This window comes from Thermobia domestica, chromosome 5, assembly GCF_964235325.1.
Source record: "Thermobia domestica chromosome 5, izTheDome1.hap1.1, whole genome shotgun sequence".
Taxonomy (NCBI): domain Eukaryota; kingdom Metazoa; phylum Arthropoda; class Insecta; order Zygentoma; family Lepismatidae; genus Thermobia; species Thermobia domestica.
In genome coordinates this window covers 177625889-177770067 of record NC_137458.1, presented here as the reverse complement: position 1 = coordinate 177770067, position 144179 = coordinate 177625889, and the positions used below count along the sequence as shown (strand labels likewise).

At 36.2% G+C, this 144179-nt stretch overlaps 1 protein-coding gene across 1 annotated transcript; it reads right to left on the bottom strand.

Annotated features, from left to right (window-relative positions):
• Window positions 1–29495: 29495 nt before the first annotated feature.
• LOC145685332 (tubulin beta-4B chain-like) lies at window positions 29496–129889 on the bottom strand. Its single transcript, XM_081757708.1, has 3 exons — window positions 129791–129889; window positions 125912–126049; window positions 29496–34403 (listed from the first exon to the last, which is right to left on the bottom strand). Exons 1-3 carry the CDS (start codon window positions 129887–129889, stop codon window positions 33132–33134), a joined length of 1509 nt encoding a protein of 502 aa, XP_081613834.1. The 3' UTR covers window positions 29496–33131.
• Window positions 129890–144179: the final 14290 nt, after the last annotated feature.

The window sequence follows — 144179 nt, the reverse complement described above, 5'->3', positions numbered from 1 at the left end:
ACATTCACAATATAAATATGAGAATAGAAGTATGTTATCGCATATAGTATAGAATTATGTATAGAAGGCAAATCAGCTGATAAGGTGATGCTGAAAAAGGAGTTGTGATGTACAAGACTAAGACTCTTTCCTAAGGTCCTCCTTATGCGTTTTCTTGCATTGTTTACTTAATATGTGGCCAAACATCTCTTGAGGATGCGAACTGTGACATATTTTACGTACTGAGAGCCTTAGCATGTTAGAAATGAACTTCTGGAAAACTGAATAAAATTTTGATGTGAAATGACTTGATATTAGGTCGAATTAGGTTTGTTTTATGTTCATTTAAGTCACAATGACAGACGGCTTTCCTGCAGCTGAATCAATCGATTTTCCATTTTCATGCAGATGTTAAAAAATTACATTCATTTTTACTAAAGTAGATGTGAATAACACTACTAATGACAGAACTGTATTCTAGTCATTTTTCCGAAAAAAAAAAAAACAAGTAGAATAACATCTAAAATTTATGATGAAACTTGAAGATTTGGTTATTCTTCTTACAGACTTTGTTAGAATTAGTAAACAGATTATTACGAATGCAGGACAAAATTAAAGAGGACAAGACCTTGAAAATTCTGACAAAATGAACTAAAATCAAGGGATAGCATCATACGCGCAGCTTAATAAAAGGATGATTATTCTTTTCTTCAACTGTCACACACATTTGACAGAGGGAGAGCTGAATGAGACTACAATTGATGGACGATATCAAAACAGAAAAATTGTACGTGATGAGAAAGAGGATAGCGGAAGACCGTGGAGCATGGAAGTTTCTCAGTTGCAGCAAGTGACCTGCTAATAATGGCAGAATACCTATGATGATGATGATGTCGTGCACCTAAAATGTTATCTGTAATTCTTCGCTTTATTGAAGTAACCTTTTAAAAATACTGAGAACTCAATAATACAAGCACAACCAATACCTACAAGTTATTCAAGAAGAACTGCTTCCCCAGACTGCAATCTGGTTTGATGACGCACACTTCATCTTTATGTATGATGGAGCCCCATCCCACCGGGCCAAAACTGTGACAGAATTCTTCGAGAACAATGAAATTAGTGTTCTTCCGTGGCCGGCCAATAGTCCAGATATGAACTCGATTGAAAATCCCTGGAGCTTCATGAAGGAAAAACTAAAGAAGAATCATATTACAACCAAACATTAATTGATCGAGGAGATCAACAATTTGGGGTATCATGATGCTGAGTTGAAGTCAAAATGTGCTAAACTCGTATATAGCATGCCACAAAAGATAAAAGACTTAATAAAGAATAACGGATTTTATACGAAATAGTGATCTTTGTGTGAGAGATCATTTTCTTGTAAGTATTTCATTTCATTTTTTTTTCAATTTAGATATACACACTGTATAGTATTTATATTTAAATGTCACGTACGCATTTGTTTAATTGATATTGAAAAGCATGTGCCATGACCAAAAGAAATTAGAACAGAGTTACAGAACAGTAATTTGGACTAAGTTGAAAGGCGTTTTCTGATGTAATATTGTAAGAACTCTAAAATATTTAGAAACTGAATATTGAGTCTAATAATTCGAACATGTCTGTAGTAAGTATAGACTATATTACACATTTTGATCTTTCCTAAATAATATCTTGATCAGTATTTCAGAATTAAAATAAATAAATATTTATACAACGTTCAAAATAAGACTCCTATATGCTACTTCATGAAGATAATCAAATAATCAAATAACATCACAGTTAGTTTTTACAATTAAAATCAATGGTCTGACAATAACATGCTGAACGTATTTCAAATATATTAAATGTATAGTTTATACGAGTATCCAGAACTTTTCATGTGAGTGTATAAGTAACTAAAGCCAATCTACCCTTTTATTATAACACTTTTAGGGGAATAAGCTTTATTGGGTTTTCCGTATTTTAAAAGAAAGAAAATGTGACAATTGAAGGAAAAAAAAATATCATATAGGGCGAGCACTGGTAAATCAAATATGTACTCATATAATGCTGTTCATAGGATTTTGTTCGCCTTGTCAGAATTTTTCTTGGATTTTTTTTATCGCTTGGGTTTTGCTCCGCTCTCGTTACTGCAGCCATCATATGAACCTACATGACTTCCGATGTGCATAAAATCTCGCTAGGAGTCAAGCAATTCGGTGCTACATTTCCCTTAAAAAATCCTTCCAGCATAAAATTCCCTGTCTCCAAAGATTAGGTAGAACGGGAATTCCCGTTCTGCCTAAAGATATGATCATTTAAAATATTTTCTACAAAGTGCTGGAGGGCCTTTAGGCAGAACGGGAATGAATCATAAACTCCAAACTAAAATTTCTAATATGGAGACGTGTTTATATAAAACAGTCATTTTTCTCTACATTAATAAATTCCAGAACACTTGAAAATTTAATTTTTTTTAAAGATGTGCCAAGTATATACGAAACTCGTAAATTTGAGGGAAAAACTTGTATAATAAACTCTCAATGGGGATCGAACTTGAGACCTTGTGTGCAAGTCACACGCGCTAGCAACTACACAAGCAGGGAGTACTGTTTCAAGTAAAATCTTCACTCTCTTCCTACAGAAGAAGGACTTCTTTCTAATTCACATACATATAATACCAACATGTCACACTTCCCAACGGTAACATTCCGATTTTGATAAAATTTGGCAGGTAGATGCTACACATAAAATAAACGAATCCGGGTTTTTACTTTATGCGAAAAAGCGATTTCAGAGGGCAAAAGTCCCCACCCAAAATTTTGAAAGTTGACGCCCGAAAGGGAAGAAGAAGTGGATCAAAGACGTAAAATGAAAGAATACATTTTTTTTTAAGAAGGTTCGGTGGGGCACGGACACCTCCAAACCTTTGATCACGAAATATCAAAAGTGCTAAATACAGTATGTCAGAAGTGCCTAAAGGACATGAACAATTGCAAAACAATCACATGAAACTTTGTGTAGTGACAATACGCAAAAAAATAAACGAATATGAGTTTTTTTTTATTTTATACAAAAACTGTTTTAGGGAGCAAAAGTCCCCACCCAAAACTTTGAAAGTTGATGCCCAAAAGGCAAGAAGAAGTGGACCGAAGTGAATGAAACTGTGCACAGATATAGTAGACGTAACATAAGAGAATACATGTTTCGTATTTTCCTAAAAAAGAAAAAAGAATATTGGGTGGGGCACCGACCTTCTAAACTGTTGATTGCGAAATATAGGAATGGACACGAGCGAGTTCGAACGAGTTTTCACTGAAACTCGACTCGACTCGAAACAGACAACTTTGAACTCGACTTGAGAACTCGGCTCGAAAAATTCCCTCCAACTCGACTCGAAACTCGATTCGAAATTGACTCAAGTTTCGAGTCGAATGGAGCCAAAACGAGCCAAATGCTGTGTGTAGTTTTAAGTACTTTCTTCAAATATTCTACATAGTATAATTATTATCAATGATACTTACTACTACTACAACTTTATTATTATTATTATTATTATTATTATTATTATTATTATTATTATTATTATTATTATTATTATTATTATTATTATTATTATTATAACACCACCGTGTATTAGAGGTCTGCAGGAGCTCAAGTTTGACCCGGCCTGTGGGACGGAAAAAATAAAATTTTTAAGTTTTACCTCCCACGATTATGCCCGCTATCCTGAAGGAGACGGTGATGAGGAGATATGAATGAAATGGTGGAATGAAGAAATTGGGAGGAAACGGGAGAACCCTGAGGAAACCCACACACACGGTATTTGTCCACCACAAAGTTGACTTGGCGAGAGCTAGGATCGAACCAAGGATCCCAAAGCACTAGAGGCGAACACTCTACCAGTGAGCCACCGCGGCCCTGCCCGCGGGCTGGACTCGGGCCTACTAGGGATATATTATTTCGGGTCCGGGCCGGGCTTGGGCCGTAAATTTTAAAATATAAATCATATTTATCGGGCCTTCTCGGGCCTAACTTTGTAAATATATTGTATACACGACTCCAAAAGTGCATTACCAACTGCAATTCTCCCTTTCCTGCAATAGCAGGCAACCCAAAAAGCTCAGCGCTTGGGTTGGTTGCACATTCGAAAGGCGTTGGACCAAACCTCAATTTTGTTACAAATATATCAGTGTGGCAAACTGCAAACAAGAGAATAAAATAAATTGTTAAGACTTACCATTTTATTATCTTATGGCAATGGATGACATAAAAGTTACAAAATCATCTTACGTAAGCAGTTCAAACAAGGTGAATGGTAAGAAACACACATAAGAGGAAAGCAGTTTCTTTCCTTTTCCAAAAGAAAATCTCGTAAAAAAGAAAAAGATTATATAATGTAAAGGTTTAATATAAAAGCCTAACACCCCAAAACAAACATCCACACAACACAGAAAGAGAGAGAAACACAGAATAAGGAACACCAATGGCTTAGCTGACTAGCTTGCCTCTCATACAAGATAAAGAGATGGGACCTTAGTTGTAAACCTAATTGTTATAATAATAATAATAATAATAATAATAATAATAATAATAATAATAATTATTATTATTATTATTATTATTATTATTATTATTATTATTAAAAATCGTCTACTTTCCCAATCTCTGACCTACCTAAGAGCATGTCTGTATATAGCGGTCATGTGAGTACCTTTTGTCAATGACTGGCCCTAAAGGTAAATGGGATGCAAATCTCTGAGAGAGAGGAACAAAAAACTTTCTTATGATAAATTCTAGGGGAAAGTTCGAGGAATTGCTTTTGACGGGTGCTTTCTTGTTTTTCGGGGACAGAAAATTGTATCGGCTAAGAAATTACAGTATATAATATTGCAAATTTGCAAGTGCATTTATTTACAATGCAATTTGAGGTAATAAAGAAATTGAGGACTTCGGGACAAACGACTTGTCAAGTCCAAAAAGTGAAACTATAAAGGAGATAGCTTCACAAGGATTTCTATTCATCTGATTTTCTTCAAACTTGGCACATATATACTAGACCGAAAATAAATGCACACATGTTTTTTTTTTGTTTCTTTCGGAGAACAGGTTAAAGGAGGCAAAGGGTCCCTTTTAAAAAAGGGTACCTTTGATTTAAAAGGACCAAATTAAAGAAACGATACTCTGCCGATGCAAAGATGACTTCAAAGTACAAAATACGGGTTTTGAAGTTTTTCACAGAGAAGTTTTACAGAGGCAATGCTCCTTCGAAATGAGAAAGGACCCCGAACAATCTTTATGGAAATTGGATTTCGGTGGAATTGCTTGGAACCATGTTATGTTGTAGATATTATGTTCCTGAGAAAATGTCTCAATGGACACAACCAAAAATCGTTGGCCGTTTGGCCACCATGAGGCCACTTTCTTACAAAAGAGCCGAAGAAAACGACATTCGAGATTTTGGACAAAAATACTTAAACCGTGATGTTGTAGATACTGTGATTCCGAAAACGTCCTAATGGCCATAACCACCAAACACTGATATTTGGCCACTACAGGGCTACTTTTTTTTAAAACAGCCAAACATAGTGATATTCTGGATTTCAATGAAAATCAGTAAAACTGTGATGGGTTGTAGATGTTGTGATCCTGAGAAAAAGTCTCAATAAGCACAACCACCAATCACTGACCGTTTGGTCACTACGAGGCCACTGTTTTGAAAGTAACCGAAGATGGCGATGTTCTTGATTTCGGTAAAAATGACTAAAACTGTGATATGTTGTGGATATTGAGATTCTGAGAAAAGTTCTTAATGGGCACAAACACTAATCAATGACCGTTTGGCCACAACGAGGCCACTTTCTTGAAAGTAACCGAAGATGGCCATGTTCTGGATTTCGGTAAAATCACTGAAACTCTGATATTTTGTAGATGTTGTGATTCTGAGAAAAGGTCTTAATGAGCACAACCACGAATCACTGATCGTTTGGCCACCACGAGGCCACAATTTTGAAAGTAACCGAAGATAGCCACTTTCTGGATTTCGGTAAAATGACTGAAACTGTGATATGTTGTAGATGTGGTAATTCTGAGAAAAGGTCTTAATGGGCACAAACACTAATCAATGATCGTTTGGCCACAACGAGGCCACTTTCTTGAAAGTAACCGAAGATGGCCATGTTCTGGATTTCGGTAAAATCACTGAAACTGTGATATTTTGTAGATATTGTTATTCTGAGAAAAGGTCTTAATAAGCACAACCACTAATCACTGATCGTTTGGCCACCACGAGGCCACTATTTTGAAAGTAACCGAAGATGGCGATGTTCTTGATTTCGGTAAAAATGACTAAAACTGTGATATGTTGTAAATATTGTGATTCTGAGAAAATGTCCTAATGGGCACAACCAATAATTACTGACCGTTAGGCCACTTTTTTGAAAGTAACGGAACATGGTGATGTTCTGGATTTCGGTAAAAATGACTGAAACTGTGATATGTTGTAGATGTGGAGATTCTAAGAAAAAGTCTTAATAGGCACAACCATTAATCATTGACTTTTGGTCACTACAGGGCGACTTTTTTGTATGTAACGGAACATGGTGATGTTCTGGATTTCGGTAAAAATGACTGAAACTGTGATATGTTGTAGATGTGGTGATTCTAAGAAAAGGTCTTAATAGGCACAACCATTAGTCACTGACCTTTGGCTACAACCAGGCCACTTTCTTGAAAGTAACCGAAAATATTGATGGCCTGGATTTCGGTAAAATTGGCTGAAATTGCGATATGTTGTAACCATTGTGATTGTAAGAAAAAGTCTTAATGGGCACAGCCAATAATCACTGGCCGTTTGGACACTACGAGGGCACTTTTTTGAAAGTAACGGAACATGATAATGTTCCGGATTTCGGTAAAAATGACTGAAACTGTGATATGTTGTAGATGTGGTGATTCTGAGAAAATGTCCTAATGGGCACAACCAATAATTACTGAGCGTTTGGCCACTACAGGGCTACAGTGATGTTCTGGATTTCGGTAAAAATGACTGAAACTGTGATATGTAATAGATCTTCTGATTCCGAGAAAAGGTCTCAGTGGGCACACCCACTAATCACTGACCGTTTGGCAACAACCAGGCCACTTTCTTGAAAGTAACCGAAGATGGTGATGTTCTGGATTTCGGTAAAAATAACTGAAACTGTGATATGTTGTAGAGCTTGAGATTCTGAGAAAATGTCCTAATGGGCACAACCAATAAATACTGAGCGTTTGGCCATTACCGGGCCACTTTCTTGAAAGTAACGGAACATGGTGATGTTCTGGATTTAGGTAAAAATGACTGAAACTTTGATATGTTATAGATCTTGTGATTCCACGAAAAGGTCTCCATGGGCACACAAACTAATCACTGACCTTTGGCCACAACCATGCCACTTTCTTGAAAGTAACCGAAATGGTGATGTTCTGGATTTCGGTAAAAATGACTGAAACTGTGATATGTTGTAGAGCTTGTGATTCTGAGAAAATGGTACAACACCTAATCAGTAACCGTTTGGCCACTACAGGGCCACTTTTTTAAAGTAACGGAACATGGTGATGTTCTGGATTTAGGTACAAATGACTGAAAAGTGATATGTTTTAGATCTTGTAAGGTCTCCATGGGCACACAAACTAATCACTGACCTTTGGCCACAACCAGGCCACTTTCTTGAAAGTAATCGAAGATGATGTTCTGGATTTCGAAAAAATAAAACTGTGATATGTTGTAGATCTTGTGATTCTGAGAAAAGGGCACAACCACTAATCACTCAACGTTTGGCCACTACAGGGCCACTTTTTGGAAAGTAATCGAATATGTTGATTTTCTGGACTTCGCTAGAAATGACTGAAACTGTGATATGTTGTAGATATTGTGATTCTGAGAAAATGTCCTAATGGGCACAACTAATAATTACTGACCGTTTGGCCACTACCGCGCCACTTTCTTGAAAGTAACGGAACATGGTGATGTTCTGGATTTCGACAGAAGTGACTGAAACTGTGATATGTTGTAAATCTTGTGATTCCGATAAAAGGACTTAATGGACAGACACACTAATCAATTTCCGTTTGGCCATTACAGGCCACTTTCTTGAAAGTAACCGAAAATGTTGATGTCCTGGATTTCAGTAAAAATGACTGAAACTGTGATATGTTGTAGATATTGTGATTCTGAGAGAAAGTCTTAATGGGCACAGCCAATAATCACTGGCCGTTTGGACACTACGAGATGACTTTTTGGATAGTAATCGAAAATGTTGATGTTCTGGATTTCGGTAAAAATGACTGAAACTGTGATATGTTGTAGATATTGTGATTCTGAGAAAATGTCCTAATGGGTACAACCAATAATTACTGACCGTTTGGCCACAACCAGGCCACTTGAAAGTAACCAATGATGGTGATATTCTGGATTTCGGTAAAAATGACTGAAACTGTGATATGTTGTAGATATTGTGATTCTGAGAAAAGGATTTAATAGGCACAACCACTACTCACTGACCGTTTCGCCACTACAGGGCCAATTTTGGAAAGTAATCGAAAATGTTGATGTTCTGGATTTCGGTAAAAATGACTGAAATAATGGAGTGTCAGTGGGTCAATTGGATTAAGATTTTTAAGTGGGTTGTGGGTCAACAGGATATGACTCACTGCAACACACAACCCACCGTGACCCACTTTGACCAAACAATCCGTTCTGACCCACGCTGACCCACCGAACTACTATGACTCACCAACCCATTCTGCTCAGTGCATTGTAAACAGCTTCTTCTGAGCACTGGTGAATTTGTTTACGTTTTACTTTCAAGGCCTTCTTTTTTCTTCTTTTTCATTTGTTTCTATTGAAGAAAGAACTTCAGGCACTCTTGCAGAACTTTAGGAAATTGATCATATTTGCAATTGTAATAATAGCAATAGGACTTACTTCTTGACTTTTCAGACAGAGCCTAAGAGTTTTTAGAGGAGCTAAGTACTTGCTTTATTTTGAACCACCTATAATGTATGAATTATTATATAAAAATTTAATATAACTATTAACTATGTATGTGTGATCATCAACATCAATCAAAGTCAACTGAAATGACATTTGGCATATACATAGTTAGGCCCTAATCTCAATATCATTTTTTAAAACTCCCTTTTGTTGGGGGGGGGAATTTTCTATATATAGGATTGATTTCTAAAAATAATCGAAAACGATCGATATTAGTTGACTGCCTAATATTGATATTAGGCAGTCCTTGATATGAACCACCGTGACTGCCATGATATAAATTTAACTTCAACTGTTTCTTCAATGTTCTTCTTTTTAGTTTTTACTTTCTATGGTTAGAGTCGAGGGTGAAAAAAAATATGCTGTTCAGAAAATGCTGTTTACAATGCAGTTAGCAGAGTGGGTCATGGTGGGTGATGGGTCCCAGTGGGTCACAGTGGGTGGTGGGTCACATGCTGTTGACCCACGTCCCACTCAGAAAACTCGACCCACTGACCCACTCACCCACTCCAACTCTGGTTAACGTTTCGGCGTCTGGAGTAAACAAGTTCTGCCAGAGGAACTTTTTTCTTTCAAAATATATTTTTATGTGTTCATATTTATTATTATTTTTAATTACTTTCTTGTATTTTTTCCTACATTATCTTAGATTAGTGACCGCGTTTTAGGATAGATTATGTAAAGTCAAATACGGTTATGTATGTTTACATTTTCGTTTCTTTCTTTCAAAATGCACTCCTATCTGTTCACGTAGTCCAAACGTAGGCATACACCTCTGTATTGATCAACTATAACATTCTAGTGTATGAGTTTATTTGCTTCGGCTCTTCTGAGCTTAAGATGTAAGTAAAAACATATTAAGAACAAATAATAAAGAAACTAAGTTTACCTGAAGGATAAAAATAAGAAATTATATAAAATGCAATGAGCTGATCAGTACGGTACTGTATACGTACTTTTGGGCCACCCTATATATTATTAATAATTTATTTCTTGCATTTAATAATAACTAGCTGAAAATAATCACTTTTCGCATGGGTCAGATAAAATATCTATGTAAACAAACTGAACAACGAAACGAAAATATATCGGTAATTTTCTACTACTTTTACATATCGCGGGAAACGCCCCTTGAGACTCCCTGGTTCAAAATTTAAAAAGAACGCCTCTGGCTCCCAAGCGATGGGAGCTGTATTTAGAATTCAACGCCTTTGGAAGAATCACCATTCATCTCAGCGACCGTGAAAACTAAGGATTTGATACTAATATAGGTCATTTTGGATTATTTTTACGTGTTTCTGTACATCTCCCCCCTCCCGGTGACCCCGGCCCGCACGCAATGGTAGCTGATTTTGAAAGTCATAGCTAATTGAAGTGTCACCATTGATCTCAGTGACCGTGAAAACTATGAATTCGACACAAATATCGGCAATTTCCTAATATTATTACATGTCTCGGTAAACGTCCCCCTCCCCTGAGACCCCTGGTTCGATTTTTTAAAAATAAAAACCACTTGGTCCTGGTCTGGGGCCTGGACAAAAGTATCCGTTATTAAAATTTAGTAACTTTTTGTCAACTCGTCTGATCCCCAGGCCGCACACAGACAGACACACAAGCAAACTCGAACAGATAGAACAAACAGCGTTCTTTCGCATAGAATGTTGTTGCTTCCACCCAGCCTAAGTGCCGGAGGGCTTCTTTTATACGTAAACACGTCTATTGAATCTGCCTCTTCTATCGAAGTAATGGGTCGCGTGTAGTGCTAGTATTAGCTATTTTGTTGTTATTGACCTTGAAGAACTAACAAATGGTTTCACATCAAGTCACAAGTCGCTTTGGTCCGTGAAGTTGATATACAGTAGAAATGACCTATGCATTACTCACTCGTTGTGAAATAGAAATATTATGTTGGTTTTATCTGAATACCCACAAATCTGTTATAGCAAGAGGCCTTTCCACAACTACTTCCAATCTAGATTAAATTTCACGGCTAACTTTTTGAATCATACACAAGAGTATCATTGATATGCTAGTGTTAATAATATTTATGGAACCAAAGACAGGTTTCAAACTACCAAATTGTGCTGTGCATAAAGTCGGAAATCTTATAGAGTGGTTTAATCCGTGTGTCTGTTGACAGATACCAAAGCAAAGACAGAAAGTGATATAGAGACAGGGGCGGATCCAAGGGGGGGCGATCGGGGCGATCTCCCCCCCAGAAGAGGAAACTTTCTTATTTTTTATATATAAATAAAATCCATCCCAGAGTTTGGAACCCTTGAAAGTAGCATTATGACAACTCACCGCCCCCCCAGAAGTCGGTCCTGGATCCGCCTCTGTATAGAGAAATGGTTTTCTGCTATTGATTCTTCATCCAATGAATAGAATAGGTTCCATCTCATCCGTTAACTTTATATTGAACCCAGAAGTGGTTCAAATTAGCAATTTCCGGTTCTAACATTTAACCCATAGATGAAAACGGTAACATACGTGAAAACGGTTTTTTTTTTTGTAAACGATTGCGCGTGTATAGGCAACATATCATGGTCATTCACAATCTCTACCAAAATTGAAAATGGTTTAAATTTATTATTACTTCCGGTTTCAACAACAGTTTCAACTTTCATCGTCATAGCATAAAACGGTAACATAGCGAGAACTGATTTTTGAAAACGAGTTACCATCTAGAGTCAACATCATGGGTACACAAAATATTCTACCGAAATTATAAATGGTTGAAATTTACTATTACTTCCGGTTTCAATTTCCAATTTCCGCCTAATAGAAATAGTAAATGCTTCAAAATGTGGTCTTTTGCAATTAATTCAGTATCCAAAGAATATATTTTATTTCCTCCGTTAACCTTCTACTCAAACCGGAATTGCTTCAAATTAGCCATTTCCGATTTCAACGTTTGTCGATATATAAAGATAATGATAACGGATAGTGAGAAGTGGTTTCTGCAAACGATTTAGAGTCTGAAGACAAATATCTACAATACTAAATTCGGCTGTAGTTAGAATTTATAATAACTTCTGGTTTCAATAACGGTTTCAACGTTTATCGCTATAGAATGAAAACGGCAGCAGATAGCTAGAAACAGTTTTAAGCAAACGATTCAGCCTCTCAAGAAACATATCGTTACTATCCATATAACTCTACTAAAACTGGAAATTGTTCAAATTTACTAGTACTTCCTGTTCCAATACTGATTTCCGTAGAGCAAAAATGGTAAAAGATATTTAAAAGTGGCTTTTTGCAATCGATTCATCGTCTCAAGAATAGCCTCCTCCATCTCCGTGGCAGCTTTGATCAAAGCAGAATTTGTTAAAATTAGCCATATTATGTTTGAACGTTCCTCGCCATAGAGCAAAAACAGTAACAGATAGAACATTTTTGTCCAAACGATTTACCGTCTCTAGGCAACATACCATAATTATTGTCAACACCCTACCGGAACAGGAAGTGGTTCAAATTGACTATTACTTCCTATTTCAATTCTTTTTTCCATAGATCAAAACAATAGGAGATATCAAAATACGGCTTTTTAAAAATATATCAGAGTCGTAAGGAAATGTTCCTCCAAGAATTCAGCATCCCAAGAATACTTTCCACCAATCCCTATTCAAAAAAGAAGTAGCTGAAGTTAGCCAAGCTCGGTTTCAACGTGTATTGCTACATTTTTAATCTATGACTAAGAGTTTCAACTTGTTGCATATATTAGAGGAGTTACCAGTACCAATACCAAACTAAAAGAAGTGAGTATCGTTTCACAGTATGAAACGAAGATTTCCAAACAATATGAATTCAATAGTGAAACTTGAAGTAGTGTTATCATCTGTCACAAAAGAAAATGTACGTTTTTCGCGGGAGAGTATGCTTCTATCACCTCTCGATTTAATTAAATGTTTTAAAGGACCAATCCCTAACCATAAATCGATAAATGTATTACCTCTCGTTTTGCAGCTCAGACAAGATACGATAGAAATATCGTAAACCTTAATAGAAAGACAAAACAGCTACGTTCTTTTACAAGCTTGAAACTTACGAATATTAGCAGTATATATTTACAGAGTAGGGAGTTTCTGCTACGTTATTCCGTAGTCATTGGATCCGTACAGAACTACCACCCAGATGCTATGTGAGCTTTGTGGTGGACAAATACCGTGTGCGTGGGAGTTTCCGGGGTGGTCCCGCTTCCTCCCACTGTTTTCATTCCACCAATTCATCCCATCATCATCCATACAGCCTGAGCCGTAGTTACCTGAAAAACGTATGACAAAGTCAAGTACTTGACCTACTAAGTAGAATTTGGTACGCTACCTTTAGACCACGGAGGCCAAAACCGTGAACTGGCGTGCTCATAAGATCAGTGCAATTTGTAGTTATGTTCAATTAGCAAGCCAAATACCAAATGATGTTACATGTTCCTGTATTCTTTATATCATAGTATGATACTACAAATATAACAAAATATTATGATAAAATAAATCACCAAGGTGTTCCTGGAACGGTGGCTCAGTGATTGAGCGTTCACCACTGGTGGATGGAGTCCCTGGTTCGATCCCAGGTCTCGCCAAATGAAATTTGTGGTGGACAAACACCGTGTGTGGGGTTTCTCGACGTTCTCCCGTTTCCTCCCACTTTATTAATTCCACCATTTCATTTCATTTATTCCACCATCATCACCGTCTCCTTTAGCCTAGCCGGCATAACTGTGGGACGTAAAACTCAAAGATTTCATTTGTATTGTTTTGTTTTCGTATTACTAGTAATAGCAGTAGTGGTATTCGCTGTCGTATTAGTATAGTAATAAGTAGTAGCAGTAGTTGTAATAGTAACAGTAGTAGCAGTGGCGGCAATAGTGGAATTAGCACTAGCATTCGTAATCGCAATAGTAATAATAGTATTAGCAGTAGTAGTTGTAGTATTAGTATCACATACGGTGTAGAAGTTTTACATATCTCCTCTGTTACTTGTAATGCATTAATGAGTGTAGTATAAGACTTTTACGTCCATGAGCTGTATTATTGTATAATAAACATGGCCGGACAGAGCAAGCACAAATAACAAATAGACAGACAGTATAGGGATATAGAAAACAAACCTTGGGTAACTTTTCACACGATTTTCCTATTTGAGGACAAATAGACAGTGCAATATTATGACGACATATTTCTCATTTTCCATTACATATTGAAGGATTGACTTGATTTATCAACTTGGTTGTTCTCAGGCCGGTTACGCCCGGCCCGTTTAGAGCCCGGCTCCTTTGTGCCCGGCCAGTTTAGAGTCCGGCCCATTCTCTGCCCGGCTCGAGATTCGGGCCGGATCGGGTCGAGACGGACACAGAATACAGATCCATCCGGGTCGTCTTCGGGCCTGGCTTTGCAGGGCTCTGGTCTACAGACACACGGATAAAACCGTTTTATAAGACTTCCAGCATTTATGCACAGCATAGGTTTGAAGGTCATTTCTATATTAACTTCATGAATTAAAGGGAACTTGTATTCCTCGAAAGGCATTTGTTGGTCCTTCAAGGTCAATCGAACAATGAAAAAAATGATACTAGGAGTATTTTAACACGCCACTCACTACAACGATATAACAGAATGCTGCCTCCGGCTATTAATAAAAGGCTTAACTAGCTGGAACTCGCTAGTACAGGAGCAACGTTATATGCCAAACAACGTTGTACTGTGTAAGAAATGCTAGGGGTTGTTCTGTCTATGTGCGCCGCCTCCTTGGTGTTCCCTGGTTAAAGCACTCACACAAATAATCTTGTCAGGGCGCTGCAGGCAAGATTTTTAGTTTCGAAACATAATAAACATAATAAAATAAATATTTCTCGCTTGACACTATTAAAAAATAAACAATTAAAACATAGAGATGGGAGTTAAAATTTCTAACGTCTAAAACATAATTGATTGTTTCAAATGTGTTTTTGCAAAGGCAACCAAGGAACACACTAAATTAGTCACTTTATACTTTATGTCCACAACAAAATCCTTGCAGGGGTCGCGGTGGCTCAGTGGTAGAATATTCACCTCTGGTGCTTGGGGTCCCGGGTTCGATCACAGTCCCCGCCAAGTGAATCTTGTGGTGGACAAACACCGTGCTCGTGGGTTTTCTCGGGGCACTCCCGTTTCCTACCACTTTCTTCATTCCACCATTTCATTCATCTCTCATCATCACCGTCTCCTTTAGCCTAACCGGCATAAACGTGGGACGCAAGACTCAAAGATTTCATTTTCAAAATCCTTGCAAGTTCTTTTTGCAATACCATTAAAATTATTTTCTTTTATGATGATATTTTCATTTTAATTTGTATGAATGTAGTATTTTCTTTTAGTAACGTTTGATAATATCACTGCCTCTTGCACTCATTGTGCATCATGTAAGTTGTTGAAAATATACACTAAATACAACGATTATATATGTTGGGAATATGCATTACAGGAATTAAACTTGAACCCGGGTTTCAACCTGTTTCTTTACGTTTAAGTCAGCCGTGTTACCAACTGAGCTAGGACAGTCCCAACTTATCCTTATATTACCGGTATATTTTACTTTATCACAGCACAGCCCTTTATGACAGTGTTCATAAAAGATTTTAACTAAAAAGAAATCAATCAAAAAAAAAATCGAGACTCCCCTGAAAACATATAACTCGTCCCGCCATTTATATGTACCCACATACATTTTGGAAAGTCGGCGCCGTTGGTTCTATCTGTTGTGTTTGAAATCAGTGTTTCTTTCAGAAACTATGTTCCGGGGGGGGGGGGGGCACACTTCGTATTCCGGGGGCACTATCGATAACTTTCTATTTTTTTATTATATTATAGATGTATTATTTTGGTCTCTTCCGGGGGGCACTCTCAGAGCTCCGGGCGGGCAGTACCCCTAAAAACACTTCTGGAAGAAGCACAGTTTGAAATACACCTAATCTAATATAAATAAAATGAAAAGTTTGTTTGTGTGTCTGTCTGTATGTATGTATGTATCTGTGTGCTGCCTGGAGACCAGACAAGAGGACCGAGAGTTACCAAATTTTGATCTTGGGTACCTGGGCCCAGGTTCCGGATCAAGACGAAGCGTTTTTTTTTTTAAATCGAACCAGGAAGTCTCAGGAAACGTTTACAGGGACATGTAAAAGTATTAGAAGATATCCGATATTAGTGTCGAATTCAAAGTTTTGGCGGTCGCTGAGATCAATGGTGAAACTCCGATTGCATTAACTTCCAAATTAACCCCACTTAGTTGAGGGTCGGGATACCGGAGATGATAACTGACATGTAAAAATAATCCAAAATGGCCGATATTAATGTCAAATCCAAAGTTTTCGCACTCGCTGAAATCAACGGGGATACTATAGAGGCGTTGACTTCCAAATATAGCCACCATGCAAATAATGGGTTTTTCTGATAGTTATTAATAAATGCAAGAAATAAATTATTAATAATAAATGGGAACAGATAGGAATGCATTTTGAAAGAAAGAAACGAAAGTGTAAACATACATAACCATGTCTGACTTTACATAATCTATCCTAAACCACGATCACTAATCTAACAAGAAGAAAGTAGACTTTGGTAAATTAACTTCGGGGTCATTTTTCGCGAGGTAGTATTGCAAATTTAAAATATGAATATTTAGGGATGCGCACGAGTCGAGACATGTCTCGAATCTGGACTGAAATTCGAGTTGACACACTTTGTAAAATTCGAGACGAGTCAAGACAAATTTATTTCTCGACTCTAATTTTCGAGCCGAGACACGAGTCGAGTCGAGACTTTTCGTAAAAATCTCGACTCGACTCGAATGTGTCGAAAATCTTTCTATAATTTTTAATATTATTTTGAAGAAAGTATTCAGTCAGAAACAGCCTTGAAACCAATTCCAGTATTTATTACTTTAGAAAGGTACCGAACGCATAAACTTAATGGTTAATCTTTCGAAATCAAGATTTAATTTTCAGCTCAATTCCGTTAATTAAAACTAATAATTAATGTCGTAATATTTGATTGTACTTCAAATATAATAATAATAATAATAATAATAATAATAATAATAATAATAATAATAATAATAATAATAATAATAATAATAATAATAATAATAATAATAATAATATTTAAATAATAATGCTCTGGGGGACATACACGTGAGCATGTATCTAGTATAACTCGAGCAAGGCACAATGACGGCCGACGCGTATCGCACACTGCTTGCAGACTACGTACACCCCTTGATGACGACCATGTTTCCCAACGGTAGTGGCATTTTTCGACAAAATAATGCACCATGTCACAAGGCCAGGAGTGTGATGAAGTGGTTCAAGAAATGTTCAACAATGTTCTATATCTTTTGACGATGTGCGAATTACAAGGGGGATGAGGGAAATCCCCATTGGTAATACTACATCCTCCTATAGCCAAAGGAGATTTCCCTCCATGTCAAAGAACTATGTGCTGTGTAATTAAAATGTATGAGTTGTTTTATCTGTTGTGTGTATGAAATAAATTATTAAAAAATGCAATAAATAAATTATTGACAATACATGTGATCAGATAGGAATGTATTTTGAAAAAAAGAAAAGAAACGGTAAACATACGTAACCGTATTTAACTATACATAATGTGACTAAACTAACCGATGGTAACTAATCTAGAATAATGTAGGAAAGATGCAAGAAAGCAATTATTAATCATAAATATCAATATATAGAAATATATTTTGAAAGAACAATGTTTCCCAGAAGTAACTTTGTAAATTTAGGATTTAGGATTTAGATTTCTGGGCTTTCGGCATCTGAGACCATTTAACCCGTCACGTTCGAGGGATGACATCTCTAGTCGAACACACTTTCCGGGGAAAGGGAAGGAAGAAAGGATTGGGGAAGAAAGGAAGTGATCTGAAACCTAAGGTATCACCCTGGCATCTTCCTGGTGTGAATGTGGAAAACCAAGGAAAATCTCATTCAAGGCGACTGGCCTGAAAAACTTTTAAATTTTTCGACCGAGTGCCCCCACCAGGAATCGAACACGGGACCGCCTTCATGTAACCATATAAACGTATGTTTGTCTATTCCATTACATTGCGAATAGGCGAAATTGGAACAATGTTGCATCGGAGTCAGTCAATTAGTTCGAATAAAATATGTTATTCATAGCACAATCCCTTCGAGGACATTTCCAAGATCGAGGCAGTAACCCACATGGTCGAAAGTAGTGTTTCCACGAGATGAGACGAAAGAAGACTTCAAGCTGTCTATTCTCGTGAGACGAGACACGAGAAATGTCTCGTCTCGTGGCAACACTAGAGCGGATGAGGCCCACGAAAAGGAGCTGTTATACAAAGTGGTTAAAATTACAGCTTTTAACCACTTTTGTTTGGTTATCAGCACAACACACAACACGACTACAATCTTCCAATCAGTGTTTCTTTCAAAAAAAATGTTCCTGGGAGGGTATATTTAGGATTCCGGGGGTACTGCTGGTATTATTCTATTATAGATATATTATTTTGGTCTCCCCGTGGGGGGTACTCTTAGAGTTCCAGGGGGCAGCACCCCAAAAACATGTCTGGAAGAAACACTGCTTAAAACAACAACTACTTAGTTTCGACCACTGGCGCCCGAAGGGAGGGGGAAGGGGCCCGGCCGCCCTTGCTCACGAAAATATATGTGTAATATAGCAAACTACGTATATTAAATATCAGGCTTATTATAGCAATCAAGGAGATGAGCCCCTTAAAAATTATTCGGGCGCCAATGGTTTCTAGTAATGAATTATTACGACAGGAATATTTGTCAATATCGTCGGTACAGTCGAAAGGCAAGCCTTCCCCACTTATTCTGAAATCCTTTTTTCAAAACCTCTGGCGCCACTTCAAAATATAAGAAGGCCCATGTGACTTTCTGATTTCAAAAATCACTTTGGTTCGGATAACATCATAAAACAATAAAACGAAACTAAATTTTATTGTCAAACCAACATCCTTTCAAACTCAGTACAGGAAAAGGCCTACACGTTTCTGTCTTTGTTCGGAACGAGAAAACTCATGAACAATGGTTAGTTGCTGATGAAACTGGCATTAAGAGAACTGGTATTTCTATAAAGGATTTTTATACATAGATATAACCACCAGCCCTCGGAATGAAATATTCTGAAACACTGATCTCAAAGAATGGTTTAATATTTTACTTGAATCTGGAACAGTATCACTAAATATTTAAACTTGAATCGGTTGGAAAATAGAAATGAAAGCTGTTTGTAAGAATCATTTAAAAAATAACTTTAGGTCTTCATTGTTCTTTTAGGATAGTCCTCATTTGAAATAATAAACGCTGATATACTTTCGAAGGCAATAATTTATTCAGAGTTAATAAATTTTTAAACAATTTCAAAAACTGTCTTTTCATTTTTGAGACGAGACGATACGAGGCATTTCAAGAGACGTCTCGTCTCGTCTGGGAAACGAGACGGGACAAATAGTCTGTCTCGTCTCGTGTCTCGTATCAAAGGTTTCTGTTTGGTCTTGTGGCAACACTAGTTGAAAGAAAGAAACTAATGAAATCTTTGTGTTTTACGTCCCACGTTTATGCCGGTTAGGCTAAAGGAGACGGTGATGATGAGTAATGAATGAAATGGTGGAATGAACAAAGCGAGAGAACCCCGAGAAAACCCACACACACGGTGTTTGTGCACCACAAAGTTCACTTGTCGGTGACTGGGATCGAACCCGGACCCCAAACACCAAAGTTGAACTCTCTACCACTGAGCCGCCGCGGCCCCAAGAAAGAAACAAATATGTAAAGATACATATATGAGTACACACACACGGATAAAGTAGTCATACATGTATTTTAATCTTCTGACTACTTAACCCCGACTAATTTAAGATTGCAAGAAAGTAATTATTAAGAAGAAATATATACATATAGAAACGTATTTTGAAAGGGAAAAAAAGCAAACCGTACCAGCCGTGATATGAATCTGGGTTGCCCACTCAACAAGCAGACACCTTACCGAATTATCTGCGGCAGAACTTGCAATTTGTGGTTTTGAAGCTTTATTTATACTGTGTGTGTTTCGTAACGACGCTACGGGATGTCATTACTAGTGCGACCACCTCATTCAAGACCCTTTTTGTAAATTGTTTGAGGAAAAAAGAGTGATTTCGGAAATCAACAAAACGGATCTTGTATATAGAGGGTGTAACTAAAAGGTACGACAAAACTTCATGGGTGTATTCCTTATTGGCAGACAAGCAAAAACGTTCCGATGACCATATGTCGGGAAATGCATCGTTCCAGAATTACGGCCTTTGAGCTGACTACTAGTGTAAAATAGTCACATTCTGGTCGCTCCTTAATGTGTCTCAATTTAAACCTCAATATATCAAACTCTGATTAAGATAGGAAGGTAATTTTAGTAGCAACGTGTTCTGCAAAAATTAAGCTTTCCGCTGATATGCATTTTATGAGTGTATCCCCAAGGAATGCCATCTCCAAAATGCTGATGCAAAAATCAAACAGAAAACAAGTAATTACCCTCCCATGTCCACCGTGGTACTCCCACACATACATAAAATATACAGGGTGAGTCAAAAGTTCTTGGACACCTGCATAAGTGAAAATCGACGGGAAAAGTAAAAAGTAATGATGGGAACAGAGGTTTGATGAGGGGTCGCAACTTTTGAAGTGTATGTCATCTTGAAATCCGCCATTTTGGATTCACGTCATTTTTTTAAATGGGAAGGGGGTGTATGACCGATCAAATAACACTAGCTTGAGCTCAGGAATTTAGTGGTGTAATTTGTTTTTCCTATCTAGTACAGTTTAGAAGTTATTAATGTTCAAAGGTGGGAAATTACCTTGATACTGAATGCTACAACACATGTTCTACGTGTTGTCCATTTCGTGCAATGCACAACTGTAGTCCCTGCAACCACTCTGACTGGAGTCTCACACGGAGATGTCTCCTGAAGTTTGGTCACAGGCTTGTTGGATGCGTTCCTCCAGGTGTCTCAAATCACGGATTGTCTCAGCATACACTATCTGCTTAAGATGTCCCCATAGATAAAAATCAAGGGGCGTTAAGTCAGGGGATCTGGGCAGCCACTCCACGGGACCACGGCGACCAATTCACTTTCGTGGCAGTTGTTCATCCAACCATTGACGGACACCAAGTCTATAGTGTGGAGGGGTCCATCGTGCTGAAAATAAGATGGGAAAATGCCGTCAGCGTTCAGTGTGGCAGGGAACACAAAGTCCTGCAACAGCATCAGATACTGTGGTGCAGTTAAGGTGTTGTAACTGAAAAATGGCCCAATGATGCGGGTGTCCCATATGCCACACCAAATCATCACCTTCGCTGGACTATGTTCTCGACTCGGGTGAACCCAGATCGGATTTGCGTCACACCAGTGTCGACAATTATGTCGATTAACCTCCCCGTTCAAAGTGAGATACGCCTCGTCACTGAACAGTATGCCCTTGACAAACGCAGGATCCAGTTCGTGTTGTTCAGTAGCCCACATGCAGAACTCCAACCGGCGATCAGGGTCATTCTCGTTCAGTTTATGTTGCATGTGCAGCTTGTAAGGATGCCACTGATTGGTGTGCAATATCCGGATAACGGAGGATTGGCTTATTGGACATGCTAGGGACACACGACAGGTACTTCGTGTAGGACTTTTCACAAACGACGCAACAACCGCCGTTGCAGTTTCCTCATTGGTGGCAGTCTTTGGTCGCCCACTACGTGCCCTATCTTGAACAGAGCCCGTCTCTCGGAATTTGGTGATCACGTGAGCCACCGTGCTGTGCGATACCGGTTCTCTTTCTGAGTGCCGTCGGTTGTAGTCAGCTGCTATTGTTCGGTAGCTGCGTTTCACTGATATAAGGATGATTTCGATCTTCTGTTCACGTGTCAGACCTATTTTAGATCACCTGGAACAGAGAGAACTGGGTCAGTATCAAGATAATTTCCCACTTTTGAACATTAATAACTTCTAAACTGTACAAGATAGAAAAAAACAAATTACACCACTAAATTTCTGAGCTCAAGCTAGTGTCATTTGATGTGATATACACTTTCCCATAAAAAAGACTTGAATGCAAAATGGCGGGTTTCGAGATGGCGGCCATGAATGACATACACTCCAAAAGTTGCAGCCCCTCATCAAACCTCTTTTCCCATCATCACTTTTTACTTTTCCCGTCGATTTTAAAACTTATGCAGGTGTCCAAGACTTTTGACCTACCCTATATATATAGGCGGAAAGCATCGTCCTTTGGAAATACATAGATATATAAAATATCTTCCTAGGTTAATTAGGGTCTGAGTTATTGAGGTTTAAATTGAGTCACATTAAGGAGCGACCAGAATATGACTATTTCCACCATTAAGCGGCTCAATGGCCGTAACTCTGTAATGATACATTTCCCGACATATGGTCATATGAACGATTTTGCTTGTCTACCCATAAGGAATCCATCTCTGAAATTTTTCCGTACCTTTTTCTTACACCCTGTATATATGTGTGTTGGTGCAACAATAAGTTCCCAAGAATATAGATTAATTCATTTTTGATTTTAATCTACACAACAAATGCTTTTTATGAAAGCAAGTAGCCTGCGAGTTAAAGATGGTTAAAGACCGTAAATAAAATTGAAGATCTGAATTGCAGAACATCCGAAGTCCACCGGAGTACTTTTTTGTTTTTTAGAAAAAAGACAAGAAGATTATACTTGGAATACTATTCTGTTTAGCTGAAATTATTTTGATTTTTTTTAAAAAGTTTTGACTTGGACTTACGTATTATGCAAGTGAATAGCCCTGAAACATAGATGCTAACATAAAAAACAGAAAACGAAAGATACGAAGAAAAAGAGTGGTCTTGGGATGTTTTGTAATTCAGGTTTTCAATTCAAACTTCAAATGGAACTGGGGTAACTCACAGACAATGGCTGACTTAACACTTTGATAATAGCGGGTGTAATGGCTGGTTTGAGAACACAATTGATATGGCCTCTGTAGCTAAGTAGACTCCCACCCTTGCCCCTCAACATTGGATACGGAAATGAAAAACTTATTTAGAATTTGATTGTTGATTCCGGTATATTTCAAGCATCACTTCTCGGAATCTGGGCCTGTGATATGTCGATATATCGCTATCATCGATATCTATATTATCATATATCAACATTCGATATCGCAAATATATGAACATGAATATAATCATTCTAAATTTTCGATAACGATATTCGGGGAGTGGGGATGCGAGGTATAAAGGTCCCCTAAGACTTGCGATGGATGAAGAAATTAAACTTACTTTTTGCAAGATTGTTTTCTAATCATAATATCTTTATTACCAAACATTGCAATGTAAATATATCCACTTGCAAATTTTCAATATTATATGATGTAATTTCTTAGGCGCTAGAACTTTTTTGTTCCCTGAAGAAAGAAACAAAAAATCACATGGAAAAGCAAGTTCTTCGAACTTTGAACTAGAATTTACCGTAAGAAAGTTTTTCGTTTCTCTTCCTTGGAGATTTCCATCCCTTTTGGCCTTTGGGACCGCTAATTGACAAAAGGTGCACACATGATCGCTATATGCATTTATGCTCTGAGGGAGAGTCAGAGATTTAGAAAAGGAAACGACTTTCTAATAATAATAATAATAATAATAATAATAATAATAATAATAATAATAATTATTATTATTATTATTATTATTATTATTATTATTATTATTATTATTATTATTATTATTATAACAATGGGGTTTACAACAAGGTCTTGTCTCTTTATCTTGCATGGGAAGGCCGCAAGTCTGCTACGCCACTGGTGTCCCCTATTCTGTGTTTGTCTTTTTCGTTTCGTGTAGATATTTGCTTTTGTGCTGTTAGGCTTTTATATGAAACTTTTATATTATGTAACTTTTTCTTTTTATGAGTTTCTTTTTTGGGTGGGGCGGGGGAAAGAGAGAAATGCTTTCTTCTGATATCTGTTTCTTACCATTCATCTTGTTTGAACTGCTTAAGTAAGTCATTTTGTAACTTTTGATGTCATCCAACTCCATCACAATAATAAAATTGTCATTCTTAACAGTTTGTTTTATTCCCTTATTTGCAGTTTGCCACACTGATATGTTTGTGACAAAATTGAGGTTTTGACCAACGCCTTTCGAATTCGCAACCAACCCAACCGCCGAGCTTTTTGGGTTGCCTGCTATTGCAGGAAAAGGAGAATTGCAGGTGGTAATGCACTTTTGGAGTCGTGTATACAAGGATATTTATTGTACCGTTCTTTCTGGAGAAATATTACAGCACAACTTCAAAATCAAACTTCTAATTGCTGTAAACAGAAATGTAATTTTGCGTTCATTATTAAATTTCTGTAATTCAGGCTTATTTCGGGCTCATTTGATTATCACACGAGCTGGGGCCTAAATGCTAAAACATATTTCGAACTCCGGTCGGGCCTAACATTAGAAATTCAGGGTCGGGCCCGGGCTAAAATTCCGGCCCATGCAGACCTCTATCGTGTATAAACATGAAATATAGGCGATTTGCATCTGAATACTAAAAACTAGTATACTTCTGACCTCGGTAATTGTGAAGTCTAGGAAGCAAGGACATTTTTCACGAGGTTCTGGGTTTGAGTTCCGGAGGAGCAAGTATCCGGGGTCGAACCAACATAGTTAAAAGTTAGAGGGCGCTGGCCAAACATGTTCGAAACTGCTCGGCTCACAGTTCATTTACTATCGAGCCGAGCCAACAGCTTACCCAACCGAGCCGAAATAAACCGAGATGATGGCTCACCCCAACCGAGCCGGCTCGAGCTGTTCGCTCAGTTGAACCGAGCTGAGCCGCTTAACATCACTACCCGGGTTGGGCTTCTGCTTCGGCTCAAAACTTCGACTGTGCCGGTCTCAGTCTTGGTGATATGAACTACAGTATATACTTATATTGGTGTTCATGACATTTGAGACTGTCCCGTTAGAAAAATCAATGATCGTCTTGTTAATCGAGACGAGACGAGATGCAAGCAGTGTCCCATCCCGTGAGCAACACTAAAAATATTGTACATTACTGCATACATTTCTCATAGCTTTCGCTTTCCAGTCTAATCAGGCCATGATTTCAAAACGAGTTAAAACGAGCTAAACGAGCGATCCAGTTATCAAACTCGATTCGACTCGAAACTGGACCTCAAAACAGTGACTCGGCTCGGAACTCGACTCGAGAAAATTACCTTTGACTCGACTTGAAACTCAACTCAAATTCGCTTCGAGTTTTCGAATCGAGTCGAGTTTTCGCTCGATTCGTGCCCATCCCTAGGGAAATATGAAAGGTGCAAATAAGTGTGTATTAGAAGTTCCTAAAGGATATGAAGAACTACAACGAAACTTTGTGCAAAAAAAAAAAAAAAAATGTTTTTAGTTTGTGCGGAAAACAGTTATGGGGATAAGGCCCCCTCGAAAAAAAAGTAAATATTATCGTAGTAGCTAAGGAAGGAATGGACCGAAGCAAATAAAATTGTGTCTAGATGCAAAGTAGAGGCTCTCGAATTTCCCTAGTGTCTTCAAATTTGGCACATCAACAGTAAACAGAAAATAAATTTACACGTGGGTTTGTTTATGCGGAAAAACATTGTAAGATGAAAGAAGCCTCCCGAAATACTATAAAATACGCTATACTGTTTGTGCTTACTGTTGATGTGCCAAATTTGAAGAAATCGGATGGGAACACTTGTTGACCACGGAAGACCAGTAGCGTAGCCAGGATTGTTATTTGGGGGGGCCCTACTGTTATATATATATATATATATATATATATATATATATATATATATATATATATATATATATATATATATATATGCGTTTGTTCCGTCAGAATGTTTAGTTTTAATATTATTATTATTATTATTATTATTATTATTATTATTATTATTATTATTATTATTATTATTATTATTATTATTATTATTATTATTATTATTATTATTATATCTTTTTCTGAAGTGCTGACTTCTCTAGGTATTTCTTCGGTGCTTCTTAATTGCTGTTTTTCCACACATCACTATTATAATTTTTTCGTTCTAGGCGTTTTTCAAAAATGTTTTGTTAGTCTTCCCCTAAATTAATATCTTGTTTACACTTTTTTCTGTTGTTTTTTGGTTTCTTTGCACATTTTCCTCACCGAAATTAACACAATTGCCTTTTTTCCGCTTTAACCACTTTTGTAAAACGTTTTGCGACATTTTGCAATTGCAAAGGAAGTTCTTATTTCGACACCCTGAACTCGTCTAACTTAAGCAAATCTTCTGAATTGCTCCAATTGATTATACATCAGAGATTGTTATGAGATAGTCACATGCTACAAGTTTTTACTATTGTTTTGCACCCTCTCCTGTTAATATTTTTTCCTCAAATATTTTTCATTTGAATGAAACGAAAACATTACCTGTCCTTTCTTTCATTCAGCTTGTCTAGAAAGTGTTTAGTGGCATGTTATGCACTGAAATAGAGTACGTGGAAGGAAATTGTTTTTTTTTTTTTTTTTTTTTTTTTTAAGAAAAAAATTAAACATCGAAGCACCAAAGTAAATTGTCAGAACCCTTTGGGGAAGGGGGGCTTGGCCCACCTGGGCCCACCCCTTCCCTACACCACTGCGGAAGACCTTATTTTATTTATAATATCTTCACACAATTTCATTCGCTTATGTCCACTCTTTTCTCCACTCACACCCAACGCTTCGGTCCACCCAACATTTTCTTTCTTTTCTTTTGCAGGAAAATACGAATCAGGTATTCCCTAATCTTACGTCTACAATGTCTGTGTACAATTTCATTCACTTCGGTCTACTTCTTCTTGCCTTTCGGGCATCAACTTTCAAAATTTTGAGTGGCTGCGTCTTGCTTTTCCGAAGAAAATTAAAAAAAAAAAAAAAAAAAACTGTTATTTTATTTTTTGAGTACTGTCCCTACACAAAGTTTCCTTGCAGTTCTTCATGTCCTTTAGGCACTTCTGACATACTGTTATTAGCATTTTTGATATTTATTAATCAAAGGTTTGGAGGGGTCCGTGCCCCACCCAACCGTTTTTTCTAGGAAAATACGAAACACGTATTCCCTCATTTTACGTCTACAATATCTGTGCGCAATTTCATTCACTTCGGTCCACTTCTTGCCATTGGCAATCTGGCAATCTTACAAAGTTGAATCCCTCCTTCGTAATCACGACTTTGTATGAGGACACAAAACTCAAAACAAAACAAAACAAACAAACAAACAAACAAACAAAAAAAGCTATTGCTTCTACACTATTTCAATGGTTTGTACTTTAATACATCGCTTCCCTTACCATGGTTGTCGCCTTAAATAAACGTAATGTTCTTGTATTAAATAAATTTATTTCAAATATACTGTATCTAAGTTTCTCATTAATTTCAATTAAGTTGCTTTTCAAAGATCCTCTAAAATTTCAGTGAAGCACTATGGGCTATAAGCCATTAACTTCTGTGGCCACCCCTGCTACAAACTACAGACTTAAATATTCGATAAAGCATTTCAGTATATATGATACTATTATGAACGTATTTAATTCTAACGGTAACAACTATGTTAGTAATACTAAAATTATTAATAATGATAACGAGTAAGGAGTAGTTAATTACGAGTATGACAACTATTTGCTACAGAAAGACTTGTATAAATAAATATATGTGTAAAAATAATTTACTTCAAAAGACCACAAGGAAAGCAAAATTTATGACGTACATAACTAAAACACAATATTATGTTACTAATATGAGGTCAATGGTGTGGAAATAGAGAAAAACAGACATTATGAAAGATCTGGGAATCACATTTGGAAGGAAGTAAAATTTTGTCACCATAGAAATATATCATGGATAGAGCAAGAAAGGACAATATGCTTCATTTTATTTATTTATTTATTTATTTATTTATTATAGTTCAGAACGATAGAATATGTATTTATACAAATTACTTGTAAGAACTAAGGTTCTGTAATATGAAGCAGTCTAAAACTTTGACTAACAGATTGACAGCATTCTTGGTAAGGACGCGATGGTAGCGCCACAAGAGATTTTTAGATCCAGTACCGTTTAGGACTTGTGCCGCGAAATGATTTTTAGAACTTGTGCCGTTTAGTATTTCTGCCGCGTCCCCTGTGTATTCAGGCCCTCAACCAGCCATAGAAGTTTGGGGAGCCATGAATATGTTAGGGGGCTAAGTCATTAAAAATTCTCTTACACATATCTAAGTTGTGTTTTTGTGTTGAGGTATGGAGGGGCTACGAAAAGTTTAGGGGAGCCTGGCCCTCCTAGCCCCTCTCTCGTTGCGGGCCTGTGTGTATTATATATTCATCAATTGTTTGTTGAACACGTTATGTTCCCAGACAGTACGAATCATAGTTGATACAGCTGACGTTATTTTGAAGACATGTTGGTAGTATTTCACTTTACTACGTATAGCGCGTGATGTCAGGAAAGTCGTCTCAACTCTAAGACCGAGAACAATTTAATATTTTTCATATTATTATATATATAGCAAGTATCAATATTGAAAGTGACAAAAGTTCCTTAATTAATTCAGCAGGAATCGAACTCAGAATTCCAAACTTGTGAAACCGACGCTTGAGCCACTACGATAAGACATAACTGTTACGAAAGAGGAAAAATACTCGGTGTGCAGTGTATTTAGCAACTTGTCGTTTAAATACAAATATTACAAGTTGACTATTTCCATCGCGAAGAAATGTGTATGAAGAGCATTTGTAATCAAATTTGTAATTTAGAATTTAACACTTGACTTCCGTTCATATCAAATCATTTCAGTAATGACACGTAGCTTTCTGAACATTCTTTAAATGGCGTTGAAACATACGTGTTTGTAGAGGATGAAATGCAAGATTGTCTATATTTAAAGGAATCTATAATAGAAGGTATAAATATTCACAAATGACAAAATAGCTAGAATGGATAAATATATAGCTACATGTAAATAACAATTTCTTTGGGATAGAAATGGCTAGCATTTAACTACAGAATTGATTCTCACATTGTTGTCGTTACCATCAGTACCTACCACTTTCCAGTTCCACTCAACGGTGAAAAGAAACGCTGTTGTACACTAACACGTAAGGAAACTACAAATTTTATTAAATATTAAGTCATCATTTAGAACTAACACAATGTAAGAATCAGTAGTGACAGTGGTTAAGATCTTAACATGGGAATGGTTGATTTCATGTAATGAGTGGCTGATGATGACACAAAGAATGGTTGACAATCGACAAGAAAAATATGTTTTGAAATTCATAATATTTCATGATAAAAAAGCATTCCTTTAAGAAATTGCGGTGACTCCGAGGGTCAATGACGTCAATATAAGATCGTCACTGTTAGAAAGAAAACCATATCATAAGGATTTATTAAAAGAAGCTATAATCACTTTATATGTATTAACATAAGTTTTCTATTTAGTTATTTGCATAGGAAGTTTACAAGCTGACATTTACAATGCTAAATTATTGTGTATCTTATTTGTATAATGTTAGAAATGACAATTATGTGCAACACACATGACAAATCTAATTTGTGTAAAAGAGTGAAATACAAGAATATAACAATCAATAATAAAATATGAAACTTTCCAATATTACGTAAAAACTACACCACATTATTTTAATACAATATTGTCTTACTTCTTTCATTAGATATAGTATAATTCTTCCATTTATTCGGATTTGCCGTGTACCTTCTTCAAAGGTAGGTTAAGAAACATAAGGCTAAGTTTAGTAGTAAAGTATTAATAAAAATTACTTAAAAGTATTTTCGACAATTTTTAACAAATAAGTATGCAAATGAGGTACGATTCTTTGAGAAATAATAGTGGAGCTGTTGTGAAGCAGTGATGGTACTTGGGTGGTTAGATTATATACCATTTTGTTTGACTCAAATAGTTCAAGGAGTAACTCAGTTTATTCAGTACAAAAATAATGTAGTGTTAAAAAAATCCACTATAATATGATGTGACAAAAAAACATGTTAAAATGTGGCTGCATATCAGATGTTTCTGTGTGTGCACCATTCATAGGACGACACACGTGCAACAATTTCACATCAGATCACGTGGAGCATATCTGATGTAATAGTGTTATTGCCTCGTTAATTCTTACTTTCAGATGGTTCTCATGATCGATTTTAACATGGTACGCAATGTTCTTGAAAACATCTCACAAGAAATGTATTGATATGAAAACGCACTTCAACTTGATTTTAGTGGGTTCTGGTAGCACTTCATTTTTCGCACTGAAGAAGCTATTTGAATTATCAAACAAAACAGGGTATCATTCAAGTATCCTAATACCACTACTCCTGCACAACAGCCCTGCTAATCTTCACCGTTCTTTCCATTTTAATAATTTTCACTGAAAATATTATCTTTCCTAAAATCAAACCAAAACCTTTCTCAGCTTTTCCATACAGCACTTAACGTCTATTAACCCCTTTGGGATCCTGGCATTTTGGGCTATTTTTTAGACTTTCAGTCAAGCAGCTACTGCATCGTCACTATTTATCCTAGGATCATGGTCCATACCTCGTTCTCTTCAGAATAGAGCTGGCTTTCAAATAGTATCACTTGCATGCACATACCATATACCAGAAGCGGGAAAAAATGTCAAAGTGAAAATTTCGGAGGGAAAAAATTTTTCTCGAACTTTGGCCCCCCTGGACCCCCTGTGTGATCGTAGCCATCTAAAAAAATCTGATAAATAGTACTTGGTATACTGAATGTGTGTGCCAAATTTCAAGTTTCTATCTTGAATAGTAAGGGCGAGAGAATTTGTACCAAAAATTCCCACAATGCCCCAAATTACCATAAAACACTATGATCTGAGGGAAAAAAATTCCTGAGACATCCCTAATTACCCTAGGACTATAATTCGCCAATCATTCTCTTCAGAATAGAACTGTCTTTCAGGCGGTACCATTCACATGTCTCCATCATGTATCTAAGGCGGGAAATTCCTGAAAAAAGGGATTTTTGGGGGCAAAATTTCCCTTTTTTCAACTTTTGCCCCTCTGGATCCCCCTGTTTTTACGCAGAAATCGAAAAAAAACTTCTGGTACATACTACTCGGTGGACTGAATGTTTGTGCAAAATTTCAATCTTCTACGTGAAAAAATAGGCCCGCCAGAAAAAATTTCCCTACCATGCCCCACTTTTACCCTATACAGAAGTATATTTGGATAAAAATTCACTGAGACGGCCCTAATTACCCTAGAATAATAATTTGACCGTCGTTCTCTTCAGAATGGAACTGCCTTTCAGACGCTATGACTCACGTGGTTCTATCATGTATGTGAGGCGGGAAAATGACGAAAAACGGGATTTCTGAGGTAAAAAATCCCCTTTTTAACCCTTTGCCCCTCTGGTTTCCCCCCTGTTTTAACACTGACATCGGAACAAAAAATCTGGTAAATACTACTCGGTGGACTGAATGTTTGTGCAAAATTTCATTCTTCTGCGCTCAAAAATAAGCCCGCCAAAAAATATATATACCGACAGTGTCCCATTTTTCCCTATATAGAAGTATATTTTTAAAAAAAATCCCTGAGACATCCCTAATTACCTTAGGATAATAATTCGACAGTCGTTCTCTTCAGAATGGAACTGCCTTTCAGATGGTATGACTCACGTGGTCTTATCATGTATGTAAGGCGGGAAAATTACGAAAAACGGGATTTTGGGGGTAAAAAAATCCCTTTTTTTACCCCTTTGCCCCTCTGGTTCCCCCCTATTTTAGCACTGACATCGGAACAAAAAATCTGGTAAATACTACTCGGTGGACTGAATGTTTGTGCAAAGTTTCAATCTACATAGAAAAATAAGCCCGCCAAAAAATATTGAACATAGGCTTAGAAAATGAGAAAATAAATTTTTGACTTATGACGTCATCACCTCCTATGTCTGGACGCAGGACGGTCTGAAACCATACTTAATGTTTTCTACAAGGCCTCTGGACTTGGAAAACAAAAAAACCCGGACGAAAAAGCTCAAATAGAAGAGAAATAACGCAATGTACCATGAAAAACGCGTATGGTACAAATTGTACCATAGGATCCCAAAAGGGTTAAACATCTCTGGATTCCCATATTTGGTCTAATTACGAATGGTACTTATACTCAAGTTCATTCATTCGCAAAGGGTTTCAAATTGGACATAACCATGTGAAAAGCGTTTGAATTATTGAACAATTAATATAAAGTTAAGAACATCAGCAGATAAGACAAAATTAATCTTGATTATAGGTTAACTTAGTCAAATGTAAGTACTAGATACATATACTTGTATACCGCATAAAAGTCGGGAAAGCTTGAACACTCGTTTAAATTTCGTTTGTGATAGCCTAGTCATCCTATATAATAATGTGATGGTATCGTAGTCTTCTCAACAGTTTTTTTTTTTTTTTTTTTTTTACTTTTCATATATTCAAGAAGAAAAGCAGACGAGGTTTGTAATCTATATATATGATAGTGAAGATTTTGTATGTCTTACTGGAGTTAATGGGAATATAATCCAGTGTTTATAAATTCAAGTAAACAAATGGGCTGCTAAATTTTTTGTAGTTGTTTAATATCCATGAAAGTTCTTAATATGTCTAAAAAGAGCGGCATGTGGATATTACATGTATGTAATTGAATTCAAGAGTAGTTAAAAGAAGTCACAAGCAAACATATAATGGACGTATCTTGGATCTAAAATGAACATCTATCATGCACATATCTTTCTAACAGGGTGTACAATGGATGTGTGTGTTGTATAGTTGGTTCGTTGATTGTAATTTAACGATATATCAAGAAGAGTTTTCCGAATATATGATTTGAAAAAGTCATTTTCAATGAAAGAAATAAAGTTAAGTTAAAATGTATACAGTACGATATGCAATCGATACATGTTAGCTTTAAAAGAAATCCTAAATAATTAGACCTAATACATAAATTATTTACAAAAAAGAAAAACTACTCTCAAACGTCATAATTTGAAATCTATAATAAAACGAAGTACAGAGTATAACACTAAATAATATTTTTGTATATTGTTTCATAGGTATCTTCAGCTGTAGTTTCTTGGCATTGCAGATATTCAGATACGAGATCATTCAGATTTGCCTCAGCTTCCGTGAATTCGAGTTCGTCCATACCTTCACTCGTGTACCAATGTAAAAATGCTTTCCTTTTGAACATTGGTACATACTGTTCTCCTATGCGTTTGAAAGATGACACAATAGATGTTGAGTTACCGATAAATGTTGCAGACATTCTGAGACCGCTTGGAGGGATGTCACATACAGCTGTCTTTACATTGTTGGGAATCCACTCGATAAAATTATCGCTGTTCTTGTTTTGCACGTTCAGTACTTGCTCATCTACAACTCTCATCGATAATTTACCTCTGAACACAGTCGCAACAGTTAGATATAATCCGCTTAATGGATCACAAGCTGTCATCAAATTTTTGGAGTCAAACAATTGTTGTATGAGTTCAGGAACTGTAATTGCACGGTACGGAATACCTGCCCTTGATGTGAGTGGAGCAAACCCAGGTATTAAGAAATGAAGTCGCGGGAATGGAATCATATTCACTGCAAGTTTACGCAGATCTGCATTTAATTGACCCGGAAACCTAAGACAAGTAGTTACTCCAGACATTGTAAGAGATACAAGGTGATTCAAGTCTGCATAGGTTGGTTGATTAATTTTAAGTGTTCTCAAGCAAATATCGTACAAAGCTTCATTATCGATACAATATGTCATATCAGTATTTTCAATCAACTGATGCATTGCAAGCATTGTATTGTATGGTTCAACCACAATCTCGGAAACTTTAGGAGATGGTATGACTGCAAATGAATTTATCATTCTATCTGAATATTCTTCTCGAATTTGTGATAGAAGCAAAGTTCCCAAACCAGACCCAGTTCCACCTCCTAACGAATGAACTAATTGAAATCCTTGAAGATAATCACAAGATTCAGCTTCTCTTCTTACAGTATCAAACACAGAATCGAATACCTCAGCACCTTCTGTATAATAGCCCTTAGCCCAATTATTAGAAGCACCACCACTACCAGAGATAAAGTTGTCAGGTCTAAAAAGTTGACCAAAAGGTCCTGATCGCACAGAATCTAAAGTACCAGGTTCAAGATCTGTCAGTATTGCACGTGGCACAAAATTACCATTACAGCCCTCATTGTAATAAACATTAATTCTTTCCAATTGTAAACTTGTTTCACCATAGAAATGTCCTTCAGGATCAACCCCATGTTCGTCTGATATCACTTCCCAGAACTGAAAAATAATAAATACACAAAAATGAAATATGTATCAAATGTAGACCTTCATAAGCATCTCCAAATGACGTAGTAACTATTATGACTTATTATGAAAATGATCAATAATTACGTACAAGGTAAAATCACGATTTTTTTACATGTCGGTATCAGTGGCGGCGATTGGACGTTAAAAATGGGGGGCAGAACATGCTGTGAATATTTGTATATCAATGTTAGTTTCCCTAGTTGATTCTAATACTTTGTTCGACGAAAGGTTGTATAACTAATAGGATAGCATCTTTTTCAGTTAAAATACCGTATGTCGTATTTCATATTTTATTAAGTAAATTGACAAGACAACGGAAGTAGGTACTAGCCCTTTGTACTCTTAAACAACGAAGGTGAAGGAAGAAGTTTGATTTCTTGTTCATGAACATCTTAAAATTCTGTCTGAAAGATTGTGTGATCAGATTATTTAATAACGAATTTGCAAAACAAATAAATAGAAAGGACAATATTAATAACAGTAATGAATAATGAAGCTTGTTTTGTAAAAGTTATATTGAAACTGGGGATTAATGAACAACTTACATTGTTAATTCCACACGTGCTATTGAATGTATGTTATTACTATTAGAAAGACAGTAAATACTAGAAGCATATGCTACGACATTTAAAGAAATACTTTTGCAGCTTCCCGAAACATGTTCGTTGCCATTAGGTGCAGTTTTCACCTTCTTGGAACACATCAAAACACAATAATACTTAGAATCACTCCATACTCCAGTTATGCACAATAATCCTAAAACCTAGAATTATGTTGAATTCACTAAATTTAATTATATATACACTCGTACAACCCTAAACACACCACTTCACTCGTATATTACACTGCAAACCAATGGAAAAGGTAGAAGTTGTTTCTTATTACTCTCTTTTTAATCACTATTCCTTACTATTAGAAAGAAGAAAAGACATTTTAGGAATTGTCAGTTTTTGTGCAAATAAAGAATAACTTGTGAAAGACTTTTTTTTTCGAAATATTATTTCAGTTAGTTTCAAAGCGACTGACTAACATATCGAGCCTTTGTAAGAAGAAATGAAAGTACACTGGAATAGTTCGATTAAATTTTGGGTCATTTTCCGTGGCAATTAAAACGCAATTCCTGTAGCTTTCTTAACTCCACGGGAAGACAACCAATACGTACTCAAACAACGGCGAATATTATATAACATCATTTTTTCTATGAATTAGTAATATTTGGTCTAGGAATTAATTCGTGCGGTTTTACAAAAGATGGCGTAACTAGCTTATTGTCCCATAGTTTCGTTGATCCAAACATGCGTTGAAAACTACTGTCATTGAGCATCTTGTTTAGTATATGTCAGTTGCTTGAAGCGGAAACAACAACATTTTTTCTTCAACTGAAAATGGCGCATTTTGTGCCTGATAAAGTGTTTTTGCGGGGAGTTATTCTTCATTGCTTTAACATGAAGAAAAGTGCTACCGCAAGTCATAATATTTTAGTGGAAGTGTTTGGTGACCATGCTCTAGCTGAGCGAACGTGTCAGAAGTGGTTTGCACGGTTTAAAGGTGGTGATTTCAGCTTGGAAGACCAAAAGCAATTTGGACAGCCAAAAGAATTTGAAGATGAAGAATTGAGAGCATTGCTTGATCAGGATTCGTGTCAAACGCAGGACGAACTTGCAGAAGCATTTGGAGTTGAGCAAACAACAGTTTCCAAACGTCTCAAAGCCATAGGAATGATTCAAAAGATGTCTTATTGGGTTTCACATGAATTGAAAAGAAAGACGTTGAAAGAAGAAAAACCGTTTGCGAATTGCTGCTTCAAAGACAGAAAAGGAAGGGATTTTTGCATCGAATTGTAACTGGTGATGAGAAGTGGATTCATTACGAGAATCCTAAACGAAAAAAGGCCTGGGTGAAGCAAGGTGAACCAGGTCCTTCACAACCGAAACGAGATATTCATTGTGCAAAGGTTATGCTGTATATATGGTGGGATTTGAAACGTGTGGTGTACTATGAACTTCTGAAACTTGGTGAAACTATTAATGGACACCGCTATCGACAACAATTAATGCGTTTGAAGCAAGCTCTGGCCTGAAAACGACCAGAATGGAATAACAGGCATAATAAACTTATTTATCAAGATGATAACGCTCGACCACATGTCGCAAAACCGGTCAAAACCTATTTGGAAAATGTCGGATGGAAAGTGTTACTCCACCCGCGATATTCACCAGACACTGCTCCGTCTGACTACTACTTGATCGATTGCGTGAATAACGATTTGATTGGACAGCGGTTCACTTCTTCAGAAAATATCGAAAAATGGATCTTTGATTAGATTGCGTCAAAAGATGAGGAATTCTTTCGACACGGAATCCGTAAATTGCCTGAAAGATGGGAGAAAGTAGTGGCTAGCGATGGACAATATTTTTGTTAACGTATTCATTTACTTTGTTTTTGAAATAAAGCTTCAATTTTTATTAAAAACCGCACGAATTAATTCCTAGACCAAATACATAGCTACAATAACTTTACATTTCCAAATGAAATTATATACATTAATTGGTCACTTCAAAAAAGTGAGGGGGCAACTGCCCCCCTTTGCCCCCCTAATCACCGCCCATGGTCGGTATTAAACTTTATTTTTTTCTGTTTCATCAGCTTTTCACATTTTGAAGAAAATACTTTTCGACAACAGCGAGATTACTAAAGAAAGCCACACAAAAGTATGATTTAAAAATGTTAAATACAAATCAAATGTATTTGAAAAATACTGTACATATATATTAGTTAAATCGTTGACATCTTTTATTACTATATGGAGCTCATTATAAGTTTGGTGCAAGTAAATTATTAGCACGCATTCAAGACGATGACGGGAACGCATTTTCTTCCTACCCTAAAATCAAAAACGCATTTTATACCTACCACAATTGTAATACCCTATTTGGAGAGTGCGGTAAAGCAAATGCCGAACAACAAATCCTCAACAACCTTTCTCCAGTGTTAGACTATGATTCCTCTTGAACAATGGACATCCTAATTACGAAAGAAGAAATAGAATCTGCTGTGATGCACGAACCTTGTAACAAATCTCGTAGTATTGATGGATTTCCAGCAGAATAGTACCAACGCTTCTTCACTTTGGTAGGAGAAACTTTAACAGCCTTAGTCAAAGAATATTTCAGTGATGCGCCTGTGCAAAATTATAAATTTCCAGATGTGACAGTACTTCCGAAAATTAGTTTCGCAACTTTGGTCACTGATTATAGACCTATCACGTTAATGAATTTTGATTATAAAATTCTGGCTCTCTGCTTGATGCATTTTTGGTATTCTTGGCTGGACCGCACTAATTTGCATGTGTACGAGATAGGAAAATCTGCCACCTTCTGCAAACGAGTCGAGATTTAATTGCTAATTGCCAAGATTTAGCAAACAATCCTGCGGCTTTATCTGTCTTGATTTTCATCAGATGTTTCAAAACAACACCGACAACGTTTGGGAGGTGATTCCTGACATCAAGATAAGATGAAAAGCATAGACCAACCTGGGTATACAAATGCTTCCTCCGAAATTAAGGCCCATAGCTCCGAAATTAACCTACCGTAGTCGGGTTAAGACTTCACTTAGGAACTAATATGTGGGCTATCCAAAAATACATGTTCCAACAACTTTTGGAAAAGGAGTTTGGCTACGGTCTTATAATTTGAAGTACTCACAAACCACCTCTGTAAAAATTGTCACGGAAGTACCGCAAGTTTCTGAAACATGGATATTTGGATAGGGCACATACTAGTTGACCCGACTACTTTAAGTCCCATAGTTTCGGAGCTATGGACGTTTAAAATTCATTGTTCATGTTTTCGACAATCTATAACTCCGAAAGGAAGCATTTGTGCACCCAGGTTGGTCTATACTTTTCGTATTATCTTGGTGTCAGGAATCACCTCCCGAAATTTGTCGGTGTTGTTTTGAAATACCCTGTATATGAACACTTCTGCAAATATTCTGCATATGGGAGAAATTCATACGATAGATCCGTGTATTATACAGACGAAACACAAATAAAGCTCAAAATAAATGGTTTTCTGAGTGATCTCATAAAAATCAAACGAAGTGTACAAGGCTGTCCACTGAGCATGATCCATTTCAGTATCTCCCTTAGTTCTTTATTAAGTCACATTGCCGCAAATACTCAAGGGATACCTCTTCAGAGCCATAGATAAACAATTTGTAGCATTGTGGATTATGTAACTGGACCAAGAAGATTTTCATTCTGTAGAAACATGCCTTGAAGACTATGTGAATCTGTCCGGCACTCTGGGAAATCGTGCAAAAACTAAAATACTGTCACTTGTCTACAACAACACACAAATACGAATGGTCGATAAACTGAAAATTCTTGGGATAACTTTTACGCCTCTAATTGCTGATACCATACAATTAAATTATAAGAAGTTAGTTAATATTATACGAAGTGTCCTCCAACTTCAAAGATCTCGTCAGATAGGCTTACAATCCAGAGTGTATTCTAAATGTCTTTGCCTGTTCCAAAATATAGTACCTAGCACATATCCTTCCTATGCACTCTCATATTGCTAAAAGTTTCACTAGTGTTGGAAATAGGTTTGTTTGTCACGGTCAAGTCTTCTGAGTCAAGTATCCATATACTTGCCAAACAACCGGAAATGGCGACTTAAGGTTTGTATATATTGGCTGTAAAGCAACTACTGTATTCAAGTTTCGATCATCTCAAAATATTCAACACAATATGAATTGGGCCAGTCATAACATCTTAGCTGATTGTATTGAACGTACAGGTAAGAAATTGCCTCTATACATTAATGCTATCCCTCGCTGCTATTGGTATTTTTAGAGAAGTGGTTGCTCATTATATTTATATGACTGCGGAACAACAAGCCTCAGTATCTTCGGTGAAGAGTTTTTATCTATTACACTGTTCAACAAATTTTGATCGAAAGTATGTACCATTGAGATAATATATAGACCTATATTATCTCAATGGTATGTACATTCTTTGAAATTGCGATTTTTACATTCATTTAAGCATAATATGAAAGGAAATGATAATAGAAGAATTTTCTTAGCTCAGGTTGTGAAAAAAAACGCCCTTGTACAACAGTAGCTGTATATATACAAATGTATTAATATTTATAGAACATTTAAGCAAAATCCTTGTAAAAACCTACATTTCACTTTTTTTTTTTATCTATTTCACTGTGATGTGATAAGCTGGGGAGTTAAGAAGTACCCTAACCTATAGCTTTCTATACCCTTGTCCTTCCTTTTTCAAAATTGCGCAAATACCAGTTTCACAGCGATACAGAAAATAAAGTAACCGTTGTCAAGTTAAACATTAACAATTCCGTAATAAAAATCAGTATTAACATCAAAACATGAAAAAATATGTACAAATACCTTTTTGTGCAAGAACTACACTGCAATGTAGACAAGTTTCAAGTGATCCCTTGTACAGGATTATGTTTATTTTATTTTGAGCGTCTTCGCTTGGCTTGCCTTTTGTAGGTTACATCTGGAGCATCCCTTGCAATAGTCCAACAGTAGTCGGCCAATATGTTAGAACTCCACTTTCCCTTATATCTCTTCTCCATGGCTGCAATATCTCAATGGAAACGCTCACCATGTTCGTCACTTACTGCTCCACAATCTTCGGGAAAGAAGTCTAGATGTGAATGAAGAAAGTGGAGTTTCAGAGACATATTGCAACCAAGATTTTCGTAGCACAATAACAACTTTGCTACCAGTTGTTTGTAATTTGTTGCTCGGTGTCTTCCCAAGAACTGTGAACAAACACTCTTTAAGCTTTCCCACGCAGCTTTCTCCTCACCTTGGAGAATTTCGTCGAACTTGTGATCTTTGAATAGTTGCCTAATCTGTGGCCCTATGAAAACACCCTCTTTAACTTTGGCATCACTTAATCGAGGGAATTGTCCTCTTAGGTACTTACAGGTACTTGTCCTCTTGGTTCATGTTCTTAACAAAACTTTTCATAAGACCTAATTTAATATGTAGAGGGGGAAGCAAAATTCGGTTACGATCTACCAGTGGTTCATGCTGCACATTTTTCACTCCCGGCTGAAGAGTTTCTCTGGTACTCCAATCACTTTTGCGGTAATGAGATCCACGATTTCTACTGTCCCATTCACATATAAAGCAACAATACTTTGTATACCCTAACTGCATACCTAGCAACAGTGCTATTACTTTAAGGTCACCACAAATGAGCCACTGAAAATCATAATATTTAATGGCTTGAAGTAAACGTTTCAAGTTTTCATAAGATTCCTTCATATGAACTGCGTAACCTACAGGAATTGAAGGAAGTTCATTTCCAATATGTAAAAGCACTGCCTTTAAACTCACCTTGGACGAATCTATAAAGATCCTCCACTCCGTAGGTTCGTAATTAATTTTAAGTGCCCTCATGAGACCATTTACATCTGTACATGCCACAAGTGTGTCTTCCATACTAAAAAATGAAGTGAACATCTCCCTATTCCGATTCACTAAAATATTTACTTTTTCCTGCAATAAATTCCATTGCTTTAAGCGTGACGCTAAAATTTCGGCTTTGCTTTTCGAGAGGTTCAAGTCTCTGATTAGATCACTTAGTTCCTCTTGAGTAAGTCTATGTGGTTCACATGGAGGTTCTACAACAAACGTAGGGTCCTTCGAAGTACTTGATTCAGGAGCTTCAACTTCTTGATCATCATCAGAAAAAAAATCGTATTCTTTAGGTGGGTCAGGAACAGGTAGTCTTTCTCCATGTGGAACAGGGCGCATTGCAGAAGGAATGTTAGGATAGATCAAGGCCCGCTTCTTTTTCGTGGAAATTCCCTTCTTGACGGAAGGAACCATACAAAAATAACAGTCTCTGATGTGGTCGCTTGGCTCCCTCTAAATCATGGGCACTGCAAAAGGCATTGAGCGCCCCTTCCCATTAATTCAATTTCTTAGATTGCTGGCACAAGTGTTACACACAATGTGGGGTGCCCAAGATTTATCTTGGTCTCCAATTTTACAACCAAAGTAATATTGATAGGCTTTTCTTATTAGTGGTGTTATAGTCTGCTTTTGTGAGAAACATGTCACTTCCCCACACACGTAGCAGAAGCTATCCGCACTGTTTACACAATTTCGCAGCATTTTTGTTTATTGAAATCCTCAAAATGCCACTTGAAATAGTTCCGACAACTATTTAAAAATATACATTCGAAATACCAGTATTTTTGCGTACTTGTAGTTGTATTTTTATGTCCTGCACTACACAAACGTCACACCCAAAACGCTGATAACTGCACTAAACCTGTCTTTTCTAACAATAGCAGAACACTACTGAGATAAGGAACACAATGAAACCAAGCGTTCATATAATTTCTCCAGTGTTACCGGATCAGTGTAACATTTTACCCCAAACGAAGCGAATATATTTATTTTTAAAGCGCTATTATTAGACATGCCTGTAAAACGAAAAGTAGAGCTAATATTCGAAAATAACTTTCAAATTCGTGATCAGCACCACAAAATCAATAAGAATTAGCTGATTTTGTTCAATTTACATTTTCGTTGTTGAACATATTCGTCAACCAATTAAACCTTAAGCCTCCTTGTATGGAATTGAAACATCCCAACAAAAAATCTGTGGGTGCATGCAAGAACCTGATATGTGACATTTTTGTGAAAAGTGAGTTATCACCATTCATGAAGGCTCCAGACGTCATTCAACTTCCTGTAAAAAATTCAGAGTTGTGGGAAGTTTACAAGTCCACCAAAAGCTGGTGCGAACATAATGTCAGAAATTGGAATTAACGCTTGTAGCGTGCAAGAACCTGATATGTTCTCGCCTCATTCTACTCTTTCCACTCTTGATGCAAATGACATTGTAGTGAACATTTAATGATGTACAACACAATTTTTTTCCGTTCCCTGGTCGTACTTTCCTATATTGTGACAGGAAGTTTCGTAATTATTTCAAAGAAGGAAAGGTCTACAACAGCAATATACACTCCACATCAGAGTGTCGACATTATTAGAACACCAAAAAGAGCAAAACTTTTCCAAGTAACAGAAATGGTGAGAAATGTGCTCTTTTCCCTTTCTCCTGTTATTTCATCATTAGTCTTCTGCAAAGAATGTGTTCAAGGTGAATCAGTTACAGAAAGCTTCCAAAATTAGAAGTACTAAGGAGTAATCTAGTATTGTCCATATCGCTTACTCTGCGATATAAATAAGTGGCAAACGATCAACATTGCCGTGCGTGGCCAGCACCCACATCTCTAGGAATTGCTTGCTCTGTTCTTCGGATGAAGAAACTTGTCTACTTCGAAACTAAAGGATTTGCGAAAGCTTCTTACTTATATTTCACCAGAATTGCGAAACTACTACGAATGTAAAATCAGCACAACCAAATCATCTTCACACGGCTTAAAAGGAAGCGGAACACCATTAAAGTAAGTCACATGTTTCCATATTACATAAGAGAGATAAATCAACAAATACTTTTAGTTGAGGATGATCTTTCGAATGAGCTGGTGGAAAGAAGCAATGTTGCAATTCGTTACATTAGGAAAATACACAATTGTTTGGTATAAGTTTAGCGATGGCAACAGCCCGTCCTATAGATATTACTCGTGCCGTTTATGGTTATTTATGAGCAGTTAGGATAAATGTTCTACTTGAGTGCAAAGGAAGCCGGTTCAGAACGATTTGAACGTGGCAGGTATATTCAGAGTGTTACTCCAGCGCCAAAGAAATTACAGCTTTCTGCAGGTCAACATACGGAAAGAGCAGGCCGGTAGGCAGCCCAAAAATTTAGGGGTGCCCGGCTGAGATAAGGGGGGGGGGCAGATCCAATCCTATTATAGTTCATCACCATATTATGGTTCATTTGCAAGCCTACCGTGAAAATTTTTGGGGGCAGCAAAAATTTAGGGGCCCTGCCCCCTAGACCCTCCTGGATACGGGCCTGCGAAAGAGATCCAGACGTAGAAAGCGAAATAGAAACGCTAGCAGAGGAAGAAACTGGTGACAATCGAGACTAGTGTCACCATCATGTAACATAGGTTCATGCACGCTAAGAACTGTCTGTCGAAAATGCAATTTTTCTTTCCAACAATTGTGTACGTAATATTTCCGCATATAACCAAACAGCGATTTCTGGAAATTATGTTATGATTATTTACTAAATACTGAAACCAAAATGTAATGATCAAAGCAGTAAATGTAGGTATTATATCCCGAAAATTTTGCAGCTATTTATTTGAAAATGCTTTAATTGTAACATATCAGGTTCTTGCATGCACCCACAGAATTGGTCTCAGACTTGGGAAAATGTTTTTGCAGATCAATTCCACGATATGTTCATTTGATTTGGTATATGGTTGCCAACGAACTTCTTCCCACGAATGTCAAAGAGCACTGTCTCAAATTCAGTGACACTACTTGTAGTGACACATGTGGTAATGAAGAAGATCTTGTTCATCGATTAACTCAATGTGGGTTTGCAGCGGCAATATGGTCCCAAATTCAAACTGCTATCAGTAAAATCTGTCACATAGTTCCTATATTTACCACAGTTTGAATCTTTCTTCTACTGGACTTGAAATTCTACCCAACAACCAAACAGCAAATACGATTGAATGTAAATGGTTAACAGTAAATACGATTGAATGTAAATGCTACATTCCTCAAAACCACTCTACAGAATAAACTATCAAGAATTCAATAGAGGCACCTTTACTTCCTTCAGCTAGGAAGAAAAAGTTATTTGCAAACTACCTGGACATTGCACTTTCTGAATGTATATAAATTTCAAAGCTAAAGGGAAAAACTTTAATCCCTTCCGTCAACGACGCTCTCAGCATTCTTTCCGCACTACTATCGACTTCTGTGATCGATTTCTGATTCCTCTCCTGTATAAATTCTTGCATATATTTTTTTCTTTCACTTAATATCACATTAATCCTGTAATTCATGTAATAATAATATTCATATACTGCTGCTATATTAATATTGTATTTCATATGCAAATTACTATGTAATAATAAAACAAGTCTTTAAAAAAGTGGGCTAAGGCACGTATATACTGCTGTAAGATTGGAATATTTGGAATTAATGAAGTTTTTGAAGGAAATGAGAAATCCAATTATTCGACTTTTATATGAGATATGTTGGTGGGAAATATACTTAAGTTCACAAGGTATTTGAAAGCTATATATCATTGGAAGGTAAGTGCCAGACAGTACGAAACTGTGCAACATGCACGCCATGCAATGAACCCCGGAATTTGGTGAAGTGGAAGGACAGAGTACGGCTCAGCATGTTGAAAATAAGCCATGTCGGGTGATTTAATATCGAAGATTCAGCATGAAGTGTTTTTTTGGGAGCCTGTTGAAACTCTTCGTATTTAGGTAATAATGAAACTCAGGTGTTAGCGATCATAAGTTGGTGACTTTGTGGTTAGCGTGTTGGGTTTTAATTTAGGTTCAAATGTCGGTAAACTGGTACCAGTTTTTGTGGTAAGTTCTAAATTGACAAATTTTTATTTAATAAAATGTGGAGTGTTTATTGCTATATCACCAAAGTATTATCGAGTTTATTTGTCTCTAGTTCCGTTTGGTTGAACATTATTTAAACCTTAGTTGAACTGCTTATGATTATTTTTTAAACTGTTATTTAATTTTATTCCCATCTTTTTTTATTGTGGGTGCCAAGCCCGCAACCAGCCACAGAGGTTTGGGGAGGCATGAATATCTTAGGGTGGCCAAGTCATTAAAAATTCTCTTACAAGTAGCTAAATTGTGTTTTTTGCATTATTAATAGCGTTTTGTGTTAAGGTCTGAAGGGGCTACGAAAAGTTTAGTGGGGGCCAGAACCTCCTAGCCCCCTGTGGTTGCGGGCCTGGTGTGTACTTGTTCGAGTTTTTTGTATGGGTTACGCTATCTACATTAAGCTTGATTATTATGCTATCTACATTAAGTCAATTATGCTTGAGGAAGGTTTTGGTATCATTCTAACGATAACACTTGTAGATCCGGAAATAAATTAGAACGAGACAACGAATTCTTCTCAGACAAAAAAGTGATCATAAAACTAATGCTAATCTAACCATAACCAGCGACACGCTGAATCTGCTCTAAAGCATTCCCTAGTCCAAGCCCTTGCAAGAGTCCCCATCATAATAGCAATCATCCTTGTCTACATAAACATTCAGGATGCCTATCACCTAATTTCCGGCTCGGTTCTTGTAATTTATTTATGTTTTGTTTCTTTCTTGAGAGGTCATTAATTCCTACTTTATTTACAAGGATAAATGAATTATTACTAATATCATAAACCCAGATGAATAAAAAGGGTATTATAAATTTCTTCGCTTGTCATAATAATAAGAATAATCACTCAGACTCTAGGTAAAATTAAAGAATAACTCGTCCTATGTTCACTAGATAGAAACCCATTTTCCAGTTCAATTTTTGACGCGTAGTATATTCCTTAAAATAGTCTGGTTGTCATTTGAATGACTAAGCAAAGAACTAAAAGGGAGCCGAAGTGCTTAGAGTAGGTTAAGTTAGATACTTTTACTTAAAAATGAATTTTCAAGCTTTACCTGATAATGTGTGTGTCTTCTTGTTCTTTTTCTAAATAAAACACATATTTTAAGAGAAAGAGATTAACGTTAAAAATATTTGAAAAATTGGATCATGAGTAATGGTTATCATATATTCATATTGAAGATCTTTTAAAAAGTCCTTTTCCAGAAGACCACTCATTCTAGCTTTAGACCGAATCCTGACCAAAGCATATAATGTTTAATAAATGATATCGTTACAGTTTCCTCAAAGTATCTTTGCCTCCATCAGAAGCATTACTACAGCTTATTATCTCAGAAAATAAGAGGTAATATCTAAGAACCAATCACATGAGTCTCATTTTTAACAATTTTTAGTTGATTACATATTTGCAACTTTTAATGATGCAACTTCCACTTGAAATCTTCATTTAATTGGCACGCCTGTGTTATTATAATGAACAACTTTCACTTTTGAAAACCTTAAACTTTTAATTGGCTATCTGCTATAAAATACACCTGTGTTAAATTTTCTGACTTCTATGCTTTATCCAATACCCTCCATCATTATGTACATTTAGTCCACTATTTCAGTTCATAAGCTTCTCGCTCTCTTTTTTCATTTCCATTCCGCTTCTTCCCATTTTCTTACAATGCTCCTTCTCTCTCTTTCCAGATCCTCTATATCTTCTCAATCTATTACATGTCCTATCCCCTTCACATGTTTATATATTACGTTACTATTCCTCTTCAATCTCACGTCGTCCCTTATGCTGTTTAATCCTTTCCTCCAATCTCTTTCCTGTTTCTGCTATACAACTCATAGTACATTCTTTGCACTTAATTCTTTATACTACTCCTTCATCGCTTAGTTTAATCTCCGTTTCCTTTCCTTTTTCCTTTTCAATAAATCTAACATTCTTCTATTCCCTTTTCTGTATGCTCTGGCTCCTCCTTTTCTCAATAAGTTCTTCAGTACCTTCGTTTTTCTCCTATGCTCCCTATTCCAAACTATCTTTTCTTTTCTTCTTCTGTATCTTCTTTTCCTATCTTCTCCCTTCTGACCTCTTTTCTCTTGCTCTCCTTTTTCAATTAAACTAAGTGATTAAAAAGTTGTATATAGAATTAAATGCAAAGAATGTAATATGAATTATATAGGAGAAACAGGAAGAGGTTGCAGGAAAGGGTTAAACATAAGGATGACGTCAGATTGAAGAAGGATAGTAATTCAATATATAAACATGTGAAGGAGACAAGGACATATAATAGACTGGGAAGATGTACAGGTGCTGGAAAGAGAAAGAAGGAGCATTATAAGAAAATGGAAAGAAGTGGAATGGATACCAAAGGAAGAGAGCGAGGAGCCTATGAACTGGAATAGTGGACTAAATATATATAATGTATGGAGAAGGATATTGGATAAAGCATTGAAGTAAGAAAAGGTAACACATTTGTATTTTATAGCAGATAGCCAATTAAAAGTTTGAGGTTTTCAAAAGTGAAAGTTGTTCATTATAATAACACAGGTATGCCAATTAATGTTAAGATTTCAAGTGAAACTTGCATCATTAAAAGTTGCAAATATGTAATCAACTAAAATTGTTAAAAACGAAAGGACGCATCTGATTGGTTCATAGATATTACATCCTCTCATTTTCTGGGATACATAAGCTATGGTCTTAGAAATTGTAATTTAAAATGTGTCTTATGGAGGCAAAGATACCCCCCCCCGAAACTGTAACGATATTATTCATTAAATAGTATATACTTTGGTTAGAATTCGTTTTCTACTTTATACAGAAAATCTTTGTATTTAGGTTTGAATCTGTCTCTTATTTCCGGATTTGAGGTCAATGGCTTTTATTATCCGGTTGCTAGAATTGCTGCTCTGCTCGGCCCTCTTCTTCCAAAATATTCTACCATTAATTCGATTTTGCATGTAAATGTGATTGCAAGCTGAAACGCAGCCAGTAGGAAACTGCATGACATGGGCGCTATGTGTGAACTCTGGAATGTAGGGGAAAACAGGAAACACTGGAAGATTCGGTTACTTCATTTCATGTTTGCGAATTCAGACTGTACAAACGTGTTTCTGAGACGTGACTGAGCGAAAAGGAAATTTGAAAATTTAGCTAATTTGTTCTAATAGCGTGCATTTATTCTTACGTTTGTAGGGTAAGTTTAATGTTAGTTCTATAAATATTTGAGTTTCTTGTCTCAAATTTGTACCATTACTGAGTTTGATCGCAGTGTTATTTCCTGTTTACAGCAAGGTGAAGTAAATTTAGTTGAGATTGGTGCACTGGTATCCTAAAGGTATCCTGAATTGTTAGCTAGCCCATATATTTGTATTAACTGTAATAATGTTTGAATTGGTATTTATCTACCCGACAATACCAATAACATATATTAGATGTTTTCTGTATTGGAAGTTTTTCCCTAGGAATATTGGATGTATTGGAATTTCTCTTCTTTAGGCTACTTAAACTCGAATGAAGATGGAAATGATAAAATTACTCGACAGCTCCGAGTTGAAGGACAAATTGTTAAAATTTTAGGGAACGGATTGGGCTTATTTCGGTACTGTTGTATTTGTTGTTCGGTAATAAAGAATATCATCTAAAAGTATGAATTCAGACGGTTTAATACATAATGGAAAGGTGGGAGTATAACGATATTGTATATCTGATATGTTGTATATATGACACCTGTGAATTACTTCCATTTCTAATTGTAGCTATTTTGCGCGCACAATTTGTTGATAAGAAGAAAAAGAAAAATGTAGAATATATGTTGATTTTATATAAATAATCATGTAATGTCAGTTGTTGAAAAGAAGATAGGTATTTGTCTGTTGCTGCTATGGCAACAGAATAATTCATTCATGAAATAAGAATAAAAGTCAGTTGTGTCAAACATTTAATGTGCTTGATTTTCAGATATTTAATAAATATTGCAATTACAGGTAACAATTAATGTGTTTAATCGTGTTTTCCAATTTAGTGATTCGAACTGTGGGTAATAAATGTAACAAGTTAAAATATAAATATAACGTTACATTATAAATGGTAGATGGCGTTATCTCACCGAGGACACACCTTGAGAGTTGCGTGAAGAAAAGCAATCTCGAAAAGACGTCAAAATGGAGTACACTTTGTTGAGAAGTAAAAGAAAAATCTATCGCAATCTTAAAATGGATGTTGAAAGTAATAATGAAGAAGCTGATGGAACATCAGGTTTGGATACATCAACAAATGTAGCTGACCTTATAAAACAGTTAGGTCAATCTCTGTCACAGCAAATACAACAAATGGTCACTAAATTTGAACAAAAGTTTCAGCAAATGGATACTCAATTTCAGCAAATGGATACTAGGTTTCAGCAAATAGATATTAAATTTGAACAAATTACACAGGCTATGGCTCAGCGAATGGATAATAAATTAGAGCAAATAACACAGCAAATAAATACTAAATTAGAACGAACCGACGGAATGATGGAACAAATGTTGCACAGATTTACAACTGAGCAAAGTGCAGTGGATACTGTTGAAACGCAGGTTAGTGAACATAGTAACCAAATTAAAGCAATACAGGAAGAAATAGACATTATAAAGGAAAATATCATCACCATAAATATTAACCCTGATTCGATCATCAACAGGGACCATTTATCCAATGAACCCAGATTAGCAATAGATGAAAGTGATATACCGGAAAGTTCTTCGGGGAGGGATGAAAGCGCCTGCAGCATCGGGAAGGAAGAAAGGAGAGCCCGTTCATTACATCGCAGGAAAGCCAGATGCGTAAGATCTAATCATACGAAACCATCTCATAGCAACAATTATCATGCCAAATTCAGTGAAATCTTTAACGAAATTTAGTGGGTCGGAAGACATACCTCCCAGTGTATTTTTAGAAAAATTCGAAGAGGAATGTGACTTAATCGGTATAGACAAATCACAATTTCTCAAATTTTACCGCATGTTTTACTACCACCCTGCTCTGTTTGGTTCAAAGCAATCAGGAGGAGTTTACGCAATTATTTAGATTTTAAGAAGGCTTTGCTTTCCAATTTTGAGAATTATTTCATGTTGGCAAACCGAGACACCCTGGTGCGAAACAGACGATTTGATCCCGAAATTGATAAGAATCTAACTAATTTTGTGATTTCTGTATTCAAAGAGTTGAAATTAATTAATCCGTACCAACAAGAATCACGAATTATAGTATCGATCCGGATACTATTACCTTTTAGGTTGCAACAAATACTGATTTCTGCACAATGCATTAATTTCAATCATTTGATTATGATAGTGCAATATTTTGAAAATCACACCATGGTGCAAAGTAATAATAATCGAAGTCAAACTAATAATAACCGAAGTCAAGGTAATTATATTTCCGTCCGGAATATCAATGTACGTGAAGAATGTAATCCTAATGTAAGAAGTAATGATAGATCAAATTATACCGGTAATAGAGCTGAACCTAATTACAGAGGAAACAGGAATAGTAACTATACAGCGTTTAAAAATCAGGCAAAGAGTACACATAATTTTTCTCAAAATAGGTGTTTTGTAACAATTTTAGAGGTGGCAGAAGTTATCAAAATAGAAATCAAAGATCTGGAGGAATACCTAATATACAGAACGGTAATCAAGATTGTACTATTCAATGCAACTTAACCGAACACTTTGGCAATGTAACTTAAGCTAAAGTTGTCGCGTTCGTCAAGGCATATTTAATTAATTCTTATTTATTTTCATTTTGAATACAATTATGATTTCATTTATAATTCGTACTTTGTTTGAATTCTATACAGATAATAAAAATGATGGATACTTAATTTCAGCACGTTGTAGTATAAATACGAATATCGCTTACTAAAAGTTATGGTAAATATGCTTGAATAAAAAAAATGTTATATTGTATTCTAACCCACATAAACGTTGCTGATTCTTAATATAATAATTTCTTTATTTGTATTATTCTATTATATTAATCAAGTCTTGTTTTGTTTCATCTTGAGTATTGTGATTTCTTTGTAATACGCTTCACTTATCAATATTGTGCTTTCAAAATCTTTATAATCATCTTAATTATGCCCAAATGGAAGAAATACGTTATGTAACATTTGAATATACTTTGATTTGATTTGTCTATGAGCTCCGACGATATTGAACTAAATAATCTATTTTAGGACCTAAATAATTAGCAAAAAGATCGTATTTTGAAAATTAGCAAAAAAATAGTATCTAAGGAATTGGAACAGATTAGAATGAAACTATCTAGCAACACTGTACACAAGAATTGCATCAACATAATGCAATCACATATGACAGAACAAGTTTATGCAACGTCAGTAGAAATGTATTACGTTCGTCTATAATAGGTTTTTGATACCTTTGGTTTGTATATAAAATGGAAAACAATTGAAATTTAATTAATTTTTACTGTTTATAAAGATAAACGTACACACACACTGGTTGGTAATTTATACGTTTTCCCACAAACATCTATTTCAGATAACGGCATTGGACATTGTTTATATATTTATTTCGTACTTCTTGCACCAGGTTTTCTTTACAGTATAATTTTAATTCCAACTGAAGTACACTAAAGTTTGTGCCAATATCTACAGGTGAAAAATCGATGCCTATATTATACAAAAACTAGCCATCACCCCAAGTGTGAACCCAGAAACGATGACGACAATCTTTACAAACTCTACATAAATGCTGTACGAGACACAATACATATTTTTCAAAATATTACCTTTTTTAAGAAATATAATTGTTTTGCAACATACTGGACAGAATGTTTACCCATTGCAATATACTTATATTTTTTTTTCAATTCAGTTTGTGATAAGCACAAAATACTTCGTTGTACATGGAATGTACTTTTCTTTCACAGGAGCACAATTTCCTCACCAAGTACTGTGCATAGCACTACCTCGTTCTTTGCGCCTAATGATTTCACATTTGCTCCATCCAGTTCTCATTAATCATCATCATCATAGGTATTCTGCCCTTACTGGCAGGTCACTTGCAGCAGCTGAGAAGCTTCCATGCTCCAGTCCTTCCTTAACCTCTTCGTCTTTACGTATGATCTTTCTGTTTCTATATCATCCATTAATTGTAGTCTCCTTCGCTCCTTCCTCTCTTTTCTGCCAGCATACTTTCTAGGACGTCCCTCATGATATAATTTCTTCTTAGGCAATGTCCCAAGCAGTTTCTCTTCCCCTTTTTAACAATATCTAAAAGTGTTCTTTACTCCCCCACCATTTCTAACATCCTCTAATTCGTTTTCCGCTCGACCCAACTAATTCTTTCCATTCTTCTCCACACCCACATTTCGAAGGCTTCCAGTCGTTTTTCTTTACTTGTACGTAATGTCCACGTTTCCACCACATACAGTACAACACTCCACACGAAGCATTTTATGAGTCTTTTTCTCAACTCTTTATTCAAGGTCCCACAAAACAGACTTTTCTTCCTCCTAAAGGCTTCTTTCGCCATTCCTATACTTGCTTTTATTTTACGTTCGCACTTCATGTCATTACTAAGAATACTACTCAGATATCGAAAACTATTCACTTGTTCTATTTTCTCCCCTCCCACTTTTATACTCTTCGTTCCAATCACCATGGCTTTTGCCTTTCTAACATTTATTTTCATCCCATATTCTTCAAAGCCCATCCTCAAGTTTTCTAACATTTTATTGATTTCGTTTTCAGATTCTGCAACAAGCGCTATATCATCTGCAAATCTTATACATCTAATGATTCTACCTCCTACCGAAATGCCATCATGATCATGTAAACTCTTTTCAATATATCTTCTAGATAGACATCAAATAGTGTTGGCGAGAGGCAGAGATTTTCCTTGTCCTTGTCGAACTCCCCTTCCAACTGTACTCTCCTCCGTCAGTTCTTCCCCTATCCTTATCCTAACACTTATTTGTTGGTTCATGTATAAGTTTCTTATGAGTCTTCGCTCTTTCCATTCCAACCCTATCTTCTTTAGAACTCCCAACAACAATTCCCAATTCACGCGGTCAAGAGCCATTTCTAGATCAATAAATACAACATGCACCTCTTTCCTTTTTCTATAAATCTTTCACCGATCGTCCTTAATAATCCAATAGCATCTCTTGTGTCCTTACCTCTTCTGAACCCGAACTGCACCTCCTCAACTTCTTCATTTGTTCTTCCATATAACCTCCTGTTCAGTATTCGGAGCAAAATTTTAGCTGCATGAGATATGAGACTAATGATTCTATAATCCTCACATCTCTCTGAGTTCGATTTCTTAGCCATCGGTATCATGATCGTTTTCAGGAAGTCTTTTGGCCACTTTCCTGTTTCAAAAATTTCATTGCATAGTCGAAACAATTCTTTCTTTCTCTTGTCTCCCATATTTTTATGAATTCGATTGGTATATTATCTATCCCGGTTGCCTTTCAATTCCTAATGTCGGATATAGCCTTTTCAAACTTATCCCGAAGAATACTAAATCCTTTATCATCCTTGCTACTTCATTTTCTACTTCAACATTTAGGCTACACGGCCTATCCCTACTCTCATATAAGTCTTCAACGCATTCTTTCCATCTTCCTATGACCTCATTTCTCTACTTTCCCATTCTTATTTTCTACTGTCATCATAATACCCCCTTGTTACTTCCAAAATTCCATAGATTTAACCTCCTTGTACATTTCCTCATATCTCCCAGTTCCTTCTAATTCTTCTATGTCCTCGTATTTTCTTTTGTAAAACTCTTCTCTCGCTTTGTCTGCTTCCCTCCGTAATTCATTATTTAACTTTCTGTACATCTTTCTGCCCTCCTCTGTATCAACCTGTTTCCACGTGTTCCTTTCCCTCATTTTCTGCAACATCTGCTCTGTAACCCATGGCTTCTTAGCCGTTTTGTGTTCACGGTAACCTACTGATTCTGCAGCCTGCTGTAAGCAAAGTTTAATGTGTTCCCACCGTGCATTACTACCTGCGCCTATTCTTTTCTCGTTTGAATATTTTTATTCGAATTTTTTAACGAAAAGATTTCTTATTTCCTCGTTTTTCAACTTTTCAGTATTCAACACTTTGTTGCCTACTTTTCTTCTGTCTATATTTTTCAGTTGAATATCTGCTTCGGCCACCACAAGATTATGATCAGAGAAAATATCAGCCCCAGGAAGGGTCTTTGCGTTTTTTAAGCTATTCCTATACCTGTCCTGAATCATAACATAGTCTATCTGATATCTTCCGCCATCTATTGATGATTTCCATTTATATCTTCTTCTCTTGTGAACCAAGCGTTCCCAATTGCTAGTGAATTCTGTCTACAGAAATTCACTAGTCCATCTCCCCTTTCCTTTCTTTCGCCTAAACCATATTTGCCTACGATGCTACCTTCCTGTTTTTCTCCCACAACTGCATTGAAATCTCCCATTACAATTACGCATTCATCCCTCTTCTCCCGATCTATAATTCTTCTATTTTCTCATAATTTTCCTATACTTCTTCTGTTGCATGCGAAGTCGTCCGTACATATGTGTGTATTACCACTAGACCCTTCGTTTTCTCTTTAAGTCTTAACATCATAACTCTATCATCAATAAATTGTACTTTCACTACCTTCTCCTTTAAGCGGTTTCCAAGAATTATTCCTATTGGCGCTAATATGTGCCACAGGCCTATGGCTGGCTAGAGTTGAATTCTTGAAAGCTTTCAGATACACAGTATTGAGAAACTGATGAAATTTGTAAACAAATAAAAGGAAGTAGTAAACCCCCTTCTACAATCCACATGGGATCCCGAAAGGATTGGGAGTCCGCTTCCCCCGCCTATCTCACGAAAAACAACTTAAATTTCTTATGATTTTCTTAATACGAGACCAAATGTAGTATTTTTTAGCAACCAGGGAGATGGGTCTCCTAGAAAATTTTCATCGGGTGCCTATGACAATCCATACAGATCTATAATTATCTATCAGATGGCATTCGTTCAACTCGGTGATGTGATGTGTGGTCACTCCATTACCTCCCAGACTTCAGTATTTCTGGCTTTCTAGACAGAAACTTGATACCTCTTAACTCATATGACTTCCCTTGCCTTAGTGCATTAACCAACACAGAAAATTTCAGTGACGCACCGAAAGTAAGGGACCCTACATGCCGAAGTCATACACGTTAACAATTCGGCTAAGGAAAAACTCGGTAATATATCAGATGTGTGTGTGTGTGTTTGTGTGTAATTTAATGATCCAATTTCTTGTTTAATGTTTTCTCTTCGTATCCGCAGCCAGTGAAGTTTGATACATATACTTGAGAGAAAAAGATAAAAATAGAAGAATACTGCATATAACTAGTACGTTGAAAACTTATGTAGAGTTAAATATAGAATCTTCTAGGATTTCTTTTTGACGTGACTATGCAATGCTCTTTTTGGCGACAAATTATAACAAGGAGAATATAGTCAGTCAACCGAACTCACAAGTTTCCAGTTTGCAAAGCTGTAGAACACTGCCTCTGACGCCACACCAAGCCTATCTCTGGTCAAGCTTGGCCACCAAATATAGTGATCTTCATTGTTTAGACGATGGGCTCTTGCCCATAAAATTTTGTTTAGATTCAGGCAGTAGTTACCGAGAAATAAAATGCAATCATACAAAGTGAGTCGAAGAATTATTTCAAACTACGTGAACTATTGAAGCTACTAACTACCATATATGACAGCAAGCTCTACCGTGTACTTGACCGAAATCGAAATAACATTGACCTGTGTGCAGGTCAGGAGGTTATTCTTTTGTTTATATAAAATCCTTTTACCTAACAAAAACGGTAATATAATAAATGAGTGGATGATGAAGCGTTTCTCCCCTAGGGAGTCAAAACACCTAGAGCCAATCCTTCATATTCCCAGTACACAGTAATCCATTATCCATTAGGCAGTCTCTGGCTTACAGGCCCCGGAATTTGTTATTGGAAACAATAACTACAAGATGTCTACAAAACCTTACCTTTGGCCCATTTTCTTAGAAACGGTTCTGAATTGGAGATTTCTGCTAATAAGTAATGCATATACTGTAGGGGCCCGCTGTTTGAAGAGCTCGTGATAAGTTGATGACCCCCGGAGGCTAAGATGCAAGGGTCAACTCAAAAACTACAAATGGTAAGATATGTCCATTTGGATGGCATTCGAAAGCTCGTAAAAACGACTGGTAACTTGCATCCCATATCGAAACAGCAAAGGGATCATAAATGGTGAGAGGTCAAATTACAAGTTCAATCTCAGTACGACGATGTAAAGTATAACCCCGGGCCATTTCCTCAGAAACAGTTTGGAGTTGAAAATTTCTGCTAATACATAGTGCATAGATTGTAGGGACCTATTGTCTGAAGTGTTAGTGATAATTGGATGATCCCTGGGGGCTGGTGGCAGGCGTCACCCTAAAAATTTCAAATGCCATCCAATTTGCAATATCTTTCCATTTGCATTTTTAAAAATTGACTCACTTATCACAAGCATTTCAACAATCGGCTCCTACAGTACATGCACTACGTGTTAGCAGAAATCTCCAACTCTGAACCGTTTCTGAGAAAATTATCCAGGGTCAGACTTTGTGAACACCTTGTATAGTGACTGAACGATTCGTGAAGCTCCACACCAAACGAAGGAATGTTTTGCTTAAGCTCTGCTACATCAGAGATTTCGGTATGCTGCCATCCGAACACATACTTGAGAGGAGATCTAACAGCAGAAATTCACCAATGTTACCTAATTTTGAACACAAAGTGAAAAGTAAAGAAATGCTACTTAATAATAACAGCACTGTATATATATATATATATAACAAGAACAGTAAAACTTACTCGAATTAAACGAATTAAAAGACTATTCGACAATAGTGTACTCTTAGAAGATGTTATCCGTGTACCACCAGAGACGATACTAGGGTTGCCATCAGGGACAGCATTAAGGGTGGGCGGGTGTGGGCGACCGCACACCCGATGAATGGTCTTGCCCACCCATTGGCCCACTCCAACAGAAGTAGAATAATGAAAGTGACATCCTGTACTTCAAAAAAATAGGTATTACTATTGATTGTAATGTAATAGGTTCTAGGACCCTTTTTAACTCCGCAATGAACAATGATTTTAAGTGGGATAAGCAGTCTTCGCCCTAAAAGTGAACACTTCCTCTCATTTGAGAAAATTGAACCACTTGTACGTCATTATGGATGTGATGTCGATAGTGTAGAGGTGGAACTGAAATTTCCCCCGAAAGTTTTGAAACGTTATGAGGAGGAAAAGCAACGCACAATTACCTCCGTTTCTCAATTTACTGAAGTGATGGATCGTTTCAAAATTGCTTTTCATGAAATTCACAAATTAGCCGTAATTGCTGTAACCATTCCTGTATCTAGTTCATAATGTGAACATTCTTTCTTGTGTCTTAGACGGGTTAAAAGATGCCTAAGAAATCGAATGGCAAACAGTCGCCTAAGAGATCTTTGTTTCCTTTCATTAGAAATAAAACTTGTAATGAATATTGTTGTAGGAGGATGTGGTAAACGCATTCAATGCTGGACATAAAAATCGACACATTGCACTTCATTAAAGTGCAGATATAAAAGTTTATTATAAGCTTGTTCGTACCATGTGATCAACCCTTCATATTTTAAAATACATTGTTGTTTCTGTGGATCATGATGAAGTTTTGTTAATTGCTATTTACTTCTTTATCCAATTTATAATTGTTTTATTTTTTTCAACTTGAGTTTCAGTTTCAAAGATTTCTGTGTAAGGTACGATCAAACAATCATGCTGTCGAATTTCCCTATTATTTTAGTAACATAGGTCTTTTATAGACATCACGTCAAAAAAAAAAAAAAAAACTAATGTGCACAAATTAAGAATATACGAGAGAAAATATAAATGATTTATATTTTTTGTCCCTTGATTTTTGTAATAAATCCTTCAAAGATAAAAATGTTCGTAGTAGCCTATTTTATCCTACTTTACCTACTCATCGTGTATTTTATGATATTAACCCTCTCATGCATAAATTATGAAAAAGTTATAAATTTTTTTTGGGGTTTGATTTTCTGATCAAGTAGATTCCTTAAAATAGATATTTGAAAAAAAGAAAAGAAAATTTTGTAGTTTGATAAGTAAGATATGAAGTGTCCTCATATGAGGACGCAGTAAAATAAAGGGAACAATATCTTTTCAAAGGATGAATTTATTAGTGACATATAACAGACACAAAATTGTGAAACATTGTACGAAAACTACATAAGGGGGGGGGGGGAATCTGTTGCAAATCAGTTAAGATATATCTTGGAAAGCCAACACACTGAAATAGAATATTCAAAATATCAATACAATACAATAACCCGTAATTTTGTATGAGACTTCAAAAAGTTAACATAAATCTTTATTTTTTTGAGCATGAAAATAATGAAAATGATAGGCCTACAGCAAAATATTGTATTAACTTACTAAACGATGAAAACTATTATTTATTGAATTGTATGAAACACTTTAAAGCACTCTGGACACAGTGGTACCTCATACCTGCCACAGATATATTGTGTCTTACTTTTACACCTCAGATCAGGACAACGATTTGCACATTTTCAGTCACCTTTCTTTGAGTAATGACCTGCTCCATCAAACTTTTTCTTCCTGGGTACGTTCAGAATTGCTTTCTTTAGTGAAGGTAGCGAAGTCTCACTGCTGGGTCTTCCTCTAACAGTAAGTCTTACAGGTGTGATGGCATTTCCTTTGTAAATAAGTTCATACGAGTTTTGAACTCAAGCAAATCCATATATTCATCTTTTAAAATTTTCCATTAGGACTAAGTAGTTGGAAATAAACTTCACGTAGTTAAGCCGCCGTAGGAGAGTGGCATACGTGCTCTCGCTCTAGTCGTCGAGATGAAGTGTTCCTCGCGCGTCTGCATATCGTACACTCATCTGACACACAGATATGTGCTGCGTTGTTTGAATCGTCCGTATTCTGAGGAGTATAGTGTTCCCCTAAGTATTCAGCCATTCTTGTTGAATGTCCTGAATACTCATATCTCATAGAACGTCACGGACTGCCTTGTACGCTTACCAGTGTGTTGGGAGATGACGTTCGTGTTATTCGCTGGGTACTTCAATGTATTCATGGATCTGAGGTTGCTCACGTTTTCTGGGCGATTTTAGTCTGTTATTTCTTTTATTCTTTTATCTTTTGTTCTACTTTTTATTGTTTGTTTCTATTTTTATTGTTATCGTTATCTGTTTTATTCTAAACATTTATTGTTTTATCTTTAATTTTTGAATGTTCTTCTTCCTTTCGCAGCGCTTTCTGATTTATTAGTTTCAACATTTCCTTGAATTTTATTATTGCAGTTCGTATTGGAGCAGCCGTGATAATGGTGATGGGAACACACGGCCTTGATGCTGACGTTCCCATTCCTTCCTAATCAATCAATCAATTGAGGTTCTAGTCCAACTTAGTTATATCCCTATCTTTTCAGTGATATTAAAAAAAAAAAAAATATATATTATGGTTGAAAAGTATTGTTATTATTAGGGAGTCTCCTGCTTGATTACTTTTTATTGGAAGGGGGAGCTGCCAAATTCATGATTACGTATAATATTTGAACTGCCCCTGAGCACAATTTAGCCTTGTAGTCAGAAGCATTATCGACCAACCTACTTTCATATTTATTCAAAAAATGAGTTACGGATTTATATATGGTAACAGGTCAACTTTGTAAAGTAATAGTTGTGTACATTTCATTTCGTAATGTGATCTCAATTAAATGAAAAAAGAAATTTTAAAATACACAGACATATATAATTCTGACCTTACTTCGTTTCATGTTACCAATGTTTACAGTTTCGAATCATAAAGACTGGAAGTAAAACATAGAAGATGCAATATTTGCGTATGCAATATAATGACAACCAGAAAAGTTTGAAACCAGAGCTGCATAACGTCCTCATTTGAGGACACGTCTTTTCTCGATATTATCTCGCTTTATATAATACGTTTGTTCAAAATAAGAACACAATTTCATAAAGTTACACCAAAGCAGCAAACTAAAAAAAATATTTACCTGAAAAAATGATTCCAATCGCTGGAAAAAAATATAATTTACGAGTATATGCTCACCACGCGTTCAATCGCGTTTTCACATATTCCATCAACTACATCACCAGAACGAGAGGTGCTGCCGCCTTGTGACTTCTCACCGATGCTTTCCTGTTCTACAAGGCACTCGTGCATTTACAGAAAGTTCTGCTTTTAATTGGATAAGGAAGGATTTGTTAAATGTATCCTCATATGAGGCCAGTATGCATGAGAGGGTTAACGAAAGGTAGAGTATTATCTGTTAGTCTGTGTTGTTTGAACCTTCTTTTATTTGTAGGTTCATTCATGCATTCATATGCATTCATGTGCATTCTTGGAGGAAGAGGAGGTAAAGCTGCCTTGAACTTCATCTACTACACAGTACACACCATTATTACTTAAAAAAAAAAAAACTGGAAGTAGAGGTAGTGTGTCTGCCACGCCGAATTCGGTAGGTCGAGCATATAGCCACGAACCCCTGCAGCCCATCCTAAGTCCTTCATTTCTTCAGTTCCACCAGGCGAATGTTTTAATTGTACCTTCTATAAGGACAAGACAACTGTTTTCCACATCCTTGTTCCTCCCCTATTTCGGTCTGAGCTTTAGCTAACTAAAGAGTATAAAAATTGAAACTTAATTATTGTCCAAAAAAATGTCTACATTGCACAGTTCTTATTTTCATTGTCCGCCCACCCAGCAATTAGGACCGCGTCTTTCCGCCCACTCCATCAAACGCTTCTGGCGCCGTCTCTGGTTGTCATATTTCAAAAATGGAAATCCGGGACCCTACTAAATTACGAGAATCTTTAAAATGTTTAAAATGTAAAGAAGAGTTATATACTAATTTACTTTCTTTCATTAGATAGAGTTATTCAAGTATTACATAAACACATTTTTAGTCATTTTAGTAGACCCTTTCCTCCCTAGTTAAGAAAATGTAAGCAAATTATTTGCTCCAGGATCTGTTATGTTTCGCATCTTTCAGAGTCTGTTTTAGCTCATTCAAGATATGTTTCCTTTCACACGTTTGGTAAGTTTTTTTTTTCTTTCTTAGAACGGTTAATGCATTGGCAATATGTTCTGTCGGAGTTTATTATCTTCAAAGAACTTCTTTCGTTGGATTTTTACTTTATTTTAAACCTTTTGTCCGTGGCCCAATGAAACGAATGCTTCGTTCAATGTCAAAGTAGTTAAATCGTAAACTTAATTCTAAATCCATGTTTTATGTATTCAATTTTTTTTTTAAACTTTTGAATTGCCATACTCAGAAGTTGAAGAGAATGGTTTATCAAATTCTGTGAAGAAAGCAAACTATTACATTCTCTTCCCAGGGGGGTGTTATTTAGGGAGCAGGGGGCGTTTGCCCCCCCCCCCCCCGAGTTTGAGATTTATATAGAGTTTATTAATAGTAGTGTCAGTGAAAAACGCGAAATTTTACTCATATCAAGGGGTCTTGCCCCCCCAAGCCAAATCTGAAATGACGCTACTGTCTTCCCTTTTTCTTCGCTGAAATCCGGGACATCTAAGCGTCCCGAGAAGTACTTTCGGGAGACCGGGACGCAGATCCCGATTCCGTTACGGTCCCGGATTGTCCGGGACCAATGATAACCCTAGACTAGGGTGACCAAATCGTCAACTAGAAAAAACGGGACAGCTTTTATTTCTGTATAGTTTGCTCTCCTAAATATATATCTTTACATTTTTTCGTTTTAAACCTATTGAAAAGGTTCTGGAATTAATTAGGTAACAAGTAACTATCAGCAGTTAACAAAAAATGAAATATTTATATACTAATAAATATTAGTAGTATATACTAAAAATATATGGGCGCTCAAATCTGTCACTGACAGCATTTAGGCCTATAATTACTCTCAGCATCGGATTCCAACTCATTTTATTTGCATTTTCTTACTTTTAAACTATTTCACTTACAACTAGTTTTCTTTCTACTTTCACTTTTACAGTTCTGTACCTTTGTTCCCCTTTCGTAATGTGTTACATCTTAGTCAAATTCATGGAAACACTGTACTGTAGTGATGACAGCACGTCAATCTTCCACCGCCCGAAACAGAGAGTAAAAGCAGGTTACATTTCGGCGTATGAGAACCAGAGGAACGTAACTCCATTTTCGTAGGTTTACAAGCGAGAGGACAAAAATATTATTTCCTTAGAGAGATGTGTTTTTAATAAGATGGTAATTGAGCTACATTACAACAGATGATCGACAAGAACAGATGGCGTTACGTTCCATTTACACCAAGTGGGGCTTTCAAAATTATGTCCAAACATTAAGAAAACGGAAACCGCATTTTTTTGGAGCTCCGTTCCTCTGATTCTCATGCGACGATTTGTTCTTCATAAAACTTTCAGCCCCTTGCACTGTCGTCTGCGGAGTGGGGAGGCCTAGGAAGGAAAACAGTGCAGCCAGCACATCCAATATCGCAAACGTCGTAATGACGTTTCTCAGTAATTAGACATATTCCAATATAATCATATAGCTTAAAAAATAATAATATAAATTAGGAAATTTTAGCGATTCGAAAGGTTTTTTGTACCCAATGTACGTAAATACGGGACATTTTGGCGTCCGGGTAGAATCTTTGGGACACCGGGAATGGTAATGAAAAAAACGGGACAATTCCGTTTTTACGGGACGGTTGGTCACCCTACCCTAGACGATACTGACAAAATTTCATAGATAGTTGACGATTCGAAAACACCCTCGAGATTGCAATCGGTACATCTGGGTCAAGCTTCACGTCTCTGTGATTGCTATAGTATTCTAAACTTGCTTAATTATAAAGCAAGACAAAATAATACATAACTGTCACAATTATCTAGTGTAGCGTGCTGTGATACTTGTACTATGACAATGACTGTTCAATAATATGTAATTATTTCTTTAATAACATGATGTGTTAATGTGTGAAATAACATTAAATGCTTTCATTTCTTGCAATACAATTGCTTTATTCTTATCGTGCCGCGTTGTTGGCTACTATTTTTACAATACTATAAAATCATCATTAAACTAAATGTAATTATAGAAATATAACAATAGAAATATACTGATGATCTGTGACAAAATTGTTGTTTGTTGATTTTTAAGTATAAGAAGGCAATTTTATGAAGATAGACCGCAATATTTTTACTGTCTATAGGAGACTCCACTATTATCCGGCTAACAACACATCAAACAGTGTTAATTTTATGAATACCATCGAAGACAATCATTATTAGGAATAAGAGAACAAATAATTATAGGCTATTTGATACTGCAACAATTAAAGAAATAAATGATAATAGGTTATGAATACCAACCTTTGCACCAATTTGATTTCCACATTGTCCAACTTGAAGCTGCACTATTTCACGCATATTTTCAGCTAAATATGGTATTCACACAATTTCTTTCACCTTGCTTTTGTCTCGTCTAGCGTACTACACCGGTTGTCTACTAACTGATCACGTGATTTGGAGTCACGAGTCTGATCTATTATTGAAAAAACTATTATTTTCCACACTGCCACAATAATTCTATCTTGTTCAAAACAGCAAGAACAAAAATAATATCTAGTTGAAGTCGATAATGATTGTACCGATTGTAGAACATTCCACGAATAAGAAAATAGATTGATAATTGCATATCTATTTAAAAATAATAGATTTATTCGAAACTTTTACATGAATTTATGTTGATTTCAAACAATAATTCTAGAGATCCGTCACGGCTATATCGTTAGCGTGAGCGCGGGAGATCCGGGTTCGATTCCAGCCGGGAGTACATGTGCTTCGGATCTCACAGCGTTAAGCGTCGGTTCACGTCTCTTATAATCTCAATGCTGAATGAGACTTTAAGCTCCAATCTAATCAACCGAAGAATTCACCTTCCTCGAGATTGCAATTTATTCCCCGTGATATTATTTTGTTTTATCTATATTCCTTACATTATACAACTCCTCGCTTTAAACCAGTGTCTTCTCGGTAAATGCGGCCGCAGAGGCTCAATGGCAGAGAGTTCAATTCTGGCACATGGGGTCTTTGGTTCGATCCCAGTTCGCACTAAGTGAGCTTTGTGGTGGACAAACACCGTGTGTGTGGGTTTTCTCGGGGTTCTCCCGTTTCCTCCCACTTTCTTCATTCCACCATTTCATTCATTTCCCATCATCACAGGAGCGTCATTTCAGAGTTCGCTTCGCGGGGACAAGAGCACCACTGACATAAGACTTTCACGTTTTGTACTAGTATATTAGTAGAAAATTGATTAAAGTATATGTATTCCTCAAACTCCTGGGAGGCAATTGCCACCTCATGCCCTGCCTAAATGACGCCCCTGTATCATTTAGCCTAGCCGGCATAACCGTGGGACGTAAAACTGAAAGATTTCATTTCATTTCATTCCCCCGGTAAATTTTTCCCCATGGGAACTGTTACGTTTAAATGAGATTTCCATAGAAGATAAATCACCAGGAATCACCAGGATAGTAGAGGTGATGGTATTGGATTTGAGAATAGAACGATACTCAGGATGATTGAAAACACAAGACATAATCATGTTCCTTTCGATTAAACAAATTTTAAACATTAAATAATTTGCACATTATAATCGTAATCTAAATCAATACCAATCGCTGTTAGATGCTCATATGTATATTAGACTTGTCAACCTCCCCATACACAGGATGTCCATAAAGTTCGTTGTCATCCTTACAATTCCGAAAGAGTATAGATTTGCGAAGGACGCCGAGATCGGTACGCTATTATTTTAAGAAGTGATATTTTAAGCTAATCTGGGTTGCCTTCCAACTCTGTTTTCTTTCTTTTTAATATTCTGAAAACAGATTATACATCCCAGTGGTGTAGCCAGCAGGTTTATGTTGGATTGGCCCGTCATTTTTGAGGGGGGGGGGGGCAGCTACAATGTAAGAAGCCAAAAACACTGTGTTGCAACTAGTGTTTTTGAGCTCTGAAAAAAAGCGGAAAATTTTGTGTTCCTTCCGTTTTTAGCTTCTTCTTCTTCTATTTATAATAATAATAATAATAATAATAATAATTTAATTTTTCTCTATAAATTATATTCCAGACTAGCAGCGTTCACCCCGCTTCGCTGCGGTCACCCCGGAACGCAATAAACTTTGTTACTTAGATAATTTTTACTTTTTCGCTTTCAAATTGCAGTAAATGTTAACATTATAGCGCCTGTCATTTATGTTAACCCGCCGAGTGACACGGTCATGCGGGTTGCATATAAATACGTTTATTTTTATACCTATGATGAACTAATAACAAAGGATTTGTACGTATGGACACTTGAATGGTCAATTATCTCAAGACACTGGTAATTAAAAATTAAAGTGATATGATAAAAACCATCTAGGGTCCAAATCCTAATATCCCCCCAAAAATGAAAGAAATTGGTTCAGCCGTATTAGCGTGATGAGCTAACAAAGGATTTGTGCGTTCTCTTTTATATAATAGATAGTTTTTATTATGTTTAACCCTAGAAATGATAAGGTGAGTCTTTCCGCCTCATGACCACAATTTTTATTAACAAGCTGTTTTAATGAAAATTAAATATTTTTAATATTTTATGAATTCTCAAAGCGTCTTCTGTATATTCATTCGTGATATGGCTCATTTTAACTGCTTGTTTCAGCTTTTTTTTTTTCATACTTAACCATGACAAAGTGAGCCTCTGAAGCTAAAATGAAAGGTCAGTACTTTTCTTTTAAATTCTTCATTATTACAATATACAATGGTCACTAGATGGTAGCACTGGCAGGTGAACTTATTGCAATGAATGTATTTTTTATGTGCAGGTTATTTGAAGTTCAGGTTATTCCTCACTAGTTTACTGTTCAGTATATTTTTCTCACCTAAGAAATTATGACCATATTTTAAGCAACGCAGAGAGCCTCACACATCTTTATTCGTGTATAATGACTGGATTTCTGATTTTTATGCAAATGCATTGTTTCCTTATATGCATTTCTGTTAAACTTGGTAGGGATTTCGGTTCTAGGTCAAAACCGCGCAACCAATAACAGCGATAGGCGAAAACAGCGCGTGTGAATACAGCGTGGACAAAAACCGCGGATGGATATAAACCGCGCAAGGGCAAAAACAATGCATGCAAATATCGCGTGGATAATAACAACGCATGAACAAAACCCGCGCAAGGACAAAAACAGCGCACGCAAATACCGCGTGGACAAAAACAGCTCATGAACAAAAACCTCGCAAGGACAAAGTCAGCGCATGCAAATACCGCGTGGACAAAAACAGAGCATGAACTAAAACCGCGCAAGGACAAAAACAGTGCATGCAAATACTGTGTAAGCGAAAACAGCCCATGGACAAAAACATAGATGAACATTTTGCACTAGGCTCGCTCGCGCTCGAGATCACTTCTTTCAACTGGACTCGCGCTCACTCGGGCTCGCGATCACTTACTTCAATTGGGCTCGCGCTTCTGACCGCTTCCCTAAACTATTCTCGCAATCTCTCGCGCTCGTGGTCACTTGGGATCGCACTCACCTCTGTCGACTGGGTTCGTACTCACTCGTGTTTGCACTCACAAGAATGGGTGAAGATATAAATTAGGAGGAGAACCACTTCCACAGACTGTTTACAATTTTTATAGACATCCTTTGGAAAGATGAGTCAGAAACAAATATAGAAGTCCCTTAAGTTTGACAACCCAAATGTCTTTTCTGTGTTTCAGGTTGCATAATTGACAGGCACTCTTTCTAGTTAAATGGATGTAAGTACAAAAACAGCACATGGGCAAAAACCTTGCAAGTACAAAATCAGCGCATGGACAAGAACAGCGCAAAGACAAAGCAGCACATGCAAATACCGCGTGAGCGAAAACAGCCCATGGACATTTTGACATGAACTGTAGATGAACATTTTGCACTAAGCTCTCGCGCTCGAGCTCACTCCTTTCAACTGGACTCACGTTCACTCGGACTCACGTTTACTTCTCTCGACTGAGCTCAAATTCACTCGGGCTCGCGCTCATTTTGATCAACATGGCTCGAGTGCGCGATCATTTCTCTCAACTGGGCTCTGAATCACTTCTCCAACCTTGGCTCGCGCTCACACGAGCTCGCACTCAATTCTCTTGAGTGGGTTCGCTCTGGGGATCACTTCTCTCAGCTTAGCTCGAGCTCACTCGGGCTCGGGATCACTTCCACAAAATGGGTTCGCACTCAATTCTCTCGAATGGGCTCGTTCTCGCTAATCCTAAGTGTTGTCGCTTTCACTCGGACTCGCGCTTACTTCTCTTAACTGAGCGAATAACTGAGGCACGCGATCACGTCTCAGAACTGGGCTCGCGCTCACTCGGTTTCATATTCATTTCTCTTGACTGGGCTCACGCTCACTCGGACTGGCGCTTACTTATTTTATTGAGGCTCAGGCTCACTCAGACTTGTGCTCAATTATTCAGCCGGAGCCCGACTGAGCGCGAGTGCCGAGCTCACGAGCATCTGGCTCGCTAGTTTGGACACCTATGACAAAAGCAGCGCATGAATGGCACGCAAAGCACATCCTTTCCCAAAGCAAACATTAAAGCAATAGTTGTGAGACTAATCTAGCAAAGGACACTAGCGCTGAACCCGACTCTTGGCTGGATCACGCTGACATGCAGCATTTCAAACTTTACTATAGACTTCATCTTACTGCTGATTCCTACATGTCAGGATTAAGAAGTAACATTTCACAATTGTAACACTCCGATTTTGATAAACTTTGGCAGGTAGATACTACCAATAAAACAAACGAATACGTGTTTTTTTCTTTCTACGGAAAAACGGTTTTATGGTGCAAAAGCCTGGTTAGATGGGGCACGGACCCTTCCAAACCTATCATGAAACACCAAAAGTGCTAATAACCGTATGTCAGAAATCATTCTGTAAAGTTAGTCAATACCGTACTTTTCTTAGTTCGACGTAATTTGCCTTAGCTTCTCAAATGATACTAATTGCTCAATCATATAATATTCTTCATAGAATTCATCCATATTAAAACTCTCAATATTTAATAATCATTAGTTCTAAGCTATAAAAGGAGGACAAAACGCGACCGGTTTACTTACAAATGAGATCAATTTTGTTCGTTCAAAACCCGACGGTCTGGATAAAAAGGCTGACGTGTGACAGTCCCACGAAGAAAAAATGCGTTCCTTACGTAGATTTTCCTTGGAAACAAGAAAGAAAGAAAAACTGCTCTGTTTATAGATAATCACAAAATATCCACTTACGTTTCCTTAAAAGATCTGATCATAACAATTCATTGAAAGTAACAAATTTAATTGTTAGACTTCATTTAAAGGTTAAATGGATACAAGCTTTAGCAGTACTGAATTTGAGGGGGGGGGGATTCCTAAAAGAATGTAGTTTGAATTCAGACATTTTCACCGAGGGGGGAATATGAACTCTTCGGGGAAAAGAAGGATGTTTTTCTGTATTTTTGAAAGAAAGCAGCATATTTAACAATTCCATTCACTTGCACATCTTACCTAATATTGAGACTAGTTGCGGATAAATATTCAATGTAAAATTATAATTAAAAAAGCACGTTTAATTTTATCTGAAACATTAAATAATTACAAAGATTGTCAAAAAATATATTTTTAGACTAAACTTTAATTATTATTTACAGTAGTTATTTTTCTTATTATTTCCTATTTACAGTAGTAACTGTTTATTATTAATGTAGAAGTTTGGTAAAAGAAACTTTAAAATAACTCAAATGTTTTAATTGTCCTAAAACAAACATATATAGAAATACTTTAATATTTCTTTATTCTTTCTCACACTTCTGATTCGAAATCAGGCATATTTGCCTTGGCTTCTTCGTTGCATACGCATCAATAACTTTGTTCACGAAATCTTCATTGGGATCTTCGTCACCTTCATAGCAATCTTTCACTGATATACTACTATTCAATTGATAAAATCTATATAAATCTCAAACCCAAGGGGGACAACTGTTCCTCCCTGATCCCTCTAAATAATGCCCTCTGAATCTCACCCTCTGACCTCAATTAGTTAAAGTTGTGTTTACTTTAACAGTCGTAAAACACACGTCTGTTACTTCCGACACGAAAAATCGGATTTAGGTCGCTCTATTTCAAATAATGCAAGAACTGTTTATTTTCAAGAACTGAAGTCTGTTGACATCAGAGATCATATTGAATGATCGAAGGATATTTTCTATATTTCCTTTCCTACCTTAATCTGTGCTAGTGCTACCTACTAATATATATAATACAGGGCGAGAGTATAGTACCTACTAAAATACAAACCTTTCATTAACAGTAGACAATTTCACGTTCTGCCAAACTCGCTCATAGCGTTAAGAAACAGGTTCTATTGACTATTTGGTATTCTATCATAGATGTTACGTAGAATGGGCCCTCGTCATTTATATTCTATATTGAGAGATCGGATTTCGTCTGCACGTGCACGGAACGAAAAGCAAATAATTGGTTGAAGTAATTTCTACATTTTGTGATTGAAATTTTGAAAGTTTCTCCGGGGAGGATGCTTTTTCCTCGGGGGTGCGAGTTTCCCTCCCGGGCTATCCCCTGAATTCATCCCTGCGTAGGGATAGTGCTCAGTATTGCGAGAGAAATTGATCTACGGTGGAATTAGTACTCCAATTATACATGAAATTGGGGAAAACAATAAATGGGACACGCTAAATTCATAAATGGAAAATATTCAAGAGACGCGAGTAAGGTAAAGGAAAGGATTTACTATACTTCAGCCATGATGCAGTTATAGAATCCTTATATAAGCTGGTAAGATATGAAACACAATCACGCAAATGCCTGTAGCTTCACGTTTTTCTGGTATCCAGTGGAAATGAAACTCGGAATCAAACCTCTAGTATGGATGTCGATTTCTTTCTCCTTCACGAAATAATGAAAAAGCTATATTCCTTCAGAATGGTGATGTCTCCTCTTCAGTATGACACCCATGGCATATAATGGTCTCATGGTTTGGATGAAGTTTCTTCCTCTGGAATTAACTTCTTGTTGCCTTTTTGATTTTCCAACATGAATCCCACGTGGTCCCTGTTCAGTTGTTCTGTTCTATGCTTATTTCCTACTTTTTCTGGGTTGTCCACACGTGTTGTCCACTTCAACATAAAATTGTAAAAATTGAAAAACAGGAAGTGAAGATTTATGCTGAGATAATCATGGCTGAGATTGTTTTCAGGAGGCAGACAAACTAAGAGAGAAAAGAATAATGACTTAGCAGTTTGGGAAAGGTGGAAAACTAAGAAGTCTCTTATGTTTTTGATTACAAATACATAATGATGATTCAGTACATGAAGACTGCGTGCAAGGAGAATCCAAAATAGACATAATATCTTATAGTGACGTAATTCCGCTCTACAGCACTATATAATTCTGTTTACAGGAATTTCCATCCAACTATCAGATTTTCGTTTGACTGTAAATGAGAGAAAGTAAATAAAATCAAAGCATTCAAAATTTGTTCTACAACGATTATTCAACTATATGCTATGTGAGAGCACCATAAGAACACCACGTACTAGAGTAACAATAAGTAATTTTTAAAAGTTCAACAAAGAGTTTCAGAGATCAGTGTCTAGTGATGTGAGGTGGAAAATTTTGCATTTTGGAAAATTTTCCGTTGTAAACAAATATCAGTAATCAAGTAACAATTCCTCAGTAATCATAAAATTGATTGAATTCATGTATAGAAATGTTAGAAAGTGAAAGATCGTTTAAAGAATCTGAAAATTTTCATGGTTCAGACAATTTTCAGTACTATGTAGGCAGGGACGGCGCTAAGGGTGGGCGGGGGTGGGCAACCGCCCACCCGATGGATGGCCTCGCCCACCCATCCACCCACCCCAACAGAACAGGGGTGTCATTAAGGGGGGACAGGAGGGGGCAATTGTCCCCCGCAAGATTTTGAGGAATACATATACTTTATCGATTGTCTACTAATATACTAGTGCAAACTGTGAAAGTCTTATGTTGTTGGTGTTCTTGCCCCCTCAAGCGAAGTCTGAAATGACACCCCTGCAACAGAAGAATAATAATAAAGGTGACCAGTGCCGGATTTCGGTTTGATGGGGCCCTAAGCTATTGAAGATAATGGGGCCAATTTATTTCTAGCATTCTTTTTCAGCGACAAAATTTCGCCTTTTCTGTTTGAATATATGCTATATGGTAATTTATGGACCTAATACATATCTATTAAGTAAATACGTTTTCGTGTATATTTTGTTAACTTAACTTACTGTTTCGAATACATTACAGAAAAACTGAAAAATTTGTAAAATTAGCGGTAGTTTAATTTGGTACCAATAAAGTCCCTTGCCGATCTTTTTGCACCAACTATGATCCACGCTCCACGCCATGCTTCTACAATATGTGGAGACCGCATCATTTCTCATTTCAAGTTGTTTCTATTCAGTTGGGTAAAGTTTGAAACGTTTCCAGGGACCCGTGTAAGTAAATACAGTCTAAATATCATCCAGGGTTGGTAATTACTGCCTGAAGCTCAACTAATCGTGTGAGCTTTTTCCAGGTCAGGTTACTGGAGTAACTCAAAATGGAATGCGACCCTCGAAGATTACACAAGGTGTAATACGACACAAATTCGCTGGAACCAGAGGCGAACTTAGAAGGCTAAAACTGGAGAAGGGGCAACTAAAACCCAGATTATGATAGATATATCGTGAGTTTACTCTAAACTTTCAAAAATATGTAAGTAATGGTTTCAATTATTTTTGTCACTCAAAAAACTGGGATCGTAGACCTCTCCGGCCCCTGGCTAGATACGTCTCTGGCTGAAAATCATAAAAACCTCGTTAAGAAACCTAACTGTTGCACTAAAATTATTATAAGACCTATAAATGTAGATAGCATCTTTTTACTGCGACGTGAAAAGATGTTGGTACCTTGCCTTGCTATGTAGTAACCAGTGGCGTATTTAGGGGGGTGGCTTCCGGGCTTAAACCCCCCCGAAATCACTTAGTATAGTAAAGTAAATGAAATATCTTGCAGAATTTTCACATTTCCAGGGAAAGCCCCCCCCCCCCCGAAAGTTAGTAAAGCCCTTCCCGAAACAAAATCGTAAATACGCCACTGGTAGTAACTAGTGCCGATAACCTAATGGATTCAGCCTGTTGCATACTAACTTACACAAGGTAAATTCGGGCAGTTCTGAACGTAACAATACATAAAATACTGTTAATATATACAAACGAACGACTCATATGCCTAGAACGAATGGATGAAATCACTACGATTCGTGCTCCTATTCTTTCCTTTAGTCAGGGGCGGATCCATTCTGAATGTTTAGGGGGGACAGTCGTTCGAAGTCAATAGATTTTATTTTACGTTTATAATACAAAGGTGAAAATTCTTAGGATAGGTTTTATTTTTAAAATAAAAACATATTCAATTCTGGGGGGCGATCGCTCCCTGGATCCGCCCCTGCCTTTAGTGATTCATTATTGCACTCTATAGATCACTATATGAGCTCCTCCGTGGCTAAGCGGTTAGCGTACGCACCTTTGGCGTGGGAGACCCAGGTTCGATTCCCGGTAGGAGCTCATGTGGTTCGGATTCCAAGTTAATCAGTAGGTCCCGTCTCATGTAGCCTCGCTGCTGAAAGAGACGTTAAACTCAAAATCAACTCAACTCTATAGAGCACTATGAAAATCAGTGCCAAGTTCTGAAAGTTATGAAAATACTTCTGCAAACTACCGTACTTTTCATACTTACGTACAGCGAAATAAAATAGCTATAATTTCGCGATGTAAAGATTATTGCCGCTTAGGGCTGTAATTCCTTTATATTTTACTATTATTTCGCGAGCTTGTCGTTTCATGCCTTCTTCTTAAGAATCCACTGTTACCAGACTCAATTTCTTGTCGAATTCCAAATAGTACAAGAAAGGGTAGCACTAGAGTTCTATCCGCATACAAGATACTGTATCACTTATACTGTGAAGTCTTATTAAAGTAGCTAAGTGTAATGGCTGGAAAACAGGGTCCCGATTACAAATGGGGCTCTGAAACAAAATCCCCATTACAAGCGGAGCTGGGAAACGAGGGTTCCATTATAAGCGGGGCTGGGCAACAGAAATCCCATTGCAGGCGGGTTGGAAAACAGGCCCTATTACTTGCTTCATGAGAGCTTAATACATAACAGTACAGAACACCGTTGTTGTATGTGCGTTTTATCTTATTTGCTTTTTCTTATTATTTGGAAATAACATTACAGCCACTTTTTCTTTAAAATTTTTGGGACCCCCAAGAGAGCTATAGCTTGTTTAGCTTATACGCAAATCCGGCACTGAAGGTGACATCCTGTACTTCACAAGCAATAGGTATTACTTTCGATTGTAATGTAATAGGTTCTATGACTCTGTTTAACTCTGCAGTGGACAATGATTTTAAGAGAGATACTTGTAGTAATATAATAATGCCAAAAGTCGTGATTAATGAATTGAAGTTTAACACACACGCACAATCGTGCTATTGAAACGCCAGTGTTCGTATGTGCTGCACTGAAAAAAAAAAAGTGCTTTCTAAAAAGCCAACTAAATAATGGACAGAGCTGGCCAGTATTATCTATTGTCTCATTTTGAGAAAGAGAGGGAGGAGAGTAGTGCTTTGTGTCAAGGGCGCCGATCCTGGGGGCCCAAGGGGGCCCGGGCTCCCCCAAAGCCCATGTGCGCCCCCGCATTTTATTTATGAATATACAATATTTGGCATAATTTGAATTCAATTTGTCTTAAAATCCTCATGCATGTCTTCTGCATCTGAATGCCTCCCCCCCCCCAAAATTTACAGAGAAATCGGCGCCCTTGCTTTGTGTTGGCGCGATATCTTCTTATAAGAGGGTTCCAACTTGCAATTGTTTACAGCAATGTACCACATGTCTTACCCGTGTGGCATTAAACAGATTTGTAAAAACCCTTATTATAGCATTGTTGAGTTGATTTCTGTTGCGTTCAGAAGTCTTGGCGGTCGGTGCTTGTTCAGCTAATATGTCAAAAAAAATTAGCGATTTCTTCTCAGGCTCGGTGTCTTTCTCGTGTTCAAAGAAGCGCGATTTTCAATCCGTTGATGTTAGTGATAATCCTTCTTCTTCAATGGGGGAAAAGACAAAAAATACAAATACATGTGACAACCAGGATTCGCAATTTGAAGTGTTCGATTTCGAGGAAAGTGAAAATGAACTAGATGTTGGAGAGAACGAAGACGACGGCATTGCTTCTGAAGTTACTCATTTATATTTTTTGTCTCTTGCTTTCTTGTAATAAATACTTCAAAGATAAAAATGTTTGCAGCAGCCTATTTTATCCGTGTTTTACTTTATCTACTTATTGTGTATTTTATGTTATTAACGAAAAGTAGAGTATTGTCTGTTAGTCTGCGTTGTTTGAACCTTCTTTTATTTCTATGCATTCATGTGCATTCTTGGAGGAGAGGAGTTAAAGCAGTCTTGAACTTCTTCGACTACACAGAACACACCGTTATTATTATTTAAAAAGCTGAAAGTAGAGGTAGTGTGTGTGCCACGCGGAATTCGGTAGGTCGAGCATATTGCCACGAACTCCCGCAGCCCATCCTAAGTCCTGCATTTCTTCAGTCTTACCAGGTGAATGCTGAAATGGCACCTTCTATAAGGCCAACACAGCTGTTTTCCACATCCTTGTTTCTCCCCTATTTCGGTCTGAGCCTTAGCTAACTAAAGAGTATAAAAATTGAAATTTAATTATTGTCAAAAAATGTCTACATTGCCCAGTTCTCATTTTCGTTGTCCGCCCACCCAGCAACTAGGTCCGCCTCTTTCCGCCCACCCCATCAAGCGTTCCTGGCGCCGTCCCTGTATGTAGGAACAAGCGAAACAATTTTTCATGAATCGAAATATTTTCTGTCTTCTATGGAAAAATTGAAGAACTATTTATGAGTCGGAAAATTTTCATCATTTTGAGGCAAAAAGTAAAACAACCGGAATCGGAAAGTTTTATTGCTCTGTAGAAACAAGTGAAAGGAATATTCATAGATCGGAAAATATTCATTACGATGTAGAAACAAGTGGAAAAACTTTTCATAAGCCGGACAACTTTGGATATTATATACAGTGATGTTAGGTGGAAAATTTTCCACTATATTTAACTGCACATTGAGCTACAAAATTGAATTTCTGTAGAGGAAAGTTAGTCAGCAACAAATTATAATTTTCCAATTAGCTTTCGGGAACCGGAAAATTTTCTAATATTTCAAGTTGGGAAGTAAAAATTTACATAGTGTTTCTCTATCTCTTTCTCTCTCTCTCTCTCCCTCTGCGAGCTTCTTCGTTGCTAAGCGATTACCATATGCGCCTTTGGCATGAGAGACCTGCTTCGTTTCCCGGCGGGAGCTCATGTAGTTCGGATTCCACGTTAATCAGTTGGTTCCGTCTCATATAGCCTCGCTGCATTAAACTCAAAATCAACTGAATTCAACTCTCTCTCTCTCTCTCTTTCTCTCTCTGTGTGTGTGTGTGTATATGTAAAGTGTCGAGAACATACATCGAGTTCGTAGAGTACAAATATCCCATTCTATTATTTAAAATTTAAATTTATTAAAAGTGATGAATATTTTCCGATTCATAAAAACATACTTCACTTTTCGTACATCCTTGGTTAGCCGTAAGATTTATTGGTAATAAATATTGTCTTAAAAGTTTCATGAAGTGAAAATGTAACGATTCTTCATTTCTTCAAAAATGTTTTCAAAACTTCAATGCGTTCTTCCCTCAGAATCCACCTTTGATCTCACAAAATTATATTTCGTCAGTTTAATACGCGTAAGACGAAGTTTTCTCATAGCTTTACTACTTTTCTAGATTTACATACTGCAACATGTATAAATAAGTAGTGATAATATAAAGTGCCTACTGTAAATTTTTGACTATCCAAAATTCGAGTTTAAGTAACTCATGAAAACAAATACTGACCATTTTCTGGAAATAAACATTTATTTATTCATATATTCATTCAGAAGAGAAAGTGAAATATAATTAATAAGGAAGCTGATTTGTGTAGTTGTTCTTCCAATAAAACAATAAAAGAAACGTAAAAAGCTGCCCTATTAGTGGTGCGTTCTAAAAGCAACAAGTAATTTCATTTTAATTTACAAAATAAAAAAAAACATATTTTTTAATATATGTATGTACTTGTTCTATCGAATCGTCATTATTTCCAATACATTTTTATACATAATAATGGTAGTTTTACAATACAAATATCTGCTCTAAGATGTTGATTATACAAAATTCCAATATTGAAATTATGATTTACGAGTGTTAAAGACAATAAAATCAAAGCATTTCTTATTTTCTGTTACAAAAAATAAGTACTTCCGCGGTACTTCTGCAACAAATTTTATAGAGGTAGCTATTGAGTACTTCAAATTATATGCCTATAGTCAAACACCCTCTATAAAACTTGTTACGTGAGTACCTTAAGATTCTGAAACATGGATATTTGGGTAGGGCACATATTAGTTCCTGAGTGAAGTCTTGACCCGACTACGGTAGGTCCCATAGTATTGGAGCTATGGACTTTTAAATTTAATTTTTTGGTGTTTCCGCAGAAAATAAAAATCACGTATTCGTTTATTTTTTACGTATTGTTCATACACAAAGTTTCGTTGCAATTCTTCATGTCTTTTACATACATCTGACATACTGTTACTAGCACTTCGTGATCAAAGGTTTGGAGGCATCCGTGCCCCACCCAATTGTTTTTTCCAGGAAAATATGAAACCAATATTCCCACGTTTTATGTCTTCAATATCTGTGCACAGTTTCATTCACTTCGGTCCACTTGTTTCTGCCTTTCGGGAAACAAATTTCAAAATTTTGGGCGAGGGCTTCTGCCCCCTAAAATTGTTTTACCGCAGAAAGTAATTGCGTTTTTCCGTATTTGTTTATTTTATGGGTAGTATCTACCTGCCAAATTTGATGAAAATCGGAGTGTTACATTTTGGAAGTGTTACTTGTGAGTTCTTAATGTGCTCTTTGATCTGGTGAAATTTTTTAAATTTTAACCAAATTACGTACTTCTTAAAACAGACAGCAGTAGGTAAATTCCAGTAATACTCATACACTAAAACATATAATTACTATTATTAAATATTGTAATATAGACTTTTATATGCATTTTATGCACAAAATTTTGTATGCAAGAAAATTCCTGTTTTCTAGTGTGACAAATTGTATAAAAATGAAAGTGAATATATCTGTAACTTAACAACTTTTGAACAACTAGACCGATCTCGATAAAATTTTCAACATAGATTGGGTTCGGGCCTAAGATGTTTTTTATCATTTCACTCTGAAGGTGCAAGTTGGAGGAAGGAAGGGGAGATATATGTTGAAAATGAATATTAATGTTGAATCTATAGTTTTCAAGGTTGCTGAGATTAACAGTGACACTTCCGATGCCGCTTAAATCCAAATTCAGCTGCAACTTAGGGAAAGGGAGAGGATATATATATTAGGGTGGAGCGTTTTGCACTTTTGTTGGAAATTCGATGACGGCTAGGGAGGAAAATGTGTCATTAGTGGCAACGACCATACTTATTTTAAATTTTTTTTTGGTCAACCTCTTACCCTGCCCCAACGGACTTACTTTTTAAGGCGTTTGGTTAGGCAACACGCACAACACCAATGACAGAGAAGCTACTTGTGGTCGTTTTTAGAGTTACCTGATGGCTATAATACAATTATTTTATTAAAAGAAACTTGTAGCAATACCAGTAAATAATTTTAAAATGTTTATGAGTCAAAGTACAGCCATATTAGCTCAGTTGTTGGAATTAATGCCCAGATTTTGTCTGGAATGCCACGTTAACGATGATTATAGGCATAACTCTTGATATAACACAATTTGTTTTTGGCAACTCTTCGCTTGTTATGTACACCGACAGCAAATGCCATCTAGCGGCAGGCTACACAAATTGGTAGTTGCTTACTTTGGCCACGCTCTTCGAGCGTCGTCGCAACGTCCGGCTCTGTCCAGAAGATTCGCATACCTCTCGCTCGCCTCGTTGGCTCCAGAACCTACGCCGACGTTTCTAGAATATTCTCGCTCGAATTTCGGTGGTGGTATAAATATTGCGTACTTCGGCCAATCAATCCAACAGGCCAGTTTATTCCAGCTTAAGCTTTAACGGTGTTAGTTCGCTACTGTTTCTGTTAAGACAGAGAGTTTGTGCATTGTACCTAAGGTTACATTCTTCTTAGTGAGATACGATTCAGACATTTTGTATACTTTGGTTTCCAAGTTCGGAAGCAATGGAAAGCAAGATGAAGAAAAAGCCTCATAGCAGACCAACGCGGGAAAGTGTGAAACAAGGCCTACTTGGCACTCCAAGTGAAATGAGTGAAGTGCAGTTACCCACGTACGCTGAAGTTATGCGAAATTATCATTGGTTTCGAAATGGGTTAAGAAGTGTAACTAAATTACCAGTGACTGACATTTTAAACTAGTTGGACAAAGAGTTGTATATATTTAGCGTAAAGCAAGCGTTCCTGTGGTTTCAAAAAAGAGAGTTTTTGACATGCTGAAAACATTTTATAATAAGTGCCGCACCAAGGAAAAACATTTCAGTCTACAAGGACAAGAAGCAACACTTCGTGCAGGTTTTGTTGCACACGCGGAAAAGTCTCTTTTTGATATTGCGTCTTGCAAATGTAAAACCGCCGAAGATTGCAACTGTGAGAGGACACGCAAGATTCCAAAACGAGAATTCAACTTTCTTTTGAACCAGAGAACATCACGGAAAATGAGCATTGGTAACATTGATGTCCGAACAAGCAAATCTCTGTCAAAGATGTTTTCCCATAGAGTGAGCAGATTTAAGCGGCAGGCAACCAAGAAAGACGCTGGAAGTGTTGAAGCAAGTCCATCAACTAGTGGGATTAGGCATAAGCACAGGTGAAAGATGCTGGCGTCGTCAGGGAAAACCAGCGAAGCTGTTGAATCTGGAAGCACGTTGGGATCTGACTTCGAGGCGCGACCAAGAAGGAAACATAGCCTAAAGCGCATCTGTCTTCAAAATACAGCGGAGGCAGCGTTTTGAACAGGAGCTTCAGACAGACAGGTTGCTTTGATCGCTTCTGCCGTACTTCAGGACGCGAGACTCATAACGCCAGAGGACAAAGGTCTTGTTGTTGACAGGCCAAACGTACCAAGAGGAAAAGATAAACTGGGTGAGAAGGTCCAGAAAGAAAAGGCTCACCTAGGCCGGGTGATGATGGAAAAAATGATGCAACTCTTGTGCAAGAAAAAATTAACGGCAAACTACGAAGACGAGAGGTTACAGAAAAGCATATCACAGAGCCCGGTTCAGAATACTTGGATCATGCCACACCTAAGTCAGGCACTCTCAAGGATATTGCCGACTCTATATTGGAGCTTTTAGAGAAGAACCAGTACGACGCGTCAAGTCTTGAGGCAGTCGGCAGCGATGGTGAAGCCACGAACACAGGATGGGATAACGGCGTGATAAGTCAGATACATAGATCCCTAGGAAAGGAACTGCAGCATCTCATTTGCCTTCTTCATACCAACGAGGTGCCATTTCGACACCTGGTTACCGAATTAGATGGTGGGACGATCGAACCCAACGATTTTTCCGGCCCCATCGCAAAGAAATGAAAGGATTGTGAACATTCACCGATCATCTCTTTTACACTCATTCCCGTTGAATGGGTGTCTGAAATGGAAAACCCAGATGGTTTAAGCAGCGACCAGAATTATCTCTTTGAAATTTGTAAGGCTATTGCTACAGGAATGTGTACTACCGATCTAGCAAACAGAAAACCAGGACCATTATTACATTCACGATGGCTTACATTGGCCTGTAGGATGCTTCGCCAAAGCTATCACGTTTTCCGCCAGCTATCACGTTTTCCGTTCCGAAAATCTACAACACAGTTTATTCTGTCCTACAAATAAACGGATACTACGCTCATCATGAAAATCTGTTGATAGCGATGAGAGCAGATGAAAATCCGCATATTCGAAAGTTAGGCTGGAGAAGGATATAAAAGTGCCGCAGCCAGGAGACTCCGAGATCAAGCCGCCCACGTGACTTCGTTGTTCCGAAATTAAACTTTACAGCTGAAAATTACTACGACATGATTAATTGGTCTAAATGTCTAACAGAGTCGCCAATCACACGAAACATAACGGATCAGCAGCTTGAAGAAAACATCCGAACTTCAGTTACTCTAACAACAACATTCCCTTGCCATAGTCAAGCTGTGGAACGCACAGTGAAGCTTGTGTCCGAGGCCGCGTCGAAAAAGTGCGGCCAGAACGCAAGAGATATCTACGTTAGAGCCAAACTGAAGTCTAGAACAAGAATGCCCTGCTTCGAGACCAAGAACTACGTGACCTAAGGTCAAATGTCAACGTATGCGTGTTGGGTGGGTGGATGGGCGGAACTCGATGCGCAACCACCTCCCCGTGGTGAGTTCTGGGTTATTTTGCGTACAGAGAAAAATAAACGAATAGTTGCACAAAGAAAATCATGTTTTATCAAGGGCTATGCCTATAATCATCGTTAACGTGACATTCCAAACAAAATCTGGACATTAATTCCAACAACTGAGCTAATATGGCTGTACTTTGACTCACAAACATTTTAAAATTATTTACTGGCATTGCCACGTTTCTTTTAATAAAATAATTGTATTATAGCCATCAAGTAACTCTAAAAACGACCACAATTAGCTTTTCTGTCACTGGTGTTGTGCGTGTTGCCTAAACAAATATTTAAAAAACTTTAAATCTGTGGGGGCAGGGTAAGGGTTGTCCAAAAAATCAGTAAGGTTGGTGCCACTAATGACACCTTTTCCACACTAGCCGTCATCGAATTTCCAACAAAAGTGCAAAACGTTCCACCCTAATATATATATATATATATATAATGATCGAAAGTGACCGATATTAGTGTTGAATCCATAGTTTTCGAGGTCGCTGAGATGGACAGGGACACTACCAATGCCGTTTAAATAAAAAAAAAATCAGGCCTGCAACTTAAGAGAGGGGAAGCGGAGCTGATGCGGACACTTTCGATGCTGTTTAAATCCAAATTCATCCCCGCAAATTAGAGGAAGGGGATATATGATCGAAAATGACCGACATTAGTGTCGAATCCATAGTTTTCGTATATATATATATATATATATATATATATATATATATATATATATATATATATATATATATATATATATATATATGATCGTAAATGACCGACATTAGTGTCAAATCCATAGTTTTTGGGGTCGCTGAGATGAACATTGACATTTCCGATGCCGTTTAAATCCAAATTCAGCGCCGCAACTTGGAGGAGGGAGAAGGTATAGATACATGAAAGTGATCGAAAAAGGCTTATATTAGTTTCGAATCCATAGTTTTTTTTTCGGGGTCGCTGAGATAAATAGTGACACTTCCGATGAGTTTAAATTCAGCCTCTATCAGTACTCCTAAAAGAGGAGGTGACATGTAAAAATAATTGAAAATGACTGATACTAGTGTCGAATTCATAGTTTTTAAGGTCCCAGTTCATTGGTGACAGTTTTGATGCCCTTTATGTCCAAAATGAAATGTATTCTCCCCGTGTTTGTAACGGGGATTTTGAGTATTTAATAATAACGAACGGAAGTTTCACATATTAAATTCTTTAATATATTTCACTTGTGCAGTGCATATGTATATCTACAGCTTACAGATGACGAGAAGAGCCCTAAAACAGGGGAAGCGGGGAAAGGTCAACGACACACAGTGGGGCCAAAACGCAAAAAGCTGGCCAAAAGTAAAGAAACGAAAGTTAGTAATATAGGAATTTTTTATGTAGTTGGCTAGAGTGATGTTAGAAAGGCCCAAATCCATAAATAGAATAGGGTTTTTACTTTATTCCGACTACCTGAGCCACTCTTAAGTAGACCCTTCAGAAGGTCAAATGCGTAGAGAACAATAGAAGAATTGTGACGCGTCCGTTGAAACGGTTGTAACTTTCGAACGCGTTCATAGTTTTTAAATCTGTAAAGTTTTTAATATATCGTACTGGTAAGTAGAATAAGCGTCTGAAGTGAAAAATTAATAATAATGATGTACACCCTCCATTCCAAAAGAAACCGAACGTTTTAAAAAAACAAAAAAGCAATGTACATTTTGGAACAAATCATTTTTATTAATCAATGTATTCCCCTTCTGCATCGATACACATATTTTCACGCTCCAACAAGTTGTCAAACGACTTCTCCATGTCCTTTATTGGAATGGTCTTTAGGACGGCGGTCGTCGCCTTCTCAATGGCATCAATCGATGCGTGCCACTTTCCTTTCATCGCCAAATGCAGTTTCGGGAACAGATAGAAATCGCACGGAGCGAGATCTGGTGAATAGGGCGGATGATGCAACCGAATAATGTGATTTTTGACCAAAAATTCAGTTACAAGTCGCGAACGATGTGATGGTGCATTATCGTCCAAAAGAGTCCAACTGCCGATTTCGCGATATTCGGGCCGAATACGACGAATTCTTGCCAGCAAACGCTTTATGACGCCCAAGTTATGTTATGTTTGTTATGTTTGATGAATTCACGCACTTTTTCGATGTTTTCTTCCGATAATCCGGTTCTGGGACGGCCTGATCTTTCGTCATCATCCAGCGTCTTTCTACCCGATTTGAATCGCCTGAACCACTCGTAAACTTGCGTACGGGATAGACACTCATCACCATATGCATTTTGTAGCATTTGGTGCGTTTCACTAAAAGTTTTACCCAGTTTAACACAAAACTCAATTGCAGCTCGTTGTTAGAAACTCATTTTCCGACCGATGTACACAACACACTGACAGTTGAAACGCAATAACTTTGTTGCCGTGCATCCAAATGTCATGACATTTATACCAGTTGTCAATGAGGGACTACGCCATCTACCGGTAAAATATTACAACAGATGGCACTAGTGGTACTATTTGTTTTCAAAAGTTCGGTTTCTTTTGGAATGGAGGGTGTAATAATTTATAATTTGAATCGCAAGTCAGTCAAAATTTTCACATTGTTTATATATTTTATTAACTTAAAGTGTTGAAAACATTATGTGCACCCTCGTGCACCACGTTCATATTTTGTAGAATGGTAGTAATAATTAATGCTGTCGACAAAAACGTAGGTGCCAAAACGTGCCAATTACGAAGCGTGTTGATGTTAATTATTGTTCATTTAATGTTACAGTGACAAGCCGTTGCAGTTATCATAACCGAATCAAATACCAATAATTTGTGTCATTTCAGTAATAATACATTTCTAATAAATAAGAACGTAAGTAACAAGTAATTGTTCATCAAAATATGTGAAAAAGTGAATGTTGTTAAAGATACATTGTGAAAATTACGAAGTATGTTGACATTCTTTTTATTCCGCCATTTTGGATCCGCCATTTTGTTTTTTTCAACTTTAGTTGCAGAAACGTAATCAGCAACCTCAATAACCCCTTTATCGCCATTTTTGAGAACATTTCTACGACTTTTTCGACTTTTGCAAATTATATTCCGCCATTTTGGATCCGCCATTTTGTTTTTTCAACTTTAGTTGCAGAATCGTAATCAGCAACCTCAATAACCCCTTAATACTAAATTTCATTCAATTTGAATATAGTTATCATATTTTGGCCAGCTTTTTGCGTTTTCGCCCACTGTGCGACACGGTCAAGTCCATTTTAGGTTTTTGAGGTGTGGTCTATACTTAGATATCGTCTGCTACGGGTAGTTATCTGTGTGCTATTCCGTGGTGTCATTTGAAACTCCCGTGCGAAAGTGGGCGAGCCCATACCTACGTCACACTACTTCTGCTAGGGTTCTCCTCGTCATCTGTGAGCTGTAAATAAGAATCTCTCTCTTTCTGAGTTGTTCGAAAAATATACAAATAAAACGATTAAAGAGGGATTTTTACTAAAAATCAGAAAGCTAAAAAGTAAAATTAAAACCTGTTGCTTTAAATACTTTTAGTGCTAGCGAAATACACTGCATGTACGCTGCAGACACGTTACAGCAAATAAAATCAACATCAGGCGAAGAAAAAGCTTTTAAATTATATGTTCTGGTTTTTGCCGTTATTTCCGAAGACTTTTTTAATGGGTTTGAATTTCTTGGAAATGTTACATAGCACAAGTAAGATACTTATCTCCATAAAGTACATATTTGATTTTAACATGTCGGTATTAACTAAAATGATTCTGAGCCCGTTATTTTAACACTTCCTTGCCATAAAGCGGGAACTTCATAAGATTACTTACGATAACTTAAGTGCGTTTATCTTAATTAGTTTTATTTTAGTATCTTTTTTAGCCATAACTCCATTCTATCACGGTGCTAACATGAAAGGAGTGGTGCACATATATTTGTTGACACAAATTTTCCCTATTCTAATACAAGAAACATAAGCACTCAATGATCTTAACTGTAAACTAGTAAATATAAAATATTTTTATTTTAAAAGCACAATGTAGTAAAATATTTGAAAATTGCATTTTTCCCAAATTTTCCGTTTTTTTCCAAGCTCGGGAAAAACAGTAAAAAACTGTTTTTTTTAACCCAAAATTTTAGGGTTTTTCCAGGGCTTCACAACACTAGTCACAAAGCACTACTACTAATAAACCAATTATTCCTGCTTTTGATTTTTCGCCTCATAAATATACATTGAGTCAATTAATATAGAAGTTGCTGGAAGGCATAAATTGAATTAAATAAAATCATTTAGTAAGGTAATAGAATATGTATGTAAATAATTAAATATTAAAATTATACTAACTGAAGTACGCAAATGTTGACAGCGCATGACGATGACAACGGGTCAGAATGCTGTAAACAAAGTTTAGCAACTTTGCTTCAAGTTTTGACTAAAAAGTATTATTATTATTATTATTATTATTATTATTATTATTATTATTATTATTATTATTATTATTATTATTATTATTATTATTATTATTATTATTATTATTATGCAACTGAAGACTCAACTTTTTAGAAATGTTTATCCTTTATATTTTTTTTTTGCACTATGTAAAGATAACTATCTATGATAGTTCAAGGAACAGCGTTTATTATTACCTTTTCCTTGCATTTATTAACTTTATAGGCATCTTGAGGGAATTCGCCAGGCCTGAGAAGATGCCAATTGATTGTATAAAGGCCCACAGCGCCCATGGCCTGCAAATTACAAAGGAGAAAGGAACCTGAGGAAGATACCATTAAGGCAAATAACCGTCGAAGCTTCGTTTTCATAGAGGGATTTATTCCAGGGTGTTGTTCCCCTTCTCTCTGTTACCCCTAAGTAATCTTAGCAGCCAAGTTACAAACTAGCATATTGATTTAACATTCATGCTAGTCCTTGTATTACAAAACAGTTCGTTTATTCCTAGTAACGTTTTTAACCTCAACGCCACTTGTTAAAAAAAAGTGGGAACACTTAACCGCACAAATGAAAGAAACTTAATACTTAGCAACTGTTCGATTGTTGATATTTTAAGAAAGGAATTTATAAATTAACAATGTTCATAAACAATATTAAAAATTTTGGATAATGAAAATAAATGGGAAATGTCTTGGTCTGTCTGACAAGCTAATTCTAATAAACATTTATGCTAATAGATGCCGCTACATGCGTTGTCAGATGTTAAATATTATTCAGGCAATTTGCCGATTTAAAACTAATGGTTTGCATAAATGTTGTTGGTATAGCAGGAGTCTTCAACGCATGGTCTTCGGTTCAAAAGCAGTGTTTCGTAGTTCGAGAGAAATTTCCATAATCTAGGGAAATTTGTAGATAAATTTAGCAAAAAAGGAAAAATAAAATTTTTCGATAAAACGTGAAAATTCAGAGGAATTTTCAGGCTTACTGATTGACTGATATTATTGCTTAAATTTTTCTTTATTCTTCAGAAATAAACCAAACGATAGCAATAGAGTGTGGTCAGTGGCGTATTTACGATTTTGTTTCGGGAGGGGCTTTGCTAACTTTCGGGGGGGGCTTTGCCTGGAAATGTGAAAATTCTGCAAGATATTTCATTTACTTTACTATACTAAGTAAGATTTCGGGGGGGGGATTAAGCCCGGAAGCCACCCCCCTAAATACGCCACTGAGTGTGGTATATGTGTTCAAAGTAGCACAATTGCACCCACTGTTGGCTGAGTAGGGTCGTGTATATCTTTTTGTAAAGAGAAAAATAAGAAATAAAAAAAAATAATAAAAGCAGAAAGCAAATGAATAAAACAAATGTGCTTAGCACTTTCTTGAATTAATCTTATCACAACTTCTGTCATAGGAATCGGACTCTCCAGAAATTCGGGAAAGTTTGATAAGAAAAGGGAAAATTTTGAGCCAGTTGAGGGAGATTCTCTTCAGAAAACCTACGAACACTGCGGACGCTGTAGTTGTGGAAAAGTCGTGGTGTCGATTGCACGCGCTTGAATTTACATTATGTTAAGAAGTTGAATAATGTAAGAAATCACTTTTCAGTTCTGCTATAGTAAAGCTGAGAACAAATTGAAAGGTATTTGTTTTTCTACGCACTAATATTGGTACAGAAAAGGCATAAGTGTATCAAAAGTGTATATTAATAAATTTGAAGATTCAATATCGTGGGCGTCCATGACTGTTAAAATAAAGGTGCTATTTGCCAATGTTGGACACCCTCCGTCAATTACTGGTAGAATTGGAAAATTTCTCAATGACACAAATGTCCACTGCTAAAGTACCATGAAAGCTATATGAACAAGCTGGCTCAAAGAAACTGATAGCTTGTGACGTTTACCAGTAATAGACAGTAGGTGTGTATTACTGGTGTAGCTCAGCAACTTTGGTCCAATTATGGACATTTTCCATACATTCCAGTTCATATATACAGAGTGTTTCAAAATAACTACTATAACGCTTGCGAAGTGATTCTAGAGAACTAACATGTTTCTGGGGTTGTTTCCTATGGGACCTCGTTCCGTTGGTAGGGCCCCTTAAAGAGTCCAAATGTGAATATGTCTGGCCTCTCGGCAACTTTGGCTGAACGTAAGGCAATGAAAGATGTGGAATATTGGCAAGAAGTGTATAGGACCTATTCGTAAGATAACGTCCCGGCATTTGACCGTTGGAACTCAGAAACACACATATAAACAAACAGACCAGTTAGATATCACAGTTTCGAATTGAGCCATTTATTTCCATGTCTGAGTTCCAACGGAAATTGCCGAGATGTTAAACGTTAAATCCTCACTACGATTGCAACACAAGATCAGGTGTAAATAAACTCCTTTCTCTTCCTCTACACTCGTCAAAATATTACTCTATTGCGTTCCTTGCATCTACTATCCGTCCATGGAATGACCTTCCCCTCAGAACACGACAACCTTACTTAATAATTCACCTATTTAAGAAGTCAGTTGAATCGATTGTCCATAAGTCACTCTAGGCTTACTGATGTCTGAAAGATATTGATTCTTTATTCTTCTTTCCTTTCATTTGTTCTTTTATTCTCTAAATTTACCTGGGTCTATGTTTATGTGTTGTAATCTATATGAGTATGTGATGTGTCACATTAGTCGCCCCTCAATGTGACAATTTAAACCTCAATAACTCTAATTAAGCTAGGAAGATAATTTTAGCATTAATGTGTTCCTGAAGGACGAAGCTTTCCGCCGATGCGCATTTTATATATGTGGAGGTACCACGGCGGACGGGGGAGGGTAAAATATGTGCTATTTTGCATCAGGATTTTGATAATGGCATTCCTTCCCCCTTGGGAGTACACTCATAGAAGTTGGTATATGAAGCAATGAAGTAGTCCACAATATGTAAAATACCCTGTATATGTACTTGTTGCTTATATAGGGGGAGGAGGGACGAGGGACGAGGGCCAAGTTTACCAATATTTGACTCTCAGTTTCTGACGTAAATTACATTTATTTTCACGGCTGCGCCATATAAGACTTCTACGCAACAAGTACACATACAAGGTATTGCATATATTGGACCACTTCATTGTTTCACATACCAATTTTTATGAGTGTACCCCAAGGCAAAAGGAATGCCATCCCCAAAATTTGATGTATAAAAAGACTGTACGTACTTTACCCTCCCCCGTCGGCCGTGGTACCGATCACATACATAAAATACATATCGGCGGAAAGCTTCGTCCTTCAGGAACACACATTGATGCTAAAATTATCTTCCTAGCTTAATTAGAGGCTGAGTAATTGAAGTTTAAATTAAGTCACATTTAGGGACGACCAGAATGTGACTCTTTCACACCGTCAGGCGGCTCAATGGCCGTAACTGTAACGATGCATTTCCCGATATATGGTCATATGACCTTTTTTGCTTGTCTACTCATAAGGAATCCACCCCTGAAATTTTGCCGTATCTTTTTGTTACACCCTATATATATATATATATATATATATATATATATATATATATATATATATATATATATATATATATATATATATGTGTGTGTGTGTTGGTGTGTGTGTAACTTTTGTTTGTTGCATTATTTAGTAGAATCTATAAGAATTCATATTTTAAACAGATTGAATTATGTAATACAACAATTTTGTATCTGTATCTATGTGTCATTTCAATTATTCTTGTATAAATACTTGTAATATTATATCCTGATCATTGCATAGTTAAGTGGGAGACAAGACACGGTTAGTCCTAAAACTTCGTCATGCAAAGAAAGACTAAATGAAATAAAAAACAAAAATAAAATGTTCTTAGTAGACATACATTAAATATTTTTCTAATGGACTCTATCAACTATTAACATTTCATTTTAAGACTGCTCGTACCTTACGATATTCTCATGCAGACAACATCGACATTCCTGGCTCTTTTACTAATTATTCTCATAATTTAAAGATGACCTAAATTTAATATAATACTCTGTGTGGTACACATGCATGGGTAACAAAAGGTAAAACCCACCCTATGTTGCAAGTTTGTACATATAGCTAAATGATGTGATGGTAAGAAGATAAATTTCGAGTATAATTTAAGTAGGAATTAGTCGATATATTAGAGTGCATATTTTTGGGGACGTCCCGATCATCCTTATTGGTTGGTTGTTTTGCAGTTTAGCATTCCTTTCATCGATGAGACTATTTGAGACGTGAACCTACAGTTTCAAGTGAAATCCGAACGACATGAGCTACCATCCATTCGTAACAGTCTTTGTAAGGCCCAGGTATTGAGTAGAGATAATAATAATTAGAGCCCGGATTTCCATGCACGAACAAACCCCCAGATGTGCATGCAAATATGCATAAAAAATATAAAAAATATGCACCAAAGTATGCATTAAAAATTTAACATATGCACTGAGATATACACTAAGAAAATAAAATTGGCTGTGTGAACCTGGCACCCCCACCAAGTTGTACAAACGATTTAATCGAATCATTTGAAAGATTTTCGTATGTACCGGATTGTACCGTAGAATGTTTCGCTTGTATCGTCCTGGATTATGAAAAGTTAACGAAACAAAATGGGGGCCCAAGTCAAGCAGGCCCTCAAATCAGGACTTAATACACCGGATACACATGACTTTTGTATGCCATATGAAAGTACTTGGTTAGTACTGTATTGTGCCACAAGGAGTTTTAGTTTAACCATAATAGATGATGATAAATTAAGAAAACAAAATTTGGAGGCCTGAACCTTGTCCCCCACCTTTCGTTACAAACGATTTAATCGTCTCAGTTGAGAGATTTTCGTTTAGACCGGATTGTACCGTAGTTTGTTTCGTTTGTACCCTCCTAGATTATGATAAATTAACAGAACAAACGGGGATCCAATTCAAGTAGGGACTGAAATTATGTTTTAAAACACAGGGTACATATGACTCACGAGAAATTTGAAGTTCTTATAGCAGGTCAACCTCGCCCTCACATCTTAGTTTCTTTTCCAATTCGAATCGAAACGTCACCAAAAATTTGTACCCAATGTGTACAAATTTATAGCATCAAAGTTAGAATTTGTACCCCCATCAATTTCGAGAAATTTGAATTTTTGATGGCAGGTCAAACTGACCCACAAAACACATTTTTATTAATTCGAATCAAAACGGTACCAAAAATTTGTACCCAATACCTATTAATTTGTATCACCAAAACTACAATTTGATCCCCCACCAATTTCGAGAAATTTTAATTTTTGATGGCGAGTCAAAGAGGCCCACACAACAAATTTCTCTTTTCAATTCAAATGCAAACACTACCAAAAATTTGTCCTAATATGCACCAATTTGTACCCCAAAATAATTTTTACTCTTACCAATTTTTAGAAATTTGAATTTTTGATGGGCCACTTTGGCCCACACAACTTACTTTTCTTTCCAATTTAAATCAAAACGGTACAAAAATTTGTACGCAATTTGTACCACAAAATTAAGACACGTGCTCTCACTAATTTCTAAAAATGTGGATTTTTGATGGCGGGTCAAACTTGCCCGCATAACTTATTTTGCTTCACAATTCGAATCAAAACGGTATCAAAAAATTGTAGCCAATATTTACCAATTTGTACTACCAAAATTAGTATGTCTACCCTCACTAATTTCGAGAAATTAGAATTATTGATGGCGGGCCAGGTTGACGACAAGCTGGCCCGGAGAACACATTTTCTTTCCAATTCGAATCCAAACGGTACCAAATATTTGAACCAAATAAGTGCTAACTTGTACCACCAAAATTAGAAGTTGTGCCCCCACTAATTTCAAGAAATTTGAATTTTTGTTGGCGGTTCAAGCTGGTCTCCACAACTTCCAATTCGAATCAGTAAAGTATCAAAAATTTGTACTCGATATGTACCAATTCGTACCACCAAAATTAAATTTGTACCCCCATCTATTTCTAGAAATTTCAATTTTTGATGGCAGGCCAACTTAAGGTTAAGTTGTCAAGCAGAACTCTTGTTTTCTTTCGAATTCAAATCAATTTTTTTGTATTTAATATATATATATATATATATATATATATATATATATATATATATATATATATATATATATATATATATATAATATACTCCATGGTTCTGGATAATCACAATGTCTGAAAAGGAGGATTAACACATTGAAAGACAAAAGGAAGAAGTTAATATCGTATATGCAGCAGATAAATTTTTTGAGAAGGTGTCTAGAAGAGGGAGTTACTCCAAAAGGTCTAAGGGTGAGGAAGAAAGGATTAATGTGTGAATCAGTGAGATTCAAGAAACTAGTCAAGAAAATTGAGAAAGAAGTGATATTGGATGTCATAAGAAAAAGAACTAAGGAAGTGAGAAAAAGTGAAGAAATGTCTAACCAAATTATAGAACATATAAAGGAAGGTCTCAGTATTTTTGTGAGGGAAGCAGTAATAAGAGAATTGAAAGAATGGGAAAGGAGTTTTGAAGGAAAAGTAAAGATGAGATTAGACAACAAAGGAAGATTGTTAGGTTGGAGAGAAGAAAAGGATAATAGAAACAGAGTGGTAGTTATAGGTAACATAATATTATCAGAAGAAGAGAAGAAGTGCTTAAGTCTAGGGCATAAATTTAAGGTTAAAGAAGAAGAAGTGGACAAAAAGGAATTAGTGTACACAGTAGAACAAGCAATAGCAGATATAAAGGACAACGAGGAGAAGGAGAAAATAAGGAAAAAAGCATTATCGATCGTTAGACAGAATATGAACAAGAAAGAAAATAACTTTAGGAAAGAGGAGAAGGAAGGACTGAAAAGTCTAAGAAAAAGAAAAGACATTGTAGTGGAACAGGCGGATAAAGGAGGTGCATTGGTAATTATGGAGAAAAGGTGGTACCAAGAAAAACTAGGAGAGCTATGTGATCAAACATATGAGGAAGTAGGTAACAAAGACATGAAAGAAGAAGTGATGAAGAAGATAGTACAAGAAGGGAAAAAGAAGGGATTAAAAAGTTGATAAATGAAAAAAGGAAGGATTCCTATAATGAAAGGTTTTCCTAAAATTCATAAGAAAGAAATTAAGCTAAGACCAGTAATGGACTGCAGAGGTAACTATTTTGAACCACTAGAAGAAAAATTAAGAGAGATAATGGATGAAATCAGAGAAGAGCAAGAGACATACAGAATTAAGAACACGGAAGAATTGAAGAAGAAGCTAGATCAGATTAAGTGGAATCAAGAGAACATGTTAATGTTTAGTGTAGATGTTAAAGCCATGTTCACAAGTATAAAAAGAGATTATATTTTAAGGTAGATAGAAGAAGAAATGGAAGGGAAAGTTAGAGGTCAATGGAAAAAAGAAAAAGTTATAAGAGCGCTTTAGACGTTATGGGAAAATAGCTACTGTATAATTGGAGAAAGACTAGTAAGAATAAAAGAAGGTCTAAGCATTGGATCCAAGCTGAGTCCAGTTTTAGCGGAAATAGTTATGAATAAGTGGGAGAAAAAAGTGACAAAAGAAGCAAAGGGAAAGTTAACCTTCTCCAGCAGGTATGTAGATGATTGTTTAGGGATATGGACAGGGAATAGAGAACAACTGGAGAAATTTGTTGAACTCATAGAAGACGAAGAAAAAGGTATAAGGTTAGAATTAGAAGTAGAAGAATATAAATCAATCAATTTTATGGATATGAAGATAGAGAAGCAAGGTGAGAAAGTAATTACCAGTTGGTATCAAAAAACGTGTTGGGCAGGTATTTATTGTCACTGGAGAAGTGATGTAGACAAAGCAATTAAAAAGAACTTCATTAGGAACATGGAAAGGAGGATAAAGAACATCAATAGTGAAGAAGAGGGAAAGAAGAAAGATTTGGAAAATTTCTATAAACAACTTAAAAATAATGGATATAGGATAGAACAGATAAAAGGAAAGAAAAAAGAAGAAAATATAAAAAAGAAAGAAGAGGAAGAAAATAAGTGGTATGGAATTCAGAGCATAGGAGAAAAGACGGAAGTTCTAAAGAGGTTATTAAGAGAAGGAGGTATTAAGACATATAGAAAAGGAGGAGAAACGTTGTTGAAAGGTATAAGAAAGAAAAAGAAAAGGAAGGAAAGCAATATAGTGGAGGAAGAAGAAGGAGTTATCTATGAAGTGAAATGTAGTGAGTGTGACATGAAATACATAGGGGAGACGGGAAAAAGGCTCATGGACAGATTGAAACAACATAAAGATGATGTTCGAATGAAAAGAGAAAATAATGCTATTTACAAACATGTGAAAGAAACGGGACATAGGATAGATTGGGAAGGGGCTAAAGGTTTAGAAAGAGAATAAAGAAAGATTATTAGGAAGTGGAAGGAAGCGAGAAGAATAAAGAAAGAACAAGAGGAGAACTTAATGAACTGGACAAGTGGTATAAATATACATGAGCAATGGGAGAAATTATTAGAAGTGATAGAAAAGAAAAATGCATAAGACTATTAGTGCAATTTGAATATTTCCAAATTTCTGTTATTTTATTTTATTTTATTTTATATAAAGATCAATAGAATTATAAATTGCATTGACAATTAACATATATTAACAATATAATTATATAACAATATAACAAAAAAATTTTTTTAAAATTAGATTGGTAATATTTTATTTGAATGCTAAAAATCCTTATGTACATACATTGTAAAATGTTTTGAGTATTTTTAAATAGGAAACTAAAACTGATGCAATAAACACAGAACATAGAACAGTATTATAATTTACAATCGTGAAAACGACAATTAATCTTATATCCATATATTATAAATTGTTAATCACAAATAAAGCGATTTTTGCCTAGTTATTTTACATTTAAAATTTAAGAATCAAATATACTTATTATTTGATGAGGAATGTAGCTATTTCTGTAACAAAAAAAAAATATATGATATTGTTACATATTAGAAATTTAAATTATATATATATATAAACAACAATTAAAATTATATAAATGAAAATGCTAACTAACGGCTGAGGAAGATATAAGATTTGCTGTCATCTGTCTTTTCTCAATGTTTGATGAAGAGGACGTTAGGTCCTTGAAACTGTAACAAAAATCGTATAATTATTAAATAATTCATTTTGTTCTGCCTAGTTTTTTTTTACATTTAAAATTTAACAATCAAATATATATTTCCATTTGTAGTACTAACTGCTCACAAGCAATCCGAGAATGTAAAGAACCTTACCTCATGGGTGAAACAAAGAGTTCGTGTTTAGGATAATATAGGTATTGACGCCTTAATCTTACAATCACCAAAGATCAAGAAATCCATACATAAACAGAATGTGTCAAATCTGAAAATTATTGAAAACAAACTAGCCGATGGTGATATCCGAGGAGCAGCCCGTTTACTAATGTCAGATGATACAATAGCAGCCCCTGACACCTCAGTGTTTGAGACGTTGTTGGAGAAACATCCAGCCCACCCTGAAACATTTACTTCACCGAATCTTCCAGAAGATCAAAACAGGTTTCAAGGAGTTTCAATAAACGAAGTTAAAAATGCTATACATTCTTTTCCATCTGGCAGCTCGGGAGGTCTAGATGGTCTTCGGCCTTCGATTCTCAAAGATCTTTTATCTTGCCAAATACTCGAATCGAAGGAAAAGCTATTAAAATCACTTTGTGATCTGTTCAATCTAATAATTTCGGGAAAAATACCCTTAGAAGTTCGACCTTTGTTTTTCGGAGCCAGACTTATCGCTCTTAAAAAGAAATGTGGTGGAATCAGACCTATCGCCATAGGGAATATTTGGCGCAGAATATCAGCCAAAATTATATGCTTCAGAATACGAGAGCCTGTTAAGAACTTTTTGTCTCCCCATCAACTTGGAGTTTGTATTCCCAACGGAGTCGAAGCAGCCGTTCATGCAACCAGGGTATATTTCTCCTCCACACACAGTGCTCCAAAGGCTATCGTAAAGCTGGAATTTCGCAAAGCTTTTAATGAACTTCGCCGGGACTCCATGCTTACTGAAGTATTGAAATACTTTCCCGCAATATACCCATATGTTCACCAGTGTTACGCTCAACCCAGTAACCTAATCTTAGGCCAAGACACTATTTCATCCCAAAGAGGAGTACAACAAGGTGATCCCTTGGGCCCAGCACCTTTTGCCATAACAATACATTCTTTAGTACATTCGATTAATACTGAACTAAACATCTGGTATTTGGATCATGGGACTATTGCTGACAAACCTGAGGCAGTTCTTTCAACGTTAACACATATAAATGAGAAAGCATCAGCTCTTGGCTTACATTTGAATTTCTCAAATTGCGAAGTTGGTTTTCTTGGATCAGATGAAGTCACATCCAACCAATTATTCAGAAGATTTGGAGAAGTTGCCCCAGGAATACGTCTCCTAAGCAAACAGGATGCTTGTCTTCTGGGTTCTACTCTCACAAAGGAAGCATTTACAACTGTGCTATCAAACAAAATATCCAAATTAGAATATTTTCTGTCTCGTCTTGACTCGATTTCAGCACACGAAGCTTTTTTTCTTCTACGTGCTTCATTGTCAATCCGTCGCCTAAACTACTTTCTACGGTGCTATCCATCGTGGAATGAGACTCCACTGCTGAAAAAAATATGATCATACCCTCAAAATGGGTCTGGAGTCAATTTTGAACTGCTCCTTGAGTGACGAATCTTGGATGCAAGCATCCTTACCTGTTGGATTAGGAGGCCTTGGTATTCGACGAACCGTTGATATGGCGATTCCTACCTTTTTAGCGTCCTACCACGGATCCCTTCGTTTAATCGAGGCTCTCCTTCCTCAAGGCTACCACCTGGACCCCGATGGGATAGTTGAAGAAGGCTCTACCAAATGGATAAATATAGCAGATACGGACCTTCCAGAAATCAGCAAAAGAGGTTCTCAGGCATCTTGGTACACACCAATAGCAGTACATTTCCATAAACTTCTTTTACAATCCGTTGCTGTTCCAGAGGATAAAGCTAGACTTCTTGCTGCGTCATCTCCCCATGCTGGTGCATGGTTAAATGCGTTACCTTCTCTCCAATTAGGTCTTCACATGTCTAACGAAACCTTTCGAATCACAGTAGCCCTAAGACTAGGTTCAGCTGTTTGTGAGCCACATCGCTGTTCAGCTTGCGGGGATCAAGTTACCCAACGCGGCCTGCATGGCCTCTCATGCATGAAGAGCATAGGCAGAAACACCAGACATTCATCTGTTAATGACATCATTTTGCGAGCTCTCACGATGGCAGGAATTCCTTCGATTCGTGAACCGTCAGGCTGTTGTCATTCCGATGGTAAACGACCTGATGGCATGATATTAATACCTTGGATGAGAGGCAAATCTCTAGTATGGGATTTTACATGTTCGGACACATTCGCCCATTCAAGCCTCCCGTTGACCGTTGTGAATGCTGGAGAAGTTGCTAGACGAAGAGAGGCAGAAAAGGAAAGGAAATACAATAATCTCCTCGATAAATTTGTATTTGCTCCAATAGCTATCGAGACCAGTGGAGCATGGGGTTCTAGAAGTCTTGATTTTATTAGAGAGGTAGGCAGACGCATATCTATCGTTTCTGGAAATGTTCGTTCAGCATCCTTCTTATTCCAACGTATATCTATTGCGGTCCAACGTGGCAACATTTCGTCAGTTCTTGGCACCCTGCCGCCTGGAAGGGAACTGGATGAGGTGTTTCTTCTCTAGTACAACAGATACAAGCGAACAATAGAATAATAAAAATAATAGAATGTATATATTTTGATTAACTAAATTGATTTACTTTTTTCAATTTGGAATATATTCTCTTTAATACTAATTATATATTATACTTTTTAAAAATAATATTGAAGCCAATAATGGAGAAGTGCAATGTAAAAATTTTAAATTTATCATAAACTTTGGATTTTCGTTCTTCGTTCGTTTAAGTATTTTAAGGTATTTTATTTTAAAATAAGAATGTAAAGTATATGTACTTTAAAGTACGAAAATCTCCTCCAGTGCTTTACCGGGAGGTATGGTTCCTAGTATTAAGTCTACATTACCTCTCTGCACCGCCATGCTTATTCTTTGGATTAGGAAGCTGGTTGCCCTTTAATCACCGGATAAGTGTGTCATGCGTTTTCCTACTTCCTTTATGAAGTTTAGGCCTTCCTTTCCCCACGAGCCATCGGATTCAACTGCAATTGGTACGAATTGATATTTTTCCATAAAGTGGTTGTATTTTCTTCTTTTCTCTATCTCTTTCCGACCTGCTGCATTGCCCGCCTGGATTGAAGAGAAAGGAAGGTTGGAAGGTGTCTGTGCATGTAAAGTCCCAAATTAAGGCTTTACTTTTCTTTCAAGGAATTAAGGACATCCCATCTGATCTTTTTCCATCTGTTCTACTACAGCCATTTGGCTCCCTTATTGCCGGTACACCTGCGGAGATGAGTGCTCTCACAATGATGTCGTTGCAGCTCGAGTGCCGAGGATGTCTACCTGTGCTTTTTATGCAGGAGAGACCATGTAGTCCATTTTTGTCAACAATTGTGTCTAAATATTTTGCCAATGTACCAGTATGTACCACTAAAATTAGAAATTGAACCCCCCACCAATTTCGAGAAATTTGAATTTTTGTTGGCGGCGTCAAGCTGGCACTCACAACTTATTTTCTTTCGAATTCGAATCGAAAAGGTATCGAAAATAGGTACCTAATATGTACCAATTTGTACCGCAAAAATTAGAATTGTGCCACTACCACTTTCGAGAAGTTTGAATACTCAATGCTCGAGCCAACTTGACGTCAAAATTTGGCTCCACAACACATTTCTTTTACGAATTGGAATCAAAATGTTACCAAAAATTTGTACCAAATAGATACCAGTTTATGCCGTCTATAAACACCGAAGACAAAAATATTTTAATAGTTTTCCATAGTGTTCCAAATGTTACAAAGAATAAAGGAAAGCATTATCACAAAACAACTTGTTGGGTAGGCGGTAGATTAAATGGATAGCATTGGCATTTGTACAACTTCGGTTGGGAGAGAGAGAATCCATACATGTTGAGGACTCCAAAATATTTATGGGTGGGTGATTTTTTCTCCATTTTGTGATCATGGTCAATATCAATTTTTATTACATAACTCATGCAGAGGATCAGTTCTGTGAAGTCGTTTTCATCCACTCATATCTCCGTTTCGATAACAGAGTCTAAGTTATAATATTCCTTATACAAATTTTTACAAATTCAGTTACCATCAACAATAAGCTCCAGAGTTAAAATGTTTAATGGAATCAGTCAAAAATTCGTTTGCAAAGTGGTGAGGTCGAATTATAAAAGTACAATTCTGTTTTTTAACTTAAGATCAAATAGATCCACATTTTTGAGTAACAATTTCATATTTCTTGAATTGGTGCAGGTACACTACAAATCAAAAAATTACGACAGCTAACGCCGTGCAGTTAGGCCACTCAATATACACCTTCTTATCCCATAATCGTGTCAGGTAAGGAGACCCCCTCTCTCTCCTCCTTTCTTCTATTCTATACTAAAATTAGCTAACAGCATAAGAGCAATTCTAAATTCAAACTACACATGTATTAGCTTCGATAAAATGAAATAACAAAACCGTGACGAAACAAGATTCATGAGTTGATGTAGGGAGAAACTAAAGCACACATAATGAAAAGTTCAAACTAATGGATGTCTATTACACAGAGATTCAAATATGAGGCAAAGAGAGAGAGAGAGAGAGAGAAGAGAAGAACAAGAATAAAAGGGAGAACATATAAAACTGTGGAACTCAAACGTAGTAAAAAAGGAACCTAACATTATAAAGTTCCGTTTCAAGAAATCCAACAGTAATATAGAAATAACGTTTGTTTTCGCATATTTTTCAGAACTATAGAAGATGCTTTAAAAATTCATTATGTCACTTTCATAATTGATAGCATACTCAACCACCAGTAGAACTGTATAACTCCGAGACACATCTGGGATAATGTCAAAATATTAACATACATGCTTTGTTTCCGAGTGGTTCGATTGCATATTCGGTAGTGTTCATTGGACGTACTGATCCAAAAACACATTCTAATACACCCAATAGACACCGTTGGTCATATCCTCCATTTCAGACTAGTAATGCAAACTGAAAAAAAAAACGAAAAGAAAAAGAAAGAAAGAGAAAATTGAAGAATGCTAATTCAGTGCTAAATTTCTATCAGAAATATCCTATATTAAAAGTCCAAACTGTATCATAATGAAAAGTTACAAATGGTCGAAAGCAAAAGTTTATGTTCGTCATAGATGTAGCATGTTTCAAATTTCAATGTCAATAAAACACATTGAATTAGAGGATGGAAACAAATTTTGTGTCAAATTAGTGTAAATAAAATTCTGTTTCCAAATAACCAAGTAGGTTATCATTTTCTAGTCTTTTCCGAAGATTTATCTGTTCCGGACATCCAGCATTGATTTCATGTCTTTCGGATATAACGTAATTTGCACAGATAGAATGAACACGCTAAGAGCTCAAACGGATCATCGTGTCAGACGGATAATGTAAACCACCACTGGGTCGAGGATTCAAATCCGTAGTGACCCGGTAATTCGACTGAGACTCGGTAATCCAGAAGATCAAAAAGATATTTTAATATTCCCTTCTGTTTAAACGGTATTTCTGTCAGAGGTGACCAGGACTGAGGATGTTATCCCCAGAGCACGAAAAACACGACGCCGAAGCTCCCAGTTAATTCGATTATCCAGACCAGGTATATCGCGCTCTTGCTCCCTTTTAACTTTGGAACATGAAGTGTGTGTGTGGGCGGGAGAGAGAGGGGGAAGTAGTGAAAAATGCAAAGACAGGATAGGGAAATGTCAAGAAAGGGAGAAAGGGGGGACGAATATAAATATGAAACATACTTATCATTGCAGTGTATGATGTAGAACGCACACACTGTTTACTCAAATTATCGCCAGTGATGCTTTGTAAGTTCTCCATCAGAAGATAAGTCTCTGCTTCCAGCCATTATTTTATGCGAAATAATCAAACTACGTGATGGGGAATGGAACCAAGATTTCCATCTAACACGCTACCACCACACCACCGATTGCTTTAGCCAAACTTTGTTTAACAAATGGTGTAGTGTTTCTTTCTGAGAACGATAACACGAAAAGTGTATACTGCAGATCAATGATGTCTTTGGAATGTCCTGGTAATTCCCTTGCTCTTTCCAAACAAGCATTCGAAAATCGTTTCTATCATGATACAGGTGTTAGCTTCCACATTCTTATGTATTGCTTGTCAAGTATGATATGTCGATTCTTCACAATCCTTTGTAATAAAAGGTAACTTTGGAGTGAACTAGATTTGAACGTATGTTAGATAGCTGTATTATTCATAAGGCCATTACGTTACCCCTATGCTATCGGGCCATCTGAAATTACAAATGAAATATTACTTACTTTAGGCCTGATCTTTGAAACGAACCAAAGTGCACAACGAAATTCATTTATTCGACGGCCTAGAGAGAAATTAATGGAAACTAATAAAGGAAAAACATACAATCGAGGAAAAATTACAGAAATAAAACATATTTTGCAGTAATTTCACCGAGCAAGTTCAAAAGTACGTTAATAATAATAATAATAAATGTTCACATTCAAAGTAGTTGTCTATTATTATTATTATTATTATTATAATAGTAATAATAATAATTATTATTATTATCAATTACCCACTTCGTTGGCTTAAATTGAGAGAAAATAGTAATATGTTCCTTTACTCAGTCACTGTTTAGTATTACTAAAGCGCTCTTTGATATCGGTCATTTTCGATGAGTTTTATATATCCCCTCTGCACCCTATGTTGTGGAGCACGGTATCTGCAGTATTATTGTTCATCTCTGTGAGTCGGAAAACTATGAATTCGACACTGATGTTGATAATTTCGATCATTTTTATGTCTCCCCTCCTCCAAGTTGCGGGGCTGAATTTGGATTTAAACAGCATCAGATGTGTCACTCTTAATCTCGGCGACTCCAAAAATTATAGATTTGCCACTAATACCAGTCATTTTTCGTTCTTTTTTAAATGTCGCTTCCCCTTCCCATCTCTTAAGTTACACCGTTAAAGTGATTTGACAGAAACCATCTCAGGCTCGAATTTCATGTAAGTTGACAATTTGATCGAGATTTATTTGGTGGTTCAAGAGTCATTAAGTTTTATTATATATATATATATATATATATATATATATATATATATGGCCCTCTCCCATTTCTCTCCCCAAGTTCTCCCGTGAAAGTGAAATGATAAAAATCATCTCAGGTCCCAACCTTACCTATGTTAAAAATTTGATCGAGATTGGTCCTTTGTTTTACAAGTTATCAAGTTTTATTTATTCTTTTTAACTCCTCCCTCTCCTCAACCCGAAACTATATCGTCAAAGTAAATACCATCTTAGGTCCGAACTTTATCTATATTAAAACTTTAATCGAGATCGGTCGGGTTGGTTCAAGAGTGATGGTCACAAAGACAGTCACTTTTATTTTCATTTTTATTTACATATATCTCCCTCTATCCGGTTCCTACGTTCCACCGTGAAACTGAAAAGATCAAAGTCGTCCCAGATTCAAACCTTATCTATGTTGAAAGTTTGATAGAGATCGGGCTGGTGGTTCAAGAGTTATTACGTTTTATTCATTTTTATATATCAACCCTCCTCCCCTCCTCTTCCCCCTAAGATCTACAGTTAAAATGAAATGGTAAAAAAGCTTCCTAGGCCCGAACCTTATCAATGTTGAATATTTGATCGAGATCGGTCGGGTGGTTCAAGAGATTATAAGTCACAGTCACTTTAATTTTATAATATAGGTTATTATTATTATTATTATTATTATTATTATTATTATTATTATTATTATTATTATTATTATTATTATTGATAATTATGTACCCATTTGTACTCCATCTATCACGCGAAAAGAAGTAATTGAAACAATCAGTAAAATTAAGGGAAGAACTACACCTGGGCTTGAATCATTAAAGCCTGTAGTAATGAAATAGCGTCCAATTTAGCTGTTATATGTAACACATCGTTAAAGACTGGAGTATTTCCTTCAAAATGGAAGCAAATATATGTTGTGCGAATATACAAATCTGACGATAGATATGATGTTAAAAATTATAGGCCTATTAGTTTGGTAAGTGCATTCTCTAAGATTTTTAAATTAATCGTACACAAACATTTATCTTTTAATGTAAAGAACATTTAAGTGATACGCAACATGGTTTTTATAAAGGTAGATCGATTGGAACGAATCTCATTCATTTTACAGATTTTACGTACTTTGCACTAAAAAGTAATTTACAGGTTGATGTTATATATATTGATATGTCAAAGGTCTTTGACTCTATTGATCATAAATTACTTCTGAATAAATGATCAAACATTGGCCTATCACTGTCTTATATTAAATGGTTTGAAAGTTACTTATCAAATAGAACTTTTAAAGTAAAAATTGGCAAGGTAACATCTAGTCAAGGTCAAATAGGGAAAGGAATACCTCAAGGGTCTCCTTTGGGTCCGCTTCTTTTTTCCTCTATTCATCAATGACCTACCAGAAAAAGTCAGGTACTCAAAAATACTATTATATAGATGACATAAAGCTCTTTAGAATAGTTAATAATGAGTATGATAATTATCTCCTGCAGAAAGACTTAGATGCAGTAAATCATTGGTGCGAGAATAATTTATTAACAATTAACTCTGGGAAAACAATATATTTGACATTTACTAACAAAACTCAATACTTTGTCAATAAATATAAAATTCATGGAGTAAGAATAAACAAAGTAGAACAAATTAAAGATCTTGGTATTATTTATGACAGACAATTTAAATTTAGTAAGCACATAAATGATTTAGTGCAATGAACGAGAAAAAGAATAGGTTGGCCTAATTTTTTTAAATAGTAATTCTTATGTGCACTTATATAAGACACTTGTTAGATCCAAGCTTGAATTTGGTTCCGTCGTTTGGAACAGTTTGTCTAATATACTTATTAACAAACTCGAAGCAGTACAGAAATTTTTTATACGACTACTAAGTTATAAAATGAAAAAGGACTACTATTCACACGAGTATTAATATTGGTTAACTTTTTGGGGACTTCAATCTCTAGCAAAAAGAAGAAATTTTATGGATAAATACTTTATTCAAATGGTATTGGATAATAAATATAGTAGCGATTACTGCTTGGAAAATATAGGAATAAGAGTGCCGTGTTATAGTGTAAGAAGTCAGTCAACATTGGTAGCACTAAATTCAAAACGTGAAATATTGAGAAGAGTGACAATGTCTTATAACAGTTTAAAATGAACATATGTTGGGAGAAACAATAGAGCAATTATTTTATTTAATTATTTTTTTTCCAAAGATTAAACTGTTTTAACTTCATGACAAGGGTCTTGACTTTTTAAATTATTATATATCTTCAGAATATCTTTAGTTATACCATTTTCTTGAAAGAGCCAATATTTTATGTGGAAATGTGCCATAGGTAACCAGGATCTTTTACATAGAAGATACGAAATTTTAAGCAAAGTTGACTCATTATTTAAACGATAGTTAAATGAAGGTTTAATTTGCATAGTTCTGTTAATAGTATTTTATGATATTCACTGTATCTATTTTAATCTTATTTTATAATCAGCTTTAATCTTGTAATGTGAATATATTAAACTTCTGACAAGGGTCTTAAACTACTAATATTCATTCTATATCAATTTTTTGTCTGTTTTAAATGATTGTATAATGGTCTTAACATAGTGCTGTACTTTTTACCAATGAGCTGTTCAGGCACTGAAAATAAAGTTATTATTATTATTATTATTATTATTATTATTATTATTATTATTATTATTATTATTATTATTAGCGTCCTTTTGAATTTGCACGGCGAAATTACTGCAAAATATGTTTTATTTCTGTAATATTTTCTGAATTGTATGTTTTTTTAATTAGTAGGCATTAATTTCTCTTTAGGCTGTCGAATAAATGAATTTCGTTGTGCACTTTGGTGCAAATAACGTTACATGAAGAAGCCGTTTCGTTCCAAACATCAAGGCTAAGCTAAGTAATATTTGGCTTCTAATTTCAGGTGGCCCAATAGTGTAGGGGTAACGTAATGGCCTAATGAATAATAGAGTTATCTAACATAGGTTCAAATCTAGTTCACTCCGAAGTTAATTTTCTGCAAATTGATTGTGAAGAATCGGCTTATCATACTGGAGAAGCAATACGTAAGAATGTGGACGCAAACACCTGTATCATAATAGAGACGATTTACGAATGTTTGTTATCCCTCTCAGAAAGAAACACTACACCATTTGTTAAACAAAGTTTGGCTAAAGCAATCGGTGGTGTAGTGGTAGCGTGCTAGACTTCCAAATGGGAAATCATGGTTCGATTCCCCATCACGTAGTATGATCTTTTCGCATAAAATAATGGCTGGAAGCAGAGACTTATCTTCTGATGGAGAATTTACAAAGCATCACTGGCGATAATTTGAGAAAACAGTGTGTGCGTTCTACATCATACACTGCAATGATAAGTATGTTTCATATTTATATTCGTCCCCCCTTTCTCCCTTTCTTGACATTTCTCTATCCTGTCTTTGCATCTTTCACTTCTCCTCCTCTCTCTCTTTCACACACACACACACACACACACACACACACCATTCATGTTCCAAAGTTAAAAGGGAGCAAAAGCTCGATATACCTGGTCTGAATAATCGAATTAACTGGGAGCTTCGGCGTCGTGTTTTTCGTGCTCTGGGGATAACATCCTCAGTCCTGGTCACCTCTGACAGAAATACCATTTAAACAGAAGGGAATATTAAAATATCTTTTTGATCTTCTGGATTACCGAGTCTCAGTCGAATTACCGGGTCACTACGGATTTGAATCCTCGACCCAGTGGTGGTTTACATCATCCGTCTGACACGATGATCCGTTTGAGCTCTTAGCGTGTTCATTCTATCTGTGCAAATTACGTTATACCCGAAAAACGTGAAATCAATGCTGGATGTTCGGAACAGATAAATCTTCGGAAAAGACTGGAAAATGATAACCACTTTGGTCATTTGGAAACATAATTTTATTTATACTAATTTGACACAAAATTTGTTTCCATCCTCTAATTCAATGTGTTTTATTGACACTGAAATTTGAAACATGCTACATCTATGACGAACATAAACTTTTGCTTTCGACCATTTGTAACTTTTCATTATGATACAGTTTGGACTTTTAATATAGGGTATTTCAGATAGAAATTTAGCACTGAAATAGCATTCTTCAATTTTCTCTTTCTTTCTTTCTTTTTCTTTTCGTTTTTTTTTTTTTTGTTCAGTTTGCATAGTAGTTTGAAATGGAGCATATCACCAACGCTATCTACTGGGTATATTAGAGTGTGTTTTTGGATCAGTACGTCCAATGAACACTACCGAATATGCAATCGAACTAGGCGGAAACAAAGCATTTGTGTTAAACTTTTTGACATTATCTTAGATGTGTCTCGAAATATACAGTTGTACTGGTGATTGAGTATGCTATCCATTATGAAAGTTACATAATGAATGTTTAAACCATCTTCTATATATTCGACTAGTTCTGAAAGAGTATGCCTTTCCTTTTTCTTCTTCATCTTCTTTCGCTCTCTCCGCTTCATTTTTGAATCTCTGTGTAATACACATCCATTGGTTTCAACTTTTCATTATGTGTGCTTTAGTTTCTCCCTACATCAACTTATGAATCTTGTTTCGTCTCTGCTTTGTTATTTCATTTTATCGAAACGAATACATGTGTAGTTTGAAATTAGAATTGCTCTTATGTCATTAGCTAATTTTAGTATGGGAGAGGAGAAAGGAGAAGGGAGAGGGGATCTCTTTACCTTGCACGATTATGGGATAAGGTGTATATTGGGTGGCCTAACTGCACGGCGTTAGCTCTCGCAATTTTTTGATGTGGATTATCCAATGTAATTTTTTTCTGTTACAAATTGTCTAAAACAATTTGAACAATTTTCATATGAATTCTGAATAATCCTTTTCCCTGGAAGAGTTGACTAGGTGATAAATTGGCCGTTCGTTGAATAACAATTTCTAATGTTTATTCGTACATGATTTTGCTCATACAAGTTATAAGCAAATTTTTGTTCCGTTTTTATGAATTGCAATGAAATTTGGTTACACGTACTCGTTCGATTCGAATATCATTTTCATGTGCCCAGACTGCAATGAAAAATCATATTTCTAGTAAGTGATAGGGTTGGAAATTCTAATTTTGACAGTACAAACTGTTACTGTGACGATGGTGCAGCTCTCTCTTATCATTCTGCTCGTTTACCTCCCATATATTTAGAAAACTGCTCTCACTAAATCTTAGCGGTGGTCACAAGAGAAAAATAAACTTAACTTACACCAAGAAATACTTGGGAATAGTGGGAACTTAATCTAGGGAAATAGTAAAGGCTGCAGTTAAAACTTATTGAGGTTTATTACATAAATAGTCAAGCAATGTACAACTTAGAGTTTTCCTACAAAAAGAGAAATAATAGTTTTTTAATAACAGGCAATTAAATTATTAGTACTATTTTACTTAGGTTGGATGATGAAATGCAAATGTGCGACTACTGATCTTATTCTCGAGAGCTTTACTGTAGGTAGACAAAAGATTCTGAAGTGCCTTATGACATCCCTAGCATGAATATGATGTTACAATAATCGCTTGTACATACCGTGACTGATGTCTTGTATCTCTGTGTAATAAGTCGCACTTGGATGACTTCTCCGATTACTGACGACTGACGTTCCGAATCTGAAACCCGAGTCTCGAATCACTCAATTGGAGACTCTGAGGTCCTTTTAAGTATTTCCGAGGAACACACCCAGACCTTGTAGTAATCAGCATCCTGTGCGTCAGGTCCCTAAATATGGAAACCTGTCGCCCTTATGCCTTCTCATTGGTTCTCAACAACTGCCGCACCCAGGATACGATGCATGACACATATACATGTGTACAGAAGGTTGTCGGATGATACAATGTCATGCATCCTAGAACTTTCGAAACATCTGTAAATATTGACTAATCTTCCTCTTGTTTTTTGAGTTGTTGAGGTCATAATTGACCTGTAAGTATCCTGTTTAGTTATTATCAGCAGGGCTGCCCACAGGGGGGATGTATGGCGCAATCTGCGCCATTGAGAAAAATTTTGGGGTGGATTTTACTCTACTTTCGAACTAGCAATTTTACTGTCGGAATAGCATTAAAACACGATTTTGAGAAGCTAATTTTCAAAAATTTTCCGAGGTGAACCCCCGTACCCCCTGCTTCGATACTCGATGAATGAAGTACCGCGCAAGTAGCCGTATGAAAGGAAAGGTTGGTTCGTTTTAAGAGAGAAGGGCCGCCCACAGGAGGAATGAATGGCTCAAGTTGTGCCATCGAGAAAAATATTGGGGGGAATAAAAAAAATGGGGAAGTATTTTACTCTAATGTCGAGTAAGTAATTTTGCTGTCATCAGAATAACATTGGAACACGATGCAATTTTTTTTTTTTAATCTCGAGAATGAATCCCCCTACCTCCTGCTTAGAAACTCTATGAATGAAGTACCGCGCAAGTTGCTATATGAAAGGATGGCGCCAAGTTCTGGTGAACAACAGTTACAAACACTCAAGGAATCACTTTCAAATTTAGATTTGAAACTTGCCTATGTTGTCTGTTGAAAAATATAAAGTAGTTTGACATAATTGTGAGCTAGTGGTAACCATACAGACAACAGCCAAGTTTCAAATGTAAATTTGAAGTGAGCCAGTGAGTGTTTGTAACTGTTGTCCACCAGAACTTGGCGCCTATTTTTGTGATTTCAATTCTTTTTAAGGCCACTCGTACTTGGCTCTTTTACAGGAATGTTTTTTGTTGGATATCTCTTCTTTTTGTAGGCTAATTTCGAGGATAACATTTTCTTTTGGTATCAAACTCAATAACTTGTAACTTGCGTCTTACTTTTCATGTACAAGGGAATTATATCAATATTTTGTAAAGAAAAAAATAATACTACTAATTGTAAAAAAAGAATACCTGTGCCATACACAGTGTGTACAAGTTTTTATACCCTTCAATATCCTTATAGAACATATTTAGTATTGTACACTACCAAGACTACTAATAAAAGTAATGCCATTTTTATAATTACTACTGCCTCTACTACTACTACAAGCATTCTATAATACTACTACAGGAAATAAAAACAACAAAAATAACAATTACTAGTACTATAAAAACTACTGCTACACTGGTCAATTGCTTTTAGAGGACTTGAGTTTTGAGGAGGGAAGAGATTATTAATTTTGGGGGGGAGTGCGCCATCAGCTTTGGGGGGATGGGCACCCCTGATTATCAGTAACCTTCACTGAGTAGGCTTCCTAATGTAAATTGCGTCGTGATGGTACATCAATTACCTTAATCTTTTTACATATTTCCCTTCTCTTGTTGCTAATTTCAAGCAAACCAAGAGAATAAAAGTTCCTTTTAAATCCAAACTTTCAGCTTCACTCGAGTAAGGGCAAAAGATATCCATATTCTGAGCTTATCGCCACAGGCCATTGGCTTATTGCCAATGGATTGTTCTTTTTTTCAATTAGTTAATCTGGGTTTTATTTTATACAACTCCATTGGAGATTCGACCCTCTTAATGTTAGGAAGTACATAGTCGTAACTAATGCAACCTTGTCCTTCACTCAGTGTGATGATATAAACAGAATTATGTTGACTATATCGACCTTGCCATGAGTGACGTCATTGTATTTGATACTTAAATTGAAAACAAAATTAATTCAGTATTTCATTACTGTTGTAACATTGTCATGACATCATTGTTCTTAATTTCTATCATCTAAGTTAAGAGTAAATAGCCAGTTTCGTATCTGTTATCAAGCAATTAGTTGTTGTCTTAAGACCTACTTAATTCAATATCATTTCTGTCTGTGAGCCTAACATGTATCCATAGCAGTTGTTTGTACGAGTACCTGTCGATATGTTAATTGTTAAATGTTTCATTGTACTTTTCTGTGTTAATCTCTTCACTGATGAAGACTGTTAACTGATAAAGATTGATAATAAGTCTGTTAATGATAATAATGGCTCCCATTGCCATTGTAGTCCTGGATCCACAGTACATCCCCGTAAAAATTTGTGGGTGCACGGAGTTTTATTGTTGTATTGTCTTCTTCGACCTTCGTTGTCTGCTTTTTCTGGGGTAGACATCTCAATTATGGTCGCTTATCTCCACAGACGCCATTTTCCAATATGGCCGAAATATAAGCAATCAGCATACATAACTAAGGAACTAAGTCCCCTAGAAAAGTCATCTTGGTGCCGAATCATAGGTTTTATAGATCATGGAATTCGAATATTACCACAAAATTGCTATATATTGAAGTATTTTATATATTACCGACAAAAATACATTTTATATGTAAAGGGTGGACCATTTAATTCATCCACGGGAATATGTCGAAAACTACAAATCGAATCAAGGAAAGTTTTCAATTATATTTGTTCGAAACAAAGAGAGACATATTTTGGCCTACTCTTTAAAACCACCAGATCAACAGTGTTGCCAATTCAACACAAAGTTGTATTTTTTCAAATGTCACTACTTCAGGTTATTACAAATTTCAAATCAACATTTAAAAGAAAAGCAATACCACACTTATTGTTAGTGTTGTAAACTAACGACGCTACAGTATCACAAACATTAAAAATAACCAAACTTTGAAGGCTTCTAAAACAATACTAACGCAAGTGAGGCTTGCGAGGGAAGGCACATTGAATGTACCTTAGTGTTAAATACCTCAGTCATGATATGACATATTTCGAATAAATGTGAACAAAATTATAAGAAATTAAAAATTAGACTTTTACAAAAGACTTTATTTCGAAAAATTGTATAGATAACTATCACACCTAATTATGTAAGTTGTTTTCAAAAATCATGAAGATCATAATTCCGTTTACAGCACTTTGATATCTGAAACCATCGGAGAGAAATGGAAACTAATGTTAAAGTTAGCAAGAGTGCTTAAAATCATGTAAGTATGAGAACTTGTTGCAAATACAACTGCCAAAAACTGTTAACACTACGACATTGTAAGTAATTTTCAATTTCTTATCATTTTCATCCTATTATTCGAAATACGTCAGATCATGATAATAGTATTTGACACTAAGGTGCATTCGATATGCCTTGTCCCGTCCGTCTCACTTGCGTTATAATTATTTTAGAAGCCTTCAAAGTTTGGTTGTTTTTAATATTTGTGATACTGTAGCGTCGTTAGTTTACAACCCTGAACAATCTGTCGTATTATTTGTTCTCTTTCTAAATGTAGATTTGAAATTTGTAATAACTTGGCGTAGTAGCATTTGAAAAAATACAACTTTGTGTTGGAATGCAACATTGTTAATCTGGTGATATAAAGACCACGCCAAAAATGTCCCCCTTTGTGACAAACAAATTTCATTGTAAAGTTCTTTTGATCCGGCATATAGTTTCCGAAATATTTCCGTGGATCATTCCAAATGCTCCACCTTGTATATGTGGTATATTGTATTTATTACAGACATTAAAGCCCTGTCTATGTTAACTTAAAAGTATGCGAAAACAAAGTCGATATACAAAATGGCTTATGGTTTACAATATATCGTCGGCGGCAATTCAAAACCTGCTATGTGCATTTTGCAGGAGAAGCGAAAAACAGTATCCTGGCTAGCTTTTTGGCTTTATAAAAGTGATGTTATAAGTAATATTTGATGCTGCACGTAACTGGTACCTTCTCAAGTTACTTGAAAAGGTATCAAGTTACGTGCAGCATCAAATATTACTTATAACATCACTTTTATAAAGCCAAAAAGCTAACCAGGATACTGTTTTTCGCTTCTCCTGCAAAATGCACATAGCAGGTTTTGAATTGCCGCCGACGATATGTAAAAGCAGTATATCAAATATTAGTATCATTATGAATTATTACTTGTTAATGGTTCAAAATATCATTAATACAAGCAAATTAAACCATTAGAAAAGTTGCTGATGACTACACAACTGAGTATTCTTACAACATTTCCCTCTTATAAACAACATTATACACAACATTTGAGCAACCACAATATTTACAGTCTCTAATATTATTTTGTCATTTTGTTGAGGTAACTGCAAAAGTTCTGATTTCTCGCTACATTCGTTCACAAATCTTAAATAGCAGTCTCTTAGTTGTTGACTTGAAACTAACAGTTGAGTGTGGAGGAATTTACACTTTCCGTTTTCTTTATTTTGCAAGGCCAGTCGAAACTGATTTACTTCTTTAAGCAAATTGTTATATACTTCCTTTTCGTTATCGCCTTAGGAAGCATCCCAAATCATTTTCTCTAGTGTTTAAGAGACAATTAACAATCCTTGAAACGCCCGGAAATAATGTTCTCCATTTAGTACACTCTTAACTGAATTCACTCCGAAGCTCTCTGTTTCAACCAGAGCATCATCGAAACCGCTACCGCTTCCAGCACACCGTAGAGCATTTTTGTACAATGAAACGTTTCAAGGATTGGCAATATGATATGAAATTCCTCTGGATTACTGAGAACTGTGTCCACAACTGTACAGAATACTGCTTTGTCGCAGAAGACCGGAAGATTGGGTTGTCTTATAGATTAACAGTCTCTCTTGTTGTATCATAGGTTAACAGTTTTCAAGGGCAGTGTAAACAGTAACGTAATCAGTAACTGGGGAAGAAATAACCTGGCAGAAACCCAAATTATTTTATTAGTACAATCTCGGATGAAATTAAAGAGTGTACACTGCTCCACTTTGGTGATACATGCTGAATGTTCCCTAAAAACGCACCACATCGAGTAAGAGAAATAACAAACTCAGTTTTTAGAACACATATGGATGCCTTATTAGATACATAAAGCCAACATCTTCAGCAACTTTAAAGTTGTTTGGAAGACCCGGTTTGGTTGTATTCTTTCTTTGGTTTAGTATTTTTTTTTTTACACCGTAGATCACACTGAAGTTTACAAGTTCTCTTCATCAGTACAGTTTGTGAAATCTTTTTCTTTCTGTGGATCTCTTCTGATGTCTGATGTTGAAGAAAGAACCAGGGCAATATGATGGCTTCCAAACGTACCTCAGAACAATACTTGTCTTCGAAGTCGAAGTTTTCAAAAGCTCCTGTTGTAAAATCTCTTAAGTTAAAATGACTTGGTATTGGTGTGTAAGCAATGTCACAGGTTTCTACAGAGTACGCAGAGAGTAAATTTATGTTTCTTATTAAATCTTAGTAGCTAATGGAAACACCAACCCGATTTAAGGAAGTTATTAATGTTTTACTTTTGCATCGATCATAAAATGTATGCGCCATCATCATATTGAAGTGGTGTTTTCTTCATACCATGCAATACCTGATAATACATTATTTGGAATAGAGAGAATAGTGACAAAGATTTGCGTTCTAGAAATGATATCATCTTCCAGTTCATTAGGGTCTATCGTTATCAATGTTTGCGACATCATGGGTAAGTCTCCTGCCGCTTTCATGGGTAAGTGTATTTTGCTCATATTGAATAGGAATGAAAAGAATGGTAATACAATATTAGACATCGTCGTCATCTTCCAGGATTCTAGAAGGTCTGTGGAATCACAGAATTTGTCGCTTAAGTTAAAATCTACTTCCTTAATAGCATTACATAGAAGTATCCCTGCAGTCTTTACGACATTGTGAGATCTAATCATTTGGGCTGAAACTTCTGAACTCAGATCAAAAGAAAATACAAGCAAAGGTTCGTTTCGGTTTTTTGGTGGACAAAACTTGATTTTGTTCTCATATTCTCTAACCAAAAATATCTTCACCTCATTGTTATAAATTGGAATACTGTCATCGAAGTTGTCAGCTCCCTAATTTTAGAAAGTGTGAAGCCATAATCCTTACTGAGCAAAGGGTCAATAACTGTTTTGCTTGCTTGAATAACTGGAATTTCTGTAACAATTTTGTATTTTTACAGAATGTTCGGCTCTTTAACATTTGACAGGCAGTCATATTTTCTAAGATAAGCTTTCATGCAGTACATCGGCTGCAAACAACTTGTGATAACTATCTAAATCTGCGATTGTAGCCGAAATGTTACCGAAGATAATGCATGGAAGGTTATCTTGGAATTCTTTCTGGTTAGGAACTCGGCTGGAAGTGGTTAATGACGGATTTTAATACAATTTGTCCTCATATTGAACTTGGACTCCCCGAAAATCTTTGGACTCCCTACGATATAAATTTCTGCGTACGCCCTTGGCTATATTATACATCTGATTTCAATATATCGCAAATTTAAGATAACATTCGTATTCTTTGATCCCGAAAACCTACGATTTGACACCAATATTACTTTCCTAGGTGGCTTAGTTCCTTAGTTATGCATGTTGATTCCTTATTTGGTGGCCATATTGGAAAATGGTGTCTGTGGAGATAAGCGACCATAATTGAGATGTCTACCCAAGAAAAAATAGAAAGCGATAGGTTAAAGAACATGATGCAAAAATAAAACTTCGTGCACCCACAAATTTTTACGGGCATGCACTGTGGATCCCGGACTATTGTCTTGGATGAACTTATGGCATTCTGTAGCCTGTTGGATAGTTATTATATTATGATGTAGTAACTAACTAGATGTAGTAATTAACTAGATATGTATCTCTTATTTCTCCTTGTGAACCTACCATTCCATTTTCATGTATCAAAGTAAATAGCTTAATTGTATCTCAATTGTGCTATTCTTTATGATTGTACTTAATTTTTATGCAGGTACCATCATTGTTTTCTTATGTATTGTTCAAGATTAATCTACGAAAGTCATTGCTTATTATAGTAGACAATGATGAAATGCAATCATGCGACTGCTCGATTTAACTTTAATCCTTTTCCCCTTACAATTTGATGATACTGCCTTGCCATCATATCTCCCCCTTTTCTTAATTCATAGTGTCAGAGGTATAGCAAAATTCTCTTCTACGAGGGTCACTCCAAAAGTAAGTTACCCATGCTCCATTCATACCTCACTCACTTCTTGGTAATTTTCAGAGTCGAAAATTATGAAGCAGTGAGAATGTGGTGATAAGCTCAGAATATGGATATCTTTTGCCCTTACTCGAGTGAAGCTGAGAGTTTGGATTTAAAAGGAACTTTTATTCTCTTGGTTTGCTTGAAATTAGCAACAAGAGAAGGGAAATATGTAAAAAGATGAAGGTAATTGATATACCATCACGACGCAATTTACATTAGGAAGCCTACTCAGTGAAGGTTACTGATAATAACTAAACAGGATACTTACAGGTCAATTATGACCTCAACAACTCAAAAAACAAGAGGAAGATTAGTCAATATTTACAGATGTTTGGAAAGTTCTAGGATGCATGACATTGTATCATCCGACAACCTTCTGTACACGTGTGTATGTGTCATGCATCGTATCCTGGGTGCAGCAGTTGTTGAGAACCAATGAGAAGGCATAAGGGCGACAGGTTTCCATATTTAGGGACCTGACGCACAGGATGCTGATTACTACAAGGTCTGGGTGTGTTCCTCGGAAATACTTAAAAGGACCTCAGAGTCTCCAATTGAGTGATTCGAGACTCGGGTTTCAGATTCGGAACGTCAGTCGTCAGTAATCGGAGAAGTCATCCAAGTGCGACTTGTTACACAGAGATACAAGACATCAGTCAAGGTATGTACAATCGATTATTGTAACATCATATTCATGCTTAGGGATGTCATAAGGCACTTCAGAATCTTTTGTCTACCTACAGTAAAGCTCTCGAGAATAAGATCAGTAGTCGCACATTTGCATTTCATCATCCAACCTAAGTAAAATAGTACTAACAATTTAATTGCCTGTTATTTAAAAAACTATTATTTCTCTTTTTGTAGCAAAACTCTAAGTTGTATATTGCTTGACTACCTATGTAATAAACCTCAATAAGTTTTAACTGGAGTCTTTACTATTTCCTAGATTAAGTTCCCACTATTCCCAAGTATTTCTTGGTGTAAGTTTAGTTTATTTTTCTCTTGTGACCACCGATAAGATTTAGTGAGAGCAGTTCTCCCAATATATATGAGAGGTAAACGAGCAGAATGATAAGAGAGAGCTGCACCATCGTGACATTACTTACTTGGCACAAATTTTTGGAAATATTTCAATCCTAATTTTTAAAAGAAATGTGTTGTGCGAGCCAAGTTTTTAAGTCAAGTTGGCTCCAGCATTGAAAATTCAAATTTCTCCAAATCGGTGAGAGTACAAATTATAATTTTGGTGATACAAATTGGTACATATCGAGTACAAATTTTTGGTATAGTTTTCATTCGAATTGCAAAGGAAAATAAGTTATGCAGGCCAGTTTCACCCGTCACCAAAAATTATAATTTCTCGAAATTAGTGGGTGTACAAATTCTAATTTTGGCTGTACAAATTGATACGTATTGAGTTCACATTTTTGGTGCGGTTTTGATTCGAATAGGGAACGCGAATATGTTGGCCGGCCAGTTTGAGCTTCCATCAAAAATTCATATTTCTTGAAATTGGTAAGGGTACAAATTCTAGTTTTGGTGATACAAGTTCTTACATATTGGCTACAAATTTTTGGTACATTTTCTTTCGAATTGATAAGAAAAAAGGTTTTGTGCTCCCCAGCTTGACGTCCTGACAAAAATTTAAATTTTTCAAAATTGGTGAGGGTACATGTTCTCATTGTGGTAGTTCAAATTGGAACGTACTGGGCCAGGCACGTAGCCAAGGGGGGGGGTCCGGAACCCTCCTTCGAGGACAGAAGTGAAAAGAATTAAGGAAGGATGAAACAAAATGAACTGAGAAAAAGAAGGATCAGCGTTAAAAATAAACTACAGGAAGCTTTTGGTTACTCTTTTTTATGAGGAAATTTGTATTACTTGCAATACATGGTTGCGAGGTGAGCGATATATCCTGGAAGAGTCAGGGAATTTGAAATTTCAGTTGCGGAATTCTCAGAATTTCTGCTACTAGTCAGGGAGATTTTAAGCTTCCGAAAGCATTGTGCCGTTGTGTACATTTTTTATCATGATTTTTCGTCATCGCATCGTTGCAATATCAAACATTTTATTTCAAAAACAATTTTCTACTGCTGCTTTAACCTGTCATTTGAAACAGACAGTAGTTGACGGAATAATAAAAACAAAAGTTAACATTTGATTCAACAGAAACGCAGATATTGCAAAATATTTTCCAAGACATTATTGAGTATGTAATTTTTTATAATGGTGAATATGTACTTTTTATAATAGTGAATATGTACTTTCTATAATAGTTGAGTCATAATGAAAGGAAAATTGTTATATTTGAATAAACAGAGGAAGGATGTAAATATTGTATAATCTTTTTCAATACTTTTTTTTTTATTTTACTCGGGATTTCTTCATAGTTTATTACAATACTTACCAACATATCCTCACAAACCAATATATGTTGATAGTAAAGTATTTTACATTGTTCGAGCTCCTGGGTCTTCAGAATTTCATGTAACGCCCCCTCCCCCCGTTTCGAAATCCTGGCTAAACGAACCAACATATGTTTCAGTGAAATTGTTGAGAATGATCGAGCTCCTGGTGTGATGACCACAATATTTCATGTCACGGAACCCCCTTCCTTCACGAAATACTGGCTACGTGCCTGTACTGGGTAGAAATTTTTGTACAATTTTGATTCAAATTGGAAAGAAAAATACGTTGTGTGGGCAAGTTTGACCTGCCTACAAAATTCTGCCTGACATCACAAGTGACGACGCCAGCTTTAATTTCGTAGGGGGCAAAGGACGGGCAGATATATTTTTTCGGGGCAGCTATTTTTCATGCCAAAAATAATAGTTTTATTATGTTTGACCTACATTACAGTATAACGTGTATTTCGTTGTTGTTCTCATATTGTATAATTATAAATTAAACTTATTTCAAGTAAAATTTGTATCTAACAAATAAGGCAACGTCTGCACATGAAATACAGTGCGTCCCACTAGTTTTCAAACACGAAAAAAACGTTATAATTTCCGAACAAATATACATAGGAAAATGAAATTCACAATACACGTAGCTTGTTTCATGCTGAATACATGACAGTCACAACAGGTGCTGCAAGTGTCCTCCCTGGACGTCAAGACGTTTGTACACGGCGTTCTATATTGTGAAAAGTCCGATGTAGAGCCTCCGGTGTGATCTCATGAATCGCGTTCTCAATGTTGTTTCGCAACTCTTACAGTGATCGTGGGTTGTTTCTGTAGACACAACCTTTAAGAAAACCCCATAAGAAGAAATCACGTGGTGTCAAATCCGGGAATCTTGGCGACCACAATCCTTTGGAGATTATCCTGTCACCAAAAAAAGGACTCAATTTCTGCCATGGCTACGTTGGAAGTATGGCATGTTGCTCCGTCTTGTTGGAAATAATCGCGACATAGTTCTTGATCGTCCAGCTGATTCACAAATTCACTGAAGATGTGTAAGTAAACTTGTGTGTTTACTGTATCTTCAAAGAAGATGGGTCCAATGATACGCTGTCGGGAAATTGCATACCAAACTCCCACCTTCAAAGGATGAAGTGGAATCTCATGGAACACATGCGGATTTTCGGCGGCCCACACCCGAGTATTCTGCGAGTTCACATAACCGGAGAAATGGAACCAAGCTTCATCTGTGAACCAAGTATAGTCTAGGATTCCTGGATTTTTTTTTTTTTTTTTCCTCCACTACCCCTGCCTTTGCCAATTGCTTATGGACTAACGGCAGACGCAACTGCCCATTAGTGTTAATCTCTCTCTACTTATTATTTTATCTCTCTTCTCCTTTGGTAATTCTCCAACCCTATTTAGGTAGGGGGTGGGCTTTCTTAACCTGAGTTCTTGTAAGCTAGCTCAGGTCTGATATCCTTTTTTATATATATATATTTCTTCTTTTCTTTTATTTATTTTCTGAAATAAAAAGAAAACAAATTTTCAATACATACATAATACAAGACAACACACAATACACATTCACATATAATAATATTTAAAACAGTTGTTTATCAGTTGCTAAAAGAAGTTGGTTTTCACCTGTGTCATTAGAGTAAAGGAAAATATATCGCTTAATTATTGGTTTTCACCGCTTCTTAGATATTCACGTTGACACACTAATAAACACCCTTTTCAAGATACTTTTATCGGTTTTCACCTGAGTTGTTCGGTTTTCACCTGCTTTTAAGGTACAGACATTAACACTTAACACTGACACATTATATTAATTAACTAATTACTTATGGTTCCACCTGTATGACTTTCGGTCTTCCGAAATTATATGACTTCCGGTCCTCCGAAGTCATATATCCCTTTATAGCGGTCCTCCGCACAATATTTGACAATCATGCATTTGATATTTCTTTACTGCCATGCACACTGTACACAACACAACATAGTACGGAAACACAACACAGCACACAAGACACTAAACACTAAACATCAGGTAGTAGATAGATATAGTAGTTTAATTATTCTGGTTTTCTTGTCTCCTCCTGGCTAAGTCCATACTGATTATTATTCTATTTATTTCCAAGATTGTTTTGCATAGTCTATTTAGAGTGCGTCTCAAGTCCAGATTTTGTATAATGCGAAATAGTCCTTCCCTGTCTTTAATTCTTCTTAATTCAGTCCTGTCATTTTGGTCCTCTTGCTGTAATACTATATTGTCACATTCAAAAAGTAAATGATCTGGGGACTGTACTTCTCCACAGTCGCACAAATCTGAATTTAGAAGGCCAAGTTTGTTGAATGTTGTTCTGAAGGGTCCGTGGCCGGTAATGAATTGAATTGTATGTTTGTTTAATTGTAATTCTCCAATTTCTAGTCTATTCTTGATTTGTGGGAAGATCTGATACACCCTTCTTGATTTTTGAGAGTTGTCCCAATTATCCTGCCACATATTAGAGATGTGTTCTTCTATTTCTGTCATAGTTGACACTCTTCTTTGTAGAAGACGATCGACTTTGTCTAGTCTTCCTCTCTGTAACCAATACCTTGCAGCAATTCTGAGTATCGACAGATGAAAGGGTTCTATTCCTAAAATGATTTGTAGTGCTTCAACAGGCGTAGTTGCCATGGCACCTGTCATTCTCATTAAAATTTTCCTTTGGGCACTGTCGAGTTTATTTCTTATCTTAATATTTTCTTTAATTCTGTGTCCCCAAACACTAGAGCCATAGGAGATTATTGACATAAATATGGCTTTGTAGTAGAGGCTAGCATCTCTAGGTGTCAGCTTGAAATCTTTGGCCAGTATGTAGAATATTTTATTTGCTATGCCCACTATTTTTTCCTTTTGTTTTTCGACGTGCATATTGAAGTTGAGCGATTCATCTATCCACACTCCTAAATATTTGAATGCCTCCTCGCGTTTGATAGATTTATCCTCAATTTTCACTGTGGGGTTTCTCTCCAACTTTTCTTTAACCATGATATATTTGGTCTTATCCGCAGATATTTTAAGTTTTGTGGATTTACACCAATCCGAAAGCGTATTCATTATTACACAAGCATTCCGTTCCAGCTCTCTCCTAGTATTAGCATTTGTAATTAATGCTAAGTCGTCTGCGTATGCGATTACACCTTTCGTTTCTGTTAAGCTGTTTAGTTTTACAAGACCTGGTTGGAGAGTCACATCCCATAGAAGTGGACCTAACACTGACCCTTGTGGTGACCTGGATTGTCATGCGACAAAGCTTGCAACCAACGACAATACATCACGCGCTTTTCCCAATCTGTAGTCTTCAACTCCTGGACGACTGTAACGCGATATGGAAACAGCTTGGCTCTTTTGGCGGCTCTTTGCACAGTTGACTTTGACATCCCTACCTCTTGTGATAATCGACGCAGGCTCTTCTTAGGGGACTGCAAAAGACGTTGCCGCACATTCTGTACTGTCTCCTCGGACATCCGTGGACGCGCGCCTCCATGTCCCATAAGCAACGTTCCTGTTGTTTCGAACTTGTTCACCAAATGATGTATTGATGATTTCGATGGTCCTTTATGGCATCCAAATTCACGGCAAAATTGACGTGGAACGGTCTGATACGATCCCGATATCCAATATTTTTTTTTAACAATGAACACGTGTTCCTGTACGGTGTACAGAGCCATCCTCGTGATGCAGCGACTCGAGTCACACTAACACACGCGCACCACGCCAAGCAGCACTTCCCCTGGCGCCACCTATCGTCTTTGTTTTGACGTGTGCGCTTCTGTTCAACCCTTTCTTGTGTTTAGCATGAAACAAGATACGTGTATTGTGAATTTCATTTTCTTATGTACATTTGTTCGGAAATTATAACGTTTTTTTCGGGTTCGAATGCTAGTGGGACGCACTGTATTTTTCAGTGCAACTTATGATAGCTTAAACATAAATTGAATGAATTTTGCGTATGCTACAAGTAACACATTTCTCTTTATTATATGTATATATGTAACTAGGGGCTGCTGAAAAACTAGTAGTCCAACCGAGAAGAAGTGTAGGTAGAATGATGAAATTGTATAGTTTTGAAGAACATATCTCTGTATATACAAATACAAATTTTCATATTAATAATGAAATTCTTATTGTGTTTTCAGATCTGTCTGAAGTGATTATGTGTGCCCAACCAGCGAACTTTAAGAACATCGAGATCACAGCTCTCATAAAGAGGTAAATTCATGAGGAAATCAGTGAAACACTATGGGACTCTCCTCCGTTATACACAATGGTAAAGAAATGAGTGGTACAGGATTTAAAAGTGGTGATTTCTCAGCACATGATGCTTTACATTCAGGAAGACCAAAAGCAGTGACTGTCCCCGAAATCATGGATGCAATTCGTGACATTATTCTTGAAAATTGCAGAATTTCAGCACAATCTTTTGATTGTGTGTCAAAGATTGTGGACATTTTTGTGAAACGTGTCGGTAGCATAATTCATAATGACTTGGGCATGCGCAAGTTCTCGACATATTGGGTTTCCAAAAATCTATCAGGAGATTAAACGAGTGAAAGTGACGACATCAAAGGAAGTATTCTCCCGTTTTGATGACGATGCACATCAACTTCTGTCACGAATAGTAACCACGGACGAAATATGGTTGTTCTGGGTTAAAAGTGGAACTGAAAAGGTAGGTAGGGGGAGGCATCACGCCATCAACCTTGTCTATCATTGCCCATTGTAATTCTTTTAGAAAGTGGGGGGACGCCACAGATATTCTCTGGAAGTGAGGGACAAAGTCCCTCCGCGTTCCCCTCTCTTTTAACCCTGGTTGTACTGCTACGATTCTGAAACAAAACAACAGTCAATGGAGTGGTAGCACTCATTTTTCTCTCGCCCCAAGAAGTCCAAGAGACAGAAGTAGGCTGAGAAAGTGTTTACAGCATTCTTCTGGGATAAGGACGGAGTCGTACTCAGACTACCTGCCCAAGCGTCAGACATTTAATGCAAAATCTCAGCATTACTCACAAAACAAAGAAAAATTGAAAATACAACGCCGTGGAAAATAAAAAGAAAGAATTTTGTTCCCTCAGGAGAATACATCTTTTCATCAAACACTGCAAGCACGAATTTTGTTCCTTCAGGAGAATACACCTTTTCATCAAACACTGCAAGCACAACCGACCTTGTATGATCTAGGATTTCAATGTCTAGATCATCCTCCTTATTCTCCAGATTTAGCTGTCTAACTATTACTGGTTTCGCAAACTCAAGTAACACTTGAAAGAATGCCCTTTTAGATTTCATAAGGATGATGCTACGAACAATGGTGCGAGGAAGTCTCTAGATGTTTTGAACTGGTCTGCAAAAACTGGAGCACTGTACAAGGAAGTGTATTGAACCTCGGCGAAAGTATATAGAATAACTAAAATTTTACCATTCCGTCAGTGGTCAGGTAGACGTTACGTCAGTGCTGTGAAGCAAAGTAACTAAGGGAGCACTAATTACTAACTAAAGGTCAACACTCTGACAATACGTTTCATTGAGACTAATCAATTTAATTCCATATCTTTATTATTATTTGCAGTAAGAAAAAACACAACTCTTTTTATCTCATTCATAAATTAACTTCTGGTACTCGCAAATTAAGCTGTTATAAGAACATTCTATGAATATTGAATGCTGTGAATAATGTTTCAGAAAAAAAAAGAACCTTTAAATAAAACAAAATGTGTAGCTGAAAACTTCAAACGTGGATCAATACACACAAGTTATTTAATGTATTTAATATAATTAACGGTTTTACCTTCTTTTTGTTTCTAACAAAGGTTCATCCAATGCATAGAAAACAAGTCGACCAACTCTATTATTGTTATTTGCTAGGCACAATGAAAAGTTCTGTTTTCAGTTGAATGGGACCTACAATGTTACCTATTCTCACTGTTGGAAACTAAAAATCTTAAGAACTATAACTAAAATTTACCGGGAAAGACGCTAAATTAGAGAATAGAAACATACGTGCATACCAAGATGTTCAAAGAAGAAAGCTTGAACACTAATCTGCCACGTAGTAAATGTATAGATAATATAATTTAACAATGAGATTGGTTATGATACTGAGTATAAAATAACCCATGTAGAATATTTTAAAATCGTAGATGTCTGTGGGGGGGGGGGTAGTCCGGGTTGCAGTAAGGGGTCAGTATTAACCACTAGGGGGGCGCTCGCCCCCTTACCCCCTCTGGCGTCGTCACTGGACATGACCTGCCATCCCTCACGAAATTTCTTGGGATACAAATTCTAATTTTGGTGTTACAAATTGGTACACATTGGGTACAAAATTCTGGTAACGTTTTGATTTGAAGTGGGAAGAAAAAGTATTGTGCGAGAGTGCTTGATCCGCCATTAAAAAATCAATTCTCGCGAAATTGGTGGGGGTGCAAATTATAATTTTAGTAGTACAAATTGGTATATATTGTTTACAAAGTTTTAGTACCATTTTGATTCGAATTGAAAAAAAATATGTGTTTTGATTTGATTTGATTTTTAGTTTAGCGTCCCTTTCAGCAGCGAGGCTATATGAGACGTGGACCTACTGATTAACGTGGAATCCGAACCACATGAGCTCCCACCGGGAATAAAATATGTGTTGTGTAGGCCAGATTGCAGTAATACTGGTCCTCCATAAAAATTCAAATTTTTTCTTAATAAGTAGGGTGTACAAATTCTAATTTTGGCGGTACACGTTGGCTCATATTGGATACAATTTTTTGGTACCATTGTGATTCGAATTTGAAAGAAAAATAAGTTGTGCGATCCAGTTTGACCTGTCATCGAAAACTCAAATTTCTCGAAATTAATGGAAGTACAAATTCTAACTTGGTGGTCCACTGGGTATTGATTTTTGGTGCCATTTTGATTCGAATTGGAAAGTAAAAGAGTTGTGCGGCTGTAACGTATACTATTAACGTACATCATCTAAAATGTATTGATTAATTTATATTATACACATATGTTACGTTACATTCCAGCCCACAGTCCGTGGAAATTTAAAAAAAAAGTGTCAAAATGATCCAGTCACATTAAATGAGGCACGACAAGTTATATCACTATTACCTTTATTCTCCAAACTTCATTAATTATACTTTTCTATTTCGCTTGTCATAGCATCGTTTAAATAAACGACTATCTGCTGTTATGATAACTATAAATGCAGATTACACATAGAAAACCAACACATATTTCAACTATTGAGATTAAATCTTATTTCTTTTATTTAGAATCAACAACATATACAGTAAAACCTGTCCTCAACGGACCCTTTATTAAACGGAAAACTGTCTTAAACGGAAATATTTCACGGTCCCATGAATTTTGGAGAACAAAACGTGTAAAATTCCCTTCATTAAGCGGAAACTGTGTTACGCGGACAACGGAAAGAAAAATAAACATTTAACGGAAAATTCTGAGTTCCGGACAATAGCGTTTAGAAGATGTTTAGACATTCTGTGAGCCATATACATTATACTGTCTGCGATAACATGTTCGTTCTTTTGTTAAATATTTCTGGACAGTGTTGACCTTCCCCAACCACTACTCATATTCAGCCCCACAAATTGTCCTTAATCCCCGCAACTTAATCAAGAATCATATGGAATGTCGGAAAGAAGAAAACGAGCTAGAGGAAGAAGAGGAATACGATACCGAGTTCCAAGAAGAGTGTAGAATAAATACATATCAAGATTCTCTCAGAACTTTAAAAACATTGCAAAAATTTGCCTTACGAAAAAATTATTCTGATTCACTTAGTATAATTTCTCAGGCTAAAGTGTATGCAGAAAGTCAAGCAGCCAAGCAGCAATGTACACAGAAAACCCTGCTTGGCTATCAGAAAAATAAAGAAAACGTGTGCATAGCACAATTTGTATTCATTTTAATTTTCTTGTGTATTTATTCGTAGAAGAAAGAAGTACTGTAATCGAACAATGTACGTACGGCAATATATTTTCTCAGTATGCCCCATTATAAGCATATATTTTTTTAAAAGAGGAAAAGTCTACCTCCACTAAGCGGAAACCTGACTTTAACGGAATTTTTTGCAAGTCCCGCTCGATTCCTCTAAAGACAGGTTTCACTGTATATTCTTTCTTCTTCTTCTTCTACACGACAGATTGTGTACTTTTATGCACCGTTGCCCAAAATCAAGACCGTGTAAAAATAGAAGAAATTACAAAATAGATATACAAAATCGTTGTACGGCTCTGCTCCACCCATTATCAAACATTCAATCTTTTTGAAATTGATGGGGTACAAATTTTAGTTTGGGCGGTACAAATTGGTACATATAGTGTACAAATGTTTGGTGCCGTTTTGATTCAAATATTAATGAAAAATAAGTAGTGTGGGCAAGTCTAACCTGCCAACCTAAATCCAAATTTCTTGAAATTGGTGGTTGTACAAATTGTTAAATATTGGCTACAAATTTTTGATACCGTTTTGATTCCTATTCGAAAGAAAAATAAGTCATGCCTGACAGCTTGACCCGCAATCAAGAATTCAAACTTCTAGGTATTGATGGGGGTGCTAATTCTATTTTTGGTGTACAAATTGGTACATATCTGGTGCAAATTTTTGGCCCCGTTTTCATTCGAATTTTAAAGCAATTGTGTTGTCCGGGCCAGCTTGTCGTCAACTAGGTTCAAGCAGCCCTCCAATTTTGTTTCCTTAATTTTTCATAATCTATTAAAATGATGCTTTTTAAGATGCTTAATTGTTACGTTTTCTATGATTCAAGAAATTAAAATATTATAGCAGATGCATTACTAACATAGAGTGTGAATTATTATTTAAGGAACAAAATAGCGTCCATATAAGAGTACATTTATTGAATACTTACAACCATCACCATAGGTAACTCAAAGAAATGAATAATACAGACGGCATGTACAAAGTTACAATAGAAATTTGTGTAGTATAGTGATTGGAGTTTGATTATCAAGGAGACAGTCCTTGAATTCCCTCGTGTGTGTTTATAAAATCATACGTTCGTTTCATACGGTGTCAAGTCATGTAATGATATAAAGCACAAAGCATACTCACAGTCAATAGAGTCCTCCTATGATCGTCAGCACTGAACGAGAAATCTTGAAGGTCCAGAGAAGGTTGGAGTAACCAAACTATATGCTTCGAAGAATAACTGACTGTTCGGATGACGAACGAATGATTGAATGATAATGACTGTTCAGAATTGACAGTTTTTATACTAGTTTGTAAGTTATTTTGAAGTACACTAAAAGAAAAATACGGTTTTCTTTATTTTGTTAAAATAGTCACTTAGAAAGTGTTTATGTAATGTGTTTTGATTATTTTGGAAATTCCATTTGCACACTCGTTTCTGACAAGGTCATGGGACTTGTTTTCATTTTAATTTTGTTTTTGGATCATTTTTAAAATTATCTTCACGGAAGAAAAACAGAATTCACGTGAGTATAGCAATTCTTTAACTTTTTCATCACTTATGCCATTGGAACATAATACTATTATGTTTAAACTAAAACTCATTGTGGTATAATCCGGTACTAATCAAGTACTTTCATATGACATACAAAAGTCATGAGTACCAGGTGTATTAAGTCCTGATTTGAGGGCCTGCTTGACCTGGGCCCCCATTTTGTTTCGTTAATTTTTCATAATCCAGGATGGTTCAAACGAAACAAACTACAGTACAGTCCTGTACAAACGAAAATCTTTCAAATGAGTCGAATAAATCGTTTGTACAATGTGGTGGGGGTCCCAGGTTCACACAGCCCCCAATTTTGTTTTCTTAGTTTATCATAATCTATTATGGGTAAACTAAAAGTCCTTGTGGTACAATATAGTACTAACCAAGTACTTTCATTTGTCAAACAAAAATCATGTGTACCCGGTGTATTAATTCGTTATTTGAGGACCTGCTTGACATGAGCCCCCATTTTGTTTCGCTAATTTTTCATAATCCAAGACGATACAAACGAAACAAATTACGGCACAATCCGCTACAAACAACGGTCTTTCAAATGAGCCAATTAAATCGATACTAGGACATTTTGTTGGGCTGCGTGAACTTGGCCCCTCACTTTGTTTTCTTAATTTCTCATACTGCAGTACAGTACAAACAAAAATATTTGGGGACCGGTACAAACGAAGTACTTTTTATTAATATGCGGAAATCGTTTGTACCGAGAGGTGGGGGGGGGGAGGCAGGTTCACAAGGTTAATAAAATTTCGATTTGTTACAAAAATATCTTACCTCAATAGCCTCTTTTGCAACGAACAATGAACGTCTTCCTTAGGTTTTCTTCTGACAACCCTTTGTGTTTGTCAGTGAGAAACGTTTTGTAGATCTAAAAGTTCCTTTCTACATAAGCAGAAGTCGCTGGTGCATGTGAAAAACATCGAATGTGTTCCTGTGTTAGATTCTCTTCCAATTCCATGTTTTTACTATTAAGTACATTTGCAATGTCACAGATTGTTTTGTACCCGGGATTTTTGCCTAATATTTGGCAAGTTTATCTGATGCTATTTTCGCAACACCATGAGTTTCACTGGACAATGTCGGCAATAATTCGCCCAACAAAGAGAGTGAATGCTGCAAAGCACTGTCACGGGATTCCAACTATTTGATAATTTCAGGTGATTTTTTCGAAATATTTTTATATTTTCGAAAACTGATTGTGTATGTATTTAATTTTATTCTCAATGTCACTTGTAGAGAAACATTTTTATGACACATAATCTACGTCTAATGTCTTGCTTCATCATCAGGATTAAGTGAGTCTTGTAACTGTCTTCACTTGATTTTAAGTTATCTGCATAATGCGTCACAGCTTCTGGCCACCAGCCCCATTAGGTTAAAACTGGTTGCGAAGGTAGGGGAACATTTTTCACAACTTCGCGAAAGATATGTACGCGCGAAGGAGCTTTCACAAATATATATATATATATATATATATATATATATATATATATATATATATATATATATATATATATATATATATATATATATATATATTAACACTTCATACAAGACCGTCCACCTCCTAATATTGATATCTGATTGTCTCTTTCTACCACACGATGGAGACCGTGTGCAAGCCAAGTCAACTGCTATTCAATGCGACAAACTCAATGTTTTTTAAATATCTATATCTATATCTATATCTATCTATCTATCTATCTATCTATCTATCTATCTATCTATCTATCTATCTATCTATCTATATATATATATATATATATATATATATATATATATATATATATATATATATATATATATATATATATATATATATTCTACATCTGCATTTACAAAATGATTCAGTTCACTTTAAATATAACCCACTTTCTCATTATATACTTTGAAATATGCTAGTATGCAGTAATAAAATACTGAAATATGCAGTATCATCCAAAGTTTACGAAATATGCAAGCAAATCGAAAAACACTCAAAATATGCAATTATATGTGCTATCATATATGCCTCAAACGAATCCTTACTAGTCAGTCGGAAAGAAAAAAATACTTTCGACGCGTTCCTGCATGTTATTATAAACATGCATTTTGTATATAAATCCAGGCTGTAATAATATATATATATATATATATATATATATATATATATATATATATATATATATATATATATATATATATATATATATATATCATATCCTGACTGGAGTTGCCAGGTTTTTCAGAGGAAAAAGAAAGATAGAAAAATAAGAGATATGTGATATTCAGAATTTACGTATAAGAAACACATAAATTGTTACAATAGTAACTTAGAATAATTTTAGTTAAAAACTGGGGCGTTTGATTTTTTTTAAAAAAACTCAATATGAAACATACATTACAATTCCCGGTGAAAGCTCTCGTGTCACATAGTTTTGGTGCTAAGAGAGACGCTAAACTCAAATCTAACTCAGTATATGACACAAATCTTTGTTACTTTTCAATTAGGCCTATACTTAGTGAAGATTCTGCATCTGTTAACAGTCTCATTTCATTTTTTACACATTTAAAAAAAAATCCTTAGAAAACATGTCGAATGACATAACCACTTGGAATTCTTGTTTTGTTAGTTTTTAGTTATTATTTTTCCTGACAGCAGTATATCATTACTGATTGAAACTGCAATATGATCCAAACAGTGGTGACAGACGAATGGTATGATTATTATTAAATATTCTGCTTGTTGGTACGTTCTGGAACTATGATTTGTTTTCGAACTATGTTTCGGGTCTTCCAAGTTTCCTTTTTATCCCCCATGTTTTAGTCTATTTTTTCAAATCGTCAATTAGTTTTTGGTTTTTCTTCCTACTCCTCGTTTTCCTTCTATCTTTACCTCAGTGGCGGTATGAAGAAGACAATTTCTTCGCAAGATATGTATAACCAATTGGCCTTCCTACGAAGGATCCTATTCTCTCCTACCCGTTTTTAAAAATCGTTTGTTACTTATTCCGTCTCTTTCATTTTCTTAATCATCGTGCAATACCACATTTCGAAATTCTCTTAATACTTCTTCCCTAATCCGTAATGTCCAAGTCTCTGAACCATATAGTCTAATACTCCATATATATTATTCGACAAGTTTCTTTCTTAGTCCAATATTAAGCCTGCTAGTTAAGAGTGATCTTTTCTTGCTGAATATCTCTTTGACTATAGCAGCCTTTGACCTGATCTCTTCTTTTCTCTTTGACTTCAGTGTCTCTTGTCAAAATACTTCCCAGATACTTGAAATTATCGACCTCTTCAGGTTCTCTTTGTTCTACTTTGACCTGTAAAGGTGTGTTTTAACGGGATATTTTCATGACTTTCGATTTTTCGACGTTGATTACCATTTCATATTGTTTCCCAGTGTCAATTATATTTTCCATTGTCTGTAGTTCTTCTTATGTTCTCTCTATAGTAACTGTGTCATCTGCTTATCTGACCTTTTCAATGATTTGCTCGCCAATCTCGGAATCTCCAAATCCCATTAATGGTTCCTTCATTAACCATTCACTGTAAATGTTGAATAGTTGGAGTGACATATTACATCCTTGCAACTCCTCTTCCAATCTCCAGTGGTTTCTTCTTCATTCAAGCGCAACTTCACTCGTAGTTTTATGTACAAGCTGCGAATGAGTCGTCGGTCTCTCAAGTCGACCCCGATTTCTTTTTAGTATTTTCAGAAATTTGGTCCAATTGACTCAGTCGAAAGATTTTTTTGCTAGTCGATGAAGCACAAATACAGTCAAGAACTTATTCTGATAAAATTCCCACCAGCCCAATAGCATCTTTGATGCCTTTTCCTTTCCGGAATCCCAATTAATCTTCCTCCAATATATCTTTGATCTTATTTTCCAGCCGCCTGTTCAGTATGCGCACAATAATTCTTCAGGTGTGGAAATAAGACTAATGGTTCTGAGATAACTTAATTTCTTTGCCTGTTTTTTTTTCGTAAGCAATGCAACCATTGTATCCCTTCCCCATGCCGTAAACGTCGCCAACACCTAATGGCCCACTTGCCGGTAAATGTCAATTGTCGATATAGCGACGCATCGAAGGATTGCAGCTAGTGTGCCACTGGCGGCAGGGTTTCGTCGAGTCGAGACAGATATCTAGAGTCGGAGTGTTGAAGTTACCACCGTGTGGCAGCGAGGACTTCATTTTGGTCCGCGTTCCTTAGATTCGTCTCGGAGAATGGCGAAAGAACCAACACAACAATCACCAGTCATGTGCATGCGGTTATTATGCTGACGATTTGTTCCTAAAGTGAGCTCCATGGGTCAAGAGTAACATGATGAAGGGAAAAATCGCGAGATGAGTGCGTATAATTGTATGAATTTAGATGGCAACATTCGCCGATGCGCCATGCTCCAAACGCGAAAATGACCAAATGCGCCAATTGTGAAAATGGACAAATCTGCCAATTACCAAATCTGCCAATTACCAAATGCGCCAAACGCAAAAATGACCAAATGTGCCAATTGCGAAAATGGACAAATCAGCCAATTGACAAATCTGCCAATTACCAAATCTGCCAACTACCAAATCTGCCAATTACCAAATCTGCCAATTACCAAATGCGCCAAACGCGAAAATGACCAAATGCACCAATCGTGAGAATGGACAAATCAGCCAATTGACAAATCCGCCAATTACCAAATCTGCCAATTACCAAATGCGCCAATTGTGAAAATGGACAAATCTGCCAATTGACAAATCCGCCAATTACCAAATCTGCCAATGGACAAATCTGCCAATGGATAAGTCACCGAACTATCATTTTACTTTAGACGTATTCTTCAATCATCGTCCCACAGTATTACAAAGAAGAAGAGGAAGGAGAATTTATGAAAGAGCGGAAAAGGGTATTTTAATTTTAATGTGTGTTACTTTTATAAATTCGCAATTATGTTTCAAAATGAATGTTTACTGATGTTGGTTTTTGGAGTTTAGTATCCCATTGCTGTACTTAGGTTATATGAGACGTGACGTAACACGTTTGAATTTTAATGCCCTCTCACTGGGAATCGAACCCGAAAAGACTAATGTTTGTTGTAATTATTGGATAGCCAACAAGCCTATTTGGTCTTTCACTTAAGTAGCTATTGCTTCAATTCTGTTCATTCGATTATCTTGGTTCATATGCCATTCACTTCAGAATAAACCAAGCTTGCAAATGGTACTATGCGCATGTGTACATGATGTATAAGAAGAAGGAAATTCAAGGTAAAATTGGGAATTTCCCGTCCAAAAGTCCCTTTGTTCAAATGTAGCACCCCCTGGTACGGCCCCAACTAAAGGCACCCAAATATAATATACCTTTAAAACTACTATAGTTTATAAATAATATATGTGCCAAGTTTCATTGTAATACCTACAATAGTTGTGACGGAAAAAATATTTCTCTGTTCTGCTAGACAATACCAAATTTCATATAGGAATAAAGTGAGATAACTATAAAATCAAATTAATCCGAACAGTATTATTTATTTGAAATGAAATGAAATCTGAGTTTTACGTCCAACGGTTATGGCGGTAAGGCTAAAGGAGACGATGATGATGAGTAATGAAAAAATGGTAGAATGAAGAAAGTGGGAGGAAACGGGAGAAACCCGAGGAAACTCACGCACACGGTGTTTGTCCACCACAAAGTTCACTTGACGGGGACTGGGATCGAACCCGGGACCCCAAGCACCAGAGGTGAACGCTCCACCGCTGAGCTACCGCGGCCCTATTATTTATTTAAGTATGATGACTTATACGTCATTCTCTTCAGAATAAAACAAGCTTTCAAATGATATCATGATAATATGTGTGTGTGTGTTGTACGAGAAAAGGGGAAATTAGGGTAAAATTGGGAATTTTCCGTCCAACAAGAATCGGCAAGAGCAAAGTTGCTCCAGTAGCCCTGATATCGTTTCTCCATCATATATATAACTTGGTAAAAATATTTCCTATGTTCATCAATGACTGCTCCGCAATTTTCTGGGAAGAAATCTATGTGGGAGTGCAACATATGTATTTTTAGTGATACATTACACCCTATTGCTTGGTAGAAGGTATTAGGTGCAACTCTACTTCCTTATAGTTCTGAGACCGCTCGTTTTCCAAAACATTCGTCACCACTTTTCGGAAAGAATCTCATGCAATCCTCTCTTCATTTTCTAACACTGCATCAAATTCAGGATCATTGAGGAGTTGAATTGAGGAGGCGAATTTGAGTGCCAATAAGGATTCATACCTGATTTTAGCTTCAGCAATTTGTGGAAGTTTACGCAGAATATATTTGAAGAATGTTTTGATGCGTCTATGAATAGCCGCCATTCATTGAGATTATCGTCTATGTTAAGTTTACTCATAAGACCAGTTAGGCCTTCATAGTTACAACGTAATATGTCACTTTCCACTGAAAATACTGTTTGGAGATTCTGACCTGTTCAAAACACGAACACTTTTAGATCTTCAGAATAAGCTCCCCACTTCTTGAGTTTGGATGCCAGCAGTTCTGCGCCACTTTTTGAAAACCCCAGGTAATTTAATTCAGGTTGAGTATCATATGGTGAATAGATAATGGTATTTTGGTTTTGTGAGGCTAGGATCGTTGGAAGACGATGAATCTGCAGCAGAATTTGACAATGTGGGTCGACATTGTTCACCTTTTGTTCTTCATCGGGTAAAACACTGGAGTAAGGTACAAGAAGTTGTAGAACCTTTAGTTCTTCAGAGTGTGGCTCAGTGATGAACATTTCAAGGAATATTTGAATTGAATAAGTAGCAGTCCACTTTTTTCTTTTTTGAATATACCTTTAATTGGAAGAACTATGCAAAAATAGCAGTTTGAAGTATGATCTGTCGGTTCTCTCCATATCATTGGAACTGCAAATGGCACGCATGGCCTTTTTCCGTGTAGCCAGTCCCGCAAATTTGTAGAACAAGTATTACAACATATATGTGGTGCTCAGTTCTTGTCCACATCTCCCCTTTACAGCCAAAGTACAAGTGATAGGCTTTCTTTATGATAGGAGCGAAATACCACTTTTCGCTTCACTTCGTTAAAAACAACAATTTGCGCTTCACTGCAAACACATTTACGCGACATGTTTCTGCTTAGTATAGTCATAGAAAGATAAATAATAATAATAATAATAATAATAATAATAATAATAATAATAATAATAATAATAATAATAATAATAATAATAATAATAATAATAATAATAATAGCAGCACCCACCCACCCGCCCAACATACCACCACCACTACGTCCGAGATGGCAAATTGTAACTACAAAATAACGTTACACAACATGTTTTCTCTGTCCAACTCTTCAATACAATCTAAACCGTGAAGTGGTTGATATTTCTTTGTCAGCGATGAAGTGCGAGCAATATGAATAGCCAGAGACTACACAGGAATTTATTTCGGGAGGGGCCCTAAGCTTTTCGGGGGTCCAAATACAATTTGAAGCTAAATTATATTAAAATTTGTTTAAATTTAACCTGAAATTAGACTAAATTTACAAACAAGTCGGGGTGTCAAGACCCACAGGACCCACCCCTGCGTATGTCCCTGAGGGTAGCAATGAAACTAACCGTCAAACAATGGAAGTTTATTAAAATAAGTAGACAGCTTCTGTTGCTACGAACCCTTAATTTGCCCAGCAGAGCACATCGGATGATAACGTATTTCTTTGAAACCCGAACCAATCTTCAAAAGCTAATTTCATATTCGTTATCAGCACCCTAAAATTAGTAAGAATTGATTAGTTTTATCTCCGAAGCATTTTCACTGTTGACCAGTGTTTTCAGAGCAAGTTTCTCTTTATGTAGTTAATACGTTTAATGTGGATTAAATATGATCCAAGATTAGTTGATATAAAAGGAAAATTAGTATAATTGAGTTAACTTTTCATCTATTAGTAAATACACATTAGCAACTAGTGTTTTGTAACTTGTATGCTTAGTGCATAAAATAATTTTGTGATCTTGATAACAGATTCCTAAAGTGAAAAATATTAACTGTTAACAATCGGATTGTACCTTTTGTTGCTTGATTTCTCTTAACACTGACACACATATTTCCAAGAATGATACGCGTAGTCCTAACAGTCTTCCAATGACGAGACATATATCATTCCATTGATAATATTGAGGTAAACAAAATGCCATGTAAAAACCCGTGTAAACTTTTCTAGAACATGTACTAAAACATCCTATTCGTAGATATGAAAATTGATGCTTAGTTACAGCTACTTACTGATATAAAAGTGAAACTGAATTATATCGTCACTAGCAGCGTTCACCCCGCTTCGCTGCGGTCACCCCGGAACGCAATAAACTTTGTTACTTAGATAATTTTTACTTTTTCGCTTTCAAGTGATATGATAAAAACCATAGAAGATTGCAGTAAATGTTAACATTATATCGCCTGTCATTTATGTTAACCCGCCCCGCTTCGCTGCGGTCACCCCGGAACGCAATAAACTTTGTTACTTAGATAATTTTTACTTTTTCGCTTTCAAATTGCAGTAAATGTTAACATTATAGCGCCTGTCATTTATGTTAACCCGCCGAGTGACACGGTCATGCGGGTTGCATATAAATACGTTTATTTTTATACCTATGATGAACTAACAAAGGATTTGTACGTTATGGACACTTGAATGGTCAATTATCTCAAGACACTGGTAATTAAAAATTAAAGTGATATGATAAAAACCATCTAGGGTCCAAATCCTAATAACCCCCCAAAAATAAAAGAAATTGGTTCAGCCGTATTAGCGTGATGAGGGAACAAAGGATTTGTACGTTCTCTTTTATAATATAGATTAACCATGCGCGCTGATCTTGGGGATCGGCCTCCCTGGATGTAGATATCTTTATTCGAATTTGTGACAAGAAACTACACATGTTTCAATGCCTCCCCAAAGTTATATAAAAGTCGTCGTCTCTGTCATTAAGATCTTTATTACACCAATTCTAAGACTACATTACTCAGTTAATGAAATATAGTCCAGAATGTTGATTGATTTTCTTCCTTTAAAAATAATATATATATGTCAAACACATTATATATGTATAAATCAATAAATCACATCGAACCAATTAAAATGAGATGCTCGAGTACAAGTTTACATGTTTAGTTTATTTTTTAAAAAGAAAAAAATATGCTGCACTAACAACTGAATCTTTCGTTGCCAATAATCAGTGACAGCTTTCATTCATTGTCCTGGCAATAGCGAACTAGCAGCTTGCTTGTCTTTTCGTAAAGTGACACACATATACGTTTTCAAACATGCTATACATTGTTCAGCGTAAGCTCTAAACTCCGATAAACAAAATATTTGTATCCTTCCGCTTGTCACAAATACGATTGGCTAGTGATGTATCATTCCCACTCCCCAAAGGGAGCAGTAAATTATACACGTGCATTTTGACAATACTGTCTCGTGTTGTCCAGATACTTACAGCAGCAGCAGAAAAGAAAGAATAGAAACTCGAAAGATTAAAAAAAAAGTATTTGAATTTCGCTCGTAAACAATTGTTGTTTAGTGAGTAAAGGTTTGCCTTGTTGGTGTTTCACCACAACACTCGCGGAACCAGGATTCATGCCAGTCATCTTGCAGACTTTAAAAGCAGAACACCCGTCCACAGTTGAGTTGGCGCCATAATTACTGCGCATGCTTAGCGTTTATTTCTATTGTTTCATTAGCCACACTCGATTGCAGTATTATTAGATAACCCGTATTATATTTTAGTCATTTATAATAATATAGCAGTTTTATATGAAGCTTCATAGTAAAAGTAATAATCCAATCACATGAACTATTTTGCGGAGGAGTACAAGCGTCGGTAGGACAACAACAAATCAGCGAGATTTAGTTTCACGTGGCTTTGTTTATCGCAGTTTAGAGCTTACGCCGAATAATGTATAGTTGTAATCGTAGGTAATAACAATCAAGTTAATTAAGAAGTCTTGGTAATAAGTATTTTCAAATTGGTTAAAATGAATCCGAACCTGTTTTCGGGACGGGTAATTTGAATAGGGACATCAAAATATAAGCCGTCACTTTAGAATCTTTTTAAAGAAAATTACAAAAGCGTTTCTTAAAATATTTACTTTATTTATTATTTACAAGGCTATAAAAATATTTATTCACATTCTTTCAAATATTCACAACTTTCACAACTACAAATTATAATTTCTCACTAAGTACAAGGTCGTACAAAATATAAATACCAAAATTTATAGTTGTAAAACAATTTCTTCTATTATAACTTTCGGTTTTAAATTTCACGACTGTAAATCAGGTCAAGAGGACAACAGTTACTTGTAACATGGGCAAAGTTCCTACAGTCTAAGAACCCAGCAAAGCTGACTCTCAGTGAACTAAAGAAGCTGCTGGATGTATAAACTAACGTCTTATGATAATGTAGCCAACTACGAGTGGTGGTGAAGCTAGAATTAGAATCACAATGTTGAAATTCTTTCTTCTTCTTTTTTTTTAAAAAAAAGAAAAAAATTAGGAAAAGTGCTTCGTAGCTTACCGTACTTAGTACAGCATTACATAAATTGTGTTGCATCAACTGGAATTTTTCATGTTACAGAAATAAAAGTATACTGTCACTCATGTGTGCCCGAAGGAGGGGCAGGGGGTGCTCCCCTAGTTAACGAAAACGTATTAAATTTCTTAATACAAATAAAAAATATCAAATGTATTAGGGTATATAGTAACCAGGGAGATGAGTTCCCTAGAAAATTTTCATCGGGCGTCCATGCTGTCATTATTTTTTCTGGATAAATGAATTGTTAGATTTGAAAAATATTTCTGTAAATATTTTTATCTTTAATTTTGTTCTGAGTACCTATAATCTGATCTGGTGTCTTGTTAATACATTTGAGCGTTTAATAAACATGCAAAAGTTCGATACTCTGGAAGTTTGGTGACTTTTTTCTTTTTTTGAGCATTGATGCCACTGTTACATAATTATGCAAACAGGTATTTATTAATTTTGGATAGCGGATACTGGATACTGTAGGCAATGTTGTGAGAAGTCATATGGTTTTACACTTGTTTAGTCATGGTTCGGGCCATTCTAAGCTATGTTGTCGGGTGCCTGCTTGGTTATCTGAAAAAGTAATAACGCGACTAATCGAATGAATCGCTGATTAGAATTTTTGAGGTCTATTAGTCTACTGGTACAGAATATCTTAAAAGGACATGGATGTTTGTTCCAACTACATTTTCAAAGCGTGCGAAAACTCAGCTATAAAATTCAAGAAGTAGTTTTTTTTTTGTATGTAATATCGAATCCTCTTCTGGTGTTTTGTTCAATACATGACAAAATTGGTAATTTTGAAAAGAAAAAGCAATGTATGTTCAAGATGATATCAGAACAAGGGTTCGATATTACAAACTAAGAATTAATTTCAATTTTATTCTTATGGATATTATGCACGTCGTAGGTGCAACGCTTCTTTCATTCACTTCTGTGTTTTCTTTAGTTAAGTAGTCTTTAACACCAGTGGACCAGCGTGCACTCTAGTTGCATCCATCCAGGAAAAATTATTGCTAGCTAGTGTGTGTACTGATACAGTTTCCAGCAATTCGATGAAACTTGGGGCAATATATATTGCCCAGCAAGAATTCTTACTGGATCTAGCAAGAGGGCACGCTGGACCGGCAAGGACGTCTAGATAGGGAATCGGTGTGATAATTACCGTAAATCTTGTACGGTAATAACACACCTGTGCTTTTTTTTTTAAAAAAAACGATCCCTAAATTTTACGGTAAATTACTGCAAAATATACGGTACCAAATTTGTTTCTAAACACGGTCAATATTATTTTGCTTCTGAATATACGGTCTGCCGTTTTTATGAAAAAACGGTGGTCCGTAAAATTTAGGGTAATCGGATGGCAGCGAGAGTTGACGGTAATTGGTCAGTAAATTGAAGGCTAAATTTTTTACAGTGTATATAAAAAATAACTAAATATTCTAAACTTTCTAAATATAGTTCTCAAAAAAGATCTCAAGATACTAACTACTGCTTACTTATTAACGATGTTATTATTGCTATAATAATTACATTTCTTCTTACTTTCCTTATCCATTTTCTGTTAAAGATTATAGCTTCTTATTGAAGACTTTTTATTATTAACTGATTACCAGCTGCATTCTTCTATTATAATAAGGAATACATATATTGGTTTATTTCGAAAATATAAAACAGAAGCTGACATCCGCTTAATGAATTAGGTCAGCTATAGACAGGGCTGCTCGTAGATTTTATGGTCTTGTACAGAAATTCTATGAGAGGTCCAACCAAACTTGTGAAATCTCCATCCCCGTAAAGGTCGTCAGCACAGTTGTAACTTTGTTTTTGTTGAAATAGTAAAGTATCAATATTTATATGGTTCAAGTCCTTTTTTATTATTTTTTCCACTAGTTTTAAAGGGCCTGTGACACATCCATAAGGTGTCTGGGCCACAACCCTCGATTTTGATGAAACTTGGTAGATTAATAGGACACTTTGCAAAACTAATGTAACTAGCAGGAATTTGTCGAAAAAGCTGTAGTTTCTGACATTCGATTCAGAGCCAGTGGATTCATTAAAAATGACATTTGTCGTGATATCTCGGGAAAGGTTCCACCGAGAACAAGCAAACTTTGCAAGCCATAGTAGATACATGATACCTTTGAAACGAAATTAAAACGAATTGTCTGCACCTGCGCAGAGCGTAAGGATACACTATCAGGCCTATGATCGCGGTCTATTGGAACACATCAGGGTGATGCAGGCATCTATGCATCAAAGAAACATGCCAAAATCATAGCCCATAGGGTTACCTATATATAGTTAGTGTTGCCATGAAACGAAACCTTTTTCATGTCTCGTCTCGTCTCGACAACGAGCAAACACTTCGAGACGAAACCTGTCTATTATTTGAAAGACGAGACACGCGACAGTGTTGTAAGGAGACAAAATGCGACAGCCCCAATATCCCGCCTCGTCTCGTAGCAATACTACCCAGTTGTATAAAGCAAAGGCTGACGTAAGAGATCCGCGACGGTAGTTACGCAGGCTTGTTCAGGTCACGACTAGCATATAGTCGGTTTTCCCTTCAATTTTATCATGAGTTTTGTCTCGTAATGTTCTACGAGACGACACGACACCAGGCACAGGCTTCGAGACAAAGACACGGGACGACACCAGCATCTCATGTTTGTGACGAGACTGTTTCACGCGACGAGATGAGACAACACCAAAGGTTTCGTCTCATGGCCACACTAACTATATATAAGTAAACCCTATGACCTATGATTTTGACACTTTTCTTTGAAGCATTGATGCCTGCATCACACTGATGTGTTCGAATAGACTGCGTCTATAGGCCTGATAGTGTTTCCTTACGCTCTCTTAATACTGTGTTACTGTTGTGTAACATTGAAGACTTACAGTACTTGATATCACTACACCCGAATATGGCGACTATTAATGTTAACTATATGACTTCTACACAGGTGTAATGGAAATGTATGACTGAGAAGCCAGACAAAGTGCGTAAGTAGAGACGGGTGTCCGGGGCCAGACCACCCTAACATCATCTCACCTGAATTGGTTGAAAACGCTCACCTTTGAGTCTAGTTTTTTCTTGCATTATGTTATACTTGTCATGTAGTTCAAACTAAGCAAGAGAAAAATATATCGCAGTCTTCACGTTTTCGAGATATGCGAATGCGCACAATTATTTTCGCATTATGCGCAGTTTTGCGCAGGTGCAAACAATTTGTTTTATTATTTTTTTTTTAAATCTATCATGTATCTACTATGGCTTGCAAAGTTTGCTTGTTTCCCGTGGATTCGTTCTCGAGATATCACGACAAATTTCGTCTTTAATGAATCGACTGTATCTCAGAAACTACAGTTTTTTCGACAAATTCCTGCTAGTTACAGTAGTTTTGCAAAGTGTTCTATTAGTCTACCAAGATTCATCAAAATCGGTTGTTGTGACCCAGATACATTATGGAAGTGTCACAGGCCCTTTGAAAATTGAAAGAGCTTTTGTGTAAAGTGTATCCCTCTCATAGTGGGCTACTTACATGATGGTGCACCACAGGCACTTCGTCGGTAACTTCAAACTTGAAATACTCATAACTGAATAAACAAAATAAAGAAAAGAAATAAACTGGCTCCCAAAAGACTTGTCCAACAATATTTGCTACGGTTACACCCTTTGTGGTCATATTAGTAAAGAAACGCAGTTTGTCCTTTACAAGATAATATTTCCTCGACATACATTTACATTCTTTTTAAGATTGTAATCGTCTCTACCGTGACATTTTTTAAAAATGCATTTTTTTTCGCTCATTGAATCACTTAAGTTACATTCTTGCACCTGGCAAATTGATGTAAGTTAATTCCCAATAAAAACGGATTTTCAGTTCAAAGTTTGGAAGACATGTTTCACAAAGTTGTTCATGACAGGAAGGTTTATGTTCACTTACGAATTTATGTCAGAAATATAATATTCACATTGCAGGAAACGTATATCTGAGCGTACATACAATGGATGGGCGTAAGTTGAATTCAGATCCGTATTAAAGCAATTGCGACTTCAAAATAAGCCACATTACGTTATATATTTTTTCTCCAATGCTTTGTTGTAGGCGGTGAATAAGTAAACTAAATAATGTTGCAGTTTATGGCATTATTGACCTTTCTTAAGTTTTACAGTATGTATGGATCTTGTAGTTGAGATGAAGAGAGTGATCAGGATGGACGGTGTTTCGCTATTGGATTAGGAAATATCCAGGCTTTTGGAGACAGACGACTCTGGAAGCTCCGTTACTGATATTAGACTATCGTACGATAGCGATGCCGACTTGGATTTTGAGGTGGACGTACTTCAAATGATGAAATGCTAATAGAAATAAATGTGGCGACAAAATCATCACATGCATCCAAAGCAAGGGACATACGAATCCCATGAACTGGAAGAAGAAGAAAGCCAAACTTAATCGTAATTTGTGTAAGAAATATGTTATCAGTGCTGGCAAAATTCGTGATTCGCGCAGAGTACCCAATTTTTCATGTAGATGCGTGTACAGTTGGTAACAAATTATCAAAGAAAAAAACCTGGAAATTTGTGCATCGTTTATACTGGAAACTAGGAGACATACATAGACAGAGAGATTATCTTCTGCGTCACATGAAGCGAAGGTTAAAGTTACGCGGAAAATATAACACCACTTCCAGAAGGCAATACACAGTTGACTATTATTTAACTATCGATGGGAAAATGATACAAGTTTGCAAGCAGTTTTTTCTTTGTACTCTTGACGTTAGTGATAAAGTGTGTCGTTTCGTTTTGCAGAAAGGGCTTTCTCCGGGAAGTACAGGTCACGAGCTTCGAGGGAAACACAAACCGAAACACAGTTTAACATCAGCAGTCAAAAATATTGTAAAAGAGCATGTGCTATCGATGTCCCGCGTTGACTCTCATTATTGTCGATCTTCAACCTGCTATTATTATGTTGAGGCAGGACTGTCGTATGTGAAGCTTTACAACCTTTATAAGGAATACTGCAAGGAGAAGAAAGTCCCACCTGGAAATGTGATGGGGCTTACTTCATACTGGAAAATTCTGAAAGAAATGAATATCAAGATACACAAGCCGAAGAAAGATCAATATAAAACTTGTCAGTTTTAAAAATTTGTCTTCTGAGGAAAAAGAAAGAGAGAAATTGGTTTATGAATAACATTTGAAAAGAAAAGAAGCAAGGTAAGAAGAGCAAAAAGACAAAGAAAAAGCAACAAAGGATGATACTCATATAGCTATCTGTTTTGATCTCAAACAAGTCTTGACAACGCCTTCACGTAAAACGGGTGTTATGTATTATGTTCGTAAACTTAATGTTTACAACCTCACCATCTACAATCTAGCCACGCGTGAAGGGGTTTGTTACATATGGGATGAAACAAGGGGTAAGAGAGGCCCTGATGAAATTGCCTCCTGCATTCTACTCTACTTGCGAAATTTACCTCCTGGAGTAAACAAGTGACGATGTATTCAGACTGTTGTAGTGGACAGAATTTGAACAAGGAAAATGAAGCAATGTGTATGTATGCAGCCATAATACAAGTGTAACCTGTATTGACCACAAGTTTCTTGAACCAGAACACACTCAGATGGAAGCTGATTCCATGCATAGAGTCATAGAACGCGCAAAGAACATAGATAATTATACACCTTCTGATTGGTGTATAGTTGCTAAGATGGCAAGACGAAAGCTGTAGCCATTCACGGAACATTCGATGACAACATAAGATTTCTATAATTTTGATGCAGCAAAAAACTATTATAAGTTAGCTACATTCGAAGATCAGAACGGTGTTACTTTTCCATGGCAAAAGATAAGATGGCTGAGATTCACAAAATACAAAAAATAAGATTCTCTTCAAGAAAAGGATGACAGAGCCTTTCAGAGAATCCTCACATTCAAGATCCTTCCGAACACCTAGAAAGAAATACAATCCTTTTCATCTGTACTCAGGACTGCTACCAATTTCCAAGAAAATGAAGAATGATTTAATGAAACTCTGTAACACTAAAGTAATCCTGTAAGAGTATCACAGCTTTTCCATAAATCCTGTTACATTCGATTACGCTAAGGACTACTTAGAGATTTCCTACTCGGGCACTTAGTAAAAGTACTTGTGCGTATTCTGAAATAGCTAATGAAGATTGGAATTAATCTTGTTATGGGTAAAAATTAATTAGCACTATTGAATCTCACTATTGCATCTCTATGTATGAAAAAAAGTATTGAATATTCTCTTTCGTTATCTTGGTTGTGTAAACAGAACGTGGTAAAGTCCAATCTAGAAAAATTACTATTCCTCTGATAGAAAAAAGTACTGACGGAAAGGACTACTGTTATAATTGTGTTTTTAATTCATTGTGTACACTGTATCATTGTGTATACTGTTTTATTATTGCGTAAGTAAACAACAGCGGTATGTAGAAATTCATTTAAGTACTTTGTTGGAAATAAATTGTTTATGACATAAGGGCGTATGTACGACACTAACATGTAGAAATTCAATAAAAATTTTATGTATGAAAATGCACATGATAAAAGGCATAATAAACAAACTTTGACCTCAAATATCAAAATAACAAAAAAGATTTGAGTTTGCTTCTAATCTGAGAGAGTACCGAGAGATTCAAATCAAGCAAAATCTTTTCTCTTCTCTCCTGTAAAAAATTAAAAATGCAACTTACGCCCCTCTGCCATGTGGCCGACGAACATTACTTGCATATTTATCTTCATATTCTCTTGTATTTCTTTCATTATAATATATTCATGGGCATGTTCAGTTTCGTCCTTTGGAACAAATGATATAACTTCAATAAAAGTATCACAAGTTGCCTACTTATAATACAGTATATATATTCTCTTATTATTTGGGTAAGTGTTATTCTCTTACAATTTTCACTTTATGGTTTTCAATGAATAGGTTAGGTTCTCTAAAATAACTATTCGTATTACATGTTCCTTTTTCTGTACTTATAAATTTATTTATAACTATAAACTTATTTACACAAAACTTAACATTTCGACTCATATTTCTTTGATTTGCATAACTACTGTAGTTATATATTTTTCATTAGTCATTTCGATAACCTGAGAATAGATATAAACTATAAATTTATAAAATAAGTTGTCGTAACTTCGAAATCAACATGTATTCTTCTTCCATTTCTCATTCAGTCACCTTGTTTTAGATATATAATGTACTTTTTTTTACAATTGCAAACATAATA

Coding starts and splice junctions, on each gene's coding strand:
- LOC145685332 (XM_081757708.1), bottom strand. CDS start 129,889: ATGTCACTCCAACTATTCAACATTTACAGTGAATGGTTAATGAAGGAA. Junction 126,050..129,790: donor GCGAGCAAATCATTGAAAAG/GTCAGATAAGCA, acceptor AATTCTGAACAG/TCATTATCATTCAATCATTC. Junction 34,404..125,911: donor ATAGGAGGACTCTATTGACT/GTGAGTATGCTT, acceptor ATTATTTTTCAG/TTCTGGGAAGTGATATCAGA.